The sequence below is a fragment of the Suncus etruscus genome, chromosome 10, assembly GCF_024139225.1.
Source record: "Suncus etruscus isolate mSunEtr1 chromosome 10, mSunEtr1.pri.cur, whole genome shotgun sequence".
Lineage (NCBI taxonomy): Eukaryota > Metazoa > Chordata > Mammalia > Eulipotyphla > Soricidae > Suncus > Suncus etruscus.
The window spans coordinates 28,933,848-29,078,026 of record NC_064857.1 but is presented as its reverse complement, the minus strand read 5'-3'; the positions used below and the strand labels follow the sequence as shown (position 1 = coordinate 29,078,026).

Sequence of the window (144,179 nt, the reverse complement as noted above, 5' to 3'; positions counted from 1 at the left end):
GGATGCATTGCTGCACAAGCCCTGTAGTGCTAGAGGTTACCCAGTCCATGACAATAGTGTTTGGTGAGAAGGGAGGCTTTAAAGATGTGTCCAACAGTACATGAACATTCCCAGGACTGCATCTAGATACTCTGAGGACCATATGGTGCTTGGGATTGAATTTGGGTCAACATGCATTTATAGTACATACCTTAACCACTGTACCATCTTTTTGGCCTCCCAAGTAGAATTTTTACTTAGCTTTATTTGCTCTCGATTTTAATAACATAAAATTATCAGAGGTCTTAAATGTCTTTAGTAGGGGGTCTTTAAACATACATATTAATTTTATTTCTAGATTTTCTCATCTTTTCTATCAATTTTTCCAGCAACTGTGATTTAATCAGTGATGAGAAAAAGGAATTAACTAGGAGAAAATGGCAAATCTGAAAATGAAAGAAGCAGCACTTGCTTATCTTGGCAGAAGTGGAGGTCTTCAAAAATTTATAGATGATTGCAAGCAGTACAATGGTATGTTTGATAACAGTGATTTTATTTTAAAAATTTTAAAATAAATTTCTACATGTGATTATCACTATTGTGTTTGTTTATTTTTATAGATTCAAAACAAAAGTATGCTGTTTATCGATTCAATATTTTGATAAATCCCTCTGATGTTGTTGAATTAGATGCTGAACTTGGAAATCACATTTTACACCAGCCTTTAAAAGCTGTTCAAATTTTTCAATCAGTAAGTTACAAAAAGAAATAATTGTGCTCACTTCAGCAGCACATATACTAAAATTGGAACGATACAGAGAAGACTAGCATGCCCCCTGTGCAAGAATGACACGCAATTTTGTGAAGCATTCCATATTTTTTAAATTAAAAAAATAATAATTTTATGATATCTAAAATTTTTGCTAATATTTTGCTTTATTTGTTTAAATCACAGGTCTGTTTTACTGCTGTTAAAACTCTATCATTAATTGGACAATTACAAACTGAAACCCAAGTAAGTTTTCCATTAAATTTAGCAAAGAAAACTAAGGCAAAACATTTCAAGATTACTTATGACTATTTTTACACTTATATACCTTTTGTTTATTAAGACATATATTCTTTTTTTCAATGTTCATTACATATACATCTTACTTTTGTGATTTTCAATATATATAACTTACATATATGTATATATCTTAAATAACAAAATATTTTGCCATATCTGCATCATTATTTTTCTTCTGAAATATTTAAAAACGAATCCTAGATTTCTGTTATTTTATCTCATATACTTCAAAATAAATAGCTAAAAACTAAGGACATGTAACTTTTTTTTGTTTTGTTTTGTTTTGTTTTGTTTTTGTTTTTGTTTTTGTTTTTGGGCCACACCCGGTGACGCTCAGGGGTTACTCCTGGCTATGCGCTCAGAAGTCGCTCCTGGCTTGGGGGACCATATGGAACGCCGGGGGATCAAACTGCGGTCTGTCCAAGGCTAACGCAGGTAAGGCAGGCACCTTACCTCTAGCACCACCGCCCGGCCCCTAACATTTTTTTCTTAATGAAATATTGGTTTAGGGATCTGAGAGCACAGCAGTAGGGCGTTTGCAAGCTGCAGATCCAGGATGAACAGTGGTTCAAATCCTGGCATCCCATATGGTCCCCCATGCCTGCAGGGAGCGATTTCTGAGCGAAGAGCCAAGAGTAACCCTGAACACTGCCTTGTGTGACCCCCCCCCCAAAAAAAAAAGACAAAAAGAAACATTGGTTTATATCCGGTAGATATTTTTCAGCATTACATATACTATTCTAGCATTATACAACACTATACTATATTCTGGTGTCTGATATTTGCCAGTAAATATGCTACATTATAATCACCATCAAAAGCCTAGTTTCAAATTCAATACAATTGATCACCTTTCCCATTTCACCCACCTTTATCTTCACAACTACCTTCTTTTTTTTTGGTAACCAATAATCTTCTGTATTTATCTAAGTGTTTTGTATTCATATTTTTTCCTGGGGCCCCCACCCATTAATGCTGAAGGTCTTCTTCCAATTGAGGATCACTCCTAGTGGTGCTGAGGGTCATGCAGTGCTAGCGGTAGAACACTGGCCTCTTGCATGACTCAGCCTGTTGAACTATCTTCCCAGCTCTAAGTTTGTTTTTATTGTTATTTTCTGGAGGAATGTTTTGTTTTGAGGTCACACCAGGCAGTGCTCAAGGACTACTCCCAGATTTGTGCTCAAGGTCATTAGTGGCACTGATTAGGAGATTATGCAAAGTAGTGATAGATGTTGGATGTCCTGTATGCAAAGCATATATATATGTATATATATATATATATATTTAGCCTGTTGAACTCTCTGGCCTTTTGGCTTGTGTGTTCATTTACTTTGTTTCCTTATCTTCCACAGAAGTGAAGTAACACGGTATTTATATTTTTCTCATTTTAATTATTAAATAATTTATTTAATCAATTATCTGTTAATAATCTATCATTTAATTTTTACATTATTAATTATAATTAAATAAGTGTATTTTTCTTATTTTAATTATCATAATATATGAAGGACATGGGAAAACTTTTTCCTATTTAGTCACACTATCATTATCACCCCTTACAAAAATAACATTAATTTCATGTTATTGTCTAATCTAGTCTACATTTAAATTTATCCAGTTGGAGTCTTAAGAATGACTTAGGGGATTTTGAAGCTGGTGAGTGCCTGCATTCTGGGGCCGTGGGATCGCTCTGCCCTGCCCTGCCTTTGTTCACTCTGAGGACTTCGGGGAAAACTCCTATCTCTGTCTGCCTGAAACTGTGCTTCTGAACTTCCGAAGGTTTCCTCAGGGGCCTAGGGAGCACACCCCTAAAAAAACTGCATTTTGGGCCTGGAGAGATAGCACAGCGGCGTTTGCCTTGCAAGCAGCCGATCCAGGACCAAAGGTGGTTGGTTCGAATCCCGGTGTCCCATATGGTCCCCCGTGCCTGCCAGGAGCTATTTCTGAGCAGACAGCCAGGAGTAACCCCTGAGCACCGCCGGGTGTGACCCAAAAACCAAAAAAACAAAAAACAAAAAACAAAAAAAACTGCATTTTGAAGCTGGTGAGTGCCTGCATTCTGGGGCCGCGGGATCGCTCTGCCCTGCCCTGCCTTTGTTCACTCAGAGGACTTCAGGAAACTCCTATCTCTGTCTGCCTGAAACTGTGCTTCTGAACTTCCGAAGGTTTCCTCAGGGGCCTAGGGAGCGCACCCCCCAAAAAAAACTGCATTTTGAAGCTGGTGAGTGCCTGCATTCTGGGGCCGCAGGATCGCTCTGCCCTGCCTTGCCTTTGTTCACTCTGAGGACTTCGGGGAAAACTCCTATCTCTGTCTGCCTGAAACTGTGCTTCTGAACTTCCGAAGGTATCCTCAGGGGCCTAGGGAGTGCACCCCTAAAAAACTGCATTTTGAAGCTGGTGAGTGCCTGCAATCTGGGGCTGCGGGATCGCTCTGCCCTGCCCTGCCTTTGTTCACTCTGAGGACTTTCAACTAGAGGCAGCAGAAGCGCTCAGCCCCTTTGCTTCCCTTTGCAGCCGCGAACTCTTCCTAATCAATGAACCCCACCACAACATGCAGGAAAAACCACACTACAAGCGTGACAATGGGGAAAACTCGCAGGCAAACACCATCCATAGAGATGAAGACGAAAGCTCGGTTGATCTAATAAATTACAACCACCTGATTAACCTTTCAGATAAGGAGTTTAGATTAGAAATATGGAATATGTTTGTAGAACTCAAAAAGAGCATAAATCGATCTGAAGAGAAGAAAAAACAGAAATCAGAAAACTCCAAACTGAAATAACAGATCTGAAAAATACGGTTGCTCAACTGAAAACCACAATGGATAGCCTCGCCAACAGGGTATCAGCAGCTGAGGAGAGAATCGGAGTACTGGAAGCTGAGATGCAGAAAAGCTCAACACAACAGAAGAAATTGGAAAAGAACCTTAAGACAAACGAACAGGCAATGGAAAATGTACTCAAGGCATGCGAAGAGATGAAAATAGAAGTCTTTGATAAACTCAACAGAAACAACATAAGAATCATTGAAGTCCCAGAAACCCAGGAAGGAGATCTCCAAGAAGAATCAACTGTCAAAGACATCATCAAAGAGATACTCCCAGAGTTAAAGCCTACATGCAATCAAATACTGCATGCCCGAAGAATACCAGCTAAAAGAGACCCAAAGAAAAACACCCCAAGACACATCCTCATTACAATGACAAATCCCATAGATAGGGATAGAATACTGAAAGCAGCAAGATCAAAAAGGGAAATTACATTCAAAGGAGCATCCCTAAGACTTACAGCAGACATGTCACAAGAAACTCTCAAGGCCAGAAGACAGTGGTTGGATATTGTGACAAGATTGAATGAAATGAATGCCTCCCCAAGAATACTGCACCCAGCCCGACTCACATTCAGGTTTGGAGGAAGAATACACAGCTTCACGGATAAACAACAGCTCAGAAACTTCACAGATGATAAACCAGCCTTAAAGGAAAAACTGACAGGTCTACTCTAAGACAAGAGAGACCAACAAACACAGCAAACTTATCTACAAAGATGACATTAAATCCTATGACAATCATCTCCCTCAATGTCAATGGACTAAATTCACCAATTAAAAGACACAGAGTGGCAAAATGGGTCAAAAAGATGAATCCAACCTTCTGCTGCCTACAAGAAACACATCTGAATAGTCAGAACAAACATAGACTCAAAATCAAAGGTTGGAAGAAAATTATCCAAGCAAACAACACCCTGAAAAAAGCTGGGGTGGCCATATTAATATCAGATGACACCAACTTTATACTCAGAAAAGTGGTAAGGGACAAAGATGGACACTATGTACTAATCAAGGGATATGTGCAACAGGAAGAAATCAGACTATTAAACATATATGCACCCAATGAGAGACCATCAAATTATCTAATACAATTACTGACAAATCTGAAAGAAGAAATCAATAATAACACAATCATTGTGGGAGACTTCAACACAGCCCTATCAACACTTGATAGGTCAACCAGACTGAAACCCAACAAAAACATACTAGCCCTGAAAAGAGTTATGGAAGAAAGAGGACTAGTAGATATATACAGGAAACTCCATCCCAAAAAACCTGGATACACATTCTTTTCCAATGTACATGGGTCATTCTCCAGAATAGACTACATGCTGACACATAAAACATACCTCCATAAAATCAAGAGGATAGAAATCTTGCAGGCTACCTTTGCTGACCACAAGGCTCTGAAATTAGATGTGAACTACAAAGCCACACAGAAGAAAAACTTTAACAATTGGAAATTAAACATCCTGCTACTGAACAACCAGTGGGTCCGAGATGAAATCAAAAAGGAAATCAAAACTTTCCTGGAAACAAATGATAATGAAGACACAAACTGCCAGAATCTATGGGACACAGCAAAAGCAGTCCTGAGAGGAAAATTTATAGCTCTACAAGCACACATCAGGAAGGAAGAAGGAGCATACCTGAATAACTTAATGGCGCAGCTTAAACAATTAGAAAATGACCAACAGAAGGAACCAAAAATAGGGAAGGAAATAATAAAGCTGAAAGCGGAACTCAATGAAGTGGAAAACCAAAAAGCAATCCGAAAGATCAACGAAAGCAGAAGCTGGTTCTTTGAAAAAATAAACAAGATTGATAGACCATTGGCAAAACTCACAAAGAAAGAGAGAGAGAGAAATCTGATAACCCGTATTAGAAATGAAAAGGGGGAGATCACAACAGAAATTGCAGAGATCCAAAGGATAGTCAGAGGCTACTTTGAGAAACTTTATGCTACAAAACATGAGAACCTAGAAGAAATGGAAAAATTCTTGGACACTTATAACCTTCCACATTTAAGTAAGGAGGATGTAGCATATCTAAACACCCCCATCACTACTGAGGAAATTGAAACTGTAATCAAACATCTACCAAAAAAGAAAAGCCCAGGCCCAGATGGTTTTCCTAATGAATTTTTTCAAATCTTTCAAGAGGAGCTACTACCAATCCTAGCCAGACTCTTCCATGAAATTGAAAAAAAGGGAACTCTCCCAAACAGCTTTTATGAAGCCAACATTACCTTGATACCAAAACCAGACAGAGACGCTGCCAAAAAAGAAAATTACAGACCAATATCCCTGATGAATGCTGATGCAAAGATCTTCAACAAAATCCTGGCAAATAGGATCCAATGCATCATCAAGAAGATCATACACTACGACCAAGTAGGCTTCATCCCAGGAATGCAAGGATGGTTTAACATCCGTAAATCTATTAACATCATACACAACATCAACAACAAGAAAAATAAAAATCACATGATCATATCAATAGATGCAGATAAAGCATTTGATAAGATCCAACACCCATTCTTGATCAAAACTCTCAGCAAGATGGGAATGGAAGGAACCTCCTTTCTCAATCTAGTTGAAGCCATCTACCACAAGCCAATGGCAAATATTATCCTCAATGGAGAAAAACTAAAAGCCTTTCCTCTAAATTCGGGTACAAGACAAGGCTGTCCTCTCTCACCACTCCTCTTCAACATAGTACTGGAAGTTCTTGCTATAGCGATCAGGCAAGAAAAAGATATCAAGGGAATTCAGATAGGAAAGGAAGAAGTCAAGCTCTCATTGTTTGCAGATGACATGATACTCTACTTAGAAAACCCTAAAGACTCTACCAAAAAGCTTCTAGAAATAATAGATTCATATAGCAAGGTGGCAGGCTACAAAATCAACCTACAGAAATCAATGGCCTTTTTATACACCAATAATAATAGGGAAGAGATGGAAGTCAGGAAAGCAATCCCATTCACAATAGTGCCACACAAACTCAAATATCTTGGAGTCAACTTGACCAAAGACGTGAAGGACCTATACAAAGAAAACTATAAAGCCCTGCTCCAAGAAATAAGAGAAGACACACGGAAATGGAAACACTTACCCTGCTCATGGCTTGGCAGGATTAACATCATTAAAATGGCAATACTCCCCAAAGCATTATACAGATTTAATGCGATCCCCTTAAAAATACCCATGACATTCTTCAAAGAAGTGGATCAAACACTTATGAAGTTCATCTGGAACAATAAACATCCTCGAATAGCTAAAGCACTCCTAGGGAAAAGGAAAATGGGAGGCATTACTTTCCCCAACTTTAAACTGTACTACAAAGCAATAGTTATTAAAACAGCATGGTATTGGAATAAAGACAGACCCTCAGATCAGTGGAATAGGCTTGAGTTCTCAGAGAACATTCCCCAGGCATACAATTACCTAATTTTTGACAAAGGAGCAAGAAATCCTAAGTGGAGCAGAGAAAATCTCTTCAACAAGTGGTGCTGGCAGAACTGGTTAGTGACTTGCAAAAAAGTGAACATAGACCCCCAGTTAACATCATGTACGAAGGTAAAATCCAAATGGATTAAAGACCTTGATATCAGACCAGATACCATAAGGTATATAGAACAACACGTCGGAAAAACACTCCATGACATTGAGACTAAAGGTATCTTCAAGGAGGAAACTGCACTTTCCAAACAAGTGGAAGCAGAGATTAACAGATGGGAATACATTAAACTGAGAAGCTTCTGCACCTCAAAAGAAATAGTGCCCAGGATACAAGAGTCACCCACTGAGTGGGAGAAACTATTCACCCAACATCCTTCAGATAAGGGGCTAATATCCAAAATATACAGGGCACTGACAGAACTTTACAAAAAAAAAAACATCTAATCCCATCAAAAAATGGGGAGAAGAAATGAACAGACACTTTGATAAAAAAGAAATACAAATGGCCAAAAGACACATGAAAAAATGCTCCTCGTCACTAATCATCAGAGAGATGCAAATCAAAACAACGATGAGATACCACCTCACACCACAGAGATTGGCGCACATCACAAAGAATGAGAACAATCAGTGCTGGCGGGGATGTGGAGAGAAAGGAACTCTTATCCACTGCTGGTGGGAATGCCGTCTAGTACAGCCTCTATGGAAAGCGATATGGAGGTTTCTTCAAAAACTGGAAATTGAGCTCCCATTCGACCCAGCTATTCCACTCCTAGGGACATACCCTAGGAGCACAAGAATACAATACAAAAACCCCTTCCTCACACCTATATTTATTGCAGCACTATTCACAGTAGCCAGGCTCTGGAAACAACCAAGATGCCCTTCAACAGACGAATGGCTAAAGAAACTGTGGTACATATACACAATGGAATATTATGCAGCCGTCAGGAGAGATGAAGTCATGAAATTTTCCTATACATGGATGTACATGGAATCTATCATGCTCAGTGAAATAAGTCAGAGGGAGAGAGAGAGACGCAGAATAGTCTCACTCATCTATGGGTTTTAAGAAAAATAAAAGTCATTTTTGTAACAATCCTCAGAGACAATTAGAAGAGAGCTGGAACACCAGCTCACTCCATGAAGCTCACCACAAGAGTGGTGAGCACAGTTATAGAAATAACTACACTGAGAACTACCATAATCAAGTGAATGAATGAGGGAACTGGAAAGCCTGGAGTACAGGTGGGGGTGGGGTGGGATGGAGGGAGATTTGGGACTTTGGTGGCGGGAATGTTGCACTGGTGAAGAGGGGTGATCTTTATATGACTGAAACCTTATCACAATCATTTATGTAATCAAGATATTCAAATAAAGTTACAAAAGAAAAAAAAAGAATGACTTAGGGGACCAGAGCTACAGCACAGCTGGTAGGGTGTTTGCCTTGCATGTAGCCCACTTGAATTTGTTCTTTGGCATCTCATATGGTTCTCCTGAGACTATCAGGAGTAATTTCTGAGTACAGAACCAGGAGTAACCCCTGAGTGTCACAAAGTGTGACCCCAAAACAAACGAACAAAAAAGAATGACATAAAGTTTACTTGCACACATAAAAATCAAAACAATTATAATTGGTTCTTTAATCTCACTGTTTCTTTCATTATTTACTTATTAGGTTTGGGGCTATACCCAGCAGAGCTCAGGGCTTACTCCTGACTCCATGATCAGGGATCATATCTGTGGTACAGGGATCAACTCAGTCAGCCACATGCAAAACAACTGCCCTACCCTTTGTACTCACTGTAGCCTCAGACAACTTTTGGGTTTTTTTTTGGAGGGGGGGCTACATGCAGTGATGCTTAGGGGTTATTTATGGATCTGTACTCAAGAATTACACCTGGGTGTATTTGGAGAATCATATGGGATGCTGAGGATTGAACCTGGATTGGCTTCATGTAATGCAAGCACCATACCTGCTACATATTCTCTCAAGTCCAGACTCAACTTATTTTTACAAAATGAATCATAATCTTGTGTGTTTTATATTGCATCTTGCCATAGGATTGTATTACCTGTTGTTCCATTTTTAACAATGTACAATTAAGCAATGAGTTCAAGTCATGTCAGTTTGATCCCTGAAACAAACACTTCCTAATCAACTTTCAACTCATAGTGTTTACCTACATAAGTGTTCATTGCCTAGAATCCATTATTTTAGCAGTTGAAAAACTGTTTTTAAAATTGTAATACTTTTCCAAGTATGTTAGCTAAAATTATTCTATAAAGATCATGATTATGCTGAAATATAATTTATACAGGAAAGACAGATCAAGTGTTTTGAGTCTTTCCATTAATACATTCTCAGAAAACAATGAATTTTGGGGGTCTTTTTGTTTATTTTTGGACCATCAGACATGACTCTTGGCTGTGTGTGAGGGGCGACCATATGAAAATCTGGGGATTAAAACTGGCTTGGCCACATGCAAAACAAGTGATGTATCTCTTGTACTATTGCTCTATCCCAAATAATAGTTTTTAATCTAGTTGGTCTAGTGATTATCAGTATGTTTTGTGTATTTTTCCTTTTTTTCATTTTGAGAACTGATGATTTTTTAACATACCTGTTTTATTTTTATGGATAATTTGTAATTCTTTTAAATTCTTTGATCTTTGGATTTCCTTAAAGCTTGCTCTTCAGTTTTTCAAACATAGTCCATTAGCTTTCTAATAGCATCCTTAGTTTAGGCATATCAAGGGACAACATGTCCATCTGATACATTTTCTGTTTAATCTGGTCATCAATATTTCCCTTGAAAGGCCTTGTTTCCTGTGGAAAACCTATATTTAAAGGTCACAATCTGGGTGTTCAAAGTATTTATTTATATTAGGTTGTCGTTGTTTGTTTGTTTAAATACAAAGAAGTCTTTTCATCTAGAGAATGTTTTTTTTTTTTTGTTTTGTTTTTTGTTTTTTTGTTTTGGGGCCACACCCGGCGATGCTCAGGGGTTACTCCTGGCTGTCTGCTCAGAAATAGCTCCTGGCAGGCACGGGGACCATGTGGGACACTGGGATTCGAACCAACCACCTTTGGTCCTGGATCGGCTGCTTGCAAGGCAAACGCCGCTGTGCTATCTCTCCGGGCCCACGAATGTTTTTTTAAAGGAAATTAATCCATAATAATTTTTCCTGTTATAAAATTATAGGAATTTTACTCCTTTAATTTTTTTGTTTTTGGGTGGCACCAGAAGTGCTCCAGAACCATGTGGTATCTAGGATCAAACTGGGGTTAATGCATGAACAGCCATGCGTTTCAGGACTTTGAGACCTTACCCAATTGTACTTCTTTATTTTTAAATTTTTTAATTATAAATATTTTATAGTTAAGATATTGCTTGCTAATAATTTTGGTATATAATTTGTGTGATTCATCAAAAAATATGCTTATTATATTGAAACAAATCCAACAGGACCTGCAATTTAATACCATTTTATGTTATTATCAGATTAATGTAGTGCTGAAGTTAACACATTTGCCTCATCTGCCAAGTTATAATCTTGATCTGTGTAAGTTTCCACTTGATTATACATCTCAGAGATTTTATATGATGCAAGGAATTGTGGTTTCAATGACAACTGTAACCAAGTATACTCAAGGTGCAAGATTCTTTTGTTCAGATGATGCATGTCCTCTTTCAGAAGGTAAATATTAAAATTGAAAATAAAAAATAGAACTGTATTGTTTAATCTTAAATTATGTTTGTAATTATTTATGGAATATTCACAAAACAGAATAATGAGATAAAAATTTATGTCTCCTAACATTTGTTTTGTATAACTTTGAAATATATTATTTTTACTCATTTCTTTAGTTTATTGGTGTTCTACTGAATAATTCTTTTTCTTTAGTTTTTGGGTCATACCTGGAGAGGTTCAGAGATACTCCTGGCTTTGTTGTTGGACTGTGCTTGGAGAACCATGGAAGACAGAATGAAAGTTCCTTACATGTAAAGCAAGTGCTTCAGCCAGTTGAGCTATTTCTCCAGCCCACTGCTATTATTATTCCATATTATTTTAATTACTGCCATTCTATATTTTCTTTCAGTTTGGATTTCAAAACTGATTTTTAGTAACAAAATTTTTTGTTTGTTTGTTTGTTTGTTTTTGGATCACACCTGGCAGCGCTCAGGGGTTACTCCTGGCTCTACACTCAGAAATCGCTCCTGGTAGGTTTGGGAGATTATATGGAATGCCAGGATTTGAACCATCGTCCTTCTGCATGCCAGGCAAATGCCTTACCTTCATGCTATCTCTCCGGCCCCATTAACAAAAATTTTTAATTAAAATTAAAAAAAAATTTTAACACATTGTCATTTGTATATGTTCACAATGGAAAGTACAGTTTCCTCAATAAGAAAATACACCATCATCACACCACCTCTTTAGAACATCTCAGGAATGAATACAAAGAGAAGAGAACAACCATAAATTGAGAATAAATGGGAGAGTTAATGCTCTAAAGGACAAACACAGGGTGAGGGAACACACAGAGAACAGAAAACTTTAGCCCTAGTGGAAAGAAAAAGCAAATATGATGGCACTAAAACAAGAGTCACAACTAAGCCTGTGATTCTGGGCATGCTTTGCTTAACATGGGCACAAGAACCAGAGTGAACTAGGGACTTTACAAAAAGTAGAGTAGAGATGACTTCCTTCCCTGTCACAGGATTAGGGATCATCAGTTTATATCTATGGAATCAGTACCAAGTGGGGAACCACAATTGCTGAGTGGTGAGAGTCGAATGCAACAGATTGGGATCGAAGTCATTGACAATATGTCATCGCATTTGGATTTCAATTTATCTCCATCTCTAACTGGGTTAGATTGTTCCTTCTGTTTACTCTTTACATAATGAAAATCAGTACCAGTTACTGAAGTTATTATCTTCCTATTGGCACCTAATAAAATTGTGTGCTTAAAATCTATACTAACAATGCTTTATAGTACAGTACCTAGGAAGAAATAGCCAAGCATCAAGATACCAATTTTATGACAAAATTAATTTATTTAGTTTGGGATAAAGTTAAAAGAATTTCTTTAAATCATGCTTGGAGGGATCAGAGAGATAGCATGAAGGTAAAGTGTTTGCCTTGCATGCAGAAGGTCGGTGGTTCGAATCCTGGCATCCCATATATGGTCCCCTGAGCCTGCCAGGAGCAACTTCTGAGCATAGAGCCAGGAGTAACCCCTGAGTGTGGCCGGGTGTGACCTAAAAAAAAAAATCATGCTTGGAGAGAGAACACAGCAAATAAGGTGATTGCCTTGCATACGGTCAACCTGGGTTTGATCTTCAGAATTTCAAATGGCCCCTTGAGCACCACCAAGAGTGATTCCTGAGTGCAGAGCCAGGAGTAACAACTGAACATCAATGGGTGTTATCTTAAAAAAGAAAAAAAAAACAGTCAAGGAATACATATTCTTTAACTTTCTGATCTACCATGCAAAACTTAATTATTTTTGAACTAAATTAATATTAAATAATTTAAAATGAATAGGCAAATCTGAAAGCAAATTTAGTTTAACCCTGATTTTTTTCAGGATTTCAATATATAAGAGTGCATGTTCCTGGTGCTACAGAATCTGCAACAGTAAGAAATGACTTATGTAATCTCTGTGCATCTTCTCTACTGGAAGACAGGAAACTTAGAGTACTTGGTGGTAAAAATGCATTTACATTTTATAAATATCAGTTGTAAAGTAGTGCCTTTGTTTTGGGGGTGCCCACATCTTGTAGAACTCAGGACTTATTCTTGGTTTCATATTCAAGGTTCTTCCTGAAAATGCTTAGGGAACTTTGCTGTATCAGATACTAAATACTGAATCTATGCATGCAGTTCAGGCTATTGACCTATCTCTACAGCCTAATTTTTTTTTAATTTCCCACCTCTTTCACCGTCGTCTACAGCCTGATTTTTAATGTAGGACATACATGTATTATAATGTAGGAATTACATCTAAATTATTTTTCTGTTTATTTTTATTTGGGGGCCATACCTGGCAGTGCTTAGAGGTTACTTTTACCCCTGTGCTCAAAAGTTACTCCTGGTCTGTTCTGGGGACCATGTGGGATGCCAGGGATTTAACCCCAGGTGTGCTGTGTGCAAGGCAAGAGCCCTACTCTCTGTACTATCACTCCAGGCCTCTGCCTGTATGTTCTTTTTTTAATTTATAATTTTATTAAAATAATTGTGATCTACAAATCATGGTTGGGTTTCAGACATGCAATGAATCAGGGCCAATCCCTCTACTAGTGTCCACTTCCCTCAACCAATGCTCCCCAGTGCATCCCATACAACCCCCCAACTCACCAGTCTGACAGTATTACAGGCCCATTTTAAGTTTAGATTGTTTAAGTTTAGGTCTCTTGATTCAATTATTGTTGCCATTGGCTTGCATATTTAGTTGTCTTTTTTTTTTTTTTTAACACTACCAATGTACCTGAGACTTCTTGGCTCTGACTGTATATTTTAGTAGCTAATTCTATTTTACTCTTTGCCTTTAGATAAACAAATAGTTGAAATAATTACTACAAAGGCACTTCATGCTTTCCAGCAATACTCTAACCATCAACCATTTAGGTTTCAGTGTCTTACAGTTTTCCTTAGAGGTAAGTAAATTCTGTTTGAAGTCAAAGAAAATAGCTTTACAATTTATAATTTACTTGTTAATTTTATATAATACAAATGGTAATTCTATAGCTTAATGATTATAGTTCTTATTCATAAGTATTATGAAATAATTATATATATATATTTGGTTGTTGGGTCACACCCAGCGGTACTCAGGGGCTACTCCTGGCTGTCTGCTCAGAAATAGCTCCTGGCAGGCACGGGGGACCATATGGGACAACGGGATTCGAACCAACTACCTTAGGTTCTGGATTGGCTGCTTGCAAGGCAAACGCCGCTGTGCTATCTCTCCGGGCCCGAAATAATTATATTTAGCTAATGTATCAATTATTTTTCACTTATATAACCTTCTCTTAAAGTCATTAACATCTGTTATCTTCTGAGAACTATGCTCAGTTCTAGGGTCATAATTATTTATAACAATGATCTCATTATCCCATGAATTTTGTTCTAGGATAGGGACATTAGTTTCTTATTGTATATGTGATGATCTCAGAAAATATTAATCAAATAAATGAAACAGGACTGAAAAGATTCATCAAAGGGTTAAACATATGCTTTGCATGCAGGAGGCTTGGGCTAAATATCATACATCAGATCGTCCCTTATCATATCCTTAGAGAGCCAGGAGTAGTCCCTGAATTTTTTCCCAAAACAAAATAATAAATAAATAAGCATTGATATATTATATGTTGAAAACTACCTGTTAGTAGACAAGAGTTTGCTATGAAGGGAAAAATCTTTAAAAATATAAATCATCCAGGAAGAGATGAATCTTCATTAAGAAAATAGAATTGGCAGGAGGGCTGACTGGTGGTGTGATGAGCTCCCATATGAAAGTAGTAAATGACTGGCACTCAGGCTGAGGCATTGAAGGGAATGTTCGCAGCAGGAGGGCTCACCAGTGATGTGGCAAACTCCCCCAGACCCCAAATCAAAGGGAACCCGGAGAACTGACTGGCAATGTGGTGAGCTCATCACCTGAAGACAGCAAGCAACTGGTGCCCAGCCCAAGGCCTTCAGAGAACTAGAAGGAAGGCTGACTAGCTATGGTGGCATGGTGAGCTGCCTCCAACCCCTGCTTGGTGGCTGCATGCATATGCTCTACTTAATGAACCCTAGCGCAACACATAGGAAACACCACACTGCAAAGGATACAATTAGGATACAATGGAAAAACAAAGCAGAACACTGCCATGCTTAAAGAATGATGATGGTAGAGAATGATGATAACTCAACAAGTGCCAACCACCTATATAATCTCTCCAATAAAGACTTTAGAGAGGAAATCTGGAGAATGATCAAATAATTCAAAGAAATCATGATATGACCCAAAAAAAACCCACAAATAATAATCAAGAGGATATGAAAGTAGAAATGAGACAACTTCAAACTAAAATAACAAAACTAAAAACTTGGTAGGCAAAATGAAAACTTCACTGGAAAGCCTCTCAAGCAGAGTAACAATGGCTGAGGACAGAATCAGTGAGCTGGAAGATGAGATGCATAACAACTCCATACAACAGAAGACCTTGGAAAAGTGCCCTAAAACAAACTATCAGACATGGAAAAAAGCTCAAAGAATATGGACAGACAGAAATAGATGTCTTTGATAAACTCAACAGAAACAACATAAGAATCATTGGTGTCCGAGAGACCCAGGAAGAAAAATCCCCATGAAGAATCAACAGTCAAGGACATCATTGCAGAGAAACTTTCAGAGAGAAAGAGTGCATGTAACCAAATTCTGTATACCTGAAGAGTACCAGCTAAAGGAGATCCAAAGAAAAGCACCCCAAGGCACATCCTAGTCCTAATGATGAATACCACAGATAGGATAGAATATTGAAGGCAGAAAGATCAAAAAGGGAAATTACATACCAAGGAGCATCCTTAAGATTTACAACAGATTTGTTACAAGAAAAGCCCAAAGGCAGTGGTGAGATACAGTGACAAACTCAATAAATGAATGCATCGCCTAAAGTACTTCACCCAGCCAGGCTTACATTCAGATTTAAAGAAAAAATACACAGCTTCATGAATAAACAACATCTCAGAAACTTTATGGACTCAAAACCAGCCTTAAAATATGAACTTAAATTGAGGCCAGAGTGGTGGCACAAGAGGTCAGAGGTATGAGCCTTGTGCACGCTAGCCTAGAACAGACCGAGGTTGGATCCCCTGGCATCCTATATGGTCCCCCAAGCCAGGAGCAATTTCTGAGCACATAGCCAGGAGTAACCCCTGAGAGTCACTGGGTGTGGTCGAAAAACAAACAAAAAACAAATAAAAAATGAACCTCAGGGGCCGGAGCAATAGCACAGCAGTATAAATCCAATGGATCCATAATCTGGTTCAGTGATTCAGTGCTGCATGGGCCCAGCAGTGCTAAAGGCTACCAGTGATATTCATGGCAGAATTTAGGAGACCATGTGGTACCAGGGATTGAACTTGTGGCCTCATGCTCCACCTCTCTGAGCTATCTCCCAGGACCATGTGCATGTTTGGTTTTTTGTTTGTTTGCTTTGGGGGCCATGCTAGGTAATGTTTATAGCTTACTCCGGGTTTTGTGCTCAGGATTACTCCTGGTGATTCTGGAGGACCATATGGGGTGCTGGAGGTTGAACCCAGATCAGCAGTGTTCAAAGCAAGAGACCACTGTACTATCTTTTGGCCTCCCCCCAAGTGCATATTTCTTTAAATAAACTTCTAATTTCTTCAAAAAATTTTCCCGGTATAATACAAAAGAATAAACTTTAAAGATACATAGACCTATTTTTGTTGTCATTATCGTTTTGTTTGTTTGGTTTGTTTTGGGTCACACCCAGCATCACTCAGGAGTTACTCCTGGCTCTGCATTCTAAAATCATTCCTGGCAGGCTTCGGAGACCATATGGGATGGTAGGGATTGAACCTGGTTAGACCCGATTGGCTGCGTGCAAGGCAAACGCCCTATCAGCCCATATAGACCTCATTTTACGTTTGAGTTCTGCTAATGCTGTTTAACCTCCTGTATGTCACTTAACTTTTTATTGTTTATTTTATTGGGTTTGGGCCACACCCAGCAGTGCTCAGAGGTTACTCCTGGCTCTGCACTCAGAAAATACTCCTGGTGGACTAAGGGGATCATCTGGGTTGCCTGGGATCACATGCAAAGCAAATGCTCTCCTTACTGTATTATTGTTCTAGCCCAGCATTTTGTTTATTTATGTAAAAATGTGGATAACAGGTCCATAGACAATACAGAGAATAAGAGTTTCTTTTTGCAGGGACCTAAACCTATTTTCATTCTAAGTATTGCATGTGGTCCCCAAGCACTGCCAGGAGAGATTCTGAGCACAGATCCAGAAATAATCCCTGAGCACAGATGGATGTGGTCCACAATACAATTTATTTTATTTTACTTTTGGTTTTTGGGCCACACCTGGCAGCGTTCAGGGGTTACTCCTGGCTCTATGCTCAGAAATTTCTCCTGGCAGGTCCCGAGGAACCATATGGGATGCTGGGATTTGAAACCAATGACCTTATGCATGAAAGGCAAACGCCTTACCTCTATGCTGTCTCCCCAGTGCCAAAATACTTTTTTTTTTTTTTTTTTGGTTTTTGGGCCATACCCAGCAGTGCTCAAGGGTTACTCCTGGCTGTCTGCTCAGAAATAGCTCCTGGCAGGCACGGGGGACCATATGGGACACCGGGATTCAAACCAACCACCTTTGATCCTGGATCGGCTGCTTGCAAGGCAAACACCGCTGTGCTATCTCTCCGGGCCCCAAAATACAATTTTTAACAACAACAACAACAACAACAAAGTGGGAGTGAAATGGCCAGAAAGATAGTACAGAGAATGAGTTTCTTGTAATTGGCTGACCTAGGTTTGATCCTTGGAACTATGTATGAACCCCCAAGCACTGACAGGAGAGATCCCTGAGCACAGAGCCAGGATAAGGCCTGAGCACTACTGGGTATAGACCAACTCCCTCCCTCCCAAATAATAAAAATAAAGTGGTATAGCAATGCCTACCTTGTTCTCCCTGTCCCTGTCCCTCTCTCTCCTTCTCTCTCCCCTTCTCTCTTTCTCCCCCTCTCCCTTTCTCTCCCTCTCTCTTACTCCTTTCTCTCTTCCTTTCTCTCCTACCTCTCCCTCTCTCCCTTCCTTCTCTCTCCCTCTCACTCCTTCTTTCTCTGTTTCCCTCTCCCTCTTACTTCTTTCTCTCTCCCTTTCCCTCCTCCCTCTCCCTTTTTCCCTGTCTCCCTCCCTCTCACACCTTTCTCTCTCCATTTCCATCTCTCTCCCTCTCTCTCTCCCTTTCCCTCTCCCTCTCACTCCTTTCCCTCTCCCTTTTCCTCTCTTCCTCTCTCCCTCACTCACTCACTCACTCACTCACTCCCTCTCCCTCTCCCTTTCTCTCTTCCTCTCTTTCTCACCCCCTTTCTCCTTTTCTCTCTCCCCAAAAATAAAGAAGAAAAAAATAAACAATACCTACCTTACAGATAAGGTGTGTAAAAGTGCCTTGTCTTAGTGTGTCCTCTCCAATGTGCCAGCACTGCAACCAAGTATCCTACTGAATACCTGAATATTGCAACTTTAACAAAGGAAAGGAAAAGGGGTCTTTAATGTAGACTATGAATAATACTTTTTCAAATAATTTCCTTCCAAAATAAAATGACTTATTATAAAACTATTTTATTAAGATTTCTTATTTAATATAAAAGTGTTTCATCTTATATAAAATGATTGTTTTCCCTTTTGCCTATTGGAGACTAGTTACTTTATCATACGCTTCCTGTTAATTATTACATGTCAGTATCAATTTTATCATCAATATAAAGTTGCCTCAATTTACATTAGTGTCACCCTACCAAGATATTGTACTAACAAAATAAATACTCTCCTACTAACTGAATTGCTGAGTTGTATCAGTTTTAAATATTTGAGCCATATAATCATAAATTTTATTCATTAAATAAATAATTTCTTCTATTAAATGATTTTAGATGAATCAGTGAATAAAATGAATATAGGAAATGAATATAAAATCATTGGAATTCCAACTTGTGTGGAAACCTCACAAACTACTCTCTGTATAGAAGCAAATCACATCACTTTCTGTACTCCAAAAGGTAAAAATATTAGTATTATATATAAATATGTATACTAAATACAGATATTTCAATTTGTTCAGGAAACAGTAGCTACTTAGCTCCTAAATGAATACATTGGTCATTGTTTAATTATATTATCTGGGATATAAGTGACAGACTAGAGTGACCTCTAAGCATAACTTAGCAGCATAAGAATTTAAATATGTTATCTGTAAATAAACTAATTTTAAATGTTCTTATAAATATCTAAATTTAAATATATGTATTCCATTTAATTAGTATCTATAAAGCAATTTCTTATTATAACCCCACTTAATAGATGTGTTTATTTGCTTTCAGTTCCTTCAGGAATTAGCGACAACTTCAGGTGTCTCCTCTCTTTGACTTCCAGTTCATGCTGGAAGTTTACAGCAATACTTGCCAATATCTTTGCATCACAGATTATTCCTCCTGGGATTTACAATTTACTCAAGTTATGTTTGCTACTGAGTCTAGTACAGACAAATGACTGTGACAAGGAACTGGAAAGTTTCCTAGATATTTTAATTATAACCAGTGATACTCTACTTATAAACAGGTAAGCTATCTGACAACTTTTTTTTCAAATTTTAAGTTGGTAACAGATTTGAATGAGTCTTTCCCATAAGCATTATTAGAAGATCATTTGAAATTTATTTGGACAGTATAATATTTAAATTCATAAAATTTAACCTTGAGTTTAAAACTTATTAAACATTATTTGAGAAATGAAATGTTTGCTTTCAGTATATTAAAATATAACATGGTTTCAACATATTTAGTTATCTCAGATTTTACAAGTAAGTACCTTCTTCAAAGAATTTTTTGTTCTTCATTCTGTAAATTAAAGTTTTGTTTGTTGCTGTTTTTTTTTTTTCTTTTGGGCCACACTCAGTGATGCTCAGGGATTACTCCTGGTTATGTGCTCAGAAATCGCTCCTGGCTTGGGGGACCATATGGGATGCTGGGGAATCGAACCCAGGTCTGTCCTAGGTTAGCAAGTGCAAGGCAAATGCCCTACCGCTTGCGCCACCGCTCTGGCCCCTTATTTTCTTTTTTTTTTATTTTGTTTTTGTGGTGCCAGGGATCAAACCCAGGGTCTCACATATGTAAGGTAAGTGCTCTTTCACTTGAGACATATTTTTATCTTCTTTGCTTCATTTTAAAACAAGAGTACTTTAAAAGCCCACATGTTTTTTCTTCCTTTTCTCTAGGATTCCAGTCAATAATACTGATTCATAGTATAGTGTGTCTGTATGTGTGTGTGTGTGTGTGTGTGTGTGTGTGTGTGTGTATGAGGGGGGGTGGAGAGGGGGAGGGAAGGAGGAAAGAAGGGAGGGATGGAGAGAGAGAGAGGGAGAGAGAGAGAGAATAGGGTTTAAGGTACATACCTTGCATGAGGCCAACCTGGTTCAGTCCCTGACACCACATCGTCTCAGAAAATTACTCTGTGCTTTGAGTCTTGGAGGTTCTCCAAGCACCACTAGAGTGGCCCATGTCATCCTTGGCACTGCAGGACCCAAGCAGCACCACAGGTCTCTAACAATAAGTACATCCCTGGCCTTCATATCTGTTGTGATGTTAATGAGAAAGCTTGGGGGGAAGAAATAAATGCTGGAGGCTGTAGTCTAGGGAACAAAATGAATAAAAGATAAGACTTTCAGTTCCAACGCTGATTTTTTTGAAAGGGAGAGTTGCAAGAGGCTGTTCAGTTGCCAGTGTCTAATGAGTTAATCATGCCAGTGCAATGAAGAATCCATAAAATTGATCTACATAAGATGGGCCTTGGATACTTACCTGGCAGGGGAGATACCATGATCACGAAGGTGGTTTTCTCAGGGTGAGGCTTATCCATTGCACTCCGGATGTGCTGACCCCTGCGATTTCCCCAAATGTGGGAAACTCGACTGCATAATTTGTGGTAGTGGGGGACTGCGTTTGCTCTCTCCCCTAAAAAAAAAAAAAAAAAAAAAAAGATGGACCTTGGAGTGCTTCTGATTTAGTTGAACATATGAATATTATAGAAATGGCTTACCTGGAGAAAGTATAGGATTTCTTTGCCTTTTCCTCAGACTTTGCTTTATGTAACTTCTCCATAGAGCTGGTTCTAAGTTGTTTCTTTTACAATAAATTGGTGATTTGGTCAGTAACCTGGTTTCCTGACATTTGTGTGCTTCTCTATCAAATTAAACAAAATTGGAGAAGGTAATCTGGACCTTTTCAAAGTAGATCAGAAGTACAGGTAACAATCTAGGCTTAAAACAAGTACTTGAAGTTTGGGGAGTTTATGGGAATTTTCCACCTAAATCTGGTTGGTCAGTTCAGGTGGTAGACAGGTTTACTGCTGGCATTGAAAGAAGGCATTTAAAGTTTTGAGAGACTTCTTCCTAAAACCATAGAATTTGGTGCTGTCTCTTGGTAGATAGTGCCAGAACAGAATTATTATTATTATTATTATTATTTTGGTTTTTGGTTTTTGGGCCACACCCGTTTGACGCTCAGGGGTTACTCCTGGCTATGCGCTCAGAAATCACCCCTGGCTTGGGGGGACTATATGGGACACTGGGGGATTGAACTGCTGTCCGTCCTACACTAACGCTTGCAAGGCAGACACCTTACCTCTAGCCCGGCCCCAGAACAGAATTATTAATGTCCAAGATTTGTTTGATATGGTGAAGCCTGTGTGTGCGTGCGCACACACACACACACACACACACTCACACATGTATTTAAAATTGGTCTTAGAAAATCATCTTTGATGAGCAAACTTCGGTCTGATGAAATCTAATTTAATTTGTTTTTAATAATGTTTAGTGGCTTCCTGTGTTCTGTTTCAGAAATGTATTTCAAGGTCAGAAAGATATTCTTTTAGATTTTTTTTCCAGAAGCATCTCATTTTCAGACTTTAAATCTGTTATCTATCGCAAGTTTATTTTTCATATGGTGCGAGAGAGAGTTTATTCTATGTACTTATCCATTTTTTTTGTTTGTTTGTTTTGGGGCTACACTCAACGACGACGCTCAGGGTTACTCCTGGCTCAGCACTCAGAAAATGTTCCCAGCAGGCTTGGGAATTGAATCACCATAAGATTCAGAGTTACAAAGTTATTCATGATTGAATTTCAGTCATATAATACTACAACATCTATCCCTTTACCAGTGCACTTCTACCACCAATGTCCCCAGTTTCGCTCCTCTGCTTCCCCCTGACTCTAAGACATTTTTCTTCTTACTCAGTGTCTGTATGGTGGTATGAGTCTTTTGATTAATGAATGTTATTTATTTAATCTTTTATCATTTTTCCATCAATGTTTTATGAGGACTAATCATATATTTTGTTGAGTTTTTGTATTTTGTTGTTAAAAAAGGTAGTTTCACTAATTTTATTTTTCAAGTATTTGTTTTGAATATATAGAAATTCAAATTTTATATTTTGACCCTGCTTCTGTGACCATGTGTCATCTTTTAAAAATTCATGGGGGTGGGTAGGGCCAAGTGTGGCCTTAATAAGCTTAAGGCTTATTCCTGGCTGTGCACACTCAGAATCACTCCTGGCAGTACTTGGGGGAACCATATGTGGTGCTGCAGATCAAATCTGGGTTGGCTGTATACAAGGCAGACACCCTACCTACTATATTACTGCTTTAGCTCTAAAAATTATTTAGTTAATTTTAATATATGTCCAAATTTGAATCCTGTTGTTCTACATATGACTAAGTTTTCAATCTCACTATAGATTAAAATCATCAGGAAGAATTTTATAAGTTCATTTTTTTGTTTCTGTTATTTTTTTTTTTGGAGGGGGATCACCTGGTGACGCTCATGGGGGGTTACTTCTGAACTATGCGCTCAGAAATAGAGGTCAGGAGATAGAACCCAGGGCCTCACCTATACTAAGATTATATTATACCACTTGAGCTATATCCCATGCTTCCCTTAGGTGATTTTTAATTTGGGCTATCGGTAGGCTTTTATAGGCTTGTATTTCTTTCTAAGTCTTTCTCCCATTTTTGTTTTTGTTTGTTTGTTTGGTTGGTTTTTGGGCCACACCCGGTGACGCTCAGGCACTCAGAAATTGCCCCTGCCTTGGAGGACCATATGGGACACCAGGGATCAAACTGTGGTTCATCCTAGGTTATCGCGTGCAAGGCAAACACTTAAGGACTGCACCACCGCTCCAGCCCCAGTCTCTTATTTTATATCCATTAAAATTCCTTAGAAAGTTATATGCAGGGGCCGGGAGGTGGCGCTAGAGGTAAGGTATCTGCCTTGCCAGCGCTAGCCTAGGACGGACCGCGGTTCGATCCCCCGGTGTCCCATATGGTCCCCCAAGCCAGGAGCGACTTCTGAGCGCATAGCCAGGAGTAACCCCTGGGCATCACTGGGTGTGGCCCAAAAACCAAAAAAAAAAAAAAAAGAAAGTTATATGCACTAGACATTTTATATTGCCTATTCACATATAAGGAATACTAATTTGCACAACAGTTATACATTCTGTTTTCTGAAAATAAAATATTTAAATAAGAGTAATGATTATTTTGTTGTTTTCCCTCCCTCATAGGCTTTTAAACTTTAGTCTAAACCTTGTGCCCCGTGGCATACGTCATCCAGTCTCTGCTGAAATTTTCCCTACTCTGACCAGTAATAAATATGGAACTGGAGCCAGGAGCATTCAGGCTGGTAGTGCTTTGCTAGCTAAAGGTGGTATCTGTTTTATAGGTGATTTGACTTCACACAAAAAAGATAAGCTTGAACAACTTCAATCAGGTAAACAACTTTTTCAAATAAATGTCACGTACCTCATCAGCATCAAGGACTTATTTAGCAGTTGATATTGTATATCATACATTTTATTTTTATTATTTTTTTATATTTTTGGGGGGTCGCACCCAGCAGTGCTTAGGGGTTACTCCTGGCTCTGTGCTCAGAAATCACTCCTGGCAGATATGGAGGACAAATGGGATGCCAGAATTAAAACCACCATCTTTGCTGGATCGGCTGCATGCAAGGCAAAAGCCCTTAAAAAAAAATCTCATACACAATTTGCCTCAGAAAAATCAAGTACCTGGGAATGAACTTAACTAAAGAGGTGGAAGACCCATACAAAGAAAACTGCAAAGCACTACTTCAAGAAATAAGAGAGGACACAGGAAACAAAGACACTCGTTGCTCAAGTATTGGGAAGATTAACATAATTAAAATGGCAATACTATCCAAAGCACTGTACAGATGCAATGCAGTTCTTATGAGGATACTCATGATATTTTTGGAAGAAATAGATTAAACACTTCTGAAATTCATATAGAACAGTAAACTTCCACAAATAGCTAAAGCAATCATTGGGAAAAAGAAGATGGGGGGCATGATTTTTTCCCAACTTCAAACACAGTACCACAAAGTGGTGGCAATTAAAATGGCATGGTATTGGAATAAAAATGGTTTAGTTAAAAATAAAATTTGACAATCAATGTTGCCAATGATGTAGAGAAACTATATTTCTTACATATTATTAACAGAGAATAAAATGGTACTATAATTTTGCAAAGTTCTCTGACAACTTCTATAGAAATAAATATATATTTGTGTCTATGGCCCAAGAGAAAGATTAAACATGACTACAAAAGACTTCATCATTAAGGGAATAATTATTAGGACTAATTTGACAAACATTTGGGATATAGAGTTCTAGAAATAAAATTAAATCCTAGATCTGATGGTTATAAGGGATAAAGAAAGGAATAAAGGAGAGAAGGGTTTTTTTGTTTTGTTTTGTTTTGTTTTTTGGCCACACCCGGGATTTGAACCAACTACCTTTGATCCTGGATCGGCTGCTTGCAAGGCAAACACCACTGTGCTATCTCTCAGGGCCCGAGAAGGGTTTTTTTTTTTTTTTAAATAGTTTTATTTGGGTTGTAATGGATTGGATGGAAATGCCCTTAACTAATTTTACATACAGTCATTAGAAGGCAAAAATGATTAATTTGGTTTGGGAATGTTGAATCTGAGATATATTTCCCCATCTTTTTATTCATATTTTTGCTCAATCTTTTTCATTTTTACTCCCACATAAATACATAGATGGTCTGTTATTTTTTTCCCCCACAGAAAATGATATTTCCTAATAGCAGAGTATCTTGTTATATATCTGTGTTATATTACCAATCTCCTAAGTCTCTACCGATTCCACTGGACACTAGTCATAATTCTGGTTGTTTCCTATGTTTGTGCTGTTGATTCTTTTTTTTTTTTTTAACTTTATTTATGGCCACAGTCAGTGGTGCTCAGGGGTCACTCCTGGCGTCTGCACTCAGAAATTGCCCCTGACAGGCTGGGGGACCATATGGGATGCTGGGAATCAAACTGGGTCCCTCCTGAGTCTGCTGAATGCAGGTAAATGCCCTACTGCTGTGCTATTTCTCTGGCCCCTGTGCTGTGGATTCTAATTAAGTCACGGGACACATGAACATCCAAATACTTTTCTTGCTCTTTTTAAATGGTAGACATTCTATCTAATGTGACTATATATAATACAAAACACTCAAATTTACCTTATTTACTATTCATATTTTAAGCCATAAAATTAGATACAGTATTTATTAACTTTTAGATAAACATATTATAACAAAGTGGTGATGTCTTCTGATTTAGTTGTGGAAAGCAGAAGTGTCACAGTATACATCCCAGGAAAGAAGTTTGAAGATGATATCAATCAGCAAATGACTTTTCCAGTTCAGTGCAGTTTTTGGTCTTTTATTGATATGGAATCATCTTTGAGGAGACACACACAGAAAACCAACACTCTAGTTGGCCAAATGGTAAATTTTATGTAAAATATGCTTTTAAAATGTTCCTTATGGAATTTAGTCACAGATTTTTAACTAAGTGCTTTTGTTATTATTAATATTTTATTATTAGCCTATTTCTGTATTAGAACTCAAGTACTAGGATTCAAACAGTGATGTTTGAAATTATGTTTTGTAGTCATTCAAAGCATATATGTACTGATTATAACTTTTATTTTAATATGTACTTAAGGAAATTTTAATTAAAATGTCTATAAAAATGACTAAGGAACCATGCATGTGGGTCAATAGACTGTATGGGTTGCATGAGACTCTGAGTTTGATAAAAAAAAAAGGAAGAATGAAAAGAAAAGAAGGAAAAAAGAAAGGGAGGGAGGAAAGAAGGAAAGAAAGGAAAAAAAGAAAGAAAAAGTTTTTAATTAAAATTTTTAATTGTTCTCTATAGTAGTTGGATGTTCTTCAGGAATTACTCTAAAAATAATTTATAATAAATACTATTATACTATAACATTGCTAATTTAAATGATTGCAATAAGCAAGAGTTAATTGATTTTTTTTTTTTTTTTTTGGTTTTTGGGTCACACCCGGTGGTGCTCAGGGGTTACTCCTGGCTGTCTGCTCAGAAATAGCTCCTGGCAGGCACGGGGGAACCATATGTGACACCGGGATTCGAACCAACCACCTTTGGTCCTGGATCAGCTGCTTGCAAGGCAAATGCCGCTGTGCTATCTCTCCAGGCCCTATTTCCCAAATTTTTATGAAAACGCCAGTGTAATATTTCCTTTTTCGTTTGGGTTCATATAGGATTGCAGTTTGATTCCAGCTAATCTTGTAGACACATTTGGCTTATTGATAAATTGTAATGAATCATCTCCTTGCTACCCACTTCTTCCAACTGTACAACATACTTTAAAAAAAGCCATGGAACCAGAAGGACTGCTTTATTTTGCTTCTAAACAGTTTACAAGTGATGATTTTGAAAAGGTAAAATTAGATTAAATGAGAATCTATAACTGAATTGTAACCAAAAATATTATTTCTGAATTTAAGTAGTACTTCTTTTGAATGGTAAGACTTTTTTTTAATTATTGAATCACCATGAGATGCAAAGCTGAAAAAGCTGCTGAGGGGCCAGAGCAATAGCACAGCTGCTAGGCTGTTTGCCTTGCACACCATGGACCTGGGGTTGATCCCTGGCATCCCATATATTCCTCAGAGTATGTCAGGAGCAATGTCTGAGTGCAGAAACAGGAGAAACTCTTGAGCACCACAGGGTGTGCCCCTACCCCCAATAGTGGAGTTTCTTTTTTTTTTTTTTAAATAATATCTTTTTTTAAGCACCATTATTACAAGCATAATTGTAGTCGGGTTCCAGTCATAAACTGAACACTCCTTCATCAGTGCAACATTCCCATCACCAGTGTCCCCAATCTCTCTCCTCCACTCCTGACTGTATTCGAGACAGGCATTCTATATCTCTGACTCATTAACATTGTCATGATAGTTGTTTGTGTAGTTATTTATCTAACTGCACTCACCACTCTTTGTGGTGAGCTTCATATTTTGAGCCAGTCCTTCCAGCCCTGGTCTCTATTGTCTCTGGGCATTATGACAATAATGTCTTTTACGTTTCATAAAACCCATAGATGAGTGAAACTATTCTGTGTCTATCTCTCTCCCTATGCTTATTTCACTCAGCACAATAGTTTCCATGACAATGTGTAGGAAAATTGTATGACTTCATCTCTCCTAATGGCTCCATAATAGATGAGTGAGACTATTCTGTGTCTATCTCTCTCCCTATGCTTATTTCACTCAGCACAATAGATTCCATGAAAATGTGTAGGAAAATTTTATGACTTCATCTCTCCTGATGGCTCCATAATATTCCACTGTGTATAGGTACCAGTTTCTTTAGCCATTCATCATTTGAAGGGCATCTTCGTTGGTTCCAGATTCTGGCTATTGTAAATAGTGATGCAATGAATATATGTATGAGAAAGACATTTTTTGTACTGTGTTCACAGGGTATATATTCCTAGGAGTGGATAGCTGGATCATATGGTAGCTTAATTTCCAGTTTTTTGAGGAAGCTCCATATTGTTTTCCATAAAGGCTGGATTAGTTGGCATTCTCACCAGCAGTGAATGAAAGTTCCTTTCTCCCCACTTCCCTGCCAGCACTGATTGTTCTTGTTCTTTGTGATGTCTGCCAGTCTCTGTGATGTGAGAAGCTATCTCATTGTTTTGATTTGCAACTTCCTGATGATTAGTGATGTGGAGCATTTTTTCATGTGCCTTTTGGTCATTTGTATTTCTTTGAGAAATTGTTCATTTCTTCTCCCCATGTTTTGATAGGGTTAGATGTTTTTTCTTGGTAAGTTCTATCAGTACCTTGTATATCTTAAATATTAGCCCCTTATCTGATGAGTGCTGGTGAATAGTTTCTCCCATTCTGTGGGTGGCTTTTGTATCCTAGGCACTATTTCATTTGAGGTTCAGAAGCTTCTCAGCTTAATATAGTCCCAGTTTTTTATCTCCATTTTCTCTTGTTTGGAGAAGGACGTTTCCTCCATGAAGATGCCTTTAGTCTCAATGTCATGGAGTGTTTTACCTTTGTGTTGTTTTATATACCTTAAGGTTTTGGGTCTGATATCAATGTCTTTCATCCATTTAGATTTGACCTTTGTGCATGGTGTTAGATGGAGTTCTGAGATTGCTTTTTTGCATGTAGCTGAGCAGTTGTTCCAAGACCACTTGCTGAAGAGGCTTTTCTTGTTCCATTTTGCCTTTCTTGCCCCTTTATCAAAGATTAATGGAATGTATGTCTTGGAAAGATTCACTGAATACTTAAGTCTATTCCACTGATCTGAGGGTCTGCTTTATTACAATACCATGTGTCTGCCATAGGGGCAGGCTGGGGATGAGATGACAGGAGGGCAACTGGGGGGATGGGGGTTTGGAGATGCTCAGAAGTGATTCCTAATAACTCAGAAATCACTCATTGGGGGATGAAATGGGATGCCTGAGACCGAACCCAGGTTGGTTGTGTGTAAGGCAAACACCTTATCTGCTGTGCTATCGAACATTCTTGATGGAAGAGGGAGGGATTATTCAGGGTAAACATGAATACTTCTTATAAGTAAGAAACATATAAGTTTCTAGTCTATGACTTAAGTGCCCAATGATCTTAGGATACACTAAGTACCTAATTTTCAAATTTTAGTAAATTTTGGATTAAGTGATTCTCTTAATTTTATCTTCACACTTTTTAGTTACTGGCTTTTGCAAAGAATTTGAAGGTAGAATTTAGCATGGAGGCAGAAAGAATGATTCATGGCTATTATCTAGCGAGTCGCAGAATCAGAACTGATCCTATATGTGGATCAAAACTATCAGCATCTGCTTTAAAATACTTGTAAGTATTCAATGCAAGATTTTAAATCCCTTATTGCCTTTTAAATTGTGTTCCATTAATTTACTTCTCTGCTTCACTTCCTATTTGATTTTTTTTTGGTTTTTGTTTGTTTGTTTGTTTGTTTTTTGGCCATACCTGTTGACACTCAGGGGTTACTCCTGACTATGCACTCAGAAATCGCTCCTGGCTTGGGGGACCATATGGAACTCCGGGGAATTGAACCTTGGTACGTCCTAGGCTAGCACTTGCAAGGCAGACACCTTGCCTCTAGCACCACTGCTCTGGCCCCTCACTTCTTATTTGAGTTCTTTTTAATGAGGTGTGTGTGTGTGTATGTGTGTGTGTGTGTGTGTGTGTGTGTGTGTGTGTGTGTGTGTGTGTGTAGCCCCATGGTTCACAGAAGTTATTGCTTTGTCTGAACACACTAAGTACAGCAGGTAGGATGCTTACCTTGTACACGGCCGACCAAGATTTGAACAGCAGCATCCTATATGGTCCCCCAAATCAGCCAGGAGTGATTCCTGAGTGCAGAGTCAAGAGTAACCCCTGAGCATTTCCAGTGTGGCCAACAAAACAAGTCAACACCCAAAATGCAGGGGCTAATTCTATTCTCAGAAGTGACTCCTTTGTTTGGGAATTCTTTGTGGTACCAGGAATCAAGGTGGGTTGGACATGTACAGGCAAGAACCTTAATTATCTTAATCACCTCCTGTTTTATCTCTCCACTTTTGGGAGTACTTAATATATTTTGTTCAAAAGACTTTAAGGTAAATTAATTAACCCTAACCCTAGCCTTCAACAACTTTTAATCAACTTATTTTTTATTGGATCCCTAAATGAGATGTATTTGCAAAAAAATAGTGCAGTGATGTCAAATGCAAGTAATCTTTTAATGTGGCTATTTCATTTCAGGTATGTTGTAGTTGAACATAGAAAATTTTCTGTTGGGGGGTTGGTTTTTGGGTTACACCCAGCAGCGCTCAGGGGTTACTCCTGGCTCTACGCTCAGAAATCACTCCTGGCAGGCTCAGAGGACCATATGGGATGCGAGATTCGAACCACCATCCTTCTGCATGCAAGGCAAATGCCCTACCTCCATGCTATCTCTCTGACCCCAGAACATTTTTCTAAGTATATTATCACATACTTTGAAACACTATTGATCTTTGAAAAAAATTTTAACTTTATTGATTGTTTTTTGGGCCATTCCTAGTGGTGCTCAGTTGTTACTTATAGCTCTGCACTCAGTAATCGCCCATGACAGGCTAGGAGACCATATGAGATGCCAGGAATTGAACTGGGTCCCTCCCGGATTGGCTGCATGCAAGGCAAACGCCTTACTACTGTCCTATTTCTCTGGTCCCCTGATCCCTGAAAATTTTTAAAGTGAATTTTTATTATAAAAGTTATGAACTTTTTGGGGCCAGAGAGATAGATAGCATAGCGGTAGGGCGTTTGCCTTGCATACAAAAGGATGGTGGTTCGAATCCTGGCATCCCATATGGCCCACTTCTGAGCGTAGAGCCAGGAGTAGCCCCTGAGTGCTGCCAGGTGTGACCCCCAACTCCTCCCCCACCCCAATGTTATGAACTTTTCATTAAAGAAACCAATAAACCTTTTTTTTTTTTTTTTTTTTGGTTTTTTGGTTTTTGGGCTACACCCAGCAGCATTCAGGGGTTGCTCCTGGCTCTCTGCTCTATGCTCCTGGCAGGCATAGGGACCATATGGGATGCCGGGATTCGAACCATGTTGGTCATGAGTCAGCTGCTTACAAGGCAAACGCCCTACCACTGTACTATCTCTCCGGCCCCTAAAGAAACCCTTTTTATTAAAAGTTTTATTATAGGGGCCGGAGAGATAGCATGGAGGTAAGGCGTTTGCCTTTCATGCAGGAGGTCGTCGGTTCGAATCCCGGCGTCCCATATGGTCCCCAGTGCTTGCCAGGAGCAATTTCTGAGCCTGGAGCCAGGAATAACCCCTGAGCACTGCAGGGTGTGACCCAAAAACCACAAAAAAAAAAAAATGTTTTATTATAGGGGCTGGAGCAATAGCACGACGGATAGGGTGTTTGCCTTACATGTGGCTGACCTGGGTTCAATCCTCGGCATCCAATATGGTGCCCCGAGCCTGCCAGGAGAGATTTCTGAGTGCAGAGCCAGGAGCTCCGCCAGGTGTGTCTCAAAAAAACAAAAATAGGGGTCGGAGAGATAGCATGGAGATAGGGCGTTTGCCTTGCATGCAGAAGGACGGGGGTTCGAATTCTGGCATCCCATATGGTCCCCCAAGCCTGCCAGGAGCGATTTCTGAGCATAGAGCCAGGAGGAACCCCCTGGCGCTGCTGGTGTGACCCCCAAACAAACAAACTAACAAACGAAAACAAAAACAAACAAAAAGGTTTTATTATAAAAGTGTTTGAACTCTGACACTAGAAAGGGGGGAGGGGCTGGGTCCAGAGAGCCCGAGAGATAGTACTGTAGATAGGGCATCTGCCTTGCATGTGACCTGGATTCAATCTCAGCATCCCATATGATCTCCCAAACCCACCAGGACTGAACCTAGACTGACTCCCTAGAATTGGGAGTAAGCCGTGATATCACTAGGTATGGCCCAAAAATCAAAAAGAAAAAAGAAAAAGAAAGAAAACAAGAATTGTTACATCTGTGTACTTTGTTGTGCTCAGGGGTTACTCCAGGATCTGCATTCAGTATTTATTCCTGGTGGGCTCAGGAGACCATATGCCTGGGATGCCAGGGATTGAACCTAAGTCAGTTGTGTGCAAGGCCTTACCTGATGTACTATCACTCTGGCCCAGTATATATATTCTTTAGTCAGAGAGATAGTACAGTGGGTAGGACACTTGTACAACAATAATAGTATAGTGCTTTACAATAATTTTGTACAGCAATAACTATCTCTCTGTATCCCTTTTATACAGATATAATACAATCAGTAAGGCAATTAGTATAGTAATTGCATGTGACCAACCTGGATTTGATTCCCAGCATCCCAGATGATCCCCCAAGCACCACAGGAGTGATTCCTAAGAACAAGGCAAGGAATAACCCCTAAGCATTGTCAGGTGTGACCCCCAAACCAAAGAAATAAAAAAGGAAAATTACATATATATTCTTGTATAAAATAAATATCTTTTTATAATTAAAAAATAGGACAAATTACTGGTCACAAATATCAAATGTAGGTCTATAAGAGAGATAGATGTTTGATTGATTTCTCTTTGGTTTTTGGGCCACACCTGGTGGTGCTCAGGTGTTACTCCTGGCTGTCTGCTCAAAAATAGCTCCTGGCAGGCACAGGGGACCACATGGATACTGGGATTCGAACCAACCATCTTAGGTCCTGGATCGGCTGCTTGCAAGGCAAATACCGCTGTGCTATCTCTCCGGGCCCAATAGCTCATTCTTTAGATATATTTGGGAATATTATTCTTTTTTTTTTTTTGGTTTTTGGGTCACACCCAGAGGTGCTCAGGGGTTACTCCTGGCTGTCTGCTCAGAAATAGCTCCTGGCAGGCACGGGGGACCATATGGGACACTGGGATTCGAACCAACCACCTTTGGTCCTGGATCGGCTGCTTGCAAGGCAAACACAGCTGTGCTATCTCTCCGGGCCTGAATCTTTAATGTTTTTTAAACAAAAAGCTTGGAACCTAGAGATCAGATGGTGGTTAGGGCACATGCTCTAGGAAACAACAATGGGTCCTCTGATCTCCGGAGTACCACTTGGAAGCCCCAACCCCCCCTACCAGCTAAAGATTAGCCAGAGAAAAAACACTTAGTTGTCAAAATAGAAAACAGAATAATAAAATGTTTTTTTTTCCTTCTTTTTATTTGTCATTTGGTTTTGATGACTTATTTTATGTCCCTCTCGCCCTTCACCTCATTGTTGATATCGATGCTGTACTGACCAGGAGTTGCACATAAGCCAGACTATCACTCAGACATTTTCCAACTGTGGAGGTCCCTGAGGCTAGCATATCAGGTTGTGTGGTGCTCACACACTGAGTCTCAGTGCTCATGAGGTTTGTGCTCTCTGTTATAGTGTTTACCCACAAAATTGCAGCATTGAACACTCCTAGTTAAAACAAACATATTGAGTGATTTGGTATGCCATGGGGAAACTACACACATGCTTTTCTGGAGTTGCACTTCTTGGTCAGGATGTTCACACATCCACACATCTTTTAGTTGTGGTACTTGCCAAAGGATACCCCCATTTTGTGGTGCTTGCACACACCTGGCTATGGTACAGCTAGAAAAATCACTTAAAGTACCAGGGGTCACAGATAGCAGAGCTGCCTCAACACATGTGCCATGCTGTGGACTTGGAATTATGACTATTTTCCTGAAAAGCAAGCACTCTAAGTGCACTGTTCTTGCTTCACTTTCCATTTTCCAAAATTGTTTATTTATTGTATCATGTGCAAATAAAATTAAAAATAATAAAGCTTTGAAAGTGCTATTTTCATAACTTTTTCTAGATACTAAAAATTGGTGGGGTTTTTTTTTGGGGGGGGGGGGGTTGGGCCACATCTGGCAGCACTCAGGGATTACTCCTGACTCTGTGCTCAGAAATCATTCCTGGCAGGCTTGGGAGATCATATGGGATGCCGGGATTCAAACTAGGGTCCGCTGGATTGGCCACATGCAAAGCAAACACCCTGCCACTGTGCTATCGCTCTGGCTCATTAAAGGTGTTTTAAATTTAAACTCATCTAATCTCAGTTAACATATTGATCCAATAATAAAACTGATGGGGGGAGGGAGTTCAGGGAACAGTTTAATAGACAAAAAAGCCTACTTTGCAAGAATGAAGCCTTAAGTTTGATCCTTAGCACTTCCTATATGCACTAAGCTGTATGGCTCTGCTCTTTAGGACCCTTGTGTCATTTCCCAAGCACAGCCAGGTGTGTGGAGTACCACAACTAAAGGTGTCCAGTCCCCAGCGAGCATCATGAGGGGTGCAAACACTACAATTGTGTGTGTGTGTGTTCCCTTCAGTAGTAGTAGTAGTAGTAGTAGTAGTAGTAGTAGTAGTAGTAGTAGTAGTAGTAGTAATAGCAAAATGGGAGGGGTGGGGGAAATGAAATAAAGTGAAGTTAATTTAAATCCATTTATTTATGTTGAGCCATACCCAGAACGTTTCAGGAGTTACTCCTGGACCTACACTCAGGAATTACTCCTGACAGTGCTTGGGCAACATATGGGATGCCAGGGATTGAACCTGGGGACAGCTGCATGCAATGCAAACACCCTAACACTGTACTCTAGCAGTAGGTAGGGCAGGTAGGGCATTTGCTTTGCACTTAGCCTACCCAGGATGAACCTGGGTTTGATCATTGCACAACACTTTTAAAGTTCAGTATATTCTTACTAAAAAATGTTTAGTTGAGGATGCTGAAATGATAGCACAGCAGTGTAGTGTGTTTGCCTTGCATGTGACTGATCCCCGGCATCTCATATGGTCCCTAGAGAGTGCCAGGAGCGATTTCCGAGTGCAGAGCCAGGAGCAACTCCTGAACACTACTGGGTGTGGCCCCCTCAAAACAAACAAAAAAACCCCAAACATTATATATACTATAATGCATATAGGTATTTTGTGTATATCTACACATAATTGGTGAAGGGAGTGTTATTGGAATATTATACATTTGAAACTCAATAATGAATAACTTTGTATTTCTATTTGCATGACTCATGCAAATAATGAATAAATTTGCAATTCATGGTGACTCGATAAAAATAAACATTTATTTATTTATTGGATTGGGGGCTACGCCCAGCAGTGCTCAGGGATTACTCTTGACTCTTCACCCAGAAATTGCTCCTGGCAGGCTGAGGAGATCATATGGGATCCGGGGGATCAAACCCAGGTCAGCTGTCAGCTTCATGCAAGGCAAACGCCCTACCCACTGTGATATCGCTCCAGTCCCCTTAAACAAACATTTTAAGTAAGAATATGCTTAACTAGGGGCCGGACGGTGGCGCTGGAGGTAAGGTGCCTGCCTTGCCTGCACTAGCCTAGGACGGACCGCGGTTCGATCCCCCGGCGTCCCATATGGTCCCCCAAGCCAGGAGCGACTTCTGAGCGCATAGCCAGGAGTAACCCCTGAGCGTCACCGGGTGTGGCCCAAAAACCAAAAAAAAAAAAAAAAAAAAAAAAAAAAAAAAAAAAAAAAGAATATGCTTAACTTTAAAGTGTTGTGCATTCTTTTTTTTTTTTTTGGTTTTGGGCCACACCTGGTGATGCTCAGGAGTTGATCCTGGTTCTGCAGTTAGGACGTTCAGGGGACCATATGGGACTCCAGGAATAGAACTCATGTCAGCTTTGTGCAAGGCAAGCACTCTTAGCCAATTCTATCTCTCCAGCTCCAAAGGTGGTCCTTTTATATTCACGTGAGTTGGTTTGGGGTTGTCCATAACATTTATTATTTTTTACAATAAATATTTTGATTGACACCAGTTTTCATTTTTAGAATCTCCCTATCTGAAGCCCATGCTCGACTGAATTTAAGGAACAAAGTGCTTAAAGAAGATGTAGTCATTGCAGCCTTATTGTTTGAAACATCTCTCACATTGAAATATGGTAATCTCTGAAGTTGTTATGATCATTACATGTATTAAAACTTAAATACTCTTGGTCTATTAAAATGTTACATATGTATCAAATGTTGCTACAGAACAACAATTTTCTATAAGAAAGTCCTGTTTAGGGCCCGAAGAGATAGCACAGCGGCGTTTGCCTTGCAAGCAGCCGATCCAGGACCAAAGGTGGTTGGTTCGAATCCCGGTGTCCCATATGGTCCCCCGTGCCTGCCAGGAGCTATTTCTGAGCAGACAGCCAGGAGTAGTAACCCTTGAGCACCACCGGGTGTGGCCCAAAAACCAAAAAAAAAAAAAAAAAAGTCCTATTTAGGGGCCGAAGTGGTGGCGCTAGTCTGCCTTGCAAGTGCTAACCTGGGATGGACCACAGTTCTATCCCCCGGTGTCCCACATGATCTCCCAAATCAGGGGCGATTTCTGAGCGCACAGCCAGGAGTAATCCGAGCATCACCAGATGTGGCCCAAAAATAAAAAAAAGGAAAGTGCTGTTTAAATATGAAAATTTTACTAATTGTTTATAGATAGTCTTATTATTATCTGATTTCTCATAATGCATGCTATTTTTTCTATATCTATACTTAAATTTTTGTGTAGTTTTAAGAATCCTGGGAAAAGTAAATAATTTTAAATTAAGCTCTTTTTAAAATCGAATGCAACATTTAACTGTTTACAGTGGAGTATACATATAACCAAAAAAAAAGTCATCATCTAGCACAATTTGGGGGGGTCCACACCCGGCCGCACTCAGGGGTTACTCCTGGCTCTGCACTCAGAAATTGCTCCTGGCACGCTTGGGGAACCATATGGGATGCCAGAATTTGAACCACCACCCTGCGTGCAAGGCAAACGCCCTACCTCCATGCTATCTCCTCAGCCCCCTTTCTTTTTTTGTGTGTGTGTGGGTTGGGTCACACCCGGCAGTGCTCAGGGTTACTCCTGGCTCCACGATCAGAAATCGCTCCTGGCAGGCTCAGGGGACCATAAGGGATCCCAGGATTTGAACCAATGACCTTCTGCATGAAAGGCACTCCCTAGCATGATTTTAACTTAGCATTGCTATTAGAATACCATGAGTATGACATAAATGTTATAGTGGTTTTGCCAATAAAAACAGAAGAGTCTGAGGCCAGAGCGATAGCACAGTGGTAAGGTGTTTGCCTTGCATGTGACCAACACAGGATGGACCCCGGTTCGAATCCCAGCATCCCATATGGTCCCTGAAGCCTGCCAGGAGCGACTTCTGAGCACAGAGCTTGGAGTAACTCTTGAGCATCGCTGGGTGTGACCCAATAACAAAAGCAAATAAAATAACCCAGAAGACTCCCTTTATATTGTTTCCTGTCGTCCCCCCCCCCACCTTTTTCTGTTTGTTTTAGGGCCACAACCTGCAGTGCTCAGGACTTACTCCTTGTCCTGGTAGGATTTGGGAGACAATATAGGATGCTGGTATTCAAATCCAGGTTGGCCGTGTGTAAGGCAAGGACATTCATTTTGATGAGTTAACCAAACTTTGCCTCCAACCCTGAGACTTTAAAGAATATATTAAGACTTTTTCTGTCTAGATAATTAGTGTTTAAATTTGCTTTACTTTTTTTTTTTTTTTTTTTTTTTTTGGTTTTTGGGCCACACCCGGTGGTGCTCAGGGGTTACTCCTGGCTGTCTGCTCAGAAATAGCTCCTGGCAGGCACGGGGGACCATATGGGACACCGGGATTCGAACCAACCACCTTTGGTCCTGGATCGGCTGCTTGCAAGGCAAACGCCACTGTGCTATCTCTCCGGGCCCAAATTTGCTTTACATTTAACTTCAAGTAATTTTTCACAAAGTTAAGTTACGGCTTTGTTCTATAATTATTTAAATCAAGTATTATTAACATAGGATTCATAGTCCAAGGGAATCTTAAGTGCTTTAGAATTCCCAGGTTAAATTTATTTGTATTTTTATGTACCTGCTTCTAGCCTTTGTGCTTAGGAAGATGAACCATAAATTTTATGAGAATGTCTTAAAGGTTCATGTATCTCAAAGTAGGCTAGTTTATTACCCTGAATTAATTTACCAAAGAGAAAATTAGTGGTTCCCAACTTATACTAAAAATGGTAAGAATAGCTAGATATTTTTTTTTTTTTTGGTTTTTGGGCCACACCCGGTAACGCTCAGGGGTTACTCCTGGCTATGTGCTCAGAAGTTGCTCTTGGCTTGGGGGACCATATGGGACACCGGGGGATCGAACCGCGGTCCGTCCAACGCTAGCGCAGGCAAGGCAGGCACCTTACCATTAGCGCCACCGCCCGGCCCCAGAATAGCTAGATATTTTAATTTGAATTCCTTATCTTTATATTCTTATTGCTTATTTACAAACATTCTTAAAGGGAGAAAAGATAACTTAATGGTTTAGATCACATGTTTCGTGTACTGGAACCCAGGTTTAATCACTAGCATAGCATGGTCCACAGAACATCGATAGCTCTGCCAAGTATGACCCAAACCTTACTCACTCCCTAAAAGGATGCACATACTTGACTTTCTGCTTGGGAATCTATGCAAGGCAAGTACATTAATCATTGCACAATGTCTGTAGCCTCCCCCAAACATATTTGATAAAATCAAAGATAACTCATTTTATTTACCATAAAATGCTAATTTTACTATAGCTATCATCAGTTAAGTCATCACTGGGGCCAAAGTGATGGCACAGCAGTAAGGCGTTTGCCTTGCAGGTGGCCAACACAGGACAGACCCTGGTTGGAATCCCAGCATCTCATATGGCCCCCCAAGCCTGCCAGGAGCGACTTCTGAGCACAGAGCCAGGAGTAACCCTTGAGCACCGCTGGGTGTGACCCAAAAACAAAAAAACAAAAAATCAAAAAAAACCAAAGTAACTTGAGCACTAATTCTAAGGACGTCTGTAGTAAATATAACTGAGTATTTTCATTTAATAGATACTAATCAAAACTTTTAATTGGTATTTGGGCCATACCTAGCCAAGAGCCTGATCAGGGCTTACTCACTCCTGGCAGGATCAGGTCACCATATATGGTGCTGGGAATTAGGCAATAGGCCCACTGAGCAAGGAAAGTGCCTGTCCCAATGTACTAGCTCTGCCCAGAACTTTTTTTTTTTTTTTTTTTTGGTTTTTGGGTCACACCTGCAGCGCACAGGGGTTACTCCTGGCTCTATGCTCAGAAATCGCTCCTGGCAGGCTCAGGGGACCATATGGATACTGGGATTCGAACCACTGTCCTTCTGCATGCAAGGCAAACGGTTTACCTCCAGGCTATCTCTCAGCCCCAGAAATTATTTTATTTTACTTTGGGTCACACCAAGCAGTGCCCAAGGGTTATTCTTGGCTCTGTGCTCAGGAATTATTCCTGGCAGGTTTGGGGGGATCATGTGCAATGCCTGGGGTTGAACCAGGATTGGCCATATGTGAGGAAAATGCCCTACCTGCTGTGCTATAGCTCCAACCCCAGAACTTTTTCTTTAATATAGAAATTACTTTATTTAAAAATCATGAATCACATAGTTGACATAACTGATCATAATACATATTTCTAGGGAAGTGGAACAAAATTTAAAAAAATGAAGAGTACAGTAACAAGCAAATTTGTGAAAATGGTTATATTTCAAGATGAGGTCATTAAGTTACTGTCAGATTTATTAAACTTTGTATTTCCAGAGCCGGAGAGATAGCATGGAGGTAAGGCGTTTGCCTTTCATGCAGGAGGTCATCGGTTCGAATCCCAGCACCCCATATGGTTCCCCGTGCCTGCCAGGAGCAATTTCTGAGCCTGGAGCCAGGAGTAACCCCTGAGCACTGCCGGGTGTGACCCAAAAACCACACACACACAAAAACAAAAAAACAAACAAACAAAAAAAACCTTTGTATTTCCAATAAATTCTAATTTCCACTTCCTCACAGTACTGTTCAGCTTCAAAGTCATCATTTCTTTATATGGCAGTTTTCCAAACTTTAAACCCGTTATTTTGTTTGCCTGTTACTATTTCCTGGGTCTAAAACTAATTTTTGGAATATTCTGTTAGCTTAATTTTTTATTTTGTTGACATTTGAATTTCATGTACAGCATTTTACTAAATATTCTTTTTCTTCTTCACTTAGGGGCTGCAGTATTTTGTGTTGCTCCAAATGCACTATTTCCATTTGAACAGTATAATGAAGACTATTTGGAGCAGAGGGACATCTACCTGACTCAGTGCCAAGAACAGCTTCAAAAGTTTATTGTCACATATGGACCGGGGACAGCTCCCTTTGCTAGTGATGAATAGGGAATCCAAAACCAATTTTTCCATTCCTTATTGAGCGTATACCTTTGCCCGAGAAAACATGCTTCAGATCAACTACATACAGAAGTACACTAGAATGCCCCTAAAGGTACTATACAGAGGGAACAGAGGATATGTCATTGCTTTGTAGGATGCCTGACAAGTTCAATCCCCAGAGACCCCATATGTCCCCCCCTACGCATACCAGGAATAATCCCTGACCCCTGTGAGCCGAAGGGTCCTCCTTCCAAAAGAGACTATGCAGCATGGCTCCCAAACATTTTTTTAGTACGGATAACTAGTGATCAAGAGATTAAAGTACCCTCTGCAAATTCTAACTTTTATGAACTTCCCAGTCACTTTTAAGATACCAAATAGCAAGGAAACCCATTTTTGAGGAAAGATAACTTCTGAGAAAGTAGAAATACCTGAGGAAAGTTTCATTTTTTCTTTAAAAACAAAATCCTTGTTTTCAAAATTGTAATGTCAGAGGTTAAGTAACCAGAAAATAGTATGGATTTAAACATCAGATGTATTTTAAAAACATTTTATTTTTCAGTAATCAACAGCCAATTAAAATCATATATATTTGCCATAAAATGTAATTTATAAATTTACATATTCCAAGTTGATCAGTAACCCAACATTCATCTTTTGCTTCATCATGTGTCTTCAATTTTCCCTTCCAAAATGTGGCATGTAGTTCCTCCAAGAAAAAAAAAATTACACAAACTCAAAACCATTAAAATAGGAAACCAGGCCTCCCCCCATTGCAAAAGGAAATTACATTATTCCCTCTACCCCCACTTTAATAAGAAACATCTTAACTCTGAGATTTTACTAGATATACATGGACAAAAGATGTGGGTGCCACTTGACAAATTACTTACTTGAGACAATAGAAGACTTTAAAAAATTCTCAGTTCAGGGCTTACTTATGATTATTCATCCGCAGTTACCTATGTGTAAGAATAATTTAATCCATTAATGTAGTATTCCATTATATTTGATTAAATCACTTAACTATAGATTACTGGCATCTCAGTCTCAAATATTTCTTCAAAGAAACCCTCTGATGGGTAAACGGCAAAAGTGGTATCATCATTGTGCCAGTTAATCCTGTCAAAATATATTAAGTGAGGAACAACACCACAAATAAAAACAAATTAATGTTAAACTTTTGGTACCTCACATGCAGTTCTGCTTTGAGAGGGTCAGTCATCCTCTATGCAAGTATTTATCACGATGACCTCCATTCAGCTTCACAATCACAGATAGCACCATCTGGAAGTAAAAATCTAAATTTACAACTGTTTTTCTTTTTGCTGAGTTGGAGGGTTGAATCCAGGATCTCACAAAACAACAGAACTATATCCTTAATCCTTGATTATCACCTCACACACTATTTAAGTCGAATTTGAATTTTTCTATTTTAGCAGTAACCACACACTAACCATGCTTGCCAATCTTTCTGAATCCCAACTTTTCAATTAAAAGAAGAAAACTACAAGAAAAAACAAAACAAACAAAACACAAAACTTTAACTCTTAAAGGAACAAAATATACTTGCTGCAGGGGCCACCAAAGCGACTGTACAGCGGGTAGTACATTTGCCTTACCATACATACCTGACCTGGAATTAACACCCAAACTAAAATATTTTTGAAATATTAGTTCTTTTCAAAGGATCGACCTAATAACCCTTTAGATGATCTTTGCAAGTTAAAAATGTTCCTATCAGCATGGATCTGAAAAATGTTTTAGTTCTTTACCTTGGCAATAACTTTAAGACATGGGAATACAGCTATTGCTTATTTTTGCCTAACAAGGATGAGCCCAGTTAAAGTAAGCTGTTAAAAAAAAAAAAGTCAGATTTTCACTTCAAAAGAGCACAACGCAAAATCTACTTTCCACACAGTATGATTGGCATTCTTATTGAATCATCTATAGAATGAAATCCCAAATCTCTTGATTTGACTTGACAAAGCTCCCCAAGAGGATAAATCATTGACCCAGAGAGCTCTTGGCAATGATTTATGAAGACATAACCAACATGGAAGTGACAGACAATTTGTCACTGTCGAGCCTTGAAAAGCTGAAATTATGTAGTCTAATCAGCATCAGGAGTCAGATTATGAATCCTAATTCGGAAACATTAACCACTGCTTTGCATGGCTAGTAGTCAAACTTCTTCTAGATAGGTTCGGGGGAGACATTGATGAATAGCATGGGTCTCAAAATAAGCAGGGACTGAACCGTTTGCTCGTTTTGTCAGTATTTAAAATCGCATTTAAAATTTATTTTACAAGTGCAAAAGTGCCACCCACCTTCTACCAGATGACCAGTATCTCTGTTATCAAGTCCAGAAACTCACATTTGGGGCTTGAGGCCAATCCACTGAACACTCTTCGAAGTTGACAGCATCCTGGAACCAAAGCCATAACCTGGCTGGGCGACTCTGTGAGCAGTTGGGAATCCGATTAATGGATCTGGACCGAACATCACTCCGGGTATGAGTACTGATCCGTTCTAAGTAGACAAAGAACAGCTTTACAAATGGGGCGAACGAACCCAACCCTGATCCCTGGCAGGCCGCAGTTTACTGGAGACACAAAAGGTTGGCACCGAGAGCCAGCCAGGGTGGGGCCGGGCACCGTTGGGCCCGTTCCTTCCCGCCAACCAGGGACCCAACCAGATTCGAAACTGGTTCTGCAAATCAAAAACGCGCGCTGGCAACGGGCAGGAGTCCAGTAGGTACTTACAAAACGTGATTTAAAACGAGAGGAGCTGGCAGCCTTGCCACCGAGGTGGAAGGTAGGGCCAGGAGGGTGTCACCCCTTCCTTCCCCACCCTGCGATCGCCCTGGCAACGTCGCAAATTACGGTTCGGAGATCCCCAGCAGCCTGGTCGCACATGGCTCCGCAAGAGTCGGGGTCTGGGCAGAAAAAGAAGAGCCAAGGGGACGAAACACCAAGAGCCGCGAAACTGCTGTGTAGCCTCGGCGCACAGAAGTCTCCACCAGGCCCTTTCGCTTGCAGCCGGGCGGAAAAGGAAGAGGAGAGGCCCCGAAGGCCTCTTGGGCTCCCCGGAGAGCTCCACCCCTTCCGTTGCCTGCTCCAGTCCCCGCGCGCCCCGAGTCTCATAGCTAAGCAGCCAGGGTATTTGGGTGGAGAGGACTAATCCTCCAGGCAATAGACAGTAGCAGATGCTGTTAAGATCTAAGTCACAGACACCAAACCCAAAGTCAACGACAACAGAATCGATACCCAATCTTCAATAAGCTAGACACAGAGGGGATCACCAGTTATCCTAGCAGTCCAGGGGGCAAAGGAGAGGGATGTTGGGAACACGGTTAGAGGGAGGACAACACTGGTGGTGGGAATACCCCTGATTTATTGTCACTATGTACCTTAAATATTACTGTGAAAGATTTGTAATTCATGTTGGTCATAAAAATTATTTTTAAAAGAATCTAGGTCATAGATATTGCCTTTGGGTAATAAATAGGAGGGAGGTCATTTCCATCTGGTTATCACCCTGTGGTAGCCAAATTTGGAAATTTATACTGAGAGTGTTGAGAGGTGGAGTGGTGCAGGGCTGTGGAGCTTCTATAAGGCCTTTATGTCACCTAAAATTAGTTTGTTGGGTAAGCAAAGGAAAGATTACCCATTTGTTATAGATCCAAGAGCGGAAAACTCAAAAGAAAGGATTTGGGTCTGGGGTTCAGTGTTCAATCCAGGCCCAATGCATTCCCTCTTTGCAGCTTGCAACCCAATGAGACTGCCAAAATGGAAAAAGGAAAAGCAGGGTTAAAGGTACTGAGCTGATCTCCACGGCAGGAAAAAACAACCAGCCAAACTTGCATGTGTGTAGCAATTGCAACCAAGAGTATGACTTCCACCCCATGGCAACATCTAGGGAAGGAAGACAAGGATCAAGGATCTTGGTCGGGGTTGAGTAATCCACATACATATTTCGCAGTATGAGGCTCTGGTTTGGGGATTGAGAAGGCAGGAGAACACACACACACACACACACACACACACACACACACACACACACGTTCTAGTTAGTGTGATGTGACTCAGGTAGAATCTCTGCCTTGCCTTGTGAGGACAACTTCTCGGAACACATACATACATTGAGGGTCTAATATTCCTAGTTTGTATTTGCTTGTACTTCCTTACATAAGACCTGCAATCGAGCCGGAGAGATAGCACAATAGGTAGGGTGTTTGCCTTGCACACTGCCTACCAGGTTTGATTCCCGCCACCCTGAACCTGCCAGGAATGACCCCTGAGTGGCACTACCAGATGTGGTAGTGTATCTACCACTATCTGTAATTATACAAAGGCACCAGGTAGAAGCAAAAATATTTTTCCTTAATTATATATAACTCTAGTTAGTTATTTTGTTGAAAACAACAGAGAATTAAAAGCCACTGGGTCCAGGCCATAGTGCAGTGGGGTAGAATGCTTGCTTTGCAAGAATGTTTGACTGGAGGGGCCGGGCGGTGGCGCAAGAGGTAAGGTGCCTGCCTTACCTGCGCTAGCCTTGGACAGGACCGCGGTTCGATCCCCTGGCGTCCCATATGGTCCCCCAAGCCAGGAGCGACTTCTGAGCACATAGCCAGGAGTAACCCCTGAGCGTCACAGGGTGTGGCCCAAAAAAAAAAAAAGAATGTTTGACTGGGCTGGGTCTCTAGCATCTCATATAAAACCTTGACCCCCTAAATAGTCAGTACTGAGCACCACCATGTGGACCCACTCACACCACCCCCTGTAAAACAAACAAAAAGCCGCCACTTGTGTTGTTCAAATGGTATATATATTATATGTGTAGCATATGAGCATTATGAGCAAGTCTCTTAAGTTCTATCCTGGGTGCTGCATGTCTCCTACCCAGCTTCCTTGGGTGTAACCCTGGTGCTCCTGAACACTACAGAGGACGGAGGGTTTATACAAAATAGAATATAAGTAAATAACTTCTTTTTAAAAAAAATGCCTCCTTTGAATAATGAGATAGCTCCTGCTTTGCTTTGGGGAGCCCAGAGTTACCAGACACCATGTGGAGCGATGCCAGGACCAACACTCTCTCCCTACCCCCCAAGCAGGCACCCATTCCTCAGCACTTATTGTATGCTTGTCAAAGGCAAAATCCAACCAAAACAAAACAAAATGACAGCTTTTTATCTTTGTTGTTTGATTGTTTTGGGCCACACCTGATCATTCTCAGGGGTTACTCCTGGCTCTGCACTCTGGAATCACTTCGACAGTGCTCAGAAACTATATGGAATACCAGTAGGTTGCGTGCAAAGCAAAAACCTCACTGTACTATCACTCTAGTTCCAAAATGACACCTTCCTAAAAGAAAGACACTTAGGAACCTACAGAGGCTTGGCTGGTCTCAGAACACTCCGAATGCCAGGATTTCTTGGTGTGTTTGCCTGGTATGTTGGGGGCTCTGGGCAGGACAGCTAGCCATAGGACCCCTGGGCTGACCACTTAGTCCAGGGGAACAAGATTCCCCCCACACCAGGCGGGTCTTCAGGGCCACGCCTGGTTAATCGGGCCCTGGGGGGAGGGGGTGAGAAATTCCTCCCTAGGCATCCAAGAACTACAGAGACTTGGCTGGGCTCAGAACACTCCACATGCCAGGATTTCGTGGGCTTTTGACTGGTATGTTGGGGGCTCTGGGCAGGACAGCTAGCCATAGGAACCCTGGGCTGACCACTTTGTCCAGGCGAGCATGATTTCCCCCACACCAGGCGGGTCTTCAGGGCCACGCCTGGTTAATCCGGCCCTGGGAGGAGGGGGTGAGAAATTCCTTCCTAGGCATCCAAAACCTACAGAGGCTTGGCTGGTCTCAGAACACTCCGAATGCCAGGATTTCTTGGTGTGTTTGCCTGGTATGTTGGGGGCTCTGGGCAGGACAGCTAGCCATAGGACCCCTGGGCTGACCACTTAGTCCAGGGGAACAAGATTCCCCCCACACCAGGCGGGTCTTCAGGGCCACGCCTGGTTAATCGGGCCCTGGGGGGAGGGGGTGAGAAATTCCTCCCTAGGCATCCAAGAGCTACAGAACCGCGCGGGGGCTCATGCCCCCGCGCGTACTTCATATACTTCATGTAATCAGAATATTCCTTATTCTTATGTTATGTTTTCCGTATACAGAATGTTTATTTTGTATTCTCCCCTTTCCCACACCCCTACAAAGCTCTTTTTTACTCCTTAACTCTCTAACCCCCTCTCAAACATCACTAACCTAGTTTACTCTTTTTAACTTCAGTAGTGTACAAGACTAATCACAGTCCAAAGCTGTGCATTGTGTGTGACAACCCCAAACTGTTTCAAGATACATAAAATGGACACGTATTTCTTTAGAATATTTTGTGTTTTTTCTCTGACAGCTATAATTCTTACTAAATGTTGTCTTATACAGTGATGATTCTAACCACTTTTTATCTTCTCTTTTTGAGCCGTTTAACAAGGAATTTTGGTGGAAGAGTCCCCCAGTTTAATGCTTATGATTGAACCATGTCTTGGGAATCATTGTAATTGTTCTTATGGCCCCCATATGCGCCAATAACACCATGTGGCATTGCTTCTTATTTGCATAGGCACATTAAAATGGGAAAATAGTATAAATACAAATAAGATCCTATCTAATAGAGATTGGAACACACAAATCTTGTAGTGCAAAGGGACCTTACACCCTGAACATTGACATAACGACCTGGCACAGACCTCAGAAGAAAGGGCATATTCCATTCTCCCCTGAACCAGGAAAGCCATCCACGAAACATCCAGGCTGGTCTATAACATCACCTGGAAGCAATCCTCTACCACGGAAGACCTACACTGCTCAGACCTCGACCTGCTCAAAAGAGACTTCCCTTAACACTGAGAAGACTTAACAACAACAACGACCTGCTTACAGGACAGGGCTCCCTGCATTGCCCTTTGATTGTGAGGTGAAAGGAGAGGATGCTCCACATCCTGACTTCAATGTAAGATATGCAGATTCCAGGATCTTTAATACAGAAACATGATACCAACAACAGAGACTGTGTGAAAAATAAAAGTGTGTTGGCACTACAGACAATGTATTGGATTGGACAATCTAGCTTGCCTGGAGCCTAGACTTCGTCTTGTGCCAAGAAACTTCAGGGGTCTGGTCTCTTTGTACTTAAGCCAACGTTATTTCTTTCCATGTCCCTCATATTTTGGTGGGCCTATGCAAACAACAATTGCCACTCTAACACCATTTTTACTGTGCTCCTTTGACTCTAATCCTTAAAAAGAACTCACTTAAAATTTGAGGTTAACTTAAGCTAATATGCATGTATATGGAAATGTAAGAAAATACTATGCCTGTAATGTTTAAGGAGTTACGTAAGTTTTATGGCTTTAGATTGCCTTGTGTACTGTTAAGAAATATTATAATGGGTTACAATCTGGGGACTTGAGGAACAAAGTAATTGTACATGGATTCTGTCTTATTTATCTTAATGTTCTTTGGCTGAAATTTCAAAGTTAAGATATCAGCAAGGGGACTTCTGAGAATTATGTTATGGGTGATTGTCCTTCCACTGTAACTTTACCTTGTCCTCTTTCTTTGCACCCTTGTTCTCATAATTAAAAATAAAAATAAAAAAAAAATAAAAAAAAAAGAAAGACACTTAGAAATCAGTCATTTGCCTTATTTATAAAATAAAATTTGCTGTTTATTTTTTGTACTTTGAATTTAACTTTTTTTGGGGGGGAGCCACACCCGGCATTGCTCAGGGGTTACTCCTGGCTGTCTGCTCAGAAATAGCTCCTGGCAGGGGACCATGTGGGACACCGGAATTCGAACCAACCACCTTTGATCCTGGCTCGGCTGCTTGCAAGGCAAACGCCGCTGTGCTATCTCTCCGGGCCCTGAATTTAACTTTTGTTTTCTCTCTGTCATTATATCAATCCTGACTGAAACACTAAACACTCAGTGGAAGAGAAGGCTTATGAGCATGACAGAAAAACATCCACGTAAAAGGGGAATCATTAAGTAATTGAATCAGTTAAAGATGCTTCCTTCCCAGGAAATGGCTCAAAGGGCTAGAAGCACATACTTTGCATGTGTGAGCTTAGGATAGATCCCTGGTACTTACATAGTCCCCCAAACACCTATAGGGAATGGCCCTCATTACTGTGCTGGGAGTAGCCACTAAGCACTGTTGAAAATGACCCCAAAACAAAAAGAAAAAACAGTAAAACAACAACAAAAATAGTACCTTTCTTCACTGGTTGCCAAAAAGATCTTTTCATTTCACTCCTGACTGGTATTATGAAATATGTTTTGGAGAACCATCAAGATAACTCAAAGGGTTGGAATGTTTTGCACACATACACTGCACTTCCAGGAGTGTCTCACTCCTCCTGGAAAAAAGTGTCTGGTGTTTGAATAACACAGAATTACTGAATAATTACTTAATAATAATTACTTAATGTAATGGGTGCTTCATTCCTGCCAGTTACTAGATTCTTTGTTACTCAGTTGACTTAGTGATCCTAGTAGAAAAAAAAAAAACATTTAAAACCAAATTTAAAAAGTTTCAGAGTTTAAGTTTGATATAGCAGTTTATTAAAAATAACCATTCTTCACTTGAAAAAAAATTTTGTCTCAGGAGAGCCAAAAAAACATGTGATCTTACAACACACCTATGGCATATATATGTATATAAATGTATAAACATAAACCATAACAGGGATCAAAGAAGATAGTACAAGGAATTAAGTCGACTCCAGTTGATCCCTGGGACCACATTGTTCCTTGAACTTTGACATGAGTGATTGCACAGAGCCAGAAAGAGCCTCTACTCTGCCCCCAGCCCTTTGGATTTGTCCCCAAAACAAAGGAATGTAAAATGCCAGAAAGAAAAACCAGGAATGTGGCTCATGCCTGCATACTATAAAAGTGTAGAGAAAATTCACTATCGGTAGTGATATCAATTGGTCCATCTTCTATAGGGAAAATTAGTGGTCCACCTTCTATGGAGATCTTTCAGAAAATTTAAAATAGAATCACCATGGGGCCGGCGAGGTGGGGCTAGAGGTAAGGTGTCTGCCTTGCAAGCGCTAGCCAAGGAAGGACTGTGGTTCGATCCCCTGGTGTCCCATATGGTCCCCCCAAGCCAGGGGCAATTTCTGAGTGTTTAGCCAGGAGTAACCCCTGAGCATCAAATGGGTGTGGCCTGAAAAAATTTTTAAAAATTACCATACGATCTAGCAATTCTATTCCTTTGCTATCTATCCAAATAACACAAAAACACAAATGTTAAAAGATATGTACACCTATGTACATTGCTATTTATAGTAGTCAATATTTAAAAATAATCTGAAGTTCTCACACAATAGTTGAGTGAATAAGGGAAATAGGGTAAATATACACAATGCAGTACTACTCAGCTGTAAGAAAAGATGAAATCTTTACTCCTCCTATATCATGAATGGAATTAGAGGTGTGAGAAAGACCTTTTTCTTTATGTCTTATTATTGGGTGATCTCATTTATATTTGTTATGTAAGAAAGAAAGACAAGAAACAACAACAAAAAGACACTAGATTTTTATCACAGAACTGAGGTCGTCAAGTGATAGTTGAAGTATAGTGTGAATGGGTGAAGGGAGTTGGTCCAAGTGGTAGAGGTTCATTGGTACTTTGGTGGGTGTTAGGTAGAAACACTGTACCAGAAAACAAACATTTTCACCCTTGTAAAACAATATTATATAAATTTAAAAAATAAGATTTTGAGTTCAAGATATTGCTTAAATAGACTGAACACAGGTTTTACATGCATGAGGCCCAGGATCAATCCCCAGCACTGCATGGCTGTCATACAGCAACAGGTATGGCCCCAAACCAAAATAAAGGTCTTTATAAAAGATAAAAAATAGCCAAGATACTTAAAAAAAATAGCCAAGATTACTTAAGAAAATTTACATATGTAGATTCAGGGCATAGAATGTAATATATTCTTATAAATCTTCATAATCTCTAGTCAGCGTTTACATATGTAATTCTCATTTGTAAATTAATACATTTGGCTTACTCCTTCATATTTGTGAATGATTTGGAAACCTCCTATTTCCACTAAATGTTTGCAGTAGAAAATGAAGTGGAACTGAAGGAAGTTAGCTGTAACACTATGCCTGTCCTCTTTCCTTCTTCCTAGTAAACGTGTCAAAATAGAGCAAATGCAAGAAAAAGTAACTGACCCTGGTCATAAATGCATGATTTCCCAATACAAAATCTTTTTACCTTAGGCAAGATTATTTTTAAACACAATATTTACATTAAGATAATCATAGCACTTATACCTATCATCAAGGTTAAAGTTCCAAATCTGTGAAAAATACATTAAATTGTCAGAAAGTAAGAGACTAAATTGAATGAAAGTTGATTCTTAAACATTTGAAGTACATGAACTTTACAGAGATAATTTTGTTCAAAATTACCAAAATTACTTATGATTTCTGCCCGGATCTAAAATAATGAGTGACTTTAATGGTCAATGTGAAACATTGGTGCTTTCCTTTTCTGTTAAAAAAAATTAACTTATGTGAAGAATAAGCCTTTCAGACAACTACTTAACTCTTACAACAAATTCTGAATCTAATGGAATGTTACTCACATTCTTTGAGCTGACCAATGAGACCTAGGTAAGTCCACAAGGGAATTTCAGGTAAAGTTTTCCTCTTTGATGAAAAGACACAAATGGGAAGAAATTGTTCTTCTTCCCCTTAATATTACTATGAAAGAATCACTGGCATTGCAGCATTCTTGTTATTTGAGGAAGACTTTCCTTAGATGACCAAGTGAAAAAGAACTAAACAACATTAAATTGTTTAGTAGCCAACAATAAACCAACCAGAAAATCACTCCAGTTAGACTTCTCTGACGTTTTATGTGAAATAATATATTTTTCTTACTGTTTAAAATAATTACTCAAGAATGATTACAGTAAACTGTGTATCAGGGGTCTTCAAACTATGGCCCCAGGGTCACATATTGTATTTATTCCCATTTTGTTTCTTCACTTCTAAATAAGATATATGCAGTGTGTATAGAAATTTGATAATTTCATAATTTTTGTTTTTACTACAAGCTGGCCCTCCAACAGTCTGAAGGACAGTGAACTGGTTCCCTGTTGAAAAAGTTTGAGGACCCCTGGTAGAGGGTTAAGAATGTGGAAGCAATTGAAAATTTCAAACTAGAGGCCGGAGAGATAGATGACCTTTCATTCAGAAGGTCATCGGTTCGAATCCCGGCGTCCCATATGGTCCCTCGTGCCTGCCAGGAGCAATTTCTGAGCATGGAGCCAGGAAAAACCCCTGAGCACTGCGGGTGTGACCCAAAAACCACACACACACACACACACACAAGAAAATTTCAAACTAATTTTAAACTAAGGTTAAATGATGATGTTGTTCATACCTCAGTGATAATCTTATAAAAATTATGTCCAAAATTAACACCCATTAGACACATCTAACCTAATATAATGTAGATTAGAAGTATTTTTTTTTCATTGGTAGTGGAGTTAAGAATTATAGTCAAACCCAGCTGTGCTCAGGGGCTTTTCCTAGTTCTTAGTTCAAGAAATCATATGAGGTACTGGGAAGTGAATTGTGATCAACTTAATGCAAAGCAAAATGCCTTTACCCTTGTACTATCTCTTACTTCCAGACCTTAAAAAATTGTGATATTGGGCCTGGAGCAGTAGCACAAGTAGTAGTGGTAGTGCATGTGGCTAATCTAGGATGGACCGAGGTTCAATCCTTCCCCCCACTCACCGGCGTCCCATATGGTCCTCTGAGACATGAGAAATTTCTGAGCATAGAGCCAGTAGTAACCCCTGAGCATCACCGTGTGTGGCCCAGAAAAAAAAATTGTGATATGTGCATATTTCCACAATATAATAATCCTAACCATAATTAATTCAGTCACTAATTACATTTGGGGGAGGTTGAAGGGCCACTCCTGGCAGTGCTCAGGGGCCACTACTGGTGGTGTTCAGGGGACCATATGGGGTACTGGAGATCATCAAACCTGGCATAAAAGGCAAGTGCCCACCTCCTATATTATTTCTTCAGCCCCAAGCTACTAATTACTTAACAATGGAATTACAAAATACAAAAATACTCAACATATTTAGCAATAGATAGACATAGCACTCCATTGTTTTTAGAAGCTGAGTTTCTAGGTTAAAGGACCAAAGGATAAATGCATCTACATAAAGTCCAGCTGTTTTCCAAGAAGTGGTTGTACCCCCTCTGGGTAAAAACATACTCTTTATAATTTAAACATTATTGCCAGTCTGATAATTGTATTTTCTTTCTTTTGGGGATGGGGTGAGGGAAGAGCTACACTCTCTGGCATCACTCAGGGGTTTCTCCTGGTTCAGTGTTTGGGGGTTTTGGGGTGGTACTCAGGACATCATACAGTGTCTGGGATGGTTCTGAGTTTCCTGTATACAACATGTATCCTCAGTCTGATTTTGAACTATAGATTTGAGTTTCTACTTGATAAATGTGAAATTCCTTGTTATTTTAATTTGTGTTTACCATAGATAACCTTGTATATAATACATGTCTTTTCCTTAACTTGTGATGAGGGAGGTTAGATCACATCCTGACAGATTTTGGGTGCTACTCCCAGATCTATGCTCTGGGTTTGCTTGCTATTGTACTTAGGGGGGCATAAGATGCTGGGACTGAAACATTGGGTCAGCGACAGGCAAGGAAAGCAACTTTACCCTTGTAAAATTTTTCTGGCCCCAACGAATTTTTCTTTGTCTTTTGTACTACACCTGGTGATGTTCAGGGAATCCTCTTTTCTCTGTCTACAGGGGTCACTCCTGGCAGTGGTACTCAAGGGGTTGGAGAGAATTCTGGGATTGAGTGGATTTGCAAAGCAAGTGCCTTACCCTGCTGAACCATCTCTCTGGCCCAAGTCTCTAAAACAAGGATGTCTTTTATCATGTATTCCAAAACATTACACTTGTAACAGGATTGGACATTGATGGAACTGCACTTCTTGTTTCTAAAACAATGATCAGGAAATCTTCCCATTTCCTCTCTTTTCCTTTTTGTGGTGGGGAAGACTATACCTAGCTTGCTCAGAGGTCACTTTTGGCAGTACTTGGGGGACATATACAGTGCCAGAGATCAAAAATTGATCTGCTACAGGGCAGGAGTGATAGTATAGTGTGTAGGGTGTTTGCCTTACAGGCAGTCGACCCGTGTTTGATCCCCAGCATCCCATATGGTTCCTGAGTCCACCAGGATTAATTTCTGAGCATGGATTTCACTGTTGATCTGCTTCATGCAAGGGTCTCAAACTCAATTTACCTGGGGGCCGCAGGAGGCAAAGTCGGGGTGATCCTTGAGTGCAAAGTCAGTAGTAAGCCTTAAACATTGGGGGGTGTGACCCAAACAACTAAAACAAAACAGAACAAAACAAAAAAAGATTCTTCTAGGGCAGGGCCACAAAATGTTGTAGGGAGGGCCGCAAACGGCCCACGGGCCGTGAGTTTGAGACCCCTGAAAGGCAAGTGCTTTAACTCCTGTACTATTCTGGCCCATCTCCTCTTGATCTGTTTCTGTCAGTGCACATTATTTTCCTTACAGTTTAAGATGAATATGGTAACATTATTTTTCACATAGTTTAAGATGAATGTGGTATAGTCAAGAAGAGGTAAAAATATATAAAAACAGTTTCTTTTTATTGCAACTTAATTTTTTGACTCATTAAGCCACATTAAGGTGCAGTATGATAGTTAAAAGCAGTAATTTCAGTACTTATGTGAAAACAGAATGCTTGAAGTGAGTTCTCATTTTGACTTCACATTGTTTTAAATAATTTTAATAGTCATAAAAAATGGAGACAGGTGATTTAAGTCTTAACATAGAGTTCCCCATCAACATTCTTCTTGGGCCTGAGAGGATAGGAATGCGTTGTTTCTTCAGGAACATTTCTATGTGCAGGAAATGATTATTGACATAATCTTTAAGTCTAATAGTTAATATTATTTTTCAGTTTATAGTTTAAAAGCTTATGACAGCTATATGTTGTGGCATAATTTCTAATGAAAGAGTTTGAGTGACAGGAGTAAATTTTACTGAGCGGGTTTCTCTTATGAATTGAAACTAAGGCTTGTGTAAACACAGGAAGAGAAGCTCTATATGGACTTAAGCAAAAATCCTTAATATCCTGGATCCCAGCTGTATTGTAGAGTCATCTGGGCCATATTCAAAATGTATAGGGAACAAGCCTATTAGATTTAAGGCTATTTATTACAGATTTTTTTCCATAGAGGAATCATATAAGATTATCAGCTACCAGTTTGAAACAAAAGTGCCTATTAATTTATTTGAGACATGAAAATTTATAATTTTCTGTAGTGCTTCTTTTGAAACTTTGATGTCTTATACAACGGCCATACAATTTTGGCTATGCAATGCTAAGGGACACATTACTAAAAAGAAAATCCATGGGGCCGGCCAGGTGGCATTAGAGGTAAGGCGTCTGCCTTGCAAGCGCTAGCCAAGGAAGGACCGCGCTTCGATCCCCTGGCGTCCCATATGGTGTCCCCCCCCCCAAGCCATGGGCAATTTTTAAGTGCTTAGCCAGGAGTAATCCTGAGCATCAAAGGGATGTGGCCCAAAAAAACAAAACAAAACAAAAACAAACAAACAAACAAAAACAGCTTAAAAAGAAAACCCAAAACATGTAATGGAAAATAAGATACTATTAGTGTCCAATTAATTGTATGTCATCTGTCAGAGTGTGTCAAGTGGAGACAGCAAAGATTTAAAAAAGGAAAGGGAATCAAGCCAAATTCAACGACAATAGAATCAAGTGATCTAAACTTTTAACAATCTAAACTTAAATGAGTCTGTTATACAGGCAGGTCAGGGGGCAAAGAGTAGTGGTATAGAAAGCACTCTGGGATCGTTGGTGAAGGAAGGTTGACACTGCTGCTGGGAATGACCCTGACTCACTGTATATCTGAGATTCAACTACTTAGGACTTTATAGATCACAATGGTTTCAATAAAATAAAAAAGTAAATAAAATAAAATAAGGGGAACAGAGAAATAGTTCCAAAGACTGGAGTGCTTGCCCTGCATGTGCCAGAAGCCAATTTTGACCACAGGTACCCCGGATGTAGCTCTGGTTGTTCTTAGTACAGATCTATTGAATCTCTGGGCCAACCACCAAAACTACCAGATCTATGCAAAAGGGCTGAGTATTGCCAGGACTGACTCCAGGAGTTCCCTGAACATTTCTGGGAGGTCCAAAACTTAAAAAAAGTCCAAATTAGGCCCTTTGAGAGGAAGAGAAATTATTAAATAATTTATGAAGTAATTTCAACTAAAATAATTGCTATGCATTTCAGTAAGGTCAGTCAGCATTTGTTTTCTTTTCACACTGCTTCTAAATTTAAAATTTTTTTAAGTTCTTAGAAGTTTAAAAACTTCTAAGTTTAAAAAGTCATTATAAATAGGTAAGAAAATTACTAATATATCTGTAACTGCAGATTGATGTGATTTGTTCTTTAAAAGAGGGTCTTATAAAAATACAAAACATTTTTCTTATTTTCGAATTACACATGGAACATTTATTCTTTCCCAAACACGCACCTCTGTTGTAGGATTTTCACTTTCTTGCTGGGTTTTGATGTTTTTTTATTTGGTTGGTTTTTGAAGTTGAACAGTTAAAACTTTATTCTAAGTATTGAGGAAGGGGTAGGAGTGCTTAAAAAAGTGAGAGAGAAACACCCTCAAGAGAAACACCTTTTCCAAAGGTGGAGGAGAGCCCCGGTATACAGCCCAGCCTGAAAGTAGTAAAGTACACATCTCTAAAGTGGAGATTCAGGTGACATCAGGCACATGTACTTTGAAAGTTGTCTTGAGGTGTCAAGGATTAAACCTAGGATATTGTACATGCAAGGTGTATGATCTCTCTTGACCCAGGAGTTTTGCTTTATACTTTATTTCTTGTTCGTTACTAAATTTATGTATTAAATAATACATCAATTGATTACATAAAGATTTTTAATACATTAAATTTAAGATTAAATACATCTTTGAAATGTGGATTCCCAAGAGTGCTCAGGAGACATGGCCATACCACCAGCAATTGAGCCAGAAGTTCAAGGCAAGGCCTTTGGATTCGATGTGCTGTCACTCAGCTCTTTGATGATGGGTATACTGGGGGCACCCTGGAGGTGCTAGCAGACTCTACAGCCACATCCAGTGATGCTCAGGGGACCATGTGTTGTCAGAAATCAAATCAAGTTGGGCCTATGTGATCCCACCATTGTACTATCTCTTGCCAACAAAATGAGTATGTACATACTTTTAAATGTATCTTTACTGATGTATGATTTATACAATAAACTGCACTGTAAGTATTTTTATGATCAGAGAAAGAATCAGTAAATAATTTTAAGTCTGTGGAAGGAACTGACTATGCTTCTAATGTAATAGTTTCTTTTTTTGGGGGGGAGAGGGCCACACCCGGTGGTGCTCAGGGGTTACTCCTGGCTATCTGCTCAGAAATAGCTCTTAGCAGGCACTGGGGACCATATGGGATGCCGGGATTCGAACCAACCACCTTAGGTTCTGGGTCAGCTGCTTGCAAGGCAAACACTGCTGTGCTATCTCTCCGGCCATGTAATAGTTTCTTATTCTCACAAAATACCCATAAAGATATATTTTAAGGCATATCACTAAGAAAACTAGAAAAATTACTCTATTATTTCTCCGGAATATTTCTTAGGAAAAGTCTAAAATTGAGCTCCAGAAACAGTACAATAAGGTAAATCTCTTGCCTTGCATGTGAATGCTAAGAATGATCCTTGAACACAGAAAGGTAAAGGGAAGGGAGGAGAAGAGGGGATGGGATCAGGGAAAGGGAAGAGAGGAGATACTCCGTGATGAATTCTGTGATCCAGAAATACCCCCAAACTAATGCCAAATAGGAATCAGTCTTCAAGTAAGATTTTCAAATATATTTTCAAGTATTTAAAAATTATTCACAGATAGGGGCAGAGAGATAGCATGGAGGTAAGGCATTTGCCTTGCATACAGAAGAATGGTGGTTTGAATCCCAGCATCCCATATAGTCCCCCGAGCCTGCCAGGAGTGATTTCTGAGCTTAGAGCCAGGAGTAACCCCTGAGCGCTGCAGGGTGTGACCCCCCAAAAAAAATTATTCACAGGTAAATGCAAACTTAACAGTTTAATTTTTTGGGGGTCACACCCGGCAGTGCTCAGGGGTTACTCCTGGCTCCATGCTCAGAAATTGCTCCTGGCAGGCACGAGGGACCATATGGGACACCAGGATTCGAACCAATGACCTTCTGCATGAAAGGCAAACGCCTTACCTCCATGCTATCTCTCCAGCCCCAACAGTTTAATTTTTAAATCAAGTCTTTATTAGTATAATGCCACTTATTTGATCATGCACCATTAGTTAACAGCATGCTCCCTTGACCATTTGGGAGAAAATACTCAATTTTTCTGCTAAGATTTTCTTATCTACCAAAATCTATTAGCATATTTTGCAATGTAATAAACTGTTATGAAAGCTTCTGACATGAATATACTTTTTTGTCATTAAAACATTTGTAATTAAGTGACTAGAGGAATGGCACAGTGGTAGGGTGTTTGCCTTGCATGCAGCTGACCCAGGATGGACCTGGGTTCAACTGGTCTCGAAAGCCAGAGGTGATTTCTGAATGCATATCCAGGAGTAACCCCTGAGCATCACCGGCTGTGACCCCAAAACAAAACAAAACAAAGCACATCTGTAACTAAAAACTAAACACATCTACAAGCAAAACATAACTAATAAAATGATTTAGAAAAGTCTAATTACTCAACTTTTGTTCACCTTTGTTCCCAATTAATTACTACTTTAAAATTAACAGAATAATCATTAGCAATAAGACTTTTAGCTTCTGAAATTTTTTAAAAATTTAGTGTGCCAATCCATTTTATGTAACTTTAAAGAAGTTTAGATTTCCTTGCTTTAGATAACAGATTTTTTTTTTTCATGTCAGGAAGCTGGCTCAAAGGACTGGAGTACATGCTTTGAATGAAGGAATCCTGGATACTCTCCCCCAAGGGATTAATTTTAGAATTAATAAATTATAATAGTGAATAGTTGAATACATGCCATTTTTATTTTATATCTTTCAATGTTTGGGTAAATATATTTATAAGCAGCTAAATATACAAATCTTGTTACATATTGACAGTAGGAAGCTTTTTTGTGGGGAGAGCACAACCAGCGTTGCTCAGGGGTTATTCCTAGTTCTGCACTCAGAAATCACTCCTGACAGGCTCAGGAGACCAGATAGGATGCTGGAATCAAACACAAGTAGACCTTGTGCAAGACAAACACCCTACCTGCTGTGTTATTGCCTTAGCCCCAAATAGTAAAAAGCTTTTATTGTATGTCTTGTAAAGACATGCTTTGGTCACAATATAAGAAACATTCACTAATATTCATCAAAGTAATAAAAATTACTAATATTCATCAAAGTAATAAAAATTACTAATATTTTTATTACAAGTAATAAAAACCATGAGCTGCAATATGGATTTGTTCCACTATGTGAACGAAAAGTATAGGTTTTCAAATGGCCTTTTGCTTCATTTGACTACCAAAAACTGGAGGAAAACTGAGATTCGGAGAAAATGAAATGGAGATTCATTAATATATCTGGCCTTCTCCAAAGTGAATAAAGTCCAAATCCAACTTTTAAATTTAAAATAAAAAAACCTGGCTTACAGAGCAATGAATGAGCTTTACAATTGGAAGCTGAAATATTAAAAATAGGACAAAACTAGAAAGGAGAAAACAGAGAACTTAAGTGACAAAACGATGAAGAAGATGTGGTACTTCTTTCTTAGGTGCCTCTATTGCACCCTGACTTTGAATGAATTGTGTTTCTTGAGGGCTTTTCTAAACTCTGGCTCCAAGCTCCAGTTACAAACGGAAATCCCTGACTGTCTGGGCTTTAACAACAGCTCCCAGAGCACTTGACCTGCAATGTGGTCGGAGGAGCCCCTGCCTCAGGGTGTTTTCTGTTTGTAGGCTCAAATTGGAACAGATGGGGCCTGGGGTTCCGGTCTGCTTTATTACAGGATGCTTCCTTTGTGGGCTCAGAACCCCTCAATGCACAGATCAACACAGTTCCCGAATCAGACAGGATCTCTCCCATTACAGAATGACAAAATAGTAATGACAGTACAGTGTGACTGTGAACTTGGGCCCCCAAAGGTCTGAACCACCTCTGTTTCTAGGATGGCTCCAGTGGCTTCTGTTAGCCTGCACTTAGATTGTGAAATCTAAGTGGTTCAGGGCCATAGAGAAGGTGGGGCGGATGCAGGTAAGCAGAGAAACAGGTAAGGACGTCTCCTAGGGTTTCTGTCCTTGCTTCTAAGCAAGTCAAAAGTTTGCTCAGATCTTCCAAAAGTTGGACACACACATAGTAGATATTTAGGAAATCATCTAAAGAGGTGTTCAAATTCTGCCCTATCAAGCAAACCTTCCTAAGGGAGGGAAACAATTAATTTAAAAAATAACAGCCTCATCATATAGCTGTAGGCATTTTCCACATTCTTTTCAGCTAAAACAGAGTGAGTTATCTCACACCTTAACTGAAATGCTCCAGAAACAACTTTAAGCACAAACTGATTTCACAATTTTAATATGTAGTGATAGGTTTCAGCTCTTGAGCAACGGACACACTACTGAAAATGTTTTTTTTTTGATATACAATTATTTGCTTCTGTGTTTTGTCTCTAGTTTTTCTAGCACTGAATAGTAAGGACTATCTCTCACACTAAATAAACTATATTTTATACAATACTGATTATTTCATTCCATATTCATTTATATAGATAGCTTTGACCATCTAACTATGGATTTATAAGCAAAGTTTCAGAAATAATGTTTGTTACACTTCATGTAATAAATATAGAATAATTTTATACAATTTCAAAACAACAGATACTGCTTCTACCAGTCCCTGTGCAGAAAAATCTAAGGCTGAGAGTTTGTAGGAGTACCGCCATGATTTGATTTTTCTCCAGTGATAGAATGCTTCAGAAACTGACCAGTAGCACCAATGTATAATCTTGATCGCATGGGCCATTTCTGGAAAAGAATATTTAAACAAGAATACAAATGTTAGACTAGTGACACATATGACAGTCTAGTGCTTGCTAATGTGAAAAATTCCAAACACTTAAATGTAAATATAATATAGCTAGTGATGTTATTAGAAACTTTTAGGGATAACTTGAAAAATGTTTGTCTATTAACATGTTTATTAATATTAATATATTAACAAAAATTCGGAACCAGAGATAACCCAAGGGTTAAGGCTCTTGCCTTGCATGTAGCAGACCCCAGTTTAATTCCCAGCACCACACAGTCTTCCTATGGGAATAGTCCTGAGCACAGAGACAGGAACAACCCAAGCACCAATCAGTGTAGCTCAATCTGCCCCTACAAATAATCCCCTTAACAGCATACCTGGGGGCCAGTGAACTAGTACAGGGGGTAAGATATTTGGCTTGCATGTGTCTGATCTGTTTTAGATCTCTAGTATCCTATATGGTTCCCTGAGTCTCCTAGAAGTGATCTTTAAGCCAGGAGTAAGCCGTAGCATAGCTTGGTGAGATACACTCCCCCCCTCCAAAAAAAAAAAAAAAACCTGGATATTGATTATAACTGCATAAAAAATGGGTGCATGCATATAAGAACTACAAGAAATCACAAGAAGAAAAGGCATATATCTACTCATTAAAATTTAATTTTATTCTAAGCCTAAAGCAAATTAAAACAAGTCTCTAATTTTAAAGACATTTTTAAAATTATACACAGTCAATATTGTGTCTACATTTGTCAAAGAACTATAATGAAAAGTGACTAAGTCCAAACATTAAATCTAGACACTTTATCTATCCAGAAACAACATCTGGAAGTTGCATATAATTCAAATGTTTGCTGATATGTAACTAGAATATCCACACTAAATGACTAGATACACTGAAACTTTCCTTATGTTTCATTGGAGATTCTTCCACTCCTTCCCTTCATTGTCCTTTTGATTATATAGGGGTCACACACATCCTTAGATGTTCATACACTTGACTTTGGTGCTTGCCAAGGGTTATATCCTTTTATTTTTGATGCACATATGCTCCAGGGGTCCTCAAACTTTTTAAACAGGGGGCCAGTTCACTGTCCCTCAGACCATTGGAGGGTTTGACTATAGTAAAAACAAAACTTATGAACGAATTCTTTTTTTTTTTTTTTTTTTTTTTTTGGTTTTTGGGCCACACCCGGCAGTGCTCAGGGGTTACTCCTGTCTGCTCAGAAATAGCTCTTGGCAGGCACGGGGGGGCCTTATGGGACACGGGGATTTGAACCAACCATCTTTGGTGCTGGATCGGCTGCTAGCAAGGCAAACGCCTTGGGCCCTTTTGGAGGTTTTTGTACACATTCTGGCTGTCGTAGCACTCAATGGACATTTCAATGGTGCTCAGGCAAGTGTTTGCTGTTATTGACACTACTGTCCAAGGTGGTCCCCATTTTAGTTATGGAAATCACTGAGAGTCATATGTTAGTTGTGTTGTTACAGTCCTGGCTGTAGTGGGCCAAAGACTGCACCCCTTGTTTAGGAACCAGGAGGCCCAAACAGCAGAGTGTATCATTGGAACTTACTCAGTGCAAGTGGGTAGCAATCAGAATTGAACTGACAGGCATTTTTTGCCTCTGAGCTATTCCCTTAGATCCCTCGATATTATCTTAATATAAATACCTGACAAAGTTAACATTGCTAAATTCTCAATACTAATAATTCAAAATCATAATATTAAAATACTTGTTGAAGATTCTATCATCAAAGTAAGGCTTAGTAATTCTAGATTGCTTTGTTTGGAGTGTTTGTGCCAGGGTTGGAAACTAAGTGCCTCATACATGTGCTTTACCATAGAACTCCATCCAAGTTCCCTCCTCTCCAACCCTTATATCATATCACAATATTGGTAAAATAAATACATTTGGGGGGGGCAGAGAAATAGTGTAGTGAGTAGGCAAGGTGCTTGTCTTGTATGCAGTGACCTAGGTTCAGTCCCTAGCACCACAACTAGTGTTCTGAACCCCTGAGGGCATAGTCAGGTGTAAGCCCTGGGCATAGCCAGGTGTGGCCCTAAAAATCTCAAATATTAAAAAAAATTAAAGTTGGGGCCGGAGAGATAGCACAGAGGTTCACCTTACATATGACCAACCTAGGTTCAAATCCTAGCATCCCATATGATACCCGGAGCCAGAAATGATTTCTGAGCGCAGAGCCAGGAGTAACCTCTGAGTGTAACTGGGTATGGCCAAAAACAAAACAAAACAAAAAAACAATTAAAAGTCATTATGGAACACTTCTTAACTAAACATTACAATATTAAAAAAAATTACAATATTTTAGTTAATAAAATAGAAATAATCAGAATATTTTCCCCTTTTACATGAGATAGACTTGATATTTAAGCATTTTGGTGGTATCTATAAAATATTATTATAGGCCATTTCTGTTATTTATGTAAAATGTCCTTCTGAACCTCTATAGTACATGGCTCTGGCTCTCTCTCTCTCTCTCTCTCTCTCTCTCTCTCTCTCTCTCTCTCTCTCTCCATAGAATTTCTACCTTCCAACATTTTTATTTATATTTTTGTCTTCATCTTTGTTCATTTGTTAATTAGGGCAAGGATGGATTCTCATTTATTCAATTATTCAATTGAATATATAAAGCACACAGTGCTTTAGCAGAATAAACACAGTAAATGATTTTAAGACCCAAATCAATCACTTGTTCAGCTACTCTCAATCTTAATCTGAAGCGACAATCTTTGGTACATGGCAAATTCTTGTTTGACTTGCAATACCGCATATGGTCTCCCAAACATTCAGGAGTGATCTCTGAGCGCAGGGCCAAAAGCCCTGAGCACAATTGTCACTGTCATTAATTTTCTCCCACCACACACACACACACACACACACACACACACACACACACACACACACACACACAAGCACACCAAAAGGGTAATCTCTGGCTTTTAAAAATAATAATAATTCCATTGGGCCGGGAAGGTGGCGCTAGAGATAAGGTGTCTGCCTTGTAAGCGCTACCAAGGAACGGACCGCGGTTCGATCCCCCGGCGTCCCATATGGTCCCCCCCAAGCCAGGGGCGATTTCTGAGCACATAGCCAGGAGTAACCCCTGAGCGTCAAATGGGTGTGGCCCCCAAAAAAAAAACAAAAAAAAATAATAATAATAATTCCAGTGATACATTTTAAAATGAAAATGATTAATTTAAAAATAAGAAAAATTTAGAATAAAATAAAAATGACTCAGAGAACAATTGAGATTTATTTTTTTCTTAACATTCATCCTAACAAAATATTTGAAATTAAGACAAGACTCTTAATTACTAGGAAGTGACTATTCAGTTGAGATTATATTATTTAACTCAGAAATGGAATAGGACCCAAGATAATAATAAATAACACAGTACTTCGATTTTTGATATTTAATACTTAAAACAGTTTAGTCTTTCATATTGATTATACCCAGAAAGTAGATTTTATTAAAACTCACCTGAGATTTTTTTTTAATTCAGGTTCTATTTAGAGGGGTACTTTGTAGTACTTTAGTAATTACTATTCATAATTTACTGAACACATATACTTAAGGTTAAACCCTATTTTCTATTATGTGTACTTAGGACAATATTTCTGAATGGTGGGACAAAAATGAGAACATATAGATGTGAATAGAAACTATATTCTGAACAGAATAGATATGTCATATATAAATACATAGTAATATAGACATTATAAGGGAAAGAAAAAAAGAAGCTATGTATATGAGTAGAAAGCAAGGTCAAAGTAAGAATTCAAACCAATCAAATCTAGGAGTAAACGGGTCTATGTATTGCAATACAGGAAATAAATTATAATCATATATTCAAGTTGCCTCTACCCCATCCAAAAGTAGAAAAGTTGGGAATGATGTTACTAAAATAACTTTGAGCATTCAGGCCCAAAAAGAAATGATGTAATTTTTGATAACAGGGGAAAGAAACCTGTGCCTTATTGAATGAAAGGTTCAACTTTAATGTTAAACATATCACACACACACACACACACACACACACACACACACACACACACACACATGATGGATTCTTCTGCCTAATTTTGTACATTCCAAAATTTGAATACAGCATTTAACATACATTCAATCTATTATGAAAATTGCTGCAACACATTTTATTGTAACATTCCTGGTAACTATCTAAGCCATCACAGTTAACCTTCATGAAAGTGAACTCACTCTCACACCTTATCTAGTCCCCCAAACACCCCAGGAGTGATCTCTGAGCTCAGAGCCAGGAGTAAGCCCTTACTACCTCCAGGTATGGCCCAAAAACAAGACAAAAAGAAATTAAATAATTTATTCCGTAATGATGCAGAACAGACTAATTTTGTTCTTACCAGTTTCTGTTTGTTTTGTTTTAGGGTTGTTGGTTAGTTGGTTGGTTGGTTGGTTGGTTTGATTTTGATTTGGGAGCCATACCTGGCGCTACTCCTGTCAGGGCTGGTCAGGGCTGGGGACCAGATGGGAATGCCGTGATGGGTGATGGAAGCTGGGTGGATCCTTTGCAAGGCAAACTATACTCGCTGTACTAGCTAGTGCTCTGATTTCTTTTTTTTTCTTTTCTTTTCTTTTCCCTTTTCTTTTTTCTTTTTTTGATATGTAAAATCTTTATTTAAGCACCATGATTATAAGTATGACTGTAATTGGGTTTCAGTCATAAACCTAATACTCCCCTTCAACAGGGCAACATTCCACCACCAATGCCCCCCCTATATCCTCTCCCAACCCTGCCTGTATTCGCGACAGGCATTCTACTTCTCTCATTCTTTTACATTGTCGTGCTAGTTGTTAGTGTAGTTATTTCTCTAACAGTACTCACCACTCTGGCTTCAGTTCTTAACCAGTTTAACAAAGTTTTCAACAGTGCGTTTCTAGCATTGCTTAGGGAACATCTCCATGCAGAATTGGTGAAGGGTTTCAAGTCGGTTTTAAAAACACGAGAAGACTGAATAATGTCAAGAAAGACTTTTAAAACAATCCCGAAAACTCCTCAATATCCCGCCATCCTAAAACTTGCAAAGGACATACAACTCAGCTTAGCTTTTCCTATATACTTAAATTCTCATATAGGAAGCGCACCCAGTGGGTGCAGAGAAACAATCCTCAACCTCAACCACTCTGGGTTAGAATCTGCGCCCCGGGGGAACGAACCCCCAAACCTGTGCTGTTCCGGGCCCAAGACCCTTTCCTTAATCTGTTGTCCCCCTTTCAGAGAACAGGGTGAAGATTTGGGACTTTTTTTTTTTTTAAATCTAAAACATTTATTTAAAGAAAATGAATCACATTGTTGACATAACTGATCATAATACATTTGTTTCGGGATGACAGAAAGCAAAGTTATTAAGCAAAAGGAAGAGAACAGAGAATTACAAAACAAAACAAAAAAAAATTGGAAGAAGGAGGAGAGAATTCCTTAGCAGCTATATTTGTGAAACTTCTTGTATCAGTTATAAAGTCATGAATGCATTTTCCCCCCCACAGGAGCTAGCCTACCCAACCGTCCCTTGCTGATCCAGCCCGGGGCACCTCTTTTTTGGTGGAAGTCCCCAAGCCTACCTTGACGGGGTGCAGGTAGCCGTCGCCTCGCAGGGTGCCCAGGGCTGGGTCCGAGGGCTTCTCGGCGTCGTCCTGCAGACTGCGAGTAAGATGGGCGATGTAGGTGGTGGCCAGAAGCAGCACGTCCAGCTTGGACAGCTTGGTGTCGGGGGGCACGGAGGGCAGAGTGCGCTGCAGCTCCAGGAAGGCGTGCCGGAGGGTTTGCACCCTGCTGCGCTCCCTGGCAGCGTTGGCAGCGGCGGGTCTTCCACCCGTGGAACGCGCGCCCACTCCGGGCCCAGCCTGCCCGGGCCCACTGAGCTCTGGGCTCCCGGCCTGGGGTACCGGGCTGCCTGCTGGCCCATCCATGGCACTGTCCCGAGTGGCCTCGAGCTCTGCAAAACAAACACCCACAGGGGCCAGGTGGCTTGGGGAGAATTCTCAGGAATGAATCCTTTGATTGCAATGCATTTCAATTTAATTGCATTTAAATTAAAAATTCAATTTAATTAATTTTTTGTTATTTAATTCATTTCATTTATTTATTTATTTTTATTATTTGGGGGTTCCTCCCGCAAATTATTAGGGGAACCCTAACAGTGCAAACAGTGCGACAGAATCAGGGCTCCTAGATAGCATGCACAGTACTGGAGAGTTTTGCTCCCTGCAAAAAAGTGAGTGGATGGGGGTCTCCCGAGTTTTCCTCTTCTCCTTAAAAAGCCAGCCATGCACGGGCTTTATTTTATTTTATTTTTTTCCCCAGGGGTAAATTAAACCAAAGAAAAGGAACATCTAGGGTTTGAAAGCTGCACACGCTTCTGTAAGGGAGCCCCGAAAAAGGAGAAAGTTTTTTTTTTTTTTTTTTTTTTTTTTTTTTGCACTCTCTCACTCACTCCTCCTCCATCCCCGGGTCCTGGACTCCCACACTGGGGTTGTGCATATTGCTATGCAGCCTCACCCAGGGCTTACTCCTGGCTCTGTGCTCGGGGGGGTCACTTCTAGGGTGCGGGTTGTCGGGGTGGGATCTGAGCAATATCTGGGATCCAAAGTGGGTTTGCAAGTGCAATACAAGAACTTAAACTCCAGCTCTTAAAGCGATGATTTCTGCTAGAGGACCCTGCGCCTTACTTAAATCTATTCCAGGTCGGTTCCCCCAACTCCTAGCAGCGCGCCTGGGTCGGACCCGGTCCTTACCTTGCCCTAGGACGGCTGTGAGGTTCTGGCTCCTCTGTGCAAACCGGTGACACGCGCCAACCGTGTCGTGAGCCAACTCCCGCCTGCCTGTCACTCCATTCCAACTCTGCCGGACTCGAGGGTCCCTTCCAGGCGCGGTGGGTTGTGCTCCGGGTCCAACTGTCTCAGTGCGAGGACTAAAGTCATCAATCAAACCGTCGGGCCCTGAGGGCGGGGAGGCCCCTGGCCACTCCTCCAAGCAGCCGGACGCCGAGGGGGGCAGAGCCAGTGACCCAAAGTGCTGCTGCTGAGCTGGGGATCCCTTGGAGAGGGCCCTCGCCTCACCCCACCCCACCCCCCCGGCCTCCTGCCTCCTTCCAGGGTGACCCTGGGCCCTGTGCAAAGCCAGGGCACCTCTTTGTGGATGGAGTTCTGTGAGCACCCAAGCACCAACCACTCGTTCATTTCTCACCCAGGTAAACTTTGGTTCTTCTCCTGGTGTTGTAGCCCCAGCCCAGTAGCAGCAGCCCTTGCATGTTGGGGTTCTCTAGAGGGTTTCTGGAGTCCCTCGGAGGTCCTGTGCACTGACCACCACAGCCCTTACCATCTCAGAGTGAGTGCAGTTAGGGAAATAACTTAACTACACTGACAACTATCATGACCATGTTAATGAAGAGAGATGTACAAGGCCTGTCTGGAATATAGGCAGGGGTTTGAGGAGGAGGAAAATGAGGGGCATTGGTGGTGGGTAAGTTGCACTGGTGAAGGAGGCTATTCTGTTTATGACTGAAACCCAACTACAAACATGTTTATAATCATGATGCTTAAATTTGGGGGGGGGGGGGCATCATCATGTATCACTCAGCGGTTACTCCTGGCTCTGTGCTCAGAAATTGCTTCTGGCAAGCTCCTGAGTCATATGGGATACTAGGGTTCGAACCTAGGTTGACTGTGCTATCTCTCCAGCCCCAAATTATTATTATTATTATTATTATTATTATTATTATTATTATTGTTATTGTTATTATTAGGGTTTTGGGTCACATCGGGCAGTCAGCGGTTACTCCTAGCTCTGCGCTCAGAAATCGCCCCTGGCAGGCACGGGGGTGGGGGGAACCATATGGGATGCTGGGATTCGAACCACCGACCTTCTGCATGCAAGGCAAACGCCTTACCTCCATGCTATCTCTCCATCCCTAAAGATATTATTTTAAAATATATCTCAGAGTAAGACACTCACTTTCAGAGTGGGCCCGAGAATCTTGAGCAAACCCCCACCCCAAACCCCAGGACGCAGTCGTGGTGTGCTGGGGGTGTGGGGTGGGGTGGGGTGGGAGTGGCACAGACGGGCCATCCATCCGCCTGCCCCGGGACCCCAGCTTGGCTTCGTTATCTGAATGCAACTCTCAGTGTCCCTGCGGGGCACTTGCTGCACTGCGAGGCACCCGGGAGCGGGAGAGACACGGGAGAGGTGCTTGAAGGCAGACTCCCTGAAGAGGCGCGCTAGGAGCCCGCGAGAGGCCAAGCGCGGCCGCCGGTGCCATTGGCTCTGGACCCGAGAGCAGAACAGGGTTAGACAGACCAGAATCACGTGTAAGACTCCGGGAATGAAACTGATCTTGCCACGGGCACGGTTTCTAATTGACTTTAGGTTTTTAACATTGGAATTGCCCAATAGAAACCCTTGACATTTGATCCATGGAACCAGTTCCTTTCACTTGTAGATGAGTGAATCAGAATAATCCTCATGCTTTCCTCTGTTACCTTTAGCGATATTGCACTTAACAATCAGCCTTTAGAAAAAGCACCTTGGGTCAGAGCCATAGGACCGCAGTATTTAAGGCTCTCTCTGGCTTTGCAATAGGCCAACGCATATTTGACCCTTGATGTCCACCTGAGCTCAAAGCCCTGAGCATCGCCAGGTGGGACCCCGAACAAACAAATAAATGCACACCAAGAATACCATTAATCTGCAAAACTTTTTTTTTTTTTTTTGATGAACCTGGAAGCCCATTTCTATTTTCCCAGTAAATTGTATGTAGAGGAACAAAACATCTGTAGAGCAACATTTCTGGTTCTCTAACGAAGTCATCAAACCGTGGTGCCCAGGTTACAAACCACAGCGGATGATGCCGCCTAGTATTGTAAATCAAACATTTCAGGCCATTTAAGAAGGCATTTGCTCAGTTTTTATTCACAGGTTTTTTTTTACTTTGGGGGTAGAAAGAAGGTGAGGTTCGTGAACATGTTTTTCCTTCTGTCAGCAGGCAAAAGTTCAGATTCCTTGAAGGAGATTCCTATATTTATGGGGAAGAAGAGCACTGGCATTAATTGAGTAATTTATTTTTAAAGAGTTATTGTAAACATATAATAAACATATATAGAATCTAGGAGGCAGAGACAATAGTAAAGGCTAAATTTAGAAATCAGTCTGAACAGACTTTATTTAATTTTTTTTTTTTTTTGGAGCCATACCTAACAGTGCTCAGAGTTCTATTTTCATGAGTCCACTCCAGGCAAGATTAGGAACTAAATGGGGTGGTGGGAGTTGAACCTGAGTCTATGGAGTGCAAGGCAAGTTGTACTCTACCTGCTCTAGTATCTGGCCCAAACTTTCTCAAGGTTTTAAATGTGCAGAAACAGGGGATAACATTAAAAAAATTTGCACTCCCTGAACCAGGGAAGCAATCTACGAAACATCCAAGGTCGTTTATAGCATCACCTGGAAGCAATCCTCTACCAGGGAAGATCCTACCACTCTCTGACATCGACCTGCTCAAAAGAGATTTCCCTTAACACAAGAAGATTTGACAACAACAAGGACCTGCTTACAGGACAGGGCTCTCTGCATTGCCCTTTAATTGTGAGGTGAAACTAGAGGACGCTCCACATCCTGACTTCAATGTAGGATATGCAGATTCCAGGATGTTTAATACAGAAACATGATACCAACAACAGAGACTGTGTGAAAAGTAAGTGTATTGGCACTACAGACAATGACTTGGGTTGGGCAAACTAGTTTGCCTGGAGCCTAGAGTTGGTCTTATGCCAGGAAACTTCAGGGGTAGGGTCTCCTTGTTTTGAGGCCAAGGCTTTTCCTTTCCATGTCCCTCATATTTTGGTGGGCCTATGCAAACAATTACTGCCACTCTAACACCGTTTTTACTGTGCTCCTTTGACTCTAATCCTTAAAAAAAAAACACTTAAACTTTTGAGGTTAACTTAAACTAATATGCATGTGCATGGAAATATAGAAAAATACTATGCCTTCAATATTTAAGGAGTTACGTGTTTTATGGCTTTAGATTGCTTTCTGTGCTGGTAAGAAATATTATAGTGCATTACAATCTGGGGACTTGAGGGACAAAGTAATCATACGTGGGTTTTGTTTTAATGTTCTTTGTCTGAATGTTCAAAGTTAAGATATCAGCAAGAGGACGACTTCTGAGAATTCTGTTTATGGGTAATTGTCCTTCCACTGTAACTTTACCTTGTCCTCTTTCTTTGCATTTTTGATCTCATAATAAAAAATAAAAAATTAAAAAAAAATTGCACTCCTAAGGCTGATCCCTGGCACCACAAAACTGAAAACTGAAACAAAAACCAAACATCTGGAAAAAGACCATGGAAAATTATCCATGAGTTGAGACAATGTGAAAATAAGATTGGAGAGAAGGTGGACAAGGCTAGTGTGAGCCAAATTAGGTGTTTAGATCCTTTTAAATTTTGCACTTAAGGGGCCGGAGAGATAGCATGGAGGTAAGGCATTTGCCTTGCATGCAGAAGGTTGGTGGTTTGAATCCTGACATCCCATATGGTCCCCTGAGCCTGCGTAGAGCCAGGAGTAACCCCTGAGTGCTGCCGGGTGTAAAACAAAAAAAAAATTTTTTTTTTGCACTTAAAATCTTCCAATGCCTCATTCTGGCCTGCCCTGCTCCAGTCTCTTTGTTGCACAAAGAAGTTACTTGGCTGCTTCCTTTTAGTTGGCCAGTGGCTACTAGTTTGTCCAGGAGTGTATTGGATAAAACATTTCTGCTCACTTCATTTCCTACCCACTGCCACTTTAAGTAGCCTCTGATTATTCTAGAGTAGATCTAAATCTTGTAATCAACCAAAATTTTGAGCTGGAGAGATTATAGGGGTTAAGATGTTTGCCTTGCATGTAGCTGACCCTGGTTATATCTTTACGTGGGGTTAGCTCAACCTTCTTCCCCTCAAAATTAACCAGTATTTGCAATTAAATTTAACAGATGAAAAAATCTTTTAAATTCTAATATCACATAAAAGTAGTATTTAAGAATACATGCTAAGTACTTTACTTAAAAATTACTGTTTTCTTAGTCATTTCAAGAGTCCCTTGAGACCTTTACTTTGGGTGTAGTTGAGAAAAAATTGTCCAGAGGAATTAAGTAACGTATAGACCCCATAGTAAGTGGCAGACATGTGATAGAACTCAAGCCTATCGTTTGTGCTCCTTACCATATTCCTATTTCATATTTGCAGTTATTTACCAGTTACAAAATTTTCTTTGCATAGAACTGGCTTTAAGTAGAAAACATACACCCTTACTCATTGGAATTTGGGCAGTGCTTAGAGGCCATGTGTGCGATTGAACCTGGGACTGCTGCATGCAAGGCAAGCACCGTTTCCACTGAATTATCTTTCCAGCCCTAATACTCTCACTTAAAATGTTTCCATCTCAACAGTAGAATTATTGTTTTCACAGTACAGTGTATTATTCTTTAAGATTCTTGTCAACGAAAGCATATTGCTTTGTGACCTATTTTTACAAATTCCCCTTCCTTTTGTTGTCTTTTCTTGGGGGGCACAACTGGCGGTGCTCAGGGGTTACTCTTAGATCTGCACTCAGAAGTTTCTCCTGGCAGGCTCAGGGGACCATAAAGAATGCTGGGAATCGAACTCAGGTCAACCATCTGCAAGGCAAACACCCTACGTGCTGTACTCTTACTCCAGTCCCCCTTTGTTGTCTTGTGATGCTCAGGGGTTACAGACAAGTCTGGCTATGGTACTTTCACTTTTAGTTCTTATATTTGTTTGGGGGCGTTACACATGAGGTTAGTGTACCCACATTCAGTGCCAGGGTGCTCTGAGAGTTTCTCTTCCTTTATTTGTGATGCTTTCACAAACATGCCATTTGAAGCTGTCTCTAGTTTTATGTTCACACATATTCTCATTTTTTTAAATTTATTTAATTTATTAGTTTTTGGGCCACTCCCAGCGATGTTCAGGAGTTACTCCTGGCTCTGTGCTCAGGAATCGCTCCTGGCAAGCTCGGGGGAACATATGGGATGGCAGGAATTGAACCAGGTCCATCCTGGGTCAGCGCATGCAAGGCAAATGCCTTACCACTGTGCTATCTCTTCGGCCCCTATTCTAGTCTGATTTTTTTTTTTTTTTTGGTTTTTGGGTCACACCCGGCAGTGCTCAGGGGTTATTCCTGGCTCCAGGCTCAGAAATTGCTCCTGTCAGGCACAGGGGACCATATGTGGCTCCGGGATTCCAACCGATGACCTCCTGCATGAAAGGCAAATGCCTTACCTCCATGCTATCTCTCCGGCCCCTATTCTATTCTGATTTTTTTTTTCTTTTGGTTTTTGGTTTTTGGGCCATACCCGGCGGTGCTCAGGGGTTACTCCTGGCTGTCTGCTCAGAAATAGCTCCTGGCAGGCACGGGGGACCATATGGGACACCAGGATTCGAACCAACCACCTTAGGTCCTGGATCGGCTGCTTGCAAGGCAAACACCGCTGTGCTATCTCTCCGGGCCCATCTATTTTGATTTTTAATGCTCACCAAAGGTTGTTATGGTGCTCAGAGAAATTGACAGCAGAGGTTGTACTTCGTGGCCATGATGTTTACACGTCTTTTTTAGTTGGAGTATACACCAAGGACAGCACCAGCATACAATTTCTTGGTTGCGGTGCTGCTACATTAAGTGATCAAGACAGGCATGCTACCAGCTGGATTGTACTTCGTTCATGAGGCAGCAATGGAGATTAAACTCCAGACTTCATTCGGGATAGGCATTCTAAACCTGCTATTCCTTTGGGTCCTGAAAAGTATGGCTTTAGACTTTAATTCAGTAAGTGTAGTGTGGGTGATAAAAAGTTTTAATTTGTCTTTTTTTTTCTAAATGCCAAATTTGTCATCTTAACTCATAGTTTTTCTGTAGTGTAATCTCATTCATTGTGTCATCTCCTGGCTCAACAAATCAACAGGTGAGTTGTATAACTGGTATTTTGGGGAGGGCTTTTGGGGGGGCCTGGGGGGACTAACATGTAGTGCCAGATATTGAATCTGGATTGTCTGCATGCAAGGCAAGTGCCCTGCCTGTTGTACTATCTCTCTGACTCAAATTGGTGTTTTTTTAAAATTTTCTTACTGGGGCCAGAGTGATAGCACAGTGGGCAGGGTGTTTGCCTTACATGCAATCCACCCCAGTTCTAACCCTGGTATTCCATAGTGTCCTTCAACATCACCAGGAATGACCTTTGAGCACCACCAGATGTGGTCAACAAAAAAATTAATTTCTTCCTCCCTCCTCTCCCTTTGTTTTTCTTTCTTCATTTCATTTTGGGGCCACACACCACTCCACACCTAGTGGAGTTCAGGGCTTAATTCTCTCTCTGAGCTCAGAGATCATTCCTAGCAGATCTTGGGGGACCATACAGTACAGCCTTGCCTGCTGTACTATCTCTCTGCCCCCATTTTTTTTTTTTTGTAAAAGTTTTCTTCCCCTCTTCTTCATTGTTGTTGATGCTGTTGTGATGATAATGGTTCACACAGGGGACCGTGCATCAAGTTGCAGGGCTTGCATATTAAGCCTCAGTGTTGACTGATTTCTATTTCTTTAGTTGGCATGCTTGCATGCATGCCTGTCCGAGGCTGAGACATATAAGGTATGGTTGTAGTACTCACTGGGGGTGGGGGTGGGCTATGGTGGTCAATCCTCTGACTGTGGTACTCACACACCTTTTTTGTCAAAGTGTTTGCTGGGGGCAGCCCCCTCTTTTCGTGGTGCTTATACATAGCCACAGTAACTGTAGGCCACAGTTACGTAAGGATAACAAAAGCAAAAGTAGGGTAAAAATAAACAGAGCTTCCAGGATCTTGCTTGGCATATGAGGGACACTGGGGATTTGAACTGGGACCATATACCTGCTTCTCTGCTACTACTACAATAGGCCCTCAGTGGTTTTTGTTTGTTTGCTTTTACAATACTTCTCTCTTTGCTTCAGTGAAAATATAATTTAAATCCCCTTTAAAAAAATTTGGGGGTGGGGCCGGAAAGATAGCTCAAAGGCCAGGAACATATGCTCTTTATGTAAGTGCTCTGGGATTAATCCATAGAATCACATGGTTCCCGAGTCTTGACCACTGGGAGCAACCTCCAGCACTGAGTTAGTAATTTTTCAGTAAGGATTATGGAGGAGGTTCCTCAGTGGTGCTCAGAAGACCTGGCCTGTTTTAGCAATTTTTTACCCACCAAATCTGTGGTCCAATGTGACGACCTGAAGCTATGGTGCTGCTTTAGCCTTGCAGTGATCTGGACTATACCATATGTGCATCTGTGTTCAGGGGTCTTGAATGTCACCTGATGATACTGAGGGAACCAGGTACTTCTGGGGAATCAAACCGGAGTAATCTACATGCAGAGCATGTGCCTTAACCCCTCTACTATCTTTCTGGCCTTCATTTGGCTTCTTTTTTTGTTTGTTTTGTTTTTGGGTCACACACACCCGGCAGCACTCAGGGTTTACCCTTGGCTCTACGCTCAGAAATCGCCCCTGGCAGGCACAGGGGACCATATGGGATGCCGGGATTTAAGCCACCGTCCTTCTGCATGAAAGACAAACGCCTTACCTCCATGCTATCTCTCCGGCCCCTTCATTTGACTTCTTTTAGTTGGCACAACACATTGAAGATCTAGCCATGCTGTTTTATGTATCACTAGTTAATTCCTTGTTCTTGATAGTATTTTCATTGAATGGTTGTGTCGCAATCTTTGAGTCATCTCCAGTTTCTCTTCTCTCCTCTCTCCCTTTCTCCTCCTCTCCTTCACCAGATTGAACCCAGGAACTTCTCACCTATAAGGTATGCACTAGATGTGCTCTGCCAATAAGCCACATTCCTATTTGTTTCCATGTTTTTATGGTGGTTCTGAATAAACTACATTCAGGCACAGATTTTTGTGTGACTACAGGTTTTCATTTTGGTTGGGAAAATGACTAGAAAAGGGATTTATAGCTAAGTATATACCTTTATTAATAATATTTTTCAAAGTAACTGTCTATTTATTTATTTATTTATTTATTTTGGTTTTTGGGCCACACCCGGCGGTGCTCAGGGGTTACTCCTGGCTGTCTGCTCAGAAATTGCTCCTGGCAGGCACGGGGGACCATATGGAACACTGGGATTCGAACCAAATCTGTCTTATTTTTGTACTTCAGCAAAGCAATGCTTGAGAGTTCCTGTTGCTCCATAGTCTTTTTTTTTTGGAGGGGGGGGTCACACCCGGTGGAATTCAGGAGTTACTCATGTTTCTGTGCTCAGAAATTTCTCCTGGCAGGCACGGGGGATCATATGGGATGCCAGGATTCGAACCACGACCGTCCTGGATCGGCTGCGTGCAAGGCAAACACCCTACTGCTGTGTTATATCTTAGGCCCTGCTCATATTCCATATTACCAGCTTACTTTTCTTTTTACCCATTCTATTAATAGTTTTGTTTTTTTGTTTTGTTTTGTTTGTTTTTGAACCACTCCTGGGGTCACTCTTGGAGGTGCTTGAAGGACCATATTATGCCAGGGACCAAACCAGGGCCTCATGTATGCAAGCACGCTTTAGCTAATTAAGCTATCTCTGAACCCTTTTATAGCCTTTTAATTTTTTTTTTTGTGAAGTAAGATAATTTTGGGTTTATTTTTTGTTTGTTTTTGGTTTTGTGCTACACCTGGCATTACTAAGGCGTTACTCCTGGCTCTTTACTAAGGAATTACTCCAGTCTATGTTCAGGGGACATATGGGATGCTGGGGATTGAACCTAGGTTGACTGTGTGTAAGACAAATGCCCTTAGTGCTGTACTATCGCTCTGGTCCTAAATTACGTAGTTTGTTTGTTTGTTTTGGGGGTCATGCCTGCAGCTCTCAGCGGTTACTCCTGGCAGGCTCAGGAGACCATATGGGATGCTAGGGATCAAACCTAGGTTGACTGCATGCAAGGCAAATGCCCTACTTGCTGTGCTATTGCTCTGGCCCCATGGAAGTTAGTTTCAATTGAACAAAACTTAGAATTATGTGGGAGAGAAAAAGAATTGGAGTATATGTTAAGAGATGAAATGGTCTTCTCCAGAATGGAAAAACCAGAGACATAGAGACAAGCTAGCAAGATATGTATTCAAGGGAGAACATAGACTTGAAGAGAGAGAAGCTATTTTATTTTACTTATTTTTTTATTTTGGATTTTTGGGCTATACCTAGATGTGCTCAGGGCTTAATTCTGTCTCCTTACCTAGAGCACACCTTTTGGTAGTGCTCAGGGGATTATAGCCAGTACCAGAGATCAAACCTAGGTCAGCCACATCCAAGGTAAGTTCCTATCCAATGTACTGTCCCTCTGGCCCTATCGTAGTAATTTTTTTGTTTCTGTATGTGTGTGTGTGTGTGTGTGTGTGTGTGTGTGTGTGTGTGTGTGTGTGTGTTTGGGGCCACACCCAGTGATGCTCAGGGGTTACTCCTGGTTATGTGCTCAGAAATCACTCCTGGCTCAGGAGACCATATGGAATGCTAGGGATCGAACCCAGGTTTGTGCTAGGTAAGCCACATGCAAGGCAAACTCCCTTCCACTTGTGCCACCACTCTGCCCCCCCCACTGGTTTTAAATATCTGTGGGTAATGAAATTTTAGCTTTCAGAAAAAATTTAAATTCAAAACATATTTCTTTAAATTTGTTCATAGACATCTTTGCCACAGAGCAAACTATTGACCAACTGGAGATAAAAGGTAAAAAAGCGAGTTTATATTTTTTCTTTTAAAACTGTTTTGGCTGGAGCAATACACTACAGCAGGTGGGCTGCTTGCCTTATTGACTCAGATTCTATCTCCAGCATCTCGTATGGTCTCCTAAGCACCACCAGAAGGCTAGAGCTAGGACCAACACCTGAACATTGCTGAGTGTGGCCCCAAGACAAGAAAAAATATCTTTATGTTGCTTACTATTATTGTTTTGGGGGTGGGGTCCTTTTTTGTTTGTTTTTTTTGGGGGGGGGCACACCTGGTGACACTCAGTGGTTATTCCTGACTATGCACTCAGAAATCGCTCCTAGCTTGGGGGACCATATGAGACACCGGGGATTGAACAGTGGTCGTTCGAGGTCAGCGGCGTGCAAGGCAAATGTCCTACCGATGTGCCACTGCTCCGATCCCTGGATATGTTCTATTTTTTTTTGTTTTGTTTTTTTTTTGGGGCCACACCCGTTGACGCTCAGAGGTTACTCCTGGCTATGCGCTCAGAAGTCGCTCCTGGCTTGGGGGACCATATGGGACGTCGGGGGATCGAACCGCGGTCCGTCCAAGGCTAGCGCAGGTAAGGCAGGCATCTTACCTCCAGCGCCACCACCCAGCCCCATGTTCTATTTTTAAGAGTTCATTGGGAACTTAAAATTTATTTGATTTGGGGCTGGAGAAATAGATTGGAGGTAAGGCGTTTGCCTTTCATGCAGAAGGTCGGTGGTTCAAATTCTAGCATCCCATATGGTCCCCTGAGCCTGCCAGGAGAGATTTCTGAGCATAGAGGCAGAAGTAACCCCTGAGCGTTGCCTGGTATGACCCAAAAACAAAAACAAAACAAAACAAAAAAAATATTTATTTTTTTGAAACAGACCAGGTATAACTTTCAGATAACTTTCAGACCAGGGATAATTTTCAGATCTGTGTTCTGGCATTGCTCAGGAACATACGGTACTTAGGATTAAACCTCAGCCTCTCATTTGTAGAATGTATGTTTAAAACACTGAGCTATTTCTCCAGCCCCCATACAAATTAAAATCTTTTTTGGGGGGATTGGGGGTGACTCTACCAGGCAGTGCTCGGGGGTTACTACTAGCTCTGCACTCAGGGATCACTCCTAGTGGTGCTTGGGGACCATATTGGAAGGTGAGGAAGCCAGGTCGACCACTGTGCAAGGCAAACACAACCTGTTGTAGTAACACTCACACTCCACATTTTAACATTTTAAATTTAACATTGCATCTATATTACTGATATAGAAAAGTTTATTTTTAATATAAAATGAGAGGCTAAGTTTAACAAGGCAAAAAGGCATTTAGAGATCGCTAGATGAGTTTATATAAGGTTCATGCAAAATTTTGTGACAAAAATAGAAGCTGTTTATAAAAAGTTTTTGAAATACATGTCTTGCTGCAACTGTTCAAACGTAACAGTAAAAGCAAATTATTTTTACTGCTATTAAAATTCACTTTTTAACCCATGGAAAGCTAATGCTTCTATAAACTAAAGATATTAGGTATTTTTATAACTAGTTACATAACGCACAGTGACTATTTCCTGTGAATTATGGGTCCTGGGGAGACACATTCCCGTAAGATATACAAAACTAAGGACATGTAAGCCAGCTAGAAAGTTATTATTTTTACATTAACAGAGATGGATTGACTTGATTAAGATTGCTTGGGCTTGAAAGATTGCTAAATAACCTCAAGTAATGATTTACCTTACTCAGTATGCAGTGCTATACAGTATTCTCCGAGGATCTTATTTACAATATTTAAATACATTTAATGTCTGCTTTTTAAATTACTAAGGTCTCTGCACCTCCGAGCATGTTTGAAAAGAGAGGAAATATCTGTCAGAAGTATTTACTATGATAAACACAGAGAGCAACAGTCTGTACATTTCATGTTTAATGCCATGGATCATTTTTAATTAGAACAGGGAAGGCATTTGTTTAGAATCAATCTTTAAATAAAAAATAGTTTTGAACTAATCTTTAATTAAAGTCTACATTGATAGTATCAAGTTCAGTTGGAGGGTCAAAAACAACGTCAATGAGTCTGACTTTTTCCTCCCTGTAGGGAAAGTAGGCTTGTGTAAATATACATGAGCACAGACTGCAGCGTTCTAAAGGTGGTGGAAAACATTCCCCTGCCTTTGGACAGATGTTACTTCGCCGTGTTCCATGTAGGATGCTGGCACGGTTCCCAATGTGCCTTAGAGGAACATATGATTGAGCATTTTGGAAGGGTTTTTTTTTTTCCACTTCTCTTTAGGCTTCCCATAGTGTGTGTGTGTGTGTGTGTGTGTGTGTGTGTGTGTGTGTGTGTGTGTGTGTGTGTGTTTGTGTGTGTGTGTGTTACATATATCATATTTGTAGTTTGGGGGTCACTATATATATTGTTTGGGGGCCACACTTGATGTGCTCAGGACTTAGTCTTGGCTCTGTGCTTAGGATTCACTTCTGGCAGTGCTAGTGTGTTGTTAGAGGTCAAATTCAGGTCAGCTGCATGCAAGACAAGCACTCTACCCTCTGAATTACCCTCAGTACTCTCAGTACTCGTTCTCTCTCTTCTCTCTCTCCTTTCTCTCTTCTCTCTCTCCCCCTTCTCCCCCTCCTTCCCCCTCCCTATACCTCCCCCCTCTCCCCCCTCTTTCCCCTCTCTCCCCCTCCCTCTCCCCCTCCCTCTCTCCCTCTCTCTCTCTCTCTCTCTCTCTCTCTCTCTCTCTCTCTCTCTCTCTCTCTCTCTGATCCCACATCATAGACTAAGTGTAGACAATGCTAGCTATGTCTGCTAATAGCAGGCAATTTCTGTCATACAGTAATTAAGGGGGATTGGAGATAGTACAGGGCTTAAGGTGCTTTCCTTGCATGCACTAGCCTGGATTCGATCCCCACACTACATATAGTCCCCAAATTACCACTCGGAATGACCCATGAGCACTGAGCTAGGAATAAGCTTGAGCACTATCGGGTGTAATACACTCCCAGCCCATAATAATAAGGGATTGTTTTTAAGTCCCTTGGGAAGGGGTGTGGAGTTGGGGGTCACACCTGGTAGTGCTCAGGGCTTACTCCTGATTCATCCTGGGGATAGAACTGGGGTCTGCTGAGTACAAGGCATGCCTTAACCCCTGTATTATTTTCTCTAGTTCTGCTTTAAGCCACATTTCCTTACTTAGTGAAGCATAATAGTATTTATTAAACAAAACTTACTTAGAAATATGTGATGAGAAGAAGAAAAGGAATACATGTTCACGAGAGAATGAGTTAGAAAGAGCAAGCAGAGAGGCTGAGAAAGATGGGTTTTTAAGAAGAAACACAGGCTTGAGAGAGCAAGCTAGAAATGTTTGTGCTTTACCTTTTTTTTTTTTTTCAAAGAGGTAGAACTGATATTACATATTAAAACTTAAGATCTTTTGAAACACCAATACAATAACTTGACATGCTCTCAAGTAAGAGTATTATATAAAGAAATAAAAAAATATTTAAAGAAAATAATTTAGGGCCAAGGGCAATAGCTTAAGTAGTAGATTTGTGAGGCTATGAATTCGATCTCTAGTACTGTGTGTCAACCCTTGCCATAGTGTTCCTTCCAGAACCACTGGTATAAATCCTATAAAAATGAACTTCAAATATTTAATATTGCTTTGCAGCATAAAACTGAAGTCTAACTATTGAAATTCACTGTAGAAATTCACTTTTTAATTTCTTCAGAGGGACCCCCTATATTCTGCTGGGTTCTTTTAGGGTCACCTGTGTCTGTAGTATTCTTTTTCTTTTCTTTTCTTTTCTTTTTGGTTATTGGGCCACTCACAGCAGCATTCAGGGGATCATATGAAATGTCAGGAATCGAACCCGGGGTTGTTCCGGGTCGCAGCATGCAAGGCAAATGCCCTACCACTATGCTATCTCTCCAGCTTTTGTAGTACATTCTTGTTAAAAATGCATTTAGTTTTATGTTCAGTGTTCCTATTTAGAGAGATAAGGATAGGTTGACATGATTGCTTTCTTCAGTGTTGTCCAGTCATAAGAACTTTCCTTGGGTTTGTAAAATATGTGGTATGTGGGGCAGTTCACAAATGAACTAACTTAAGTGTGTGACAGTGCATCGAATCTAGCAACATTACTTTTTAGGACTACGTACATTTTTTCTTTTTTCTTTTGATGATATATTATTCAGACTTTTCAAATTTCTTGGCAGAGAAATAAAGTTATGATTATTATTGTAGGAATCACATTAGTTGTACAAATCTTATATAAAACTCTGATGGTGGGCCCAGAGAGATAGCACAACGGCGTTTGCCTTGCAAGCAGCCGAGCCAGGACCAAAGGTGGTTGGTTCGAATCCCAGTGTCCCATATGGTCCCCCGTGCCTGCCAGGAGCTATTTCTGAGCAGACAGCCAGGAGTAACCCCTGAGCAATGCCGGGTGTGGCCCAAAAACCAAAAAAAACAAACAAACAAAATTCTGATGGTGTTCTGGACAAATGAGCTAATAAATTTTATGATAATAGTAGATATAAGAAGTAAAGAAAATTCTCAGTTTCGTGTGTGTGTGTGTGTGTGTGTGTGTGTGTGTAAATAAAGACAAGGCAAAACAGAAACTAGAACTCTATCAGTTCACCTTTCTCCAAATCAAGCATTTTCCAGACTCACAGGCCCTCTCTCCTTTAAGTCTCTATCGTGGTAAACTTGAGCCACTCTGCAGAGGTGGGGAATGACATTGTGATAGTGTTGTCCTTAGTCTTCTTCAGGCGGGTCCCATTAAGGTATGTTGCTACCATCCCTTGACTGGACTTTCCAAAGAAAATCTCTCATGTTTCACCTGTCCTTAACTAAGAAGCTCTGAGGGGAAAAACTTATCCTGAAGCTGGAGAGACAGTAAACATTTAAGGCACTTGCCTTGCATGTGGCTGACCTGGCTTCAGTACCTGGCATCCCATATAGACCCCTAAGTACTTTCAGGAGTAATTTTGGATCTCAGAACCAGGAGTAACTCCTGGCTTTGCTTGGTATGGCTCCAAAACAAAAAAGAATAACTAATTCCAAGGTATATCTACAGCTTCTGATTACTTTCCCAATTGAATATGTTTTTGTCTTTCATTGTATTGCATGATTATGATCGAAAACTTAGTTTTGGAAATAACTATGAATTTTAAGGGGAAAATAAGTTAAATAAATAATTTAAAGACTGTATTGGGATTTGGCTTATGATGCTTTGAAGCAATTACCACAATGTTGTAATAATCATGTTTGACTCTGACTTCTTATTGCGAGGTTTTTGAAATAAGGGCTATTTGATTTGAGTTTTTATATTTAGTAGTTCCCTACATAGAGCAAGAGCCAATAATTTCATAATAAATGGAGTTGTTTTCAGTATGGTTTATGTTTACATTGCAGTACTATTATTTAGCTAAATAGTTCTCTTACTCATTAGGAGACTTAAAATGAATATATAAGGAGCTAAATTATTCACAAACTCAATGTTTAGTTTATTTCTATCTTCTCAATGTTTCTTCCTTGCTTTTTCTTTCTTTTTCTTTGTTTGACACACTCAGTGATGCTTAGGTACTATTACTAGCATGGGGCTTAGGGGTTGCTCAGTTGTATTCAGGGGCCCATTGGTACTGGGGGCTGAAACCAGGACTCCCACATACAAAGATGTGTTTAACCTATTGAGTTATCCCTCTAGTCACTGTAGAATATTTATCCTTAAACCCTTTTTTCCAAGACTGAGATCAACTCAGGTCAAGGCATGTATTTTACCAATGAGTCACATCTCTGGATCTAATGAAAATCTCTTTGAGGAGCTAATGAAAATGCTATTGACTCCTTTAGTGACAACAGATTAAGAATGTATGGTTTGCATCTTGCTCTGCCCTCAAATTGAGAGAGAAATAACAGAGGGTACCAAGTCCAAATAACTGTACGATCATTAAATAGTAATAAAAATGATTAGACTTAATCACCAAATCCAAAGCCAACAACAACAGAATCGATACCCAACCTTACAACAAGCTAGATACAGAAGGGATCACTTATACTAGCAGCCCTGAGGGTAAGGGAGATGGGTATCGGATGAATACTGGGAATGGGGGTGGAGGGGAGGTCAACTTTGATGGTGGGAATTCCCCTGATTCAATGCTAATATGTACCTAAAATATTACTATGAAAGATATGTAATCCACTTTGATCAAAAATAAAACATAAAAATAAAAGATGCCTTTAGTCTCAATGTCATGGAGTGTTAAAAAAAGAAAAAGAATGTATGGTTTGAAGAAGTAATAAAAGCAGTTCTCACTGTCGTGCTCTAGGATTCCCTTCCTTTCTGCTACCTGATGCCCTTTCTGTCAGTTTACTCACTAATGGACCAAGGATCAATTAACTCAGTTTCATATGATAGAAATTTTGCTCTGTTCATTTAGGCCTCTTCTGCAGTTTCCAGGGCTTTCCTAATATACCTACTCTGTGACTCCTTCCAACTTCCTGAATCAACACTTCTAACAATGAAGTGTTGCCCCTCTTTCCCTTTCTTCCTTCCTGACCAAGAGGATTGAGAATGGAGAATTGAGAGAGATAAAGGACATTGCTCTGTCTTTTCTTCCTGCAAAGACAAATTTCATTAATATTTGAAAGGACCTACCGATCTCTTCTACAATTTTATTATCTTCTTTCTGAACTTCCATGTGTAGAATGTCTTGATACATCTGAGAAAAAGATTAATTTTGGCTTACCCTCCTGTGGGTAATACACAGGAACTATGTTATGCATTGTTTCCAAGTTATCTGTAACACACAGAATTTAAAAATTGTATGAAGTCAAATTAAAATTAAGTATATAGCTATTAAAGTCAATGTCCAAGATAAAATATCAAACTTCTAAATATATAACTTGTCGTGTTAGAGAGAGAGCATGGAGATAAGGTGTTTGCCTTGCATGCAGAAGGTTGGTGGTTCAAATCCTGGCATCCTATATGGTCCCCTCAGCCTGCAAGGAGTGATTTCTGAGCATAGAGCCAGGAGTGAGCCCCTGAGCGCTACCGGGTGTGACTCAAAAACCCAAAAAACAAAAAACCCAAAAAACAAACTAAACCAAAAAACAAAAAATATTGTATATAAGTTTATAATAAACATTCATAAAATGATCCTACCAGCATAAATATAAATAATTTAGCTTTGTTTTTGTTGTTCTAGACTCATTTTGTGTATAACTATTATAGAGATTAGTATGTATAATTTTTTTTCTTGTTTTGTTTTGGGGCCACACCCAGCAGCACTCAGGGGTTACCCTGGCTTTGCATTCGGAAATTACTCCTGGCAGCCTTGCCCTACCCCCACTGTGCTATGTCTCCAGCCCAGTCATGTGTAAATGTATAGTTTTGCATGGGTTGTTTTTGTTTTTGTTTTGTGGTCTATACCTGCCTATGCATAGGGCATATTCCTTGCTCTGTACTCAGGGATCTACTCCTGGTGGTGCTTGGGTAACTACATACATAGCCAGGCAAAGATTGGACCAGAGTTAGTGGCATGTAAGACAAGTAAGTGCCTTATCTGCTATTATATCTTTCCAGGATACAGTTTTGTATAACGTGTTCATTCCTTTATTATTAACATTTTTACATCAGTACCCTGTTTATAAAATCCTTTTCCATTTCCAACAGCATTGTGTGATACACTCTATTCATTGCCAACTCATAATGCTAGGTATATCCAATTTGTAAGAATCTGAGTAGTGGAGCCAGAGCTATAGCACAGTGGTGAGGCGTTTGCCTTGCATGCTGCCAACACAGGACAGACCATGGTTCGAATCCCAGCATTCCATATGGTCCCCCTAGCCTGCCAGGAGCAATTTCTAAGCACAGAGCTAGGAGTAATCCCTGAGTGCCACCGGGTATGACCTCAAAACAAAACAAACAAAACAAAAAGAATCGAAGTAGCAATTTGTTGACCTCATTTATTTTTTTTAAAAAACTTGATGTTTTGATTGATTGCTTTTTGGGGGACACACACGGTGGTGCTCAGGGCCACTCCTGGCTCTGCACTCAGAAATCGCCCCTGGCAGGCTGGGGGATCATATGGGATGCTGGGAATTGAACCAGGTCCTTCCCAGGTCTGCTACATGCAAGGCAAACACCCCACCACTGTGCTATTTCTCCAGCCCCTGTTAATATAATTTATTAAGCATAATTATAGGTAATTAATTTTTGGTGCTAATGTAAGATTGTTTTCTTAATTTCGTTTTCAAATAAATTACTGTTAGTGTCTCTAGATGGCTTTATGGATTATTTCTGTTTATTAGGTGGGTGACCCCAAAATATATTATTAAAAATCAATAAGAATTTTAAAAATAGTGCTCGCTTCGGCAGCACATATACTAAAATTGGAATGATACAGAGAAGATTAGCATGGCCCCTGTGCAAGGATGACACGCAAATTCGTGAAGCGTTCCATATTTAAAAAAAATAAATAAATAAAATAAATTAAACACCCAGTAGTGCTCAGAATTGCTCAGGGATCACTTCTGGCAGGCTCGGAGATCAAATTCAGGTTGACTGTGTGCAAGGCAAACACCCTAACCACTATACTTTTGCTCTGGCTACAAGTGTAGTTTATTTTTAAAAGCTATAAACTTTAAATTTTTATTATATTGTTGAACTTTTTTGTTGAAATTCACCAGATAAGTTAAAAAGAATTGTTTTGAATTAGGAAAAAAATTTAAATCTACTAAGATAATGATAGCTGGGCCCGGAGAGATAGCACAGCGGCGTTTGCCTTGCAAGCAGCCGATCCAGCACCAAAGGTGGTTGGTTCAAATCCCGGTGTCCCATATGGTCCCCGGGCCTGCCAGGAGCTATTTCTGAGCAGACAGCCAGGAGTAACTCCTGAGCACTGCCTGGTGTGGCCCAAAAACCAAAAAAAAAAAAAAAAAAAGATAATGATAGCTACACTATTTTTAGAAGAAGCATGTTTTGGGAGGCAGGGGTGGTGACATGGGATGCACTCAGAGAACATTGGTAGAGGGAGGTCAACACTGAAAGTTTTCCTTTCTCTATTCCTTTCATCTAACCCCCTTCCATGCCCTTGTCTCCCGTTATTTGCTAGAAAAGGAGACCATTGAGCAAGGGACCATAAACGGATTCAGTCTAATTTCAGCCCTGAAATATTAAATGTCTGAAGCCCAACTATAAAGAACTTTGTAAATCAAGGTGGTTTCAATTAAAAAATTAAAAAAAACAAAAGGAGGGGCCGACGAGGTGGCGTTAGAGGTAAGGTGTCTGCCTTGCAAGCGCTAGCCAAGGAAGGACCGCGGTTCCATCCCCTGGCATCCCATATGGTCCCCCCATGCCAGGGGCAATTTCTGAGCGCTTAGCTAACCCCTGAGCATCAAATGGGTGTGGCCCAAAAAAAAACAAAAAAAAAGGGGGGGTATGTTGGAGCCGGAGAGATAGCATAGAGGTAGGGCATTTGCCTTGCATGCAGAAGGATGGTGGTTTGAATCCTGGCATCCCATATGGTCCCCCGAGCCTGCAGGAGCGATTTCTGAGCTCAGGAACCCCTGAGTGCTGCCAGTTGTGACCCCAAAACAAAAACAAACAAAGAAAAGAGATGTTTCTTCAGAAAGGTCTGGTATTGAATTCTATGAGTACATTTTGTTGTTGTTGTTGTTGTTGTTGTTGTTGTTGTTGTTTTGGGTCACACCCGGCAGCACTCAGGGGTGACTACTGGCTCTGTACTCAGAAATCGCTCCTGGCAGGCTCTGGGGACCATATGGGATGCCGGGATTCAAACCACCGACCTTCTGCATGCAAGGCAAATGCCTTACCTCCATGCTATCTCTCCGGCCCCTTGAGTACATTTTTGTTTGTTTGTTTGTTTTGTTTGCTTTAGAGGTACACCTAGCATTGTTCTGGGATTACTTATGGGTCTATACTCAGAGATCACTCCTGGTGATTTTTAGTGGACCATATGGGGTAAAGAGGATTAAACCTAGATTGGCAGGTCAATTGCATACAAAGCAAGTCCGTACCCACTGCATTATTGTTCTAGCTGCCTTTTATGAACACCGTCAATTATTATTAGATTTCTTTTTGTTTTTGTTTTTGTTTTTGGGCCACACCCGGCAGTGCTCAGGGGATACTCCTGGCTGTCTGCTCAGAAATAGTTCCTGGCAGGCACGGGGGACCATATGGGACACCGGGATTTGAACCAACCACCTTTGGTCCTGGATTGGCTGCTTGCAAGGCAAACGCCGCTGTGCTATCTCTCCGGGCCCTATTATTAGATTTCTTGGCATCTTTGATATAACAGTGAAAAAAAATGTACTGGTCCTGGAATGCCTACACTAGATCTTATTCTTCCCTTAATAGCCAAGGATCAATAGAGGATAATTGTTGCCTATCTATTATAGGTTTCAGATCATGGGGGTGGAGGCCCACAACCAGTGTTGCACACGAATTATTTCTGGATCTGCACTCACAAATCGCTCCTGGCAGGCTTTGGGGAATATATGGAATGCCAGGGATCAAACCCAGGTCCATCCTGGGTTGGCCACGTTAAAGGCAAATGCCCTATTGCTGAGCTATCACTCCGAAGGTTTCAGATCTTGAGAAATTCGCATTTTAACATCCTCTTGGTATATACTGTCAGCTAAGAAAGTATCATTCTTCAAACTGATTTTCTACTGTTTTCAATCAATGCATTAGGTATGTCAAAATCATTCACACTCTAGGCTTTTCCACCTTTGCTGCTTCTCATCTCAACCTCCTTGATCTAGTTTGATGGTGCTCCTAGAACATGCTCTCTTTGCATGAAGCTCTATCACACCCTGTTTCAGCTTTTCCTTTCTCTATTCCTCTCATCTAACCCCTTTCCATGCCCTTGTCTCTGTTAATTTGCTAGAAAAAGAAGACCATTGAGCTTTCAAACACTATCATATAATAGAGAAAGAGATTCAGTCTAGTGTTTAATACGATAGAAACTGTAGAGTTAATTCTAGGATATGCCCCAATATGACACAATTATTATACATCAATTTTAGTTGCATTAGGTGAAGGAAATATCCTATCCTTTGTAATATCACTTTATTAAAATTAATTGGAGTGGACACTAAGAGGCTAAGTTCTAGAATATAGATACATATGTGGTTATAATGCTTTTTCATTTTTCTATCTTAAAATTTTTGCTCTAATGATAAACAATATACTATGATGGAGGCAATACCTTAATTAATGGTGGTTTCACCATTTATATAAGCAATAATCATACACTTTTGCCAGGTGTAAAATTACACATTTCCCCCAGATTCTTGATTATGATCACATGGCTAAAAATAGCCAACTCAATGTGAAACAAATATAGATCAGTTTACTGGTAGCTACCATTTATTACATCTTACAAGTAAAATTTTCTAGGAATTACATTAATCTTTATACTCAATTAAAGAGGTTTAAAAAAAACCTACTTTGGGGCATAGGGAGATAACTCAGTGACCAGGAACACATGCAAAAAATTATGTGTTGAAACACAAGATCAATCCCCCTTCTACACACATTATTGTTATCCACCAGCTCTGATGAATGCTGTCCTAGAAGCCCTTGAGCACTGCCAATGTGACTCTGGTAGCCCCAGAAATTGCTGGTGGGAATGGTGCACTGATGAAGGGGGTTTGTTTTATGACTGAAATCCAACTACGATCATGTTTGTAAACATGGTGCTTAAATAAAAATATTATTTAAAAAAAAATGCAGGCTCTGCTCATCTCTGTTTCTTAGACCCTACCATTGAATTGCCCTGCTGGGTTGAGTAAGTATTGTCTTTTTTGTTTTTTGTTTTTGTTTTTGTTTTTGGGCCACACCCGGCATTGCTCAGGTGTTACTACTGGCTGTCTGCTCAGAAATAGCTCCTGGCAGGCACGGGGGACCATATGGGACACCGGGATTCGAACCAACCACCTTTGGTACTGGATCGGCTGCTTGCAAGGCAAACGCCGCTGTGCTATCTCTCCGGGCCCGAGTAAGTATTGTCAAGAGTAGCACTTGGGCCCCTGATCATTTGTTGGAAGGTCCTTTCAAATAAGGAAACACCTTAAACAAAAAGTTTAAACAAGTGGAGTAGTATGAGAACAGCCCTACAAAATTTACTTTGTAAAGGCATCTGGGGCACATTCTCTGCATTGGAGATTCTTCCACATCTTGGCCTAAGTTGAGTAAGTCTTTGATGATGGCATATTCTTTTCCTTTGAGATTCACCTGTGTTCCAACTTGAGTTGCTTACTCTGTTTAATTCCCTTTGGAGAATCCTATTTTGTCTCTTCAATACCTCTCTTCCCCAACCCCCAACCTTTTTTTTTTTCAATTAGAATTATGTACTTAATAAAATCTAAACAAAATCCCTTTATTTCTCAGCAATTTTCTTGTTGAGTGGATTATCCCTCTGCTAGTACCAGGGATCAGCTAAGAATCAGTCTGCTTACTTAAGTAGGAGGTACTTTCATCCTTGTGCTTCTCATTCTTTTTCTTGATACTTTTCTTGGCATCCTTGGATGCTTTCCAATTCATTAGGAATTGTCTTTCCATATTTTTAATTTCTTTTCCATCCAAAATTTCTAGAGGAAAAAAATATGTTAAAAGCAGAATAAAATAAGGGCCTCAAGTGACAAAAGCACCTTCCTTCCAAGCCTGAGGCCAAGTGAGTTCCATCCCAGGCATTATTGCTCCAGGGTCAGAGCATGACCCTTGTAGCAGTGCTTTTTGGTACTACAGGTGCCATGTTGAAAACTGCTTGATCTCTGGAGCATCAAAACGCAGTCTATGAGAGAACCACAACAAAAGTATGCCAGCAGAGCAACAAATAAAAAGAAAATAACTTCCTGCGTGAGGTTTTTGTTGTGGATTGGGGGGTGGATGGAACCCCCAGACGTTGCTTCCACCACTTTGTTTTGCATGTAAATTGGTTGGGATCCCCTAAGTGGGGATCTAAATATGTGCTAACCCAGGTGGGGACTTTGGAATGTTTTTGCACCTCATAGTACTGATAAAGTTTCTAAGTTGCAAGTAAAATGTGTCAAACTTAAAAAAAAACACAAATAACTAAAAAGATATATAATGCATAAATATATAGGTAAAATTGTAGTTAAGGCACAACAGATTGACCACAGCAATGAATTTTTACTTGAAATACATTTGTTTTTAGTTTTAGTTGCACTCAGCATTGCTCAGGACTTACTCCTGGCTCTGCTCTCAGAGATCACTCCTGGCTGTGCTCAGGGGATGATATAGGGTACTGGGGATCAAATCCTCATTGGTTGTAAACAAGGCAAATGCCCTATATTCTCACTCTGTATTCTCACTCTGGTCTCATGAAATAAATTTCTTATCAAATATCTTAGAGGGGCTGGAGTGAGAGTACAATGGGTAATCCACTCTTCAATCTGGGTTTAATCCCCAGCATCCCATATGGTTCTCCAAGCAACACTAGGAGTGAATCTTAAATTCAGAGCCAGAAGTAACCCTTGAGCATCACTAAGTGTGACTCAAAAAACACAAAAAACAAAAATCTTGGAGACCATAGATAGCTCAATATACTGAATGCATGTTTTACATGTGGGAGGCCTGGATTCTATCCCTAGCATCATATGGTCTACCCTGAGCACCACAAATATGACACCTGTGGGTAGAATGGGAATAACCCCTGAGCAGTGCTGGGTACAACTATAAAGCAGAAAAATAAAATAATATAAAACAGCATAAAAATACTTTAGGAGTGGGGTTTCATGGTAAAGCTTTTATGTGTGAAGCCTTAGGCTCAGTATCTACACTATAAAAATAAATAAATTAGATCCAGAGAGAGTACAGGGGTTAAGGACCTTGTTTTGCATGTCTTCACCCTAGTATGATATCACCCTTCCCTCAGTATTACCAACAGCAACCCAAGAGTACAGAGCTGGGAATAGCCCTTGAGATCTGTCAAGTGTGGCCCAAGAAATCCACAAATAAGCAACAGATTTTTTTTTAGTGGTGATGGTGCCAGGTATTGAACCCAGAGCCTCACCTGAAAATAATGTGAAAGATTCCCTCATCTCTGTGACCCTTGTATATGTATATTGAAGAATTGTTTTAAGTTTTTCTGATACATACCCATCCATTCATCCCACTGCACTAGCATTTTGACTATTTGAAGCTTACTATAAGTATAGGTTTTGATATGAGTTTGTCACATTCTAGGGTTTCTGTTTATTTATATTTTTATTTAGGGACTACATACAGCAGTACCCTGGGGCTTATTCCTAGCTCTGTCTCTGTGCTCAGGGATCACTCTGGTAAGGAATGCGGGGAGTCCATGTGGAATGCCAGGGATTAAAGCCAGGTTGGTTACTTTCAAGGCAAATGCTCTACACTCTGTTTTCTCTTCTCTCTCTGTCCCTCCCCTCTCTCGTCCCTTATATTCATTTTTATACACAATTACACCATGTCACAGAAGTTTTGATAGTAAAAACCCCTTTCACAAATCTTTTGTAAGGCTCGTGTAGAATCTCCTCATCCTTGTCAAATGAAAGGGACACCTGTGTGTTCTTAGGGTATCACTTGGCAAATGACAAGCAATGAAAACCTGGATCAATTTATTCTACAGAACCAAGAACTAAAGAGTCTCTTGGGATCTTCAGAGGGATTGCGCTAATGGAATTTTGGCAAAAGGTCAGTGAGTTCTATAAATTTATGACAAACCACTTTTGCCGGTAATAGCTGCATATTCTTCTTAAGGAGAGTCTGGGATCATAATTATTTCTGAACAGTAGGTAATTTTTCATGCTTTATTTCTTCATTTTTAACTTTTACTTTAAATTTAAAATATCAAATTTAAAGTGGGACTATTATGCTTCTGACAGCTTGCTGATAGCTGTAAAGTTCTCCAGGTCTTTTTCTCTAAGAAAATTATACTAAGTGAAAGATAAATGTGTACCCAGTGATTTGGACACCAATATTAGTCTGTCTCTGTATTTTTGTTTGATGCAAACAGATTTCCTTTTTAGATCCAATTTCCACATCTTCACCAACTTTTCCAGTAAATTCTCTAAATCCTGTAATTAGAAAAGAAAAAGCAAGATACAAGCAATTCATATTTGTATTTTTTTTATAACAGTTAACTTTTTTTTTTTGGTTTTTGGGCCACACCCGATAATGCTCAGGGGTTACTCCTGGCTATGTGCTCAGAAGTTGCTCCTGGCTTGGGGGACCATATGGGACACCGGGGGATCGAACCGCGGTCCGTCCAAGGTTAGCGCAGGCAAGGCAGGCACCTTACCTTTAGCGCCACCGCCCAGCCCAACAGTTAACTGTTTTAAAGGTAATTATTGTATTTCTTGGAGTTTTAGCTCAATGTCAGATACTTTAGAAGGGTGACTATTGGACATTTTCTTAAGTATAAAATTATAGTCAATTTAATATAGTTAATAAAATTATAAAATTATATAAAAATAAAGAAAAAGTAAGGATAAAATGATCTACATCAATAATAGAGGAACTAAAGATAATGCAAAAGTGAGGGCTTGTTTGTAACTGTCCTCTGGAACAGATTATCTGCAGAATAAAAGAATTGTTTTCTTGTTGATCTTAATCAGATCTACCTAAAAATTTTGTTGAGTTTAATTGGATCTACCTTAGAATTCAGAAAACAAATTTATCTTTATATCCACTTTATGTTACAGATGACTTCCTGTACTTAGACACATTTGTGAAAGTTTACAGAACAAAGCAATTTAAATGTTGCACTGATGAAGGGGGATATTCTGTTTATGACTGAAACCCAACTACAAACATGCTTGTAATCATGGTGCTTAAATAAAGATTTATTTTTTTAAAAAAGGCAATTTAAAGAGTAGTAAGTAAATAGCTCACTTGGTATTATAAACAATATGTATTTTATAAATATGTATTTTAATTATTAAAATTTGTGAAAAATTGAAGGGAAAACAGAAAAATCACTTGCATGTTTTCACTCAAAGATCACTTATTTTTTGGTTGGTGGGCCACACCCAGTGACTCTCAGGGGTTACTCCTGGCTATGCACTCAGAATTTACTCCTGGCTTGGGGGACCATATGGGACACCAGAGATTGAACCCAGGTCTGTCCTGGGTCAGCCACGTGCAAGGCAAATGCCTTTCTGCTGTGCCATTGCTCCGGCCCTCAAACATTACTTTTTATATTAAAAAAAATGTTGTTACAAATGCAGTCAGCATGTCTGCAGTTAGCCAGCTCCATAGACTCACTGTTCTCAAAAGAGATGTATACCAAGCCACAAGAAAACCACGCAATTAAAAGCTGGGTATCTCAGGAGGAAAGGGCAAGTCAGATTCCTGCCCTGCTGAAGCAACGCCAGCTGAAATCACCAGTCATAATTGCTGCTTTGACAATGGTCCATCTTCTCTGTAGAGACACCACTCTAACCAAAACTCCAGAATATACCAGGATTTGGGGCTGATATCACCAGGACTTCTTTGGAGTGAGTGTAGGCACCCTTTCCTATCTTTTCACACTTGAGAAGTTCTGAGAGCTGAAAACACACACCAAAAAGCTGTAGTATCAAAAATAGTGTTGAATGCAAAAAACTGAACTCAGACCTCCATCTAACACCATGCACAAAAAATCCAAATGGATTACAGACCTTGCTATCAGACCCGAAACCATAAGGAATAATAATACAACATGTAGGTAAAACACTCCATGACTTAAAAAAATTTAAAAAAAAATTAAAAATTAAAAAAAAAATTAAAAAAAAAATTAAAAAAAAAACACTCCATGACATTGAGACTAAAGGCATCTTCAAGGAGGAAACTGCACTCTCCTTACAAGTGGAAGCAGAAATAAACAGATGGGAATATATTAAGCTGAGAAGCTTCTGCACCTCAAAGGAAATAGTGACTAGGATACCAAAGCCACCCACAGAATTGGAGAAACTGTTCACTCAACATCCATCAGTTAAGGGGCTAATATCCAAAATATACAAGATACTGACAAAACTTGAGAAAAACCATCTAACCCCATAAAAAAATGGGTAGAAGAAATGAACAGACACTTTTTCAAAAAAAAATACAAACGGCCAAAAAACACATGAAAAAATGCTCCACATCACTAAACATCAGGGAGATGCAAACCAAAGCAATGAGGGTACCATCTCACCACCACAGAGACTGGCACACATCACTCAAGAACAAGAGCAATCCATGCTGGAAGGAATGTGGAGAGGAAGAGGAACTCTCATTTACTGCTGGTGGGAATGCTGTCTAGTCCAGCCTTATGGAAAACCAATATAGAGATTACTGAAAAAAACTGGAAATTGTGGCCGCTCCTAGGGATATAACCTAAGAACACTAAAAAAAACAATACAACAATGCCTTCTGCAAACCTATATTCATTGCAACACTATTTACAACAGCAAGACTCTGGAAACAACCCAGATACCCTTGAACAGATGAATGGCTAAAGAACAGTGGGTACCATATATACAATGGAATATTATGCAGCCATCAGGAGAGATGAAGCCAGGAACTTTTTCTAGTACATTGGATGTATATGGATATATGTATATATACATATATGGATATGGATGTATATGCTGAGTGAAAATAAGTCAGAGGGAGAGGGAAAGACACAGAATAGTCTCACACATTTTATGGGTTTTTAAGAAAAATAAAAGATATTATTGTTATAATGTCCAAGGACAATAGAGATGACGGGCTATAATACCATGCTAAAACAATATGAAGTTCACCACAGAGTGGATGAGTGCAACTAGAGAAATAACTACACTGACAACTATCATAACAATGTCAATGAGTAAGAGAAATAGAAAGCCTGTCTAAATACAGGCTGGTGGGGAAAAGGAAATGGGGGGCATTGGTAGTGGGAATGTTGCATTGATGAAAGGGAGTGTTCTTTATATGGCTGATATCCAACTACAAATCTTGCTTTGTAATCAAGGGTGTTTAAATAAGATACTAAAAAGTGTTGGTAATTCCTGGAAAACAATTTTTTTTAATAATTTTTATTTTGACCAAAGGACAATTCCAATTTTTAAAATACCGTCACACCAATTTAAATGTCAATGTCTATCTAAAGCCACCAAATTAAAAACAAAAGAAGTAACAGAATAATCAACTAGCAACAATAGCATGCTAAACCTGACAATGACTTAATAACCTCATTGTAAGATACAATAATTTTTACAAATTTCCTTTTTGCTGTACTTTTTCTTCTTCATTCTTTCTTTTTTGGTTTTTGGGTCACACCCGGCACTGCTCAAGGCTTATTCCTGGCTCTACGCTCAGAAATTATCCCTGGCAGGCTCGGGGGACCATATGGGATGCGGGGATTCGAATTACCATCCTTCTGCATGAAAGGCAAATGCCTTACCTCCATGCTATCTCTCTGGCCCCCTCATTCTTTCTTTTTAATAGTTTTGTTTTCATCTGAAAATAAATGCAGTATGACCAACTATGTTAACTATGTGATTCATAGTCTTTAAATAATTTATATAAAATGTTATATATTATTATTTTCTTTGAGCATGTGGATTATTTTTAAGTTGTCATAACACTGTGTGCATATTTTGTAGCTTATAAGAAGATTAGTTAATTGTTATTTCAAGGAATAATTAGCTATTTGCCATATGTGGGAAGGTGAGGCGGGCCAAATCCTTACCCTGCTGAATCCATGCCAGCTGCACCATCACCCATAACTGTTGCTTTGCCAATGGCTCAACTTTACTAGTAATCTACTGCTCTCTGCAGAGACACAAACCAACCAAAACTCCAGGTATGCCAGTATTTTGTCTGACATAACCAGGATATTTTTGGAGTGAGTGTGAGCATCCTACCACCCCCAACCTGCCTTCTCATACATACTTCCAGAAGCCCTGGTCACTGAAACCACTAAAACCACACCCCACAAAAACCAAAATATCAGTCCTGAACAGAGCTTGAAGCTCCTGGATCTAGTGTTTATGCATATATATGCATATGTATATATTTGCATAGTCTACCCTAGTTCTATCTCCAGCACACATGGTCCTCAGTACCACTGGGAGAGACTCACAAACACAAGCTGTGACCTCAAAATATCAAAATTTCCCCCACAGAAAATCAAGTGAGTTTAATATGTAATAACTTACTCAAAACAAGTAATACAAAAATTATTTTCTACTTTGACTGCTTAAATTTATTATTATTGATCAGTATTATTATTATTATTGTTATTATGGTTTCAGGGCCACACTCAGTGTTGCTAAGGGGTTACTCATGGCTCTGAGCTCAAGGATCACCCTTAGAGGCCTCAGGAGACCACATGAATTGCCAGGAATTGAACTCAGGTTGGCCATGTACAAGAAAAACACCCTACCTGTACTATCACTCCAGCCCCTTAAATCGCTTCTGGTTTGATTTTGGTTTTGGATCACTCCCAGCTGTGCACAAACTAATTCCTAGCTCTGTACTCAGGAATCACTCTTGGTGGGTTCCAGAGACATATGGAATGCCAGGGATAGATTCTTGATTGGATACATGCAAGGCAAACACTTTTCCTGCTGTGAAATCGCACTGGTCCTCCCTTACTGATTTTTTGTTTGGTTTTGGTTTTGGGGCCACACCAGGAGGAGCTCGAGGGATACTCCCAGCACTGTACTTAGAAATTACTTTTGGGGCCGGGAAGGTGGCGCTAGAGGTAAGGTGTCTGCCTTACAAGCGCTAGTGTAGGACGGACCGCGGTTCGATCCCCCGGCGTCCCATATGGTCTCCCCAAGCCAGGGGCGATTTCTGAGCTCATAGCCAGGAGTAACTCCTGAGCGTCAAACGGCCCAAAAACCAAAAAAAAAAAAAAAAAAGAAAAGAAAAAAAAGAAATTACTTTTGATAGGCTCGGGGACCATATGGGATGACAGTGCTCAGGGACTACTTCTGACCTTTGTGCTTGGGAGTTTGTTTCCAGCAGTCTAATAAAGTATTTTATTTTATTCATCCTGAAAAAATAACAGTACTGAATTTATACTTTGTATTTTAGAAATTATTTTCTATTACTGTGTATTAATGCCATTTTTCTACATATTAAAATTCTCATAAGGAGGGCTGGAGAGAAAGCATGGAGGTAAGGCATTTGACTTGCATGCAAAAGGACGGTGGTTCGAATCCCAGCATCCCATATGGTTCCCAAAGCCTACCAGGAGCGATTTCTGAGCATAGAGCCAGGAGTAACCCCTGAGAGCTGCCAGGTGTGACCCAAAAACCAAAAACCAAAAAAAAAAAAAAAAAAATTCTCATAAGGAACCACAAGATACCAAGGATCAAAACCAGGACTCCTGCATGCAAACCATGTACTTCAAACCTCTGTGCGATCTCTCTGGCCCTTTTAGTTTTTCTTAGTCATGTTTTGTTTTTTGCTTTCTTTTATCTTATATATATTTCTAAAATCTTGGTTCATTCTCTCCTTTCTTGCTATGTCTTGCTCTTTCTCTTTCTCTCTTCTCTCTCTCTCATCTCTCTCCCCTCCCAGTCAACTTTCTCTTTCTCAGTATTTTTCTCTCACTCATACAATACACACACATCCCACCTTCTCAAAAAAAAATTATTGATTGATTGATTAATTGATTGGTTTTGGGGCCACACCCAGTGGCATTCAGGGTTTACTCCTGGCTCTGCACTCAGAAATCACCCCTTGCAGGCTGGGGGACCATATAGGATGCCAGGAATCAAACCTGGTTCCTCCTGGGTAGGCTGCATGTAAGATGAATGTCCTACTACTATGCTATCCCTCCGGCCTCTGCTTTCTTTTAGATACTACACCTGGAGATGCTCAGGGTTTACTCGTAGCTCAGTGCTCAGAGTTTACTCCTGGCTCTACTCTCATATGATTATTCATGGTGGGGCTCAGTGAACCAAACGGGGACCCAGAAATTGAACCCAGGTTGGCAAAGAACAAAGAAAACACCCTACCCTCTGTATTATTACTTTGGCTTCTCTTGGTCCATGTTTATTGCTGCTTAGTTAATTTGTTTTGTTCATTTTGGGGAAAAAATAACAGAACTACATTTATTCTTTGTATTTTATGAATTATTTTATATTATCATGAAGTATTAATATCCATTCTCTTCCACATAGTAAAATCCTCATTAAACTGTCACAAGATGGAGATAATAAATTTGGACTATCCAGATATACACCTGTTTATATATATATATATATATATATATATATATATATAAGTACTACCTTTATATATCTTTTTATCTATACTATCTATATATACCAGAAAAATATTTATTTTATAATTATATATATTTATATATATATACTATCTTTATATATCTTTATATCTATCTTATATATATGAAGAATACTATTACTTTCTTAATACCATAATTATAAATGAGGATCTAGGACTACTGCAGAGCCTCTGCTATGTTTCAATTTTCTTTAGATTATTGGCAAAAATATTTTTAGTTTTGCTTCCATCAATATTTATGAATCATGAACTATGTATTGTGCTAGATTGAGGTATCTAAGTAAATGATTTATGTAAAAAATATAAAGGATTATTATTAAAAGCTTGAGGCATTTCCAAATTTATAGCATTTCTGCTTATTGCTTGACCAAAGAAAATTTCTGTCCTCACATATAAAGTAAGGACTGTTAGGATTAGTTGTCTGGAATATTAAAAAAAAAAAAGGCAGGTACGTAATAATTGTGTTAATTTTCTGCCTGTACACCTTCTTGGTATGTCACCCATCAGCTAATTCCCTTTCACTTAATTTGGGTCAATGGAGAGCAAAATTTGTGATGAAGATAAGCTTTTGGGCCACTTACAAGTAAATAATTTATTAAAAGTATCTTTCTTCGGGGCCAGAGAGATAGTGTAGTGATAGGATATTTGCCTTCCAGGGGTCCTCAAACTTTTTAAACAGGGGGCCAGTTCACTGTCCCTCAGACCATTGGAGGGTCTGACTATAGTAAAAACAAAACTTATGAACGAATTCTTATGTACACTGCATATATCTTATTTTGCAATGAAGAAACAAAACAGATACAAATACAATATGTGGCCTGCGGGCCATAGTTTGAGGACCACTGCGACCCTGAAAAACGGTGGTTCAAATCCCGGCATCCCACATGGTCCCCCGAGCCTGCCAGGAGCAATTTCTGAGCATAGAGCCAGGAGTAACCCCTGAGCGCTGCCAAGTGTGACCCAAAAACCAAAAAATAAAAAATAAAAAAGTATCTTTCTTCAAAAGATAAAACTACATCTTTTAGTCTTGGGCCCTAGATATGCCCGCTTCATAGTATTTGTTTAGTAGCATTTGTTATAACCATAATTATTTTATAAGAGTTACAATACATTTCTCTTAGTCTACCAGCCTCTAGGAAGGGACTGGGCCTTGCATTTTTGCAGGGTAGAATCATCCAAAGAATCCATCATTCAAAACTTAGTAACCACAATAGGGATAACTTTATATTTATATTGATAAAAATAATTACATCCTGTGGAGTTTTGTGCATTGTTCTTCACTTGATAAATCACCCTCGACATACCCTCACCAGTAAACTTATGTATGTTTATTTAAGACAAAGTGATCTTGTGCTGAAATACGATTGCCCTTTGGTTACACTCTGCTTGTTCATTCATTGCCTTCCTGTCTTAAAAAAAAATACTTTCACTTTCCTGCCCCTTCAATGAGTGACTAAAGGGAGCAGACACTATTCTGGGTATTGTCTGTTTGATAAATGATCATGTCATGCTGTTACTTAGAAGAACGCTGCAAAATACTGAAAAGCCAGTTCTCTTGCAGGCTGGTGCCTATGCTACTCTATTGGCCCTCCCCATAATTAATGATGGCTGCTGAGGAACCTGTCTTTGACCAGCATGCGTTAGTCTTTATTGGAAACGTCTGTCCTTGTCCTTACTAAATCTAAAGACAACCATTTGTCATCTCCCCTGACTGCCTGTCATCAGATGCCCAGGAAAATCTATAATTTTTGGCTTGTTCCTGACTAAACTGGGGAGTATATAAATTTATCTTTGGACTTCTCTGCTTGTCAGGATCAATATTGAGCAGAGGTTGAATACATTAGAAACTGGAAAAACATGAAAGGCCACCGTGTTTGCTCATTTATGTCTTATAAATCAAATATTTTGCTGGTAAAAGAAGCAAACATGTCAAAAATTTTATTTTCACCATCCATTCTGAAGATGCGTTATACCTCATGATAAATGGCCATCAGAAAACCAATGAAGTAAATCACATATATCTGACTGTTAGATACAATCTTTTATTGATTTAGAAAACTTTGCAAACATAAAAAAAACCTATTAACACTTTCAATTTTTACTCTTTAAAGTTTTTATACACCAAAGTTTTTATATACCAGGATATTTGTTTGCTTTCATAATGTCAGCAAGATCTGTGATGTTTGGCACCAATGAAGTGCAGAACTCATCAGGCTACCTTCAGAAATGTAAATGTTTTCTTGTAGGGGATGGAAACAGCTCAAGTGGTAGACCACATGCTTATCTTGTTCAAGACTCTTGCTTTTTGACAATGATTGACAATTCTCAATACCATCAGTAGCCTTGGTGGCCCTGATTAGAAGTTTTTGTTGTACATGGTCACTCTAGTAGTTAATACTTAATAGCAGTTATACCAGATGAAACTAGGGAGATGATAGGGCACTGCTAGGGATCAAACTCAGGGCCTCAGACATGCTAGAAAGTACTCTACCACCTGATCTATCTACCTAAACTCAATATTTAATAAGCTGATGCACACCTATGGAAACATTACAGAAAATTTTCAAAAGAAATGTGCACCGAAATTAAGTTTCATTTAAATTAGATCCCAGTGAAGGACCAGAAAGATAGGACAGTGTGTAAGGGACTTGCCCTGCATGCCACTGATCATGGTTCAATCCTTGGCACCTCAGACAGTCCCCTGAGCTCACAGGACTAGAGACTTGAAATAAATCTAGTTGGGTGTGGCCCCAAAAGAAGAAAAACTGGAGCCTTGTAAGAAGCTAGAGAGATAGTATAGCAGGTTGGGTGCTATTTGCCATATTTTCACATCTAGGGGCTTTTTCACATCTTTATCTGGTAAGTTAGCTTTTCTAGTCTGTCAACTTACTTGAACAGTCCTTTCCTTGGGAAGCCTTCATATGTTTTCCCTATGTAGACACTACTCTTCTTTATAATACCATCACAGGTGCAATTTTACATTTGCTTTTGGGTGATTACATATTAAATGCTTCTCTTGTCAATGCAGAGTCCCCCTGACCTTTTGTTTTCAACTCACATTTGCCTCCCTCTTTCCTTACTGGTGGCTCCCAAAGTGGGCCATACTGCCCCCCAGTGGGCTCTGGAATGAGTCAAGGTGTAGAAGCCTTTTGGGTTACATATTGGCACACACTGATTGAAGGACACACACACACTTGCTTATTAACTTAAAAAAATATTTTTAAGGGGTCAAGGGAAGACACTGAATGATTTTGTTTTGTTTTCTGAAAAGGGTGGTAGCTCAGGTAAGTCTGAAAACCTCTATCATGTGCTGCCACATGCAAGACATGAATGAGAAAAAATGAATTCAGGCATGTATGGTGAATTGATCTAAGGTTAGAAGCATGTCAGGAAAATTATATGGAACTATTCTGAGAAAACTTCTAGTCAGAAGCTTGTCAGACATTAAAAGAGAATGAGTATTTATCTTTTTTTCCTTTTCTTCTGAAGTTAGAACATGAGCATCTCTTTTTGGAGGGTCAATTTCAACTCATTACATATAAATATATTATTGAATTTATGAACTTATTAATGACTTATTTTAAATGTATTTCATGTCTAGTCAATGCATTTTATTTTAATACAATTATATTCAATCAGTGTTGATTATAAAACTGCTTAATAACAGTTATAGCCATCAGCTGGGGCTCAGGGGTTCTGAGGAAGATTAGTCACTTAGGGCCCTTCCATCAAAGTCTAAGAACATGAGGAGACAGCAAGTGCTCAGCTCAGGAAAGGCAGAGTTTCAGGACAGAAGAGGAGGCCCATGAGATGCATTATTATGTATGGGGAAAAGGTAGAGAGAAACTTTTAGCTAAACTTCCTAATTCTGCATTCTAATGGAAGGAGGCAAGAGAAAGAAATAAAGTGCAGGGCCAGAATGATAGTACAGCAGATAGGGCTTAGTTGACTCAGATTTGATACTCAGCATCCATATGATCCCCCATGTCCACCAGAAGTGATTCTTATGCACAGAGCTAGAAATAATCATAGGGGCCGGATTGTTGGCACAGTGGTAGGGCATTTGCCTTGCATACATCTGACCTAGGATGGACCACGGTTTGACCCCCAGTGTTCCATATGGTCCCCCTAGCCAGGAGCGATTTCTGAGCGCATAGTTAGGAGTAACCCAAGTGTCACCGGGTGTGTCCTCCCAAAAAAGAAAAGATAGAAATAATCCTAGATCATCACTGGACATGACACCAAAACAAACAAACAAAAATGAAGCAACAAAAAAGGAAATAACGGGCATAAAACACTGCACTGAGAAAAAAAATCTAATATTAGTTGCTTGGGTTTTAGGGATAAGATAAGTCAGTGTCTAGTTTCTGTATATCTCTTATTTTGTCTCAAAAAATGGTTTCTTTGCAAATAGTGTGCAGCCAATATGGGTTCCTTCCATACTGGAGAAGAGGGAGTTGGTCTTCTGCATAAACTCCAAAATGGTATCAGGCAGTCTTAGCTACTGTAATTAGAACAGCGTTCATGACAGGGAAGAGTTCACTAGACAATATATGCACTAGGTGTTTTAACCTTTTATTTCTTATCTATTTCTTCCTCTTCTCTGCCACTCATATCTTGCTCCTCTGCTCAAGTCTCTGCTCTGAATTAGATCAATTTTGGGCTGGGAAACAGGAGAAATGAGGGTAGGGTTAGAGGATCTTGAGGGAGTTCTTATATGTGTCTGTAGTATGATGAGTGAAGGGAATGAAATTCCTAATAGTAGGAAGAATAGAAACCACTTAGCCATCCAGCTTCATCCTGATAGCCTGTGTCTCCACCTTAAATACAGTGCCACTCTTCAGGGGCAGGCCAAGGCATTTGTGTCATTTAGAAAGTCTGCATTACCCAGCGTCCAGTTCTCTCTTGCTTTTGTTTGTTTGTTCATTTTGTTTTCCCTTTTCTTTATTCTTTCCACAGAGCTTCCAGGGTTCCAGTTACCATGAAAATATTTTTTTTTGTATCACATGTTGTCCTTTTATTTGTCTTAAACCACTTTCTCAATTCTCAATCCTAAATCTTTATGGGAAGATTCAAAATTATTTAATCATTCTCAGGGATCATTATTTCTTTTATCTTAAAATATTACATGTAGATTCTGTAGCTGGAATTTGAGGAAACTGCAGAAGTCCTTATGAAAGCAACTTTTTTAAGTGCTAAAAACATTAGGTAATTACAGTGATTTGTTAGGTTTCTTTAATGATGTCCATGTCTTTTTCCCCATGGCACAAAGCTGTCTATTGCTGAAGATTCTTAGGTTGCATGTCAGCGACCTTATGGGTGACAAGTTGATCTTTCTTGTTTGATGTCAAGTAGCTTTTGTGGAACTTTAATCAATAATATAAAGAATGAAAAAAAATAAAGCCAGAGACTCCCACGGTTACAAAGAGAAATGATATTCTGATGCTAACTCCAACTTATCCTTTGACTAAGCCTTCAGAAGATCATTTTTAAATGACCATAAGAATATTTCAAATAAAATATAGGCAACTTTATACTGACTCCCCCAAAGTTATGCCTAGGCATTTTTAATTGCTATATCTTCTTGCCAGAGATAAAAAAAAAAGGCTTGAGATTTTATTCTCATCCCTTAGTATCCTCTCTCTCTAGAAAGAAATAGGAAATTCTGGGGTAGCTCATTTTCTGGAACTCATTGAATGGGTTATGTTCTATCCTCAGATAGTTGAAAATTTTTAATTCTACTGTATTCACTAATTCAGAGAACATGTAGTAGACACCTACTATAAAATAGGCACTGGAATGAGTTCTGTGTTTTAGAAAGTAAATATGGTTATGAACCATTTTGAGTAAGTTTCATGGAATGAGGATGAAGTCATACTTTTCAGTTCTTCATCAGCGTTTATGAAGAGTATATTCTTCCTAATTAAAATTCACATAAAAATCAATTAAACATATATGTTAACTTATAAACTCTATAACCTGTTTTCTTTTTTGTTTTTGGGCCAAATTGAGCAATGTTCAGGAGTTACTTCTGACTGCACTCAGGGAATAAATCCCGTGGAAACTTGGAAGATAATATGGGATGCCAACTATCTAACATGGGTTGGCTGTGTACTAGGCAAATGCCCTATACATTCTACTATTGCTCTGACTCCAATAACCTATTTTATTGATCTCCCTATCTCACTGTTCACCCTAAGTCACACACAGTTTTAATTATAATAAGCTAGGAGAAAAGTATTTTTAAAAATAACTTATTTCTGGGCCGGGCGGTGGCGCTGGAGGTAAGGTGCCTGCCTTGCCTGCGCTAGCCTAGGACGGACTGCGGTTCGATCCCCCGGTGTCCCATATGGTCCCCCAAGAAGCCAGGAGCAACTTCTGAGCGCATAGCCAGGAGTAACCCCTGAGCGGCACAGGGTGTGGCCCAAAAACCAAAAAAAAAAAAAAAAAAAAAAAAAAAAAAAAAAAAAAAATAACTTATTTCTTTTGTTTGTTTTTGAGGCCACACCTGGTGATGCTCAGTGGTTACTCCTGGATCTGTGCTCAACGATTACTCCTGGCAGTTCTTAGGGGACATCGAACCCAGGTTAGCTGTGTGCTAGGCAAACACCCTACCTGCTGTGTTCTTGCTTTGGACCCACAATTTATCATTTCTAAAGAAAAAGTATGCTGGGATTTTAATTAGAATATTTTTTTTTTTTTTAGTTGATCTATTTTATTTAAAACATAAAACACGGGGGCCGGGCGGTGGCGCTGGAGGTAAGGTGCCTGCCTTGCCTGCGCTAGCCTAGGACGGACCGGACGGACCGCGGTTCGATCCCCCGGCGTCCCATATGGTCCCCCAAGAAGCCAGGAGCAACTTCTGAGCGCATAGCCAGGAGTAACCCCTGAGCGTCACAGGGTGTGGCCCAAAAACCAAAAAAAAAAAAAAAAAAAAAAAACATAAAACAGCTTTTTGGGCTAGAAAGAAAGCTCAATAGGCTAAAAGCGCAGACTTTTCATAATAACTGGATCTCATCCCCAGCATAGCTGGAAAGTTACCCCTGAGCACCACCAAGAGTGGCTCCCCCCAAAAAACAAACAAAACATAAAACTTTTGAACACCTTTAGAGAATGGGAATTTATGCCTTGCTAGTTGTTTTTCTGAAAACTCATCTTACCCAATAAACCATTAGGGCTTGTCAAGATATATTTCTGCCGTTTCCAAGAGAAATTTTATGCCGGTTTCGCCCACAGCAAATCAGACCAGTGACCTCCAATTTTTAGTCTGATAATTAATTAGAATCTTGTTGAACATTTAGATTAATTTGGAAGGAATTACCACCTTAACAATAGTCCTTCCGGTCATCTGTAAGAATAGATGAAATCTTGCCTGTTACTGGATGAAACTGAATGTGAAATAATGTAATCAGGGAAATACAAATAAAATTTAATCACATTCATATGTGGCACATAAAGAAAGAAAGCCAGGGAAGAATTAAAATCCAGTGAAAATAAACTCTTATACTATGAGCACAGTTAAAATTCTAAAAGGGTGGGAAAATGGGCTGACAGGGTGCAGTGAACTGTAATAGAGGGATATTAATATTTTGATGTTGTTTCACATCTGACTAACATTTTCTCTTGTAGATATATAGGCTATATATCCACATATAAAGTCACACATACCTATATGAAGATAAATGATAGACTGATTGAAAGATAGATAAATTGACCCTACTTGTGGGATAGAGTAAAAGTACCATGATCTGAAGAGGGAAGATTATTTTGATTTTTCCTCCCATATGAAATGGTTAAGCAACAAGAAAAATTTTAGTGTTGAGCATAGTGTGGCAACACTGAATTCTTAAAGCATTTACATTCTTGAAAAGCCAGTGTACTGAAATAAAAATTAGTATCAGAATTATTGTTTCTAGTCCAGGATAGTGCGATCCCTTTCTGTTTCTTTAAGCTTTGATGGTTCTTTGCCTAGAACCCAGTAGCAGGTTTTCCAGAGTCACAACCAGTGGTATGGGGGAGCCATGTAGTGCCAGGGTTTGGGTTTAGGACCTTACAAATTCCTGGCATCTGTCCTAGCATATGAGCCATATCTCTGGCCATATCACTTATTGTTCCTATTTCTAACACTCAATTTTTCATGTCCATGAAGTTTAAAATTTCCAGGTTATTTTTTCTTCTGCTTAAAAATTTTAAAATAATTTTCATATGAGCTGAAATAGTACTGAAATTGAAGTGTTTTCCTCCCATGCAGCCAACTCTGTTTTGACTCCCAGTACAACATGGTCACCTGAGCACTGGTAGGAGTGACCCCTTCATAACTCCTGAACACCACAGGGCTCAACTCCCTTCTCAAATAAAAATAAAAAAATTGTTTTTATTAATTTTCTTATTATGTATACTTATATAAAAGTAATCATATACTACATGGTCTTTTGCGACTGCTTACTTTTGGTTTTTCTTGTATAATGTATTCAAAGTTTGTCCATGTTGTGGTATGAATTGATATCTTCTATTTTTTTATTGTCCAAGTTTTTGACACACGGATTCCTTTTTATTTTAATTTTATTTGATTGAAACCGTTGTGATTTACATAGTCCTTCATAGTTGGGTTTCAGACATATAATGAATCAGGGCCATTCCCACCACCTGTGTCTTCCTCCCTCCACCATGTTCCCAGAGTGTATCCCATACCACCACTCTTTGCCCCTCAGTCTGCCAGTATAAAAGGCTCATTTAAAGTTTAGATTGTTAGAAGTTGAGTCTATTGTTGTTGACTTTGGCTTGAATATTTTTTAGTTTTGTCTTTTTGTTTTTTAATCTCCATCAATGCACCTGAGACAGCTTGACCTCTGGGCCCCAATCCTTTCATATTTGTGTATCTCCTTCTCCACTCAATTTCTTTTCTTCTCTTCACTATACCCTGAGGCCAACAGTATTCAAGACAGCTACCATTTAGATCATTGACTTTCTTCATGGAATTATCCTAAATACTAAATATAAATGATATCATTCTGTATTTATCCTTATTCTTCTGGCTTACTTCATTTAAAATAATATCTTCCTGTTCCATCCTGTTGCTGCAAATTACATGATTGCATCATTCCTTACAGCTATATTGAATTCCATTGATATTCTTTTTTGGGGGAAGGTGTTAAATTTTATTTTATTTTATTAAAACCATTGTGATTTACAAAGTCCTTCATAGTTGGGTTTCAGACATATAATGAACAGAGCCAATCACAACACCAATGCTGACCTTCCTCCATGATTCCCAGTTTTCCAACCACTATCCTTTGCCGCCAGACACACCCCCCCACCCCCCCAGCCTGCCAGTATAACAGGCCCATTTAAAGTGTAGATTATTAGAGTTTGGGTCTCTTGATTCCATTGTTGTTGACTTTGGCTTGGATGTTTATTTATGTTCTTTTTTTTTATTCCATCCAAATTTTTCTTTTAATAATTTAGTAAAGCACCATGGTTACAGAAATGTTCATAGTTGAATTTCAGTCATCAAATAATAACTGAATACACTACCATTTATCAATGCAACCTTGCTACCACCATGTTCCCCATTTCACTCCTACCCCCACAACCCAGGTCTGTCTTCAGGACAGGCATTCCACCTCCCTATCATTGTCATGGTAATTCTCAATGCAGTTAAACCTTTAACTGTGCTCACAGGTCTTTGTGGTAAGCTTCAAATTATGGGCTGGTTCTTCTGGCATTTTCTCTTTTTTTCCTTGTGAGTTTTGTCAACTGTTGGTCTATTGTGTTTATTCCATCAAAAAAAAAAAAAAACCAAACAAACAAAAAACCAGCTCTTGGTTTCATCAGTTCTTTGTATTTTTTTGTTGTTGTTGTCATTTCTACTCTGGTTTTTATTTTTTTTTCCTGCTTGTGTTTAGCTTTCTTTGTTGTTGTTTTTCCAGATATTTTTTTTTTTTTTTTTTTTTGTGGTTTTTGGGTCACACCCGGCAGTGCTCAGAGGTTATTCCTGGCTCCAGGCTCAGAAATTGCTCCTGGCAGGCACGGGGGACCATATGGGGCGCCGGGATTCAAACCGATGACCTCCTGCATGAAAGGCAAACGCCTTACCTCCATGCTATCTCTCCGGCCCCGTTTTTCCAGATATTTAAGGTGTGCCTTTAGATTGTTAATTTTTGTCTTTTTTTTCATTTTTGGTTTTTGGGTCACACCTGGCAGCGCTCAGGGGTCACTCCTGGAAGGCTCAGGGGACCATATGGGATGCCAGAGTTCGAACCACGGACCTTTTGCATGCAAGGCAAATGCCTTACCTTCATGCTATCTCTATGGCCCTTTTTCTTCTTTTCTAATGTAGGCCTGTATTGCTATGAGTTTCCCCCAATTATTGCTTTTGCTGTGTCCCTCAGGTTTTATTAATTTGTTTCTTCATTATCATTAATCTCAATCAATCTTTTTATTTCTTCTTTAATTTCCTCTATGATCCAGCTGTTGTTGAGCACCATGTTGTTTCATCTCCAGGTGTTAGATTTTTTACAATCAAACTTGGTCTTTGTGGCATTATGGTCTGATAGGGTGGTTGGTATAAATCTTATATTTGTGAATTTATGTTAAGTTAGACTTGTGTCCTGAAATGTGGTCTATCCTAGAGAATGTTCCATGTGCACTTGAGAAGAATGTGTATTCAGCTTTTTGAGAATGAAAGGCCCAGTATAGATTCATTAGTCCTAGCTCTTTTAGTTTCTCATTTAGGACTCTTACATCTTTGCTTATGTTCTGACTAGTGGATCTATCCAGTGGCGATAGTAATATGTTGAAATCTTAGAAGTTGAATGCCATTTGGTCTGATATATGAATATGACTGTATAATTTTTTCCATTGTTTTACTCTGTGTCTATGTCTATCCTGAGATTTTAAGTGTGTTTGCTGCAGGCAGCAGATGGCTGGGTTTTGTTTCTGATCCAACCCACTACTCTGCCTTTTGATGGAAGAGTTAGTCAATTGACTTTTTTTTTTGGGGGGGGGGGGTTTTGGGCCACACCCTGTGACGCTCAGGGGTTACTCCTGGCTATGCGCTCAGAAGTTGTTCCTGGCTTCTTGGGGGACCATATGGGGATCGAACCGCAGTCCGTCCTAGGCTAGCGCAGGCAAGGCAGGCACCTTACCTCCAGCGCCACCACCCGGCCCCAGTCAATTGACATTTAAGGACTCTATTGACAGAAAGGGTTGTTGCACTATTATTGTGTGGGGTTGTTTTAGTTACAATTATTTGGTTTTTATAATTGATCTTTGAGTAGTTCATTTAGAATCCACTTTGTTAGCATGAATATTTTCAGTTCTTTTTTGTTTGAGAATGTTTTTATCCCTTCATCCCATATAAATGAGAGGTTTTCTGCGTAGTGGACTCTAGGTTGAAAGTTTCTTTCATTCAGTAATTTAAATATGTCATTCTACTCTTTTCTTGCCTGGATTGTTTAAAATCGGAGATCTAGTTCGATTCTTATGTTCTTTCCTTTCTAGTTAAGCTTATCTAGTTATCTTCTTTCTAACTGCTTTAAAAAGTCTATCTCTTTTTAGCATGGAGGTAGGGCTTATGCCTTGCACAATGGTTCAAATCCTGGCATCCCATATGGTCCTCCGAGCCTGCCAGGAGTGATTTCTGACCAGGAGTAACCCCTGAGCGCTGCTGGTTGTAACCCAAAATCAAAAAATAAGTATCTCTTTCTTTGTTTTTGTTTCTTTTTTTCATTTATATTACTATATGTCTTGGTGTTGTTCTGTTAGGGTCTATTTTGTTTGGCACTCTTTTTGCCTCTTAGATTTGTACAGTAGCTCTTTCCAGAGAATGGAAAGGTCTCTGCTATTGTCTTCCTCATTACTTGTTCTTTCTTTCCCTTTCCCCTTTTTCTTCTTTTCTGGTATTCCTATACTTTGCTGTTTATTTCTCTTTTCTTTATTTATTACATACCTTACGTTTTCTTTTCTTTTCTTTTTTTTTTTTTTGGGGGGTCACACCCGGTGGTGCTCAGGGGTTACTCCTGGCTGTCTGCTCAGAAATAGCTCCTGGCAGGCAAGGGGGACCATGTGGGATACCGGGATTCGAACCAACCACCTTTGGTCCTGGATCAGCTGCTTGCAAGGCAAACGCCACTGTGCTATCTCTCCGGGCCCGCCTTACGTTTTCTTTCATTGTTTTGTCTTTCTTTTTTGACTTCTTTATCAATTCTGGCTTGTAATTTCTCTTCAAGTTCATCTATGCAGTTCTCCACCTTAGTAATTCTGTTATGGTGGCTTGCTAACTAAAAAGTTCCTCCAGTTTGATTTGTATGGGTTCTCTCATCTTCTTCAAGTTCTTTGAGTTGGTTGAATTGTTCATCTATAAATTGCTTACTTTGTCAGGCTAGTGAATCCTTTATTTCTGTTGCTGAAACAGAGTTGATTTTAGGTCTTCATCTACAAGGCCGAGGCATTTTGGTGGGCTTGAAAACTTTCCTAGGTTTCTTTCCATACCCTCAATTGCAATTGTCTTCCTTAATATACCCATTGTTCTTTGCATTCAATGTGTTGTAATGATGGAGTTTCAGGTATTTTTAAGTAAGTGATCTATTGAATTGATTGTTTAAAAGGTGGCTGACTAGAGGTCTATCAGCTTTAGAGGTGGTTTTTCCTAAACAAGTGAGGTTATCTAATTATGGTAAGAAATATTGCCGAGAGAGAGAGAGAGAGAGAGAGAGAGAGAGAGAGAGAGAGAGAGAGAGAGAGAGATATAAGAGACAGCATGGATGCAGAGGAGCAGGAAAGAGGCCGCTTAGCTTAGAAGCCATGTGTGATATGCACATGACAGTTAGGGCGTTATTAATAAAACTTTATGTCTCCTGAAAAAAAAATATCGCCAACTAACTCACTGGTCTATTTGACTGAGTTTTGAGGTTGTATATATATATATATATTTTTGTTTTGTTTTGTTTTGTTTTTGGGCCACACCCGGCGTTGCTCAGGGGTTACTCCTGGCTGTCTGCTCAGAAATAGTTCCTGGCAAGCACGGGGGACCATATGGAACACCGGGATTCGAACCAACCACCTTAGGTCCTGGATTGGCTGCTTGCAAGGCAAACACTGTTGTGCTATCTCTCCGGGCCCGAGGTTGTATATTTTCAAAGAGAAAGGAATGCTAGGTTCAATCTGCCTAAAAATATATGATATAATTTACAATGTCTTCTAATATATCCGAACAGTTTGGGAAGAGAAGGATTGATATGAGGGACCAAAAGTCCCTCTCTTGGCAGACACATCTGAAAAGAGGCAGTAGAAAGAACAGAGGTCAGTATTGTGGCCTCCATTGACATTCTTTTTATCCATGCACTTGATAAAAATTACAATTGTCGGTTGTTGGTTTTTTTTTTTTTTTTTTGCCTATTATGAAGGTTGTGTGAACAGTGTTGTTGTAAGTCTTTGGACATATGTTTAATCTATATTGGAAATTTCTTTTTTTTTTCTTTTTCTTTTTTTTTTTTTTTTTTTTGTTGTTGTTTTGTTTTGTTTTGTTTTTGGGCCACACCCGGCGATGCTCAGGGGTTACTCCTGGCTGTCTGCTCAGAAATAGCTCCTGGCAGGCACGGGGGACCATATGGGACACCGGGATTAGAACCAGCCACCTTTGGTCCTGGATTAGCTGCTTGCAAGGCAAACGCCCCGCTGTGCTATCTCTCCTGGGCCCTCTTTTTCTTTTTCTTTTTTCTTTTTTTTTTTTTTTTTGGTTTTTGGGTCACACCCAGCGATGCTCAGGGGTTACTCCTGGCTCAGAAATAGCTCCTGGCAGGCACAGGGGACCATATGGGACACCGGGATTTGAACCAACCACCTTAGGTTCTGGATCGGCTGCTTGCAAGGCAAATACCACTGTGCTATCTCTCCGGGCCTATTTGAAATTTCTTGAGGAGGCAAATTATATACAAATTATATACATATATTATATAGTCAAATTATATACACCTTATAATTTTTTTTTTTTTTTTACTTTGTTTCTTTGTTAATTTTGAGCTGCACCTGGTGTTACTGTACTCTGGGGTTACTCTTGGCTCTGCACTCAGAAATCACGCTTGGTGGTGCTAGGGAGACAATATGGAATGCCAGGATTAAATCCGGGTCCTCTGTATGCATGGCAAATTACCTTATCCCTGTGCTATCGCTCCAGCCCCATCTTAAATTTTTTTTGGTTAGCATTTTGAAGAGTTGCTTTTTTCTGAAAGCAGTAGTAACATTTTTCCATTCCCTCTTCTTTGCCTCACCCAACCAAAGTATGATAATTGTAATTTCTTATTATTATTGTCAACACTTGCCATTAACCAATTTGTAGTTATTTCCTCAAGTATGAAATGGTATTTGACTATAGTATTGATTTTTATTTCTGTAATGACTAATCGTATTAAGTAAATTTTTCATTCATGTTGGCCACATACATTTTAGAATTTTCAGGGTTTTTTTTTTTACAATTTTTAAATTGAATGGTTTGTCTTTTTCTTTTTTTAAAATTTGTTTTTGTTTTTGTTTTTGGGTCACACCCGGCAGCACTCAGGGGTTACTCCTGGCTCCGTGCTCAGAAATCGCTCCTGGCAGGCTCAGGGACCATATGGGATGTTGGGATTCGAACCAATGACCTTCTGCATGAAAGGCAAACGCCTTACCTCTATGCTGTCTCTCCGGCCCTGGTTTGTCTTTTTCTTATTGAATAACAATAGTTCTTTATATGTTCTGCATGAGCTAAGGATTTAAAAATATTTCCCAGTCAGCAGCTTGTTTTCTTTATTTCTTTTTTTTTGGGGGGGGGGCACACCCAGTGATGCTCAGAGGTTACTCCTGGCTATGCGCTCAGAAATCATTCCTGGCTTGGGGGACCATAGGGGACACTGGGAGATCAAACCGAGGTCTTTCCTAGATCCATATATCCATGTGTTTTTGATGCTAGTCATCTTTCTCTCTTTTTTTTTCTCTCTCTCTCCCCCCTCTCCTCTCTCCTTTCTCTCCTCTCTCTCCTCTCCTCTCTTTCTTCTCTCTCCCCCTCTCTCCCTCTCTCCCTTCTCTCTCCCCCTCTCTCCCCTCTCCCCCCTTTCCTCTCTCCCCCTCTCCTCTCCCCTCTCTCCTCTCTTCTCTCCCCCTATTCTCCTCTCTCTCTTCTCTCTCTCCTCTCTCTTTTCTCTCTCTTCTCTTCTCTCCTCTCTTTCTCTCCTCTCTCTCCTCTTTCTCTCTCCCCTCCCTCCCCTCCCTCTCTCTCTCCTCCCTCTCTCTCTTCCTTCCCTCCCTCTCTCCCCTCCCTCCCTCACCCCCTTCCTCTCTCTCTCCCTCTCCTCCCTCTCCTCCCTCTCCTCCCTCCCTGCTCCCCCCCCCTCTTGTTTGTTTGTTTTTGGGTCACACCCAGCGAAGCTCAGGAGTTACTCCTGGCTCTGCACTCAGAAATCGCTCCTGGCAGGCTTGAGGGACCATATGGGATGCTGGGAATCGATTCAGGGTCTGCCCCGGGTCAACTGCATGCAAGGCAAATGCCTTATCATGTGCTATCTTTTCAGTCCTTAGTCATCTCTCTTTTGAGAGTTGTATGAGTCTATGGCATTGGTCACTTGCCCAGACATAGTGAAAATTTCTGGATCATAGGCATGACTGCCAGGACTTCTGGAAGTATAGAAGAGAAGATACTCAATCTGGATCCAACTGGTTTCATTTTCTAAGTTCTTTGCCCACTACAAAATCTTAAAGATCTATCTTTAGGGGCCGGAGTGGTGGTGCAAGCGATGGGCATCAATCTGCCTTGCCCGCACTAGCCTAGAATGGACCGTGGTTCCATCCCTGGCGTCCCCTATGGTCCCAAGCCAGAAGCGATTTCTGAGTGCATAGCCAGGAGTAATCCCTGAGTGTTACTGGATATGGTCCAAAAAAAAAAAAAAAAGGCAAAAATATAGATCTATCTCTACTATTCCCTAAAGTTTTAAATCATATTTAAGTCCCTGATTCATTTTGAATTGATTTTGTTTATATTATAATGAAGGGCTCCAGCTAGATTCTTTTGCATATGGCCAACAATTATTTCAGCACCATTTGTTGAGAAAATTATTTCCTCATTGAGTTTCTTGGCCCTTGTATCAAAAGTCAATTAATCATATTATGAGAGTTTATTTCTGGATTCCCAAAATCATTCCATTGATTTATATGTTGATATCATTCTGTAGTTTTTTGGTTACTGAAGATTTGTTTTAAAATTGAAAAGTATGAGTTTTCCAAATTGGCTTTCTATTTTTAAAAAAATGTCCAGTATAGAGACTTTTAAAATGAATTAAAAATTGAGTTTACATATGCCTCAGCACTTCCTTCTTGACATCTACCCCCAAAGAACCAAAAATACATTTGCACTCCCAGATTTGTCATTCACAATAGCCAAGATCTGTAAACAACCCAAGTTCCCAAGAATGGCTAAAGAAACTGTAAAATATATGAAAGTCAACTATATAAAAAGATAAAATCATACATTTTTCTTATATATTGTATCAGACTGTGTGAAATGAATCATAAGAAGAGGGGCAGTAAAAGAATTACTCTCTAACATGTGGCATATAAGGAGACATCATAAAGGAATAATTGACAATTATTTACAGTGTCAATAGATCCTGAGAAAATTCTATAGTTCTCAAAAATTAAGTAACTTTTTAAGAATTCTGACTTACAATTTTCCTCAGTGTAATTTCTATATGTTTTCTTTTTTGGTTTTTTTGGGGGCCAACCCTGGTGATGTTTAGGGGTTACTACTGGCTCTGTGCTCAGGGATCATTCTTGTGGGTTTGCGGGAACATATGGGATTTCTGGGATCAAGTCCAGGTTAGTTGCATGCAAGTGCCTTCTCTACTGTACTATCTCTCAGGCCTCTGGATGTTTTCTTTGGATTGACTTTGCTCCAGTTATGAGTTATACTTTTCTGTTCTTGTTTGTTATTTCTCCAACCCTTGCTCTGTGGTCTTAAAAGTGCATTCATGCATAGATCTCGGTAATTAAAGAGCTCACCTTTGTTCCTGCTCTTAAGGACTCTCATTCTGTGGCTCCTTATTGTCTAATTTCTAAAAAAGTTATTAAATATATTTTGCCTACTTCTCTATTTGGGCAGGGGTAGAGTGATAAAGAATTTTTGTCCTAGTTACCACACCATAAACATATTATTTTCAAATATAAAATTATTCTTTTCATCTATGTTTAAATTCTTTTATATATATATTTGGTTTTTGGGTCACACCTGTGGTGCTCAGGGGTTACTCCTGGCTGTCTGCTCAGAAATAGCTCCTGGCAGGCACGGGGGACCATATGGGACACCGGGATTTGAACCAACCACCTTTGGTCCTGGATCGGCTGCTTGCAAGGCAAACGCCGCTGTGCTATCTCTCCAGGCCCTATGTTTAAATTCTTATACTCATAGCAGTCTTATTGGGTCACCTGAATTATTTCCCTACATATCTTTTCATTTGCTTACTTTTCAGGCTCTCTCTTTCTCTCTACACCCTCCCCCCAAATTCAGGACTGTACACATACGGACAAGTGCTACATCCTTGGCCCAATCTTTCTCATCTTTTTTGGTTTTGGTTTTAGTGCCACACCCATTGGTGCTCAAGAGTCACTCCTGTCTCTACATTCCTAGCAGACTGGGAGGCAATATGGGATGCAAGGGATCAAACTCATGTCAGACATCTGCAAGACAAGTGCCTTACCCACTATACTATTTCTCCAGCTTCCTTTCTTTCTGTTTTATTTTTCTGAGAAATTTATACAGTAATCTATACCTTATCTTATTTTAAATTTCCAAGTGGTCTCTTTCATTTAGTATTCATGACTTTTTCACCCTCTTCTCTTTAATGTTCAATGTTGTGGTATCTTTGTCTTGCATAATTAGATGCAATGCTTGATGAGATTATACTCTTGGTTGCTATTCTTCCGAGACATTGAGCACAGTTCTTGTAGCACAAGGATCTCCATGACAATGCTGGCTATTCCTAGCCCTATGCTACAACAGTACTTACAAACTTTGTACAGTAATGCTTACTTATAATGTTGAGTTCAATTTAGAATTTTTGACTATATGATGGTAAGAAAACGACATATTCGTTAAAAATCATAACTTCACATACTGATCTTTGATCTTTTTCCTGACTAGCTATATAAAATAAGATAGTTCTTTGTGCTTCTGGATAATGGTGATGAGCTACAGCTCCAGTAAGCCTCTTGATCAAGAAAACGAATGTCCATTGTATTAAGAACACACATTACATGCAGGAGGCTTAGATTTGATTCTCAGCTCTGTATGGTTCCCTGAGTACCATCACCAAGTGACACCTGAGTACTGATCTGGGAGTATTTCCTGAGCACTACCATGTATTACCAAAGTCCATAAAAATAAAAAAGAGGGTAAGCATTTAATACTCTGTAGACTGTCACTTTCAGGACAGTATTCAATAAATTACATGAGCTATTCAAAATTATACAAAGAGATGTTAAATTGTTTTTCCAATTACCAGACTTTGAGCCTTGTACTTCTCACATGTGCTCTACCACTTGAGACATATTCTTTCCCTTTCTAGAATACTTTTTGTTTGCTTCATTTTCTGGGTCACACCAAGCTGTGCTCAGGGGCTATTCTTGGCTTGGTGCTTAGAGAAGGTCCCTAGTTGTGGTGTTTGGGAGACCATGTTGTGTAAAGGATAAATTCAAGGCCTCCAGCGTGCCAGGAATACTCATAAATTGTTTATTTCCTTGGTCCTAGAATAGTTTTAAAAGTAATAAATTTGGGATCAGAGTAATATCACAGCAGGTAGGGCATTTGCATGCAGCTGACCAAGGTTTGAGCCACAGTATTCAATATGGTCCTTTGAGCCTCGGACTGATGCCTGAGTGCAGAGTCAGGAGTAAACCCTAAACACAGCTGGGTGTGGCCCCCCAAAAGTGTAAACATTTTTGTAGCTAATTAGAAAACTAAGTATTTTCTGGTCAAAATTTCATGTAACTACTCGAAAATAAATTTTCTTTATATTACCTTCACATGTTGAAGTTGGTTGTCCACTGCTATGAGTTGATTAAGATTCTCTAGGATTTCTAAGTCTTTTATGTCATCAATATTATTATTGCTGATATTCAATACAGAGAGGGATTTCTGTAAAAAAATAGCAGTTTGTATTTTGATTAAATGATAAATTTGATCAATTTAATTTAATACTTATTTATTAAATTTAATTAATTTAATCAAATTTTAACTTGTGAGAAATCTTTTTTGTTCTTTAGGCAAATTACCTTAAAATATAGTTACATTTTCCATGCCATTTCTTTTTCAGATGAGATTTAATCATGATAGAAATGACTATTTTACTTATAAATAAATTACTATTTTACTTTATGAAGTCCAATTTTCCTCTTTCAGTACTTAAGAAAAGTTATAGGGGAAAAACCCCAGAAAGAAAAATGATGCTTTAATAAACAAAAGTGTAGACAAAAATGCTTATTTCAGTTTAAGAAAATTGTCATTTTTGTGTTGAATAATTTTAAAATCTGTATTTAATAGAACTTTATTTTTTAACTAGGAAATATGAGAGAATGAGAGAATATATGGTTTTTATTTTTATCTTTATCTCTAGTTTTCCCTTGGCAACCCATATGTTCAGCAGCAACTTAAAATAATAATTAGCTAATTAGCAAATTTTATATCAACTGTTAATGAGGACAGAAATATACAATAGAGTTACACTAAATCTAAGCCATTTTAAACACCATGGCCCAGGAATTTCTACCCAGATGGCATCTACCCACCAGGGTGTCAAAACAGCCAACAATTAGAGAAAGTACTTTTTGATACTTTTTAAGACTTGAAATACAATTTTAAAATGTGACAAAACTTACTTGCATTTATGCAAAAATATGAACCAGCAAAACTGTTTTCAGATCACTTTTTGTTTTTTTTTTGGGGGGGGGTCACACCCGGTGGCGTCCCAGGGTTATTGCTTGTTCTGCACTCAGAAATTGCTCCTGGCAGGCATGGGGAACCATATGGGATGCCAGGATTAGAACCACCATCAGGGGCTGGAGAAATAGCATGGAAGTAAGGCATTTGCCTTGCATGCGGAAGGACGGTGGTTCAAATCCCAGCATCCCATATGGTCCCCCTAGCCTACCAGTGCTGCAGATGTCTTGCATCCCTAAGCAAAACCTTAGTGGGGTCAGAAAATCCTCACTGGAAGAGAGCGGGTACACAAAGCGGATGAATATGAAATATGAAATAATGATACTACACACAGTATGTGAGGGGTCAACACATTTCTGGCAGGAGAGCGACAAATTTAATCTTCAGTTTTTTTAGGAATCTCCATATTGTTTTCCATAAAGACTGGACTAGATGGCATTCCCCCCAGCAGTGAATGAGAGTTCCTTTCTCTTCACATCCCCACTAGCACTGATTGTTCATGGTCTTTGTGATGTGTGTCAGTCTCACATATCTCCGATTTTCTAACTTTTAACAACTTTGCAAAATGGCTGTACACTTTTCTTTCCTTAGACTTTTCCTTAAAATTAAAATTTTAGGTATTATAATAAGTATAATATAAATTAAAACTTTAGGTGTTATAATCACCATGGCCCATGTTATGAATGAAAAACAGAATAATAATATCTGTATTAGAAATTCATAATTTGCCTAATCCTTTCACACCTGCTCTTCTGATCTTTCCCATCTGCCTAATGGTATGCATATTCCCTCCTTCCTTATAAAGGCTGAATCTGAGAAAAATTATATAGGAAAAATCAATTTCTGGGTCTGAGTGATAGTATAGCAGGTAGTTGAATGCAGCTGACCAGGGTTTGTTTGATTCCTGGCATCCAATATAGTTCCCTAAGCCCAACAGGAATGATTCCTGAGTGTAGAGCCAGGAGAAACCCAAGTATTGCAAGGTGTGGCTCTAGAACCAAAAAAAAAAAGAAAAAAAAATTGTTTCAACACTCAAACTCTCAGCTGGGTATATATTCAGAGTACATAAAATGTCTAAATATTGGGGCTGGAGCGATAGCACAATAGTATGGCATTTGCCTTGCAAGCCGCCAACCCAGGACAAACCTTGGTTCGATCCCCCAGCATCCCATATGGTCCCCAAAGCCAGGAGCAATTTCTGAGTGCAGAGCCAGGAGTAACCCTTGAGCATCCTTGGGTATGGCCCAAAAGAAGAAGAAGAAAAAACAGTCCAAATATGCCTTCACCATCTTCCCATGTTTCCTTACTGATAGAGAATTAAGAGTTCTTGGATCCAGCAGAAGCTTTTTTCCAAGGGGAAGCCTCTGACTTTCAATGTGCAACTCTCTCAGTTCTTCCAAACCTTCTAAACCTTCTACAACAGCGATGTAATTGCCTCCCAGATACCTGCAAAATACAAAAAATAATTTTAAATGGATACTGTGAGAATGTCTTGGCTTGTAAAAATGATAAAAAAGATAAAAATCACTGATACTATGGTAATATTTTTCCATCTGAGCCTACTTAAAAATTACTTGGGATAGTCCTATAAGCCCTTCAGATAACTCACCTTTCTTGTAAAATAAAATCACATTCGGCTTAGTAAAGCACAAATAGTCATATTACCTGTAAAATTATTATTGTTTGTGTTATTTTATTAATAAAATTAATAAATTATTATTAGTGTTTTTACTATTTAGAAAATAAAATTAAGACCTCTCACAGGACTGCAAATAATGGAAGTGTATATAAAGTGATTATTATATGATGACTAACAAGAATAAAAGAACTGGGAAAGGGGCAGAGAGATAGCACAGTGATAGGGATTTTGTCTTGGATGTGGCCAACTTGGGACAGACCTGGGTTTGATCCCTGGCATCCCATATGGTCCCCTGAGCTTGCAGGAGCGACTTCTGAGTGCAGAGCCCTGAGTAAGCCCTATGCATCAGTGGGCCTTGAGCCAGATATGACCCTAAAGACAAGAAGCAAAAAATTAAAAAAATTAAAAAAAAAAGGATAAAAAGAAAAGAACTTACAGTTTTTCCAGTTTCTTCAATGACCTGAGGTTGTCAATGCATGTAATACGATTGTTTTGTAGATACAGGTGGGTCAGATTTGTAGCATAATTCAAGTTAGAGATTTGACTTATATGATTATCATACAAATATAAAACACTAAGACTCTTGCAGAGGGAGAGATTATCCTGAAAGGCGAAAAAATGTTCACAATTTCTTTTGGAAACTTGAAAAGAAGTAATTTCTGTTCTTAGCATAGTGAAGACTAGAATGGTTACAAATAGTAGTTCTATGTTTTAGTATTCTAAAACTATATTAGTAAAATTACACTGTTAAGATTTTAGAAGTGGTTCCTGGGAGCCGGGAGTCTAGCAGGAGGAGGTTTGGCAGGCCCCCGCCATGCCGGAGGCCTGCTTGGCCAGGCCTAGGGGGGGTGCGGGACTTGGGTAACCCCAGCACCCCTCTGCCACCTTGCTCCAGATCTCCAGGGCTTCCCCGGGCCACACGCCTGGGCAAGCCGGTGAGTTGGGTCCCTTGGTGGAGCTTGAAGGTACCCTAGGCCTTCCCCCACTATCCATGCTGCTCCTTAGGGAGGGTCTGGGTGGGGCTCTGAACTTCTGGTCTCTCAGCTTCTTGAAGGATCTCTCCTTCCTGGGAGCCAGGAGTCTAGCAGGAGGAGGTTTGGCTGGCACTGGTAATCTCTGTCCAGTCTACATTTTCAATATCGCGCGGAGGCGATAGCACAAGAAACATTAATAGTACTCTCACAAGAAACATTAATCGTACTCTCACAAGAAACATTAATCGTACTCTCACAAGAAACATTAATCGTACTCTCACAAGAAACATTAATAGTACTCACTATCATTGAATTATGTTTTTATGTATGCAGAATGTCCATTTTGTACTCTGCCCTTTTGCATACCCCTTCATAAGTTCATATTTCTCTTTAACTTCTTTAACTCCTATCATCATTACTCCTTTTTTACCCTTTCTAACTTAAGTACTGTTGAGTCCTAAGTCACAGACCAAAGTGGTGCCCTAGAGTTAACACCCACCCAACTATTTTAAAAGGCATAAAAAGGACACATATCTTTTCAACATTTTATGGGTGTTTTCTTGACGGCTATAACTTTTGCTAAATACTTTCTTATACAGTGATGATCCCCCCCCATGTTTTTTATCTTCTCTTTGTGAACTGCTCAATATGGAATTTGGTGTGAAAGAATCCCTCAGTTTAATACTTATGTTTGAACCAAGTCATGGGTCTTGTTGGAAATGTTCTTATGCCCCCATATATCTGATAGCACCACGTGGCTTTATATCTTGTTTGCGTAGGCACACTAACATGGGAAAATACTATACATACCAATAAGTTCTTATCTAATAGAAATGGGAACACACAAATCTTGTAGTGCAATGAGACCTTACACCCTGAACATTGACATAAAGACCTGGCACAGGCCTCAGAAGAATGGGCATTCTCCATTTACCCCTTGATCTACAGAAGACATTTACAAAACATCCAAGGTTGTATATAACATCACCCGGAGGCATTCCTGTACCAGGGACGACCCTACAGCTGCTCTGACATCGATCTACTCAAAAGAGACACCCCTTAACACTGAGAAGACAACAAGAACAATGACCTGCTTACTGGACAGGGCTTGCTGTATTGCCCCTTTATGGTGAGGTTTGTCTATAAAATCACCTGGAAGCAATCCTCTACCACGGAAGACCCTACCACTGCTCAGACATCGTCCTGCTCAAAAGAGACTTCCCTTAACAATGAGAAGACTTAACAACAACAACCTGCTTACAGGACAGGGATTCCTGCATTGCCCTTTCATGGTGAGGTGAAACGAGAAGGCACTCCACATCATGACTTCAATGTAGGACATGCAGATTCCAGAATCTTTAATACAGAAACATGAGACCAACAACAGAGACTGTGTGATAAGTGTGTTGGCGCTACGGACAATGTCTTGGAGCGAACGATAACTTTCCTGAGGCCTAGAGCTGGTCTTATGCCAGGAAACTTCAGGGGTAGGATCTCTTTGTATTTAGGCCAAAGTTATTCCTTTCCATGCCTCTCATGTTTTGGTGGGCCTATGCAAACAACAATTGCCACTCTAACACCGTTTTTACTGTGCTCCTTTGACTCTAATCCTTAAAACGCACCCACTTAAAATTTGAGGTTAACTTAAGCTAATATGCATGTACATGGAAATGTAAAAAAATACTATGCCTCTAATGTTTAAGGAGCTATGTAAGTTTGATGGCTTTAGATTGCCTTGTGTGCTGTTAAGAAATATTATAATGTGCTACAATCTGGGGACTTGAGAGACAAAGTAATTGCACATGGATTCTGTTTTATTTATCTTAACTTTCTTTGGTGAAAGTTCAAAGTTAAGATATCAGCAAGGGGACTTCTTCTGATAATTATGTTATGGGTGATTGTCCTTCCACTGTAACTTTACCTTATCCTCTTTCTTTGCATCTTTTGTTCTCATAATTCAAAATAAAACAATTATATATATAAAAAAAAATATTTTAGAAGTGGGGCTGGAGCGGTGGTGCAGTGGTAGGGCATTTGCCTGGAATGCAGCTGACCTAGGATGGATGGGGTTCAATCCCCCAGCGTCCCATACGGTCACCCAAGCCAGGAGCGATTTCTGAGGACAAGCCAGGAGTAATACCTGAGCGTCACCTGGTGTAGACTAAATAAAAACAAAAACAAGGGGCTGGAGAGATGGCGTGGAGGTAGGGTGTTTGCCTTGCATGCAGGACAGTATTCAAATCCCGACATCCCATATGGTTCCCCGAGCCTACCAGGAGCGATTTCTAAGCTTAGATCCAGGAGTAACCCCTGAGCACTGCCGGGTGTGACTCCAAAACAAAACAAAAAATAAACAAACAAAAAAAGAACTCATCATATATCCACCACCAAATTTCAGTGCCTTCACACCACCTAAAAGATCTCTCTACCATTCATTCTGTGGCATTTTTGTTGCAAAGCTTGAGCCACATCTGGAAGGTTAAGAAGAATGGGGCAGGGCCCGGATGGATAGCACAGCGGCTTTTGCCTTGCAAGCAGCTGATCCAGGACCAAAGGTGGTTGGTTAGAATCCCGTGTCCCATATGGTCCCCCGTGCCTGCCAGGAGCTATTTCTGAGTAGACAGCCAGGAGTAACCCCTGAGCACCGCCGGTGTGGCCCAAAAACCAAAAAAAAAAAAAAAAGAATGGGGGCACAGTTTCTGGGGATAGACTCCCCACGACTTCAAACATGCAAGGCATATGTTTGATTCCTTAAGTGTTATGAGCTTCTAGAAATATCACTGGTCAATGAATGTTTTTGATATGTTATGATTCATATTCTTTGAAAGTTATCTTTGAAATTATTTTTAAGCATACTCTTTCAAGTCTAACTTAGCATACTATAAAAAAATCATAGAGACATATATTTAACATATGTTAAAAATCACCAGGTTAAATTTTAGAGATTTAATTTTAATAAACAAATGAAGATGAAGACTATATAAACTGACTAATCAATGTACAATTAATAAATACAATGAAAATATAGTTAATTATGCCTATATACTAATTTCTAAACTTCATATTGTTAACGATATAGAAATAATTTTAGAATTCTTACAATCTCATCTATATTTTTTCCTGAAAAATTGATATGAGTTATTTTCTTCAGGTATTGTGAAGTGGCTTCTTCTTTTCGGAGCTTATGATTGCTGCTTTTGGCAATTAGATTCAAGGTCAGCCGAACCATGATTTCTCATAAGTCAAATTTTTGACAATAGCTCTGTTCTGATATCATATCAAGAAGCAGATTTAGGTATTGTTTAGAGCCCAGTTCTGAAAATTGAAAAAAAAGAAGTGTTATATACATGGAAATTTAGGAAAAATTGTTTTTAACACAAAATATTTATGTAAATTTTCTTTATAATAATGCTTAGACATTTAGGGACAAATAAATATTTTTTGTTTTGTTTTGTTTTGGGTCACACCCGGCAGTGCTCAGGGGTTACTCCTGGCTCTATGCTCAGAAATCGCCCCTGGCAGGCGATGCTGGGATTTGAACCACCGTCCTTCTGCATGAAAGGCAAAAGCTTTACCTCCATGCTATCTCTCTGGCCCTACAAATAAATATTTTTTACATGTTTACTTTGTAAGTCTTTAGGGACAATTATATGCTTTATAAAATAACTTATTTATTTTTGGGCCACACCCAACCATGTTCAGGGGTAACTCTTAGGAATTATTCCGGGTGGTACTCAGGGGACTGGGTGCTGAAAGGAGATAAAATTATAGCATGGTACCTCTTCATTAACAATAGCACAAACCATAAACTCCCCTCCTTCTCTCTTTCTCTCAACAGGTTTTTGCTACTCTGCCATCTTCGTAGAATTTTCTCCTCAATTCTTTCACATACCTTTGGAAATGGACTAGTTGAGCTGGGAGATATCTCACGGATCAGAGGTATATATACCTTATATGCTGAAGATCAAGTTTTTTTCAATAATAATTTAAGCCCAGTGGTTACAAAAATGTTCATAGTTGAGTTTCAGTCATCGAATGAACACCACCCTTCACCAGTGTAATTTTTTCCTACCACTGATGTCCCCCATTTCCTTCCTCCCCCATCTCCTGTCCTGAAGACAGGCAGTCTACATTTCTTTCACTATCATTGTCATAGTAGTTGTTAGCACAGTTATTTCTCTAACTGCACTCATCACTCTTTGCGGTAAGCTTCATATCATGGGCTGGTCCTTCTAGCCCTCATCTCTATTGTCTCTGGGTATTATTACCATACTGTATTTTATTTTTCTTAAATCCCAACAGATGAGACTATTCTGTTTCTCCTCTCCTCTCTGTCTTCTCTGTCTTCTCTCTCTCCTCTCTCTCTCTCCCTCTCCCTCTCTCGCCTCTCTCTCCCTCTCTTGCCTCTCTCTCCCCCACTCCCCCCTCTCTCTCCCTCTCCCCCCTCTCTCACCCTCTTCCTCTTTTCTCCCCCTCTCCCCTCTCCCTCCCCCTCTCTCCCTCTCCCTCCCCCTCTCTCCCCCTTATCTCCCCCCTCTCACCCTCTCACCTTCTCTGTCTCCCCCCTCCCCCCTCACTCATTTCCCTCAGTCTTCATGTCCATCCACGTATAGGAAAATTTCATGACTTCTTTATTCAGAGAACTACAGATGAATATCCTTGATGAACACAGATGTAAAGATCCTCAATAAAGGGGCCTGAACAGTGGTGCTAGAGGTAAGGTGTCTGCCTTGCCAGTGCTAGCCTAGGATGGACCGCCATTCGATCCCCCAGAAACCCATATGGCCCCCCCAAGCCAAGAACAATTTCTGAGCACGTAGTCAGGAGTGACCCCTGAGTGTCACTGGCTGTAGCCCAAAAATAAAAACAAAAACAAAAAAGATCCTCAAAAAAATCCCAACAAATAGGATCCAATGCCTCATCAAGAAGGTCATACATCATAACCAAGTACGATTAATTCCGGGGATGCAAAGATGGCTAAAAAAAACCAAGTCAATCAATGCAATACACCATATTAACAAAAGGAAGAATAAAAACCATATGATCATATCAATAAATGCAGAGAAAGCATGATAAAGTCCAACACCCATTCATGATAAAAATTCACAACAAGATGGGAATGGAAGGAACTTTTCTCAATATAGGTAAGGTCATTTACCAAAAACCATGGCAAATACTATATTCAATGAAGAAAAACTAAAATCCTTTTTCTAAGATCTAGCACAAGACAAGACTGCCCCCTTCAACCACTCCTCCTCAACAGAACTGGAAGTACTAGCAATTAGGCAAGAAAAATATATCAAGGCCAGATAGGAAAGGAAGAAGTCAAACTCCTACTATTTGCAGATGACATGATACTATATTTAGAAAATCCTTAAAACTCTATACCAAAAAGATTCTATAAACAATAGATTCATATAGCAAAGTGGCAGGGTACAAAATTAATGCACAAAAATCAATGATCTTCTTATCAAAAATAATGAGAGAAGAAATAGACATTAAAAAATCCTTTTCACTGGGGCCGGAGAGATAGCATGGAGGTAAGGCATTTGCCTTTCATGCAGGAGGTCATCGATTCAAATCCCGGCATCCCATATGGTCCCCCGTGCCTGCCAGGAGCAATTTCTGAGCCTGGAGCCAGGAGTAACCCCTGAGCACTGCCGGTTGTGACCCAAAAAACCACAAAAAAATATCCTATTTACAATAGCACCACAGAAATTCTAATACAGTGAGTCAACTTAACTAAAGAATTAAAAAACTTGTACCCAAAAAAACCTAAAAATTATTGCTTCAAGAAATAAAAGAGGGGGCCAGAGTGATGGTGCAAGTGGTAAGGCATCTGCCTTGCCTGCACTAGCCTAGGACAGACTGAGGTTCTATCCCCCCAGTGTCCCATATGGTCCCCCAAGCCAGGAGCAATTTCTGAGTGCATAGCCAGGAGTAACCACTGAATGTCACTGAGTGTGGCTCAAAAAGCAAAACAAAAAAAAATAAAAATAAAAAGGGACACAAGAAAATGGAAACATATACCATGTTCAGGGATGGGGAGGAGTAACATCATTAAAATGGCAACACTCCCAAAAACAAACAAACAAAAATGGCAGCACTCTCCAAAGCATTATACAGATTTAATGCAATTCCTCTAAGGATACCCATGACATTCTTCAAAGAAGTGAAGCAAACACTCTTGATATTCATTTGGAACAATAAATGTCCATGAATAGCTAAGGAAACCCTTAGGGGAAAAATGGGAGGCATCATTTTTCCTAACTTTAAATTGTACTACAAAGCAATAATCATTAGAACAGCATGGTACTGGAATAAAGACAGACCCACAGGTCAATGGTAAAGACTTGAGTATTCAGAGAATATTCCTCAGACATACAATCAATTAATCTTTGATAAAGGGTCAAGAAACACTAAATGTAGCAAGGAAAGCCTCTTTAACAAGTGGTGTTAGGACAGCTGGTCAGCCACATGCAAAAAACTCGGACCTCCATCTAATAGCATGCACAAAGGTCAAATCAAAATAGATTATAGACCTTGATATCAGACCTGAAACTATAAGGTACAGAGAAGAAAACTTAGGCAAAACACTACATGACATTGAATTTAAAGGCATCTTTAAGGAGGAAAAATCACTTTTAAAACAACTGGAAGCAGAGATAAACAAATGAGACTACATTAAAATGAGAAGCTTCTGCACTTCAAAGGAAACAGATACTAGGATACAAAGGCCACCTACGAATGGAAGAAACTATTTACCTAATACCCATCAGATAAGGGGCCTATACTATCTAAGATATACAAGGTACTGACAGAACTTAACAAGAAAAATAAATCTAGCCTCATTCTCCCTATCAAAAAATGGGGAGAAGAAATGAACAGACATTTCTTCAAAGAAGAAATACAGATGGCCAAGAGGCATATGAAAAAAATGCTCCCCATTTCTAATAATAAGAGAGATGCAAATTAAAAAAAATGATGTATCATCTCATTCCACAGAGACTGGCATACATCACAAAGAATAGGAACAACCAGTGCTGGTATGGATGCAGGGAGAAAAGAACTCTCATTCACTGCTGGTGGGAATACTGCCTAGTTCAACCTTTCTTGAAAACAATCTGGATATTCCTCAAAAACTTGGAAATTGGACCCGGAGAGATAGAACAGCGGCGTTTGCCTTGCAAGCAGCCGATCCAGGACCAAAGGTGGTTGGTTCGAATCCCGGTGTCCCATATGGTCCCCCATGCCTGCCAGGAGCTATTTCTGAGCAGACAGCCAGGAGTAACCCCTGAGCACCGCCGGGTGTGGCCCAAAAAAACAAAACAAAACAAAAACAAAACAAAACTTGGAAATTGAGCTCCCATATGATCCAGCAGTATCACTCCTAAGGATATACCCTAGGAACACAAAAACACAATACAAATGCACTCCTATGTTCATGGCAGCACTGTTTACAAGAGCCAAAATCTGAAGATCAAGTTTAATTCCTGGAAGTGAATGGCTTTTTGGAACACCACTGGAGGTATCTCTGAAAGAGCTTCCAGCACCATGGGGTATGGCTATAATGCGTCTGTCCTGAAAACTTCTGGGGAAAATCTATATCACCTAGTATTAAACTATCTAGTTCACTTGGCAAAGGATCTCAGGGAGAAGTGCTGGGATCCCTAAGCACTGATTGGGAGACCTCAGTTGTAATTTCAAAAGTAGTGACATCAATCTGTCATGTTCCCAAAAAAATTCTAACATAATTTTGTTAAGATTGCATTGAGGCCGGAGAGATAACATTGAGGTAAGGCGTTTGCCTTGCATGCAGAAGGTCGGTGGTTTGAATCCTAGCATCCCATATGGTCCCCCGAGGCTGCCAGGAGCAATTTCTGAGTGTAGAGCCAGGAGTAACCCCTGAGCATCGCCAGGTGTGGCCCATATTTAGATATGCTCTGGGACTATTCTTGGACCTCTGCTGGGTTTGGGGATTGGTCTGGGGCCTTGTTCTCTTTCTCCTTTCTCTATCTCCTCTTCCTCCTTCTTCACCTCCTCCTCCTCTCTCTCCCTTTCCTTTTTCTTCACTTACTTCTCTTCTTTTTCTTCCCCCTTTTCCCTTTCCCTTCCCTGCTCCTCTCCCTCCCTTTCTTCTTCTTCTGTGCTAGGGATTGAACCCAGGGCCTCACATAAGTGAAAAATGCTCTCTACATTTCTAATTCAATCTAATTTTCTAATAATAATAATGCTTTTTTTCAGAATCATTATCAGGAATGATATTTTGTTCATATTGCAAGTGGAATTACATCCTCTAGCTAAGCATAGAAATGTGATATTTTGGGGCCGGAGAGATAGCATGGAGGTAAGGCGTTTGCCTTTCATGCAGAAGGTCATCGGTTCGAATCCCGGCGTCCCATATGGTCCCCCGTGCCTGCCGGGAGCAATTTCTGAGCATGGAGCCAGGAGTGGCCCCTGAGCACTGCCGGGTGTGACCCAAAAACCACAAAAAAAAAAAAAAAAGAAATGTGATATTTTAACATACCTAAACTGTTTAAATATCTAAAATATTCTGAAAATCTTTGTCTCATATTTTAAAAGTTTAGAACATTATTTTTCTGAAAATAGTAAATTATCTTTTTTCTGTACTGATAATTTTGTGAAATGCATTTATTTAAAAGATCCTAAGGCTTCTCCCTACACCTGAGATAAGAGATTATAGTACATAGATGGCCATGCAGGAACAGCTCTGTATAATGAAGAAGATAAAGTTGACCAACAACGACAGGAGTTATGAATTATTTACTCTCCCTTCTTAGAACTGTGAACTTTGAGACACAGCCTTCTTTTAATGGTCCCTCAAAAAATATGCCATGGTTTTCTGGGCAACATTCACTATCAGCTTTTTAGATTTCAACTTAGTCTTACTCCTTTTTTTCTACTCAGAGAAGCCAGACTTTTATAGTTTTCAACTCCCAGAAAATATTATCACGTGAATTTGTGCTACAGGCTTTGTTTCTATCTACTCTAAAACAAATACTGGATTAGCTGAATTCTCATGAATGACCATATTTTAAATGAAATTTATCACTGGGTTCCAGTGTACAAACGGATGTTTGTGTGGAAAAATTTTATTTATCACAGGAATTAGAAAAGGGGCAAACATAATATGTAAATTGGATACTTATTAATCCAAGGGAAGAACAAAAGACCTCATCAACAAGCCATATCAGAAAACTATCCAGGTGCTTGAATTATGGAAAGTGCAATTAAAGCAAACTACAATATATAACAAAAAAAGCTATTAATTCAAAAGTATGAGATTTTAGCAGTCAAGAAGCCTGCTCCTTTCTACAGGAGGACTTAATTTCATTAAAATGCTAGAATTGAGGCCGGAGAGATAGCATGGAGGTAAGGTGTTTGCCTTTCATGCAGAAGGTCATCGGTTCGAATCCCGGCATCCCATATGGTCTCCCATGCTTGCCAGGAGCAATTTCTGAGCATGCAGCCAGGAATAATCCCTGAGCACTGCCCGGTGTGACTCAAAAGCCAAAAAAAAAGCTAGAATTAATCTTGATAATAATACATCTTTATTATAATTTAAAATTTTAGAAAATTATAAACTATGTTTATTAAACTATAATTCACTAAAATTTTAAACTAAACTATAATTAACTATATAAACTGTTTATAATTTATAATATAAAATTATAAACTACCAAAGTTTAATCACCCTAAGCTTAAATAAAGTATTGCCAGTATTTGGGGAATGTCCTTGTTTTTGTTTTTGTTTTCTTAAAGCAAGTTATTCTTTTTTTTTTCTTTTTTAGCAAGTTATTCTTTAGTCAAAGAGATAGGTCAAGGGTTGAGCATGGGCTTTGCATGCTGGAGGGCCGCTATGATCTTTGATCCCAGAGCATAGAACAGGATTGACCCAGGGACACCCCTGCAAATGGGGAGAGAGCATTTAAGCTGCTTTTCCATTTCTTAATCCCCCTAGGGAAATAAATTCCCTGTTACCATTTGTTTATTAGCAAATTTCTCTCCCTCCAGATTGCATGAGAAAACTGCTTTGAATTATAATATATAATTATATATTATACTTAATCATATAATATAATCATTATATATTATTTATATATTGTATTAAATATATTTATATATTATATAAAATAATATGGACTTACTATTACATTATATATTGCATATGAAATATATAATGTTATATATTAAACTGCTTTACAAATTAGAATGGACTTTTTCCTAACTCTCGTGAGTCCACACACTTTAGATATTTGTTTTCCACTTTCATTCAACTTTTCCATTCAGGGCCAGACCCACAGATCCCTCTCCCTCAACTTCACAGTGATCAACTCTAGATCCGCGTTTCTCTCCTTTGGAGAGACATTTCCCAATCCTGCCTGATTCCAGCCCATTCGTCTAAAATGAATATTTCGGATTTTTTTCCCCCCAGAAAACTGTATGAAAATGCTCAGGGATCTGCATTTTAACATGTCAAAGTCTTACTGCCAAACAAGCTTGAGAAACAAGTCCCATAGTTTAACCCCTAAACGCATCTCACCGCTCCCGGGATGAACCGGGCCTGTCACTGGTCTAGTAAATTTCTCCAGCGCCTGGACCACCGCTGTCCAGGGTGAGGTTGCCAGGCGACCGGACTCAACTGATCCTATCGCTTCTGATTGGATCGCTGCACACGGGAAATATCGCGAGATCTTAGGAAAGGATCTCTGCTGGGACATCCTGAGGCTTGGCTCTTTGTGATGTTTACAGAGAGTAAACATCTTCCCTGGCTGGGAAGATCTGTTATTGAGATGCAGCCTTCAGGTTTAGCTAACTGAACATGGTTTAATAGAGATGGATTGTATTTAATAGAGATTGATTGAAGCTAAGCTCCGGTGGAGGCTGTATTAGAGGTACAATACTGGAGAAGGCTGAGAAAGTTAGGGAGGAAAGAAAATAGATTTCATATAAGAACATCACTTAAGTCATGCATGATAGTGAGGAAGAAAGCGGGGGAAAGAAAAAGAACAGAAAGAGAAATCACTCTGCTAACTAGTTTGGATGGAAGAGGGGAGCAAACTATGGTGTCAGAAAGATTCCAAAAGTTTTCATACTAGTATGAAGTTCACTAAGTCAAATGATAGGGAGAAAGAAAAGAGAATTAAGTCAATAACTTTGCCAACTAGTTTGGAAGAAAGAGGGAAGCAATGTCAGACAAGCTCATCAGAGGTGAAATCTGTTCTGGAAATACATAACTGGTTCAGAAATGCTAGTCTAGATTTAGACACTGGCGGAAAATGTAGGGAGGCGGAATGGCAACGAAAAATACAAGGATATCAAGCAAAGGACTGATGAGAATTGTATGGCTCAAACCTCCAAAGTCTTCATTAGCCAGTCTTAGATTGGAAACAACAGCTTTGGCATGTGTTCAGGACTGTCTGATGGCTCTGGGTAGCACTGATTTAATTTGAATTACTTTGCTAGAAAGATATTTTGCTTGCCTCATTGAAAATAAGTTGCACTATTAATTTTTACTTAGTAGCAATTTTATGTACCAGAGTCTGAGCTCATTTGTTATAATATAACAATTTAATGTCTAAAATTATATATAGTATAAGCTTGAACAGTGGAGGTTGGGATCATTGTTAAGGGCCCCCACCTATGCATTTGAAAATACAAACTTTAGGGCCGGAGAGATAGCACAGCGGCATTTGCCTTGCAAGCAGCCGATCCAGGACCAAAGGTGGTTGGTTCGAATCCCGGTGTCCCATATGGTCCCCCTTGCCTGCCAGGAGCTATTTCTGAGCAGACAGCCAGGAGTTACCCCTGAGCAATACCGGGTGTGGCCCAAAAACAAAAAAAAGAAAAAAAAAAGAAAAAAAAAAGAAAGAAAGAAAATACAAACTTTACTATGGACTTCTTTGTTTCAGGGGTGTGTGAGAGTCCTCTCAGTACCATCTCTACTTCATTTATGATCATATACTAAAATACGAGTTTGACCAAAACTATTTTTATTGAAAAAACTTTTTTTTTTTTTTCAGGAAGAATCATCTTTATTCATGCCCTAGCCACCACAGGTGTGTGGCCTATGTCAACCTTTCAAGCACAGCATTATTTTGCTAGCCCTGCATCTTATCTCCTGTTAGCCATCTTCCCTTTGGGCTCCATGGGGCCCAAAGATCCAAAAGCCGGCCAAGAGACAAAAGCGCGAATCCCTTTAGTCCCAGGCTTATCTAACTTTATTCCGACCCCTCCCAGGAATGGGAGGTCTTGCAGGTAGGGTCACACCTATTATCCGGTTCCCTAGACCCCTCCCAGAAATGGGTGGGTCTTGGGGTACACCACATTTCCCCCTTTTTTAAATATTTTCATGCGCCAACGTAATAAAGTGAAAATTAATATACCAGCCCTTTTCAAAAACATATTTTTGCAAAATATACTTTACACCTGTAACCTAAAATTCTATTAATGCTTTTTTACCAAGCACTATTTTGGAACTTTCATGTTCCTATACTTTTAAACTATATTGGGGGAACTTCAATGTTCCTATATATTTCCTATACACAAGTACTTTAGCATACATGCATAACATACATATTAAAAACAGGCTAAGTACATTACAATACACAGTAAAACATTTTGCAATTGAAAATATTAACTCTGAAAGACAACAAAACACATTTAAATTATAAAGAAAATGACTTAAGACAAAGATGCAGGTGGTTAGAAATTAGATGTTTAAATGAGCTAAACTGAATTACTTCCCTTTTATTTTTATTTTTAACTACTAACTAACTAAAATATATTCCATCACCAACTATGAGTAAAATATAACGACCCACTAATTTTCTACACCTAAAACCATAGTTCAGATGATTAATTTGTCCCACGCTGATCTCACCACGTGGCTTCTTTAAACTTTTAAAGTTCAGATGTTGTTTTGTCCCACGCTGATTTTACCACGTGGCTTCCTTCCATGGTTTCAGGCCCTGCAGACGGTTTTGTAGACCATGAGGTTGCAGGTTCCGCTGCTTACTGCCAGTTCGCTTCTGCAGTTTTACCTTAGTGATTTGGAGGATGGATTTCAGCTGAGCCGAGCCGAGCCGAGCTGCTTGGAGCTTTTCTCCGCTTTTTTCCTTTGGGCAGCACTTAGCAAGCCAGTTTTTGGCCACACCTTACAGGGCGCTTTTGGGTGTTAAAAGTTCAAAGTTATTTAAACTAAAAGTTCAGTTCGAAATTTCCAAAGTCGAAATCCAAATTTAAGCCAAAGGTCATTTTTAGAAAATCAGTCCACTTTAAATACAGTCTTTTTTCTCCTCCGTTTCCAATTTAGACTTTTAATAAGTTTTTGAAGAGGCCCAGGTTTTTGGTTTTTGTAACAAAGTTTTAGTTCTGGGCCTGGACTGGAGGTGATGCAAGCTTTCACCTTTGTACTTTCAGTTGCCCTTCTGCCCCTAGAAGGGGTTGCGGCCATCTTTGAACATGGCTTTACGTGGCCAAACACTTTGGGCTGACTGCATTTGAACAAAGCGAAAATTAAACAGAAGAGCAGAAATCTCACCATTTTTGCTGATTTCTTGGGTTCAGGATTCAGGTCAAAGTTCGGAGCGCCATTTGTTGCATAAAATAATTAACGATGGTGCTGGATGGCGATGGATGGCGATGGATTCCTTTCTGCCACCCCAGGCCACATGGCTCTGCAACTCCATCCAGCCGGCCGGGTCCCAGGCCCAGATAAAATCACTCACTCACACGCAGGCTTCAGGAAGAATCATCTTTATTCATGCCCTAGCCACCACAGGTGTGTGGCCTATGTCAACCTTTCAAGCACAGCATTATTTTGCTAGCCCTGCATCTTATCTCCTGTTAGCCATCTTCCCTTTGGGCTCCATGCGGCCCAAAGATCCAAAAGCCGGCCAAGAGACAAAAGCCGAAAAAACTATTTTTTATTGAAAAAAAAAAGTGAATAGTGGACCCTAACCTGATTCACAAGTCTTGTTTGTTCATAGATGACTATGCATATATATATATATACATATACACATATGTATAAATATCCTCAAAGTTTAATAATAGTTATTTCTTGGTGGCCAGCTTTTTTTTTCAAGCTAAAATTATATTATGAAAATTTACTTTAGATTTTGCTCGACATGGAGCTGAAAATTTATGATTGATGCTATTTAAAATAATTTAAAGTGGTCGAATTACTGATTAACATTTTCTTCATGCCACAAGTTAACTAAAACAAAGTATTCCTCATTAAAATGTGAAATAGAATGCCTGTCTGGTGGCACACAGTAAAACCATCATCTGTATACTTTCCAATGTGGCAGAAATTTGGCAGGCTACAAGAAATACTTGTCTTCAGAGCCATATTTGTAAGTTCAGTGTAAACTACCCTAAGATTTTCACATTGACAGATATAGGGAAATTTGTAGTTATAAGAAAAGAAAAAAACAATTGTGCTTTTGAGAAGGCACTTTAAAAGGTACCCTTGAAGTATAGCTAAAAATAAATGCACATTTCAAAGTCTTCACTTAGTTTCCAAGTACCTTTACACAGAAGCACAATTTTGGGGGCATACCCAGTAATGCTCAGGGGTTATTTGTGGAATCACTCAGAAATTACTCCTGACTGTGTACCAGGGACCATCTGAGATGTTGGGGATTAAATCCAGGTTGGCTATGTGCAAGGCAAGCACCCGACCCACTGTACTATTTCTCCAGTCTATGGAGTAAGCCTCTTCTTTTCTTTGTAAATGGTAACTGTTAGTGTAGTAAGCAATCTTCTGAAGTGGTTTCCATCTCACCTCTGGAATATATATGTGATGCTCTTCTCCTGGGTTTAGAATGGATGCAGTAGTTCTAATAACAAGAACAAAGGTTCTAAAACTTCTTAAAAGACTGAAGTCGTCACCATGTCTACATTCAACTAGCTCTTTAAACACTATTCTCAAAAGAGATGTAAACCTAGCTGTGAAAAAATCATGGGACCACTGGTGTTGCAACTGAAAACAGGTGATCTTGGGAGAAGAAGCATGCAAAGTCCATACCCCGCTGAAGCCTTGCTGGCTTTATTCACCACCGATAGTCTCTGTTTTACCAATGGCCCAATTTTACCACTCAATTTTGATCTCTATAGTTGCCAAATAAAGTAAAACTCCAGGAATTTCTGTATTTGAGCTGACACTGCCAGGACTTTGTTGGAGTGAGTGTGGGCATTCTCCTCCTCTCCTTCTCATACTTCTGGAATCTTTGGCAGCCAAAATCCAAATGCCACAAAAGCCAAAATATAAGCCACGGAGCTTGGAATTCCTAGATTGCACAACTCCATATTTTTTCAATACTGCCATTCCAGTAGGAACACATCAGCTAAGATAGAAATGTAGATTCAAAGTCACTTGATGTTCAGAAACGAAACAACGAAAGACCAATTTCCAACAACAAATTAGTAAACCTTTTGACAATGACTTAATGACCTCATTGTGAGATACAATAATTTTCACAAATTTTCTCTTTGTTATAATTTTTAAAAATAATTTTATTATCTTACCTCTAAATAAGCTATATAAAATATATTATTGAGGCCAGAGAAATAGCACGAATGTCCTCAGGCAATTGATGGCATTTCTGTCCTGCACAAATCTGACCTTTTTCTTCTAGCTTCTGGATTGCTTACAATCTTTTTGCTTCAAAAAAAAAAAAGTATCTTTAGTATTCTATCTCATACTAGTATTACCATATGTAGTTAGCAAATTAAGTCCACTTAATCTTAGAAATGATTTTCAAATTCAATGCTCTATTGTTTCCAATGCTAAAATAGAAGTGAAAGGACTTTGTCTCGTTCTCTATGTTTTTTTTTTAATTTCAGTAATTCTCATATGCAAAGACTTTCTCAAGTTGTATTGTGTTTAATATATATATTTTTTTCTCAAATGGTCTATTTCAACTTCTACTCATAGTTAAATCATAATAAAAACAACATAGATGAAATGTGATTAAAAAAGAAGTGCTCACAGCTGAAAAATTGATTTCATTAACTTAAAAAGGCACATTTGTAGCTTATAGTTAATGTACATTATAGAGTAAAGCTTTTCTGGAAAGCATTCTTGTAAACCCTGCACTGAAATTCTAATTTAGTAATATTTTAGTTCTGAAACATTTATTGTCCATGAAACATAGCACTTTAATCTGATTAGGGAAAGTTTTTTTTTTTTAATTTAAACTAGCTCTCAGAAATAATTCACTGTTGATATTTCAGGAGTTACAAGAAAAATTGTCTTTCAAAATAAGGGTGAAGAATGTCTGCTTTTAATATAGATATACAACTTTTTCTAAAGCTTAACAGGTCAGTCAATTATAAGTTTAGTAAAAATCTAATTAGTTGATAGACTCCAGCTAAAATAAAATAGCAATTTAATATACTATATTCTTGTGATTTTCAAAATAATTTAGCTATAATGAAAATATCTTTGCTGAATGGGTAGTACAGTGGGTAGGGTGCTTGCCTTACATGCTATCTACCTGGGTCCCATTCCCAGCACTGCATATGGTCCCCCAAGTTCCACCAGGAGTAATTCCTAATCACAGAGACAAAAGTAAGCCCTGAACACTACTGTGACTCTGAAACCAAAACCAAACAATATGTTTTTATATATTGTGGTATGTAAATCTATATTTAACTACCTGATTTTGGAGAATGCTGCCTGTTTTTTGTTGTTTCTTTTGGTCAGCATGTTTGGTGAGTTTGACCTCATTTTTGCTTGTTATTGAAAATTTCTAGTGACTTTTTATATTTTTTGCATATGCTCCTTTCATATTTCTGAAACAATAATGTTTGAAAACAGAATTAAAATTTTTGCTTACTCTTGTCTTAGATATATGAAGTTTGGTAAAAGAAATGTATAGAGTTCTTACAGTGCAATAGTAGTCAGAGCTCCATAGGAAAAAATTTGGTCACTTTAGACACTTTTTTTGTTTTGTTTTTTTGGGCCACATCTGGTGATGCACAGGGGTTACTCTTGGCTATGCGCTCAGAAATCGCTCCTGGCTTGGGGGACCATATGGGACCCTGGGGGACTGAACCACTCTGCTCCTTTAGACACCTCTAATGTTTCTTAAAAGCAAATTGAAATATCTGTTGTGTTTATTTCTTACTGAACAACTATTTGCTGAGTGCCTATCATGTGCCATTGTTCAAGGGGCTCAGGATGCAGAAGCTAGTTAGAACAAGTGCCCCTCTGATGAAGTTTACATTCTAGTAAAGGGTTACAATAAAAAAGTTAAATAATGGTCAATAAATTTTCAGCTGTGGTGTATTCTACGAATGAAATAGAATGAACAAATATGTAATTGGGGCACTAAAGTGAAGAGGAAGAAAATATGGGGAAGAGATATTTCCTTAGGGTTATGATAGGCAAGGACTCTCCAAGGACACAAATTTGAAGTGAAATTTAAAAAATGAGGATCTGGCAGAGCCAGGCCATTGGGGAAGTTTTCCAGGTCTGGGAAGCTGGCAGCTTGAGGGCTTGGAGTAGGGAAAGATCTGTAGGAGAGAAGAAATCAGAGAACAGAATTTCAGGAGCACTAAGCACCAAAAACACACCATAGGAACACGCCAACTTAGAAACAAATGTGCATCTGAAGTCACCTAATGTTCAGAAACAAATAAAGTGACAGAATAGTCATCTAGAAATAAGAGCTACTAAACCTTCTGACAATAACTTAATGACTTAATAGGAAGTGCAATAATTTCACAATGACTTTAATGTGGTGCTTCTTTTCTCCCCTCTTCCTTCTTTTTCCCTTTCTGTTGTTTTAAATAATACTTTTATATAATTTTGTTCCCATTTATTTGGAAACATATATTATGATCAACTTTATCAACTATGTGATATATGTTCTTTAAATAAGATAAGTTAAGAAAAAGAAAAAATATGGTAGTAGAAAAAATATAATGATATACTTTCCATTTATGCTCAAAACTCAATCTCAAAATCTCATAATTAATATAGCAATTGTTTTTCATTTTTCTCTTTTTAGATCTTGTGGGAACTAGGCCAGTTACCTATGATGTCTGCCTAAATGAATTACCACTTAAATAGCTAATAGTTTCTTAGTTTTAGATGACGTAGTTTTTACCTTAAATATTGAGGAAGTTTAAAAATTTTTTATTTTTTTATTTTTATTTTTTGGTTTTTGGGCCACACCCAGCGGTGCTCAGGGGTTACTCCTGGCTGTCTGCTCAGAAATAGCTCCTGGCAGGCACAGGGGACCATATGGGACACTGGGATTCGAACCAACCACCTTTGGTCCTGGATCGGCTGCTTGCAAGGCAAATGCCGCTGTGCTATCTCTCTGGGTCCGGAAGTTTAAAATATTTTACCTTAAATATTTCAGAAGTTTAAAAACAATCTCCCCTCAAAAGTGCTTATAAGTTTCAGGGGCCGGGCGGTGGCGCTGGAGGTAAGGTGCCTGCCTTGCCTGCGCTAGCCTAGGACGGACCGCGGTTCGATCCCCCGGTGTCCCATATGGTCCCCTAAGAAGCCAGGAGCAACTTCTGAGCGCATAGCCAGGAGTAACCCCTGAGCGTCACAGGGTGTGGCCCAAAAACCAAAAAAAAAAAAAAAAAAAAGTGCTTATAAGTTTCACTTTAGTGAGACCTAATGCTTATCAAGTTAATGTCTTTGTAGCTACATATAGAACATTTCAAATACTTGTAAGTACTCAACATAATAGGAACTCATATGTAAGAGCATGCATTACTTTTTTATTTAGTCTGTGTTATTCTATGTAAGCCCAATATCTAAGATAATGACCTCAAGTAAACTGAAACATATGTAATAAATTATAGAAGGATTACATAGGAGTTGAATGAAAAGATTACAGTATACTGTTATATGAGAAGTATTTAGAATTAATAATACAAAAAGTAAACTGAATTGGATAATAAAATGCTGTCTGAGTAGCAAACTAGGAATAAAATGAATACTTTAAATATTTATTGAGAAATGAATTTATACCAATGAATTATTTTGGAAAGTAATCAGTTTAATTGCTATTGGCAAGCATATTCAAAATGATATAATATTCTGTGATCTAACATAGAGGTCATAAATACATATATTTCTTTCTGCATATGTTTTATAGGTTGTAGAAAATACAACTGTAGTTCATCAAAATGTGCCCCAAGGCATAATACCATTTTACTCAGTCATTAAAAAGGTTAGCAAATTGCTTAGAATAATCCAAAGAAAATATGAGCACTGACATCAGGGACTCTCTAATTTGTTAGGCAATTGTTCTATAATTTTTGGCACCAAGATAATCCACATGTTGCAAAAGCAATTAATCATTGGTGTTAGTTATCAAGCGATGATTTTAGATATTTCCTCCCAAATCTGACCTAAAATGACAGTTCCTTTTTTATTAATAATATAATTTCTCAAATAAAATATTTATATCAAACTACTTACAGTTGACCCAAGTTTTCTGTTGCTAAATTTTCTAAAATAAGACCATAACTTTATAAACTAAAAGATGGATAATAATTCTTTCACTAAATTTGTGTAGAATCAGAAATTATTAAGGTCTTGCAGACTAGTCAACCTAGAAGTAGTCACTTAAAGTCCTTAAACTGTCATATTTTGGTCCTATGATTATTTGTTGTTAAAACTTGAGATATTATAAATCAATTGATATGTTAGATGTTCAGTTTTATAGCATTTTCCAAACATATAACATAGACACATAAACTATTAAACAGTAAGGAAATGCCTCATTATACTTTAAGCCCAGTCATTTTTTTTTTATAAGGATGAGCATATACAATTGTTCTGTGTAGTGTAATTTCCTATCATTAAAAAATTCACATCACTTATCAACTTAGGATGTTTGTTTCTTTGGAGTTTATAATGAAAATAGTCCAGAAATTCAGAAAGAAACCTTGGAAACGCAGCAGTCTGTGTTTGGTTCAGTTTACTCAGCTACATGTGGATACAGTGCAGACTTAGCAATATAAACGAACTCTTCTTTGCATGCATGACTTATGCATCTGTACCTCATCACTCACAGAAAGTTTTTGGAAACGCTGAACCTCTGCAATCTATAGCATTTCAACTCCCAAATAGTTTCTCTAATTCATTTTAAAGTTACTTATGTTCATGTTCTTCTGTGTTTATTTTCAAGGGGCTGCACTATTGGGCAGTTTATTATTCTATTGTGCAATGCAGTGATTTTTCAAAATCTTGAATACCAGGTAGTCATATTAAGTTGTGACAACAGTCTTCAGGCTTGAACCCTAACATAGGCCACATGATGTTGGTCTTAGGGCTTATTCTCCAAGTTCAGAAGCAACTGAGCACAAATGCTTTCTTGTTTTCTGATGGTAGTTTTTTTGACAGTAGAGCTGATTTCAAATAACTTGTGTGGTGTCTTATCAATAAACAATACAATGTAGGATGAAATACTCAATTAGTATAATAACTCACAGAAATATTAAGTGCATAAATTTTAAAAATACATGTTGTCGAGTTGTTGGAAACTTGGACTATTAAAACAAGCTGGAAAAACTGGAACACTCTTGATTCTCTAGTATTCTTAATTAACCCCAATCCTCAGTCCATAACCATTGACTTCTGCTGCAGCTTGATATTCTATTTCTGCTAGAACTCCAATTTTATTATTTGGACATTGGGATTTGTTTTTGATGACAGACATTTCCTGTATATTATCACCATAGTGCTTGAGAAATTATCTCTTAAAAAAGTTGAAACTGAACAAAAACCAGACTTCACTTACAAAAGGCTCTTTTCAGCTCCTGAATAGCTCAAGGCTGTAAGACAATACTTTACAGGAAAATGCTATGTCAATACATAACCTAGATTCTGAAAGTTGGCTGAAAATTGAACCCTGCTTTCTAAAAATTCAATATTACAAATTAAAACATTTATAATAAAAGTGACTGTAACAATACATTGACATTTCTTTTTTTTTTTTTTTTTCTCTTTTGTGCACACAACCAGTCTACTTAGGTTTACTCCTGATTCTGTACTCAGGGGAATCTCTCCTGGTGATTGGAGTGTAAACTGTAAGCTGTGCCACATATCAAACTAGAATCACACATTTACAACACAAACCAGTGGGAGAGTACTTGCCTCGAATGCCTGAGGCCAAGGGTTGATTCCTGATATTGCAAAACAAAACCCCACAAATTATCTTTCCAGGTTTTATTTTTTATTTTTGTATTTGGGGAGGCATATCTAGCAGTGCTCAGGGGGTCTATATATATTGAAACCAGGTCTCATAAGTATAAACAGAGCCTTAACCACTTTGCTTCCTCTTTGTCACCTCTTTGAGGTCTTTTTTGCCTATGCTGGATGACTAAGTATGTGTGTGTGCGTTGCTGTTTGATTGTACAGTATTTATTTAATGTGGAGTACTTACTTACTTTAGGTGTATTTGACCAAATTCAGGGTAGCCTTTAATTTGTTTGAATCAGTTATTTATAAAATTAGGAGTAGGTTTATGATAGAAATTGGAATGTTATTCTGATCCTTGAGCTCTTTCCTCTTAACTGGAAAATGGTTAACAGCTTTGTTTGGAGAAACCTACCTCAAGAATTAGCTCAAAATGTAGGCTTAGCTAAAACCACATCCAGTGGTGCTCAGGGGTTACTCCTGGCTCTGTGCTCAGAAATAGTTCCTGGCAGCACCAGGGACTATAAGAGATGCCAGGAATTGAGTCACTGTGGTGCTGGGTTGGCAAGGCAAATGCCTGACCGCTGTTATCTCTCAGCCCGGAGTAAACAGATTTTTTTCTGAGCCACACCCAGCAGCACTTAGAATTTACTCCGGCCTCTGTGCACAGAAATTACTCCTGCCAATCTCAGGGGACCATAAGCAAGCAACACGGGGTATCAAACCCAAGTCAGTCCCATGCAAGAAAAATGTGCTACACAATGTACTATTGTTCCGGCCTGTAACAGATTATTTAAAGTAGATATTGTTGATCCTACTCCAAGCTCAGGCATCATCATGGAAGTACTGTGACTTCTTTTTTTTTTTTTTTTTTTTGGTTTTTCGGGCCATACCCGCTTGATGCTCAGGGGTTACTCCTGGCTAAGCGCTCAGAAATTGCCCCTGGCTTGGGGAGACCATATGGGACACCGGGGGATCGAACCGTGGTCCTTCCTTGGCTAGCGCTTGTAAGGCAGAAACCTTACCTCTAGCGCCACCTCGCCGGCCCTAGTACTGTGACTTCTTAAAATGAGTGATACAGGTGTTAAGGCATTTGCCTTGCATGTGGCAAATCTGGGTTTGGTACCCACCTGGTCACTGCCAGGAGTGACTCCCCTCACTTTTTTTTTTTAATTTTGGGGGCCACACTGGTAGTGCTCAGGGCTTACTTCTGGATTTCGGCTCCAGGGTCTCTCCTGGTAGGTTCAGGGGATCAATTGGGATGCGGGGATCAAATCTGTGTCAGCAGCACACCTGTATCAGTAATGCCCTACCTGCTGTACTATCACTCCAGACCCAGGAATGATTCTTGATCAGTGCCAGCAGTAAACCTTTAGGACACTCCTACACTACCCACCCCTGGAAACAAAGTTTTAATGACAGCAATATTTTATTTTCCTGGTAATTTCTCTCCTTAGGCATTTTCTTTTATTTCTTTTAGTTTTGGGGCCACACCTGGCAGCACTAAGGGATTACTCCTAGCTCTGAACTCAGAAATCACTTCCTGGTAGGCTCAGGGGAGCATATAGGATGCTGGGGATTAAACCCAGGTCAGCTGTATGCAAGGCAAATGCCTTGCCTCCTATTCTCTCTGGCCCCTCTCATATCAATGTGTCTTAATTGATTAGGTCACCGATATCCAATTAAATATAGATACATTTATTGTTCTTAGAATGAAACTTGCTAGCATAGTTTCATTATAATTTTAATGACTTCTTACTCTAGCATATCAAAACCATTACTATTTAATTGTGTCTGTAAAATATCAACCTGTTTTTCTTTGGGCCACACCAGGGAGTGCTTAGGA

General features: G+C 39.5%; 2 protein-coding genes, 1 long non-coding RNA gene and 5 other non-coding genes across 8 annotated transcripts; 5 read left to right on the top strand and 3 right to left on the bottom strand.

Moving 5' to 3' along the window:
• Window positions 1-416: 416 nt before the first annotated feature.
• On the top strand, window positions 417-40,276 carry MCMDC2 (minichromosome maintenance domain containing 2). The gene is made up of 14 exons (XM_049781817.1): window positions 417-510; window positions 600-730; window positions 935-994; window positions 10,848-11,043; window positions 12,941-13,060; window positions 13,905-14,009; window positions 19,027-19,152; window positions 19,474-19,711; window positions 23,714-23,919; window positions 25,801-25,967; window positions 26,760-26,939; window positions 29,230-29,372; window positions 35,866-35,975; window positions 40,110-40,276. The coding sequence occupies exons 1-14, from the start codon at window positions 417-419 to the stop codon at window positions 40,274-40,276; spliced, it is 2,043 nt and encodes a 680-aa protein (XP_049637774.1).
• Window positions 754-860, top strand: LOC126021541 (U6 spliceosomal RNA). The gene has a single exon (XR_007500048.1). It is a non-coding gene; the product is annotated as a U6 spliceosomal RNA (small nuclear RNA).
• On the top strand, window positions 20,942-21,105 carry LOC126021461 (U1 spliceosomal RNA). Its single transcript, XR_007499975.1, has one exon. It is a non-coding gene; the product is annotated as a U1 spliceosomal RNA (small nuclear RNA).
• A 771-nt stretch (window positions 40,277-41,047) lies between the features above and the next one.
• On the bottom strand, window positions 41,048-42,783 carry LOC126020398 (uncharacterized). The gene is made up of 3 exons (XR_007499586.1): window positions 42,648-42,783; window positions 41,461-41,557; window positions 41,048-41,232 (listed from the first exon to the last, which is right to left on the bottom strand). It is a non-coding gene; the product is annotated as an uncharacterized LOC126020398 (long non-coding RNA).
• LOC126021261 (small nucleolar RNA SNORD87) lies at window positions 41,306-41,387 on the bottom strand. The gene has a single exon (XR_007499833.1). It is a non-coding gene; the product is annotated as a small nucleolar RNA SNORD87 (small nucleolar RNA).
• A 26,644-nt stretch (window positions 42,784-69,427) lies between the features above and the next one.
• Window positions 69,428-124,445, bottom strand: PPP1R42 (protein phosphatase 1 regulatory subunit 42). The gene is made up of 8 exons (XM_049781839.1): window positions 124,235-124,445; window positions 120,597-120,763; window positions 119,829-119,967; window positions 117,604-117,720; window positions 92,254-92,371; window positions 89,768-89,899; window positions 83,940-84,081; window positions 69,428-69,558 (listed from the first exon to the last, which is right to left on the bottom strand). The coding sequence occupies exons 1-7, from the start codon at window positions 124,361-124,363 to the stop codon at window positions 83,960-83,962; spliced, it is 924 nt and encodes a 307-aa protein (XP_049637796.1). The 5' UTR covers window positions 124,364-124,445; the 3' UTR covers window positions 69,428-69,558; window positions 83,940-83,959.
• Window positions 85,646-85,752, top strand: LOC126021476 (U6 spliceosomal RNA). The gene has a single exon (XR_007499989.1). It is a non-coding gene; the product is annotated as a U6 spliceosomal RNA (small nuclear RNA).
• LOC126021088 (small nucleolar RNA SNORA29) lies at window positions 106,226-106,368 on the top strand. Its single transcript, XR_007499701.1, has one exon. It is a non-coding gene; the product is annotated as a small nucleolar RNA SNORA29 (small nucleolar RNA).
• Window positions 124,446-144,179: the final 19,734 nt, after the last annotated feature.

What these genes read in the sequence shown, in the direction of transcription:
- MCMDC2 (XM_049781817.1), top strand. Translation starts at nt 417, where the DNA reads ATGGCAAATCTGAAAATGAAAGAAGCAGCACTTGCTTATCTTGGCAGA. An exon ending in AATTACAAACTGAAACCCAA is followed by an intron (nt 995 to 10,847) that starts GTAAGTTTTCCA and finishes TGTTATTATCAG; the next exon opens with ATTAATGTAGTGCTGAAGTT. An exon ending in ACACTCTAGTTGGCCAAATG is followed by an intron (nt 25,968 to 26,759) that starts GTAAATTTTATG and finishes GGGTTCATATAG; the next exon opens with GATTGCAGTTTGATTCCAGC.
- PPP1R42 (XM_049781839.1), bottom strand. Translation starts at nt 124,363, where the DNA reads ATGGTTCGGCTGACCTTGAATCTAATTGCCAAAAGCAGCAATCATAAG. An exon ending in GAACTCTTAATTCTCTATCA is followed by an intron (nt 117,721 to 119,828) that starts GTAAGGAAACAT and finishes ATTTTTTTACAG; the next exon opens with AAATCCCTCTCTGTATTGAA. An exon ending in ACCAACTTCAACATGTGAAG is followed by an intron (nt 92,372 to 117,603) that starts GTAATATAAAGA and finishes TTCTAATTACAG; the next exon opens with GATTTAGAGAATTTACTGGA.